The sequence below is a fragment of the Urocitellus parryii genome, chromosome 3, assembly GCF_045843805.1.
Source record: "Urocitellus parryii isolate mUroPar1 chromosome 3, mUroPar1.hap1, whole genome shotgun sequence".
Taxonomy (NCBI): Eukaryota; Metazoa; Chordata; class Mammalia; order Rodentia; family Sciuridae; genus Urocitellus; species Urocitellus parryii.
In genome coordinates this window covers 17,641,256-17,763,151 of record NC_135533.1, presented here as the reverse complement: position 1 = coordinate 17,763,151, position 121,896 = coordinate 17,641,256, and the positions used below count along the sequence as shown (strand labels likewise).

At 38.5% G+C, this 121,896-nt stretch overlaps 1 protein-coding gene across 1 annotated transcript; it reads right to left on the bottom strand.

The window, feature by feature from the left end:
* Positions 1–22,557: 22,557 nt before the first annotated feature.
* On the bottom strand, positions 22,558–57,543 carry Mtpn (myotrophin). The gene is made up of 4 exons (XM_026398567.2): positions 57,188–57,543; positions 43,023–43,136; positions 42,106–42,189; positions 22,558–25,727 (listed from the first exon to the last, which is right to left on the bottom strand). The coding sequence occupies exons 1-4, from the start codon at positions 57,257–57,259 to the stop codon at positions 25,641–25,643; spliced, it is 357 nt and encodes a 118-aa protein (XP_026254352.1). The 5' UTR covers positions 57,260–57,543; the 3' UTR covers positions 22,558–25,640.
* Between the last annotated feature and the right edge of the window lie 64,353 nt (positions 57,544–121,896).

Here is a 121,896-nt window from a genome sequence, read left to right as displayed (position 1 = left end):
GAATTGTTGCAAGTAGAGAGAGTCTTTTCCCATGTGCCAGATATAAGAAACTCTGGGAGTGGGAGGGTGCTTGACATTATGTTCCATGTAGTTTTGGGCTCGTTAACTGAAATCAACTTTTGATTCGGGGCTGGCATCTCTTTTCTACAGTTGTAAACTCATTGCTTGTTGGTATTTCCAGGAACTAGTACTCTCATTTTCTTGGCTTCATAAAAAAAAATTATTTAGTTCCCAGGATAGGTTCAGAGTGGGACTCACATTTCATTCTTATTTAGCCATAATTGAAAGCATAGTGGAAGGTCACAGGTTCAAATAACTCTGCAGCAGCAAGTAAGTTCTGCTGAGAACAAACTCATCTCCCAGCTGTGGGCTGTGGGCTGTGTGCTTGAAGTTGACTGTTGTTAAAACTTCAAGTAGAAAGTGTGTTGGGAACATATTCTGTCTCCTAAGGGGGACAGCAGTGTCAGCGGGACTTGGGTCTCAGTGAATCTGAACATCAGTAGTCTGGGAGCTTAGCAGATCTGTAATGTCAACATAGAGCTTGGTGTGCAGGTGCTGGCATGAACGTTTGGTGAAGAATGGGCAGGAAGTCTGGGGCCATGCATAGCCCTGCAGTTCCAGAACAACACGAATAAGCATTAAGTTTCATATCCAGGGCATACAGGAAACTAAGCAGGTGAATTTTGGGTCCATATCTAGGTTGAAAAGGAGGCAAGAGGCAGGGACCAAGAGAAGCTGAGGGAAAGCCTGAATAAAGCTTTAGCTTCACTTTGCTTTTAGTTACTTGCTTTTATCACCAATCCTGGAGTCACCCACTAAGCCAAGCACTTCCACAAGCTTTGCTATAGATGACACCTCTGACACATGGTCACGGTGCCAACAGTGCCCTGAGTTGTTTTTCAGTCATTCGGAAATTGTCTATCTCAAACCTGCTGAAACCACTGGCTCTTCACTTGGGTCTGCACAAATGTCCAATAGATGACCCTTTGTCACCAGAGGGCCCCAAACTCCCACCCTCAGATCACTTAATGCTGCCATTTTCTGAACACTCTTTATGTGCAGAATCGTGGAAGCTTGATGACACATGTTCAGACCATTGGTGACTCCACCTTCTCCTGCCTCCAATCACCTTTTCCTATGCCTCAGACCACCCTGCTGCTTTGTCCCATAAGTACTCCCTAAACTCTATTCTGGAGGAGGCAAATTTGAGACTTGGAGCTCCCATCTCCTCATGTTCGGCTGTCTTGTGAATAAATTCTTTCTTCATTGCAAAATTAATCACTTTAATGATTGGCATTGGGGAAAATGGGTCTTGTCCAGTAACACAAGGCCCAAAGGTAAGGAAAACGTCATCGTCCCAAGCATCCACCTTATACCTGAGTGTTGTTGGGCTCAAGACCCGGGGAGCTGGCTGAGTGTATTCCTCATCTTGGTGGATGGGCACACATGCTCCTCCCTTTGCCCTTTGTTTAATTCAAGCATGGATATAAGGACCCTCTAGTCACTTGGGCCCTTCTCTCTTGTGTGTGCCCAAGTGAAGGGTTAGTGGTTTCACCTGGTTTGAAGTAGGGAAAAAATCAACCTTCAAATGCCCCCAAAACAATTTAGGCAACTCTCTGTATTACTCAGCATTCTCCAGAGATAAAGCACCAGTATGATGTGTGTATCTATCCATCCATTCAAGTGTCTTTGCATGTACACAGACACACACACACACACACACACACACACACACACACAGAGAGAGAGAGAGAGAGAGAGAGAGAGAGAGAGAGAGATTTATTATGAAGAGGACGAGAAGTCCCAGCTCAAGTCGTGAGTCAGCGGGTGAGGAGGTGGTGGTGGTGAATTCCTCTTTCCTTTGCCGTGTTTTATTCACGGAATGGGCGGAATGAGGCCCACGCACCTTGGGGAGATCTATCTGCCTTATTTAGTCCATGGATTTAAGCTCATAAACATGCTCAGAAACAATGTTTAATTTAGGCACTGCAGGATCCAGTCTAGTTGACCCATGAACTCAACCATCACCCGCAACCCTAAACACCAGTACTCATGGTTTCTCCTCTGAAGCAAGGTGAGGACTCCAGGAATAATCTGCCCAGGAAAGAGAGCGTGTTAATGAGGATTAGCCTGAAAGATGGCAATGAAAATGAACTTGTGTGTGAAAATGAGAAGGGATACCATTAAATGGTGCCTCTGTTAGGATTATAACTATTGTAAATATGTATACACATGGTTAAAATTTGAAAGGGAAAGTGGGAAAATGCAAATTAAGGTCGGCTAATGGGATTATGAGTGACTCTTTCCTTTCTCAATTTTGTAGTGTGCTTTGAATTTTTTAAAATCCTTCTGTGAAAAGATCTTCTTGCAGAACAAAATGAGAAGGAATTTCCCTGGAGGAATTGAAATCAGATGTAAGGAAGGAAGAGTCTCTTGGTGTGATGATTAGATTCGTGAAAGCACTTATGGAAGAATGGAGAAACCACTTTCAAGAAGATCTTATGGAGCACTTATGGAGAGCGGTGGTGGCAGCCCTGGAGCAGGGGACAAGCCACATGGCTGCTGGAGGCTTCTTCCATCTGGGGATTGTATGCTATCCCCATTTCACAGATGGAGTCTTTGTTGATAGCATTAACAGAGAAGCAAATGTGACTCATGGATGGGTGGCAGAGGCGGAGCAGGCAGATCCACGTAGGGGGGAAGGTCCAGCCTTGGCGATGGCTTTAGATCTCAGCTCATGTTCCTCCATTCCTGAAGCTGATTTGTGTTTGGCCAGCAGCTACAGTTGTGAGGCACCAGATGCCTCAATCCCTGTTGGACAACGGGGTCAGTCCAACATGAGAATCTTGTAGAGACTTTCAGTCATCAAAATCTCACACATTCTCAAGAGCACCCCTGAGGTGCAGGGAAGACATGAGGAGCGTCTTTGGAGAGTGGGAAGGGGTTTTGCTGACACCACAGGGTGAGGGAACAACCTGTGCACATTCCACCTGGCCATTCTGCTCCAAGCGTGGTGCTCTCCACCATTCACTCCTCTTCTCCAGGTAGGAGAGTTGTTTTGGTATGTGGATCATACCATACTTTGAAATACTTGACTTCCCTGAGAAGAGAGTTTCTCCTAAAGCTAAAGGGGGTCTTCTCTCCCCATAAAGCTTATTTTTAGAGTGGGAAGTTCACGTCTGTGCTTAGGAAATAGACTCAGGTTGATCCGGGTCTCACCACTTGCCGGTTCTCTGAGCCTCGATTTTCTCATTTGCACAGTGAAACCATCAGTGGCTCCCTCCCTGGGTTAGGAAGATCCTGTGTGCTGGAAAGCTGCTGATGTATGTCAGCCCCATTGAACCTTAGTTACCAGCTAAGCTTTAAGAGACATCAGAGAAGAGACTCATTGGATGCTTTGGGTTGCTTCCTGCTCCCAGCCATGACTCATTCTCACTATTGACCCACACACAGAGGACTGTCGAACAACAGGCCTCACTAGCTCCCAAAAGCTGTCTGTGTTTTGGTAACTGTCACCTCTCACCATGACACTTTTGGGTTTAGCCAGATATTGCCAATGATCAGACTCTGGATATGTTTTGGAGGTAAAACTGATAGGATTTGTAGAACCAGATGAGGGTGAAGTGAAAACAAACAAACAAAAAAAACTCTCAGTGATGACTGTGAGGCTTTTGGTCTGAGCAAATGGAACTAAGGAATGAGCATTTATCGAGATGGGAAGACTGAAGGAGAAAGATTTATGGGGCATGATCAGGAGTTCAGTTTGGGGCATGTCAAGTTTTCGGTGCCGGTTAGAACTCCAGGTGTTGGGATTGAGTATGCAGGTGCGTATCGAAGTCTGGATTTTGAGTGGGAAGTTTAGGGGTGGAGATGGAAGTTTGGGAGCCATCAACATACTCAATGAGGTGGCAAAGGAGAGTGGGTAAATAGAACAGATGAGGGAGATTGTCCAAGGACAAGGTTCATAGTTCTCCAACATTTATAGAAAAAATCCAGGTTATGGAAGGCTCGAGAGGTCACCCTCCTTTGGGGTTTCAGTTTATAAGCACCAGCTGCTCATTGTCGGCCAGGCCAGGCGTGATTGGTGCCTCGTTGACTTAACCTAACCCTCTCTCCTAGCTCCTCTCTTTGGTCTCCTGGCCACCAGACCTTGCTCACACTGATCTTATGGCTTGAATGGGTCATGGAGGGTACAGAGGACAGGTGACATAGTCTTGGACTCTGTCAAGACTTGGCTTAGCCTCTCCAGAGACTATGCTGAGAGCAAAGTTAACAATTATGAAATTGTGTATCTCAGCCAGGGACCTGCAAAACTTTAGTCTGGATACCAGCTCCAGAGGCTGTGTTAACACAAAGGAAAACCACAAATGTTTCTAGAAGCCTAGAGAGTGTCGTGAAGCTGCCATTACCTGTTTCCCAACCCTGCCTGGAGAGGGCCTGCAGAGGCCACTCTCTGAGGTGTCATACTGAGATGACTTGAATAAACTCAGAGATGCAGGTGGAGGCTTGGATGAAGCAAGCCCTGGGTTTGATCCACAAGAGGAAACCCGCCCTTCTGCAGGAAAGTTCAGGGCTTTGAAAAGCAGAGAGAGGGGTTTTATAAACCAATACAGGGTTTAGTGTCCTCTCTGATGTTAGTTGTTGAGTCGGGTGAGGTCTACGGGCTTCAGTGCTTTTCTATACATAGACACGCGCCACCTTGTCATTCCTAAGACTTGCCAGCATGTGGGACATGGCCTCAGTGTGTCCTTTCAGTACAGCGCTGCCAAGACTAGGAGCTGGTGGAATGGTGGGGGCGTGGAGGTGGAGGTGGTGCGCCGAGGAGACATTACATAACGTTGAGTCACACAATTAGTCCTTTCAAATTTCTTCAATCTTCTTGATCACATCAAAAAGCATATCAGGCAGTGTTGGTCTTTAACACCTTTTTAAACCATGTTCATTTTCCTTTATTATACAGAGAAAGTGGGCTCTGGGCTCTGAGATTTTGGAAGTCAACAGGAGCCAACAAGAACTTGATGTCAGCTTGGCTTCATTTTTTATTTTACTTTCACAGTTACTTTCTAGTTATCACAAGTGATAGCTGATTTTTTCATACTGAATTGTATTGGTAATTTAAGTGAAAAAAAGGTGACATAGTTTTAGGAAAAAAAATTGTAAAAATTAGAACAAGTGTTCCATGCATTTGGCAAAATCCTTGTGGTAGTATGGAATACTGAAGTGTTAGACAAACTGTTCAGGTGAAGTATCACAGCCGGGTGTAGAGGTGACACAGGAGGTGCCTTTAATAACAGAGATTTCTAGGTTGGAGATATTGTTCCTAGGGATTTTGAAGACATTGCTCCATTGTTTTCCAGCTTCCAGAGTTGTGGGGAGAAGTCAGAAGTCACCTCACTCCTGACCCTTTACCTGCAATATTATTCTTTTTGGAAGCTTGTAGAACCTTCTGCTAATCCTCAGTGCTCTGAAGTTGCACAAGTGCCTTACGTGGGCCCATGTCCTTCAGTCGTGCTGGACAGTGTCTGGGCCTTTCTCATGAACTTCAGCTCTGCGAAATGTTCTTGAACATAGGAATGATTTATTTCCTGTTATTATTATGTATTCTGGCATTAGTTTTATTGGTATTATTTTCCATTTTCTCTGTTATCTAAAGAGCTTCATTCTGTTCAGATGCTAGTTATTCTCTTCAGCTTTTCTACTTTTCTTAGTTTTTTCCTTCCCATTTTTCTTCTCTTTGTCACACTTTCTCTTTTCTGGGTGATTTCCTCAACTTTAAGTTTTATCTGTTCAGTTTTCATTTTTGTTCTCCTACAGTTAAGAATTCACTTTTTCCCATTCTGTGAAAGTTCCTTTTTTTTTAGAGCATGCATTTCATAGATGCAATATTTTTTTAATCTTTCTTAGAATATATGTTTTTTTTCTTCTTTCAAGATGGTCTTTATTTCCTGAAAGTTGATTTCCTTTCTTTTCTTTTTCTTTTTTTGTTTGTGTTTTATCTTTCATTAAGATGCTTTTCTCAGGTGTCTGGTGATCTTTGTCTTTAATGTCATGATTGTGAGGAATTAAAAAAGTGATTTAGAATATTAAAAAAGATTGAAAAGGAGAACTCATACTTGCATGAAGGTGTTCCTTGTATTTATTATTCACAGTAGCCACAAGGTGGAAATCACTCAAGTGTCCATCAACTGATGAATAGATGAACAAAATGGAGTATCTACATAAAACTGGATATTATTCAGTCATAAAAGGGACAGAATTCCAATCCATGCTCTGAATGCACAAATCTGGAAATGTTAAACTAGACACTTCAGGACAAGTGTTATGTTCAGAACTTTCTTTTATATGAAGTATCCAGGATAGGAAGATTCAGGTAGGCAGGTGGGCCTGCAGGGAGGCAGAGGTGGGAGCTATTACTAATGGTTACAGAGTTTCTGTTTGGGGTGATGAAAAGTTGTGGAAATGGAGGTAAATGTACTTTATGCTGCTGAATTGCAGTAGGTGGCATATTTTGGATTATATATGTTTTATCACAATAGAACAAAGAAGTGACTGGAAGACCTAAGCCCTCGGGTAGGGCTTGTTGACTGAGAGTTCTGGCCAGGCCAGTTCCTCAGGGAACTCGGGTTTCAGAATCCTTACACTGAGATTCCCTGTGAAGCCTCCTTTAAGGTCTTGCCTGAAGCATAGGATCCTGGCAGCTAGTGTTTTGATAGTGAGCTGGGGGAAGGGCTGAGAGGAGAGGGGATTCAATATTCAGGTCAAATTTCTACTGAACCTAACACGTTCTACCATGCACGGTGTTACCTGGTCAAGAGACCTTCTGTCTTCTGTCCTCAGAAAGCACATCCAGGCCTGAGGGCCTTCTAAACTGATTTCCAACTCTTCCTCTTGTTTCCAGAACTTTCTGCATCCCCACTTCCTGGTTCCTCCAACTCTGGATCTTTGGGGAGACCCAACGTAAACAACATAGTGACTCTCAGCTGGCCTCACCTCATTGTTGTTAGCACAAAAGGTCTGGGCTGGACGCAAACTTCCTGCATCAGCCAAAAGTCTTTATTCAGGAACGGAGTCATGCCTCTGCAAAACATCGTGAATGTACTTCATGCCGCTGAATTGTAACATAAAAATGTTTACGTGGCCTATTTTGTATTATATACGTTTTACCACAATAGAACAAAGAAGTGACTGGAAGACCTTCCTGGTGGAATGGATCTACCTTCCTGGCGAAATATGAGCCACTGAGAAAAGGAGGGGACTGGGATTACATAGAGAGGTGGCTCAAGGAGCATATCAGCTTGGGCACTCAGGAATTTGGGGTCTATTTTACTGGGTGAAATGGGAGGGAGTCTGGGGTAAGCGGTCAGTATCTGGGATTTATCTTACTGGACTGGATGGAGGGCCTGGGGTCAGTGGTTAGCATCTGGGAAAGGATTTGTTTAGAGAGGAGGATCAATGTTTGGCTCTTCCCAGAGACTGCATTTCTAGGATTAATGGATACCTCCTCCCCAGGGTTTGTTTTAGCACTGGGAAAGGATCAATGCTCTCAATGTATGGCTTTCTTTCTCACTCCCTTTCCCCAGGCCTCACTATTTGGGGCTTTGTCATTTTCTATATCTAATAATTGTGGCTTAGCAATCAGATTTTGTGGGTTTATATCTTCAAAAAAATAGTTTTTGTTTCAATGAGACTTAATTTCTTTAGCTCATGACTTATTTATGAGCACATTAAGTTTAAAACAAATTTCAACTGTCTTTTAATGGCTGTTTTCTGTTGTCTTTGCATTATGGCCAAAGATGTGATCTTTCTAACATCTCTGAATTTTCAGGGGATTTCTTCTTTTGTGATCTATGGATATGTTCAACTTCTGCAAATGTTTTCTTGATAAATGAATGTTTGAAAAAAGGCAAGAGGAGATTATTATCTCCACAGAATAGGCAGGTAATGGGGTGTCAGAGAATTGTAAAAACTTGCCCCATGTCCCATGGTAAAGCCGGACCAGGAGTAAGGAATTTGGAAGGAAGTGGAGCGGGAGGTCAAGAGCAGGAACCCAGCCTGGGTACCTGGTTACGTCCAGGCTGGGCCACTTGCCTGCCATCTGCCATCAGGAGATCAGAATAGTTCCTACTTTGTATGTGGTTGTGGGTGTTAAATCTGTGGCTGAGAGCAAACACTTGGAATCTGTTATTATTATTTTTATTTATACTCTTCATCTAGGTTTCATGGTACATCTTGTATCGAGGACTCATTCCATTAATAAACTATGCCTTTAACAACTTTCATAGCTACTCTTCAGCTCCCATCATTTATATTTTATCTGGGTCACTGTGCTTATGAGAGATGGTGGCTGTAAATACCATAATCTAATATAATCTAAGTATAGAAAGGCTTCCTGTAAGTAGGAAGGGCACTCAAGTCCATTAGACTCTCAATAAACTCTTTATTGAGAGTCTAATATATATATATATATATATATATATATATATTTTTTTTTTTTTTTTTTTTTCACTAGGGATTGAGCCCAGGGCCTTGGGCTTGCTGAGTATGCGCACTGAGCTGTGCTCTTAGCTCCTAGTGCTTCATTGCTATCCAAGACTTATTTTCCGTCTTTTCGGGCTTGCTTATGCCTTAAACAATATGGATACTCAAAAACTCTTGTGTAATAACGAAACCAAACAACCAAAAAGCGCTTAGAGAAAAGATTAAAGGTGGCAGGGAGAGTGGGGTGGTTATGGAGGTGGGAGCCGTTCATTTTATGGTAGATCTTCCTAAATAAAAGGAGTTATCTGGGCTTCCCAGACTGTTGGGCGCTAATCCCTACCATAATTAGCCTCAAAGCTGCCAGAGCCACAGAATCAACCAGCTGGGAGGGACAGCAGCCAGGGCTAGATGTCCACTGAGCTATTTGTGTTGAAGCCGAGATCTCTCTCTTTTGTGGACACAAACAGCTGACAGTCTTAAAATAAAGGCGCTTTGCCTGCCTCTGAGCTGGATGGCTGGAAAGAGGCCAGCCTCTACCCCTCTGTGGCTCCACCTCTGTCTCCATGACACCAGCGTTGAACATCTGTCCTTCACTTGGAATATTCCCAATTTCTAAGACTCCCTCACCTTTTTTTTTCCTGGAGGGTAGAGAAACTGTGTAGCTATTCCCTTCTGTACCATCTCCCCAGCTCCACTTCTCCCCAACACCTCCCTCAAAGAAATTATGTTTCATGATTTTAAAAATCTTTTTATTTTGAAATAATTTTAGACTTAGAGAAAAGTTGCAGAAATAACACATTTTCCTGTACCCTTAAGCTAGCTGCCCTAATGTTGATCATCTTATTGAGCCATAGTGCAATGGTCAAAACCAAGAGATTGACATTGACACAGTCCTAATAACTATCAGTGGACTTTGAAAGTCACCAGTTTCCCTTCTCCCGTCACAGGATTCAATTCCAGTTCCCATGTTGTGTTGAGTCATCATGTCTTCTAGTCTTCAATCTGTGACCGTTCCTAAGTCTTCTCTTTCCTGACCTTGGCACTTTGGAAGAGTAATTAATGGTCAGTTGTTTTGTAGACTAGTCTTCAATTTGAGTTTGTCTAGCTTTTCTTCCCCCATGATTAGATTTGACTGTAGATCTTTGATGTGATATCTCAGAAGTGATGTGTCCTCAGTGCCTGGACCTGAGGTACATGATGTCCATGGGTCTCATTACTGGTCCCTTTTCCCTGATCACTGGGTTAAGGTATGTCTGATGCAAAATTATTATGTTTCCTTTTGTAATTAATAAGTGTCTTTGGAGACATGCTTTTGTATCATGCAGATATTGTTTTTCCTCACATTTTTTGCCCACTAATTTTAGCATCCATGGGTAGATAGATCTTGCCCACCAATGATTACAGTGGGGTTCTAATGATGAATTCATATTTCCTTTTTTCCTCCACATATTAATTTGGCTTCTTTGGTAAGGTCTTATTGGTAATTTATATATTTATCATATCAGAATAGACTATACTTTTTTTATTCTATGAATTACAATTCAATCTTATTTTTTGCTGAGTTGTTAAAATTGGCCGTTGTAAGCTCTTCCAGATGGTTTGCATACCCTTGCGAGGAAATTTTATACTTTTTCTTACTTTTCGACAGAAAATACCACAGGATCACGGTGTGGTTTTCTTGCTCAGACCTGCAGCCACCACTTCTTCAAAGAACCCTGGTTCTTGGTATTGGAGAATGGCAACTGGATCCAAGGTGTGCTTGTTGCTATAGGGTAGGCTGGGGTGGGAAGCACTGATAAAGGGATATTTTTCCTTAAAAAATATTTTTCTAGCAGCTGGGTGTGGTGGTGCACACCTGCAGTCCTAGCAGTTTGGGAGACGGAGGCAGGAGGACTGTGAGTTCAAAGCCAGCCTCAGCAAAAGCGAGGCACTAAGGAACTCAGTAAGACTCTGTCTCTAAACAAAATACCAAATAAGGCTGGGGATGTGGCTCAGTGGTCTAGTGCTCCTGAGTTCAATCCCTGGTACCAAAAAAAAAAAAAAAAAGAAAATTTTTTTCTAATTTGAAGGTTGTGGGTTAGAATACTTCTCTAGCATGTACAAAGCCCTGGGTTTGATCCCTAAAACCACCCCACCCTCCCCACCCCCCCACCCCACAAAAGTTTTTTCTTTGCTCCCACTTATCATAGTGGCTCGAATTCTGGGACTCCTAGAAACCTGTGTGATGAAAATCAAGTCACTGTGCTATAGTCCGGTAACCTCAGAGATGGACTCTTAGGTCCGGAAGGCTTTACAGTCACTCAGTCAATGCAGACTTCCCTGGGCGGAGGGGTGACGTGATGACGTGACACTACACGTCTGCAGGTTCTCTGTGTAGGAGGCCCAGAAGCAGCCATGGCCCTGTGAGCTACGGCCTCGGGGGCAGGAGAGGGACTCAGAAGGGGAAGCAAGTGGTCACTGGCAGCAGTTACGGCTTCCCCACACACTTTCGTGAGGCCAGATCTCCCCTTCATCCCACTTTTCACATTCTCAAGACACTTTCCTTCATTCCGTCTTCTAGGAATGTGCAAAGTGTCCCGAGGATTTTGGGTCAGGAGTTTGCTGAGGACAGAATATTGGCAAAAATGTCTAGGGAGTCCTTTGATGAGTTATTTTGAGCCAACATAGATCTAAACATTCACTTTCTAAAATGTGTTCCCATGGTAAGAGCAGTTGCATTCTGAAGGTAAAGGTCAAGGACAAGGTCAAGTTCAAGGTCAAGTTCAAGGTCAAGGAAATACCCATAAGTCTATGAGGGAAGCTCATTCCTAGCTTTGGATAGAGAAAAAGAGACATTGGCAAATAGAATTGGAACAATAATACCTAACTTCTGGGCTCCTTGCCTGACTCTGATGTTCCAGAGTCACTCGGTGGCCCCTGCAGGCTCTCTGGGTGCTGGTATCTTGCAGATCTTAATGACTTACCTGCTGTGCAAAGGTCCTCTGTCCAGTGAAGGCTTGGGCTATTTGAAAAGTGCACTGCACAGCTCTCTACCTGAGACCTGTGACAGCACATCAGTCTGTCTGACTCTGTTGGGAGGAGTTGGCACTTTGAATCATCAAGCATCTCTATGCACAGGAGAGGACAGGGGCTGCCCCACTTGGCATTTGTAGTGGCAAATTATGTCTTAGAGAGCTGTCAGGATGCTCAGCACTGACAAAGTCCTAGGGTAAGAGACCAGCCAGCTATCATTTATTTATGCTTTCAAAGGGCTCTGGAAGCACAGGTAACAATGGGGGTGGAAGAACAAGCCTGTCATGTATTAATAAACAGGAAGCCTGGGAGGAGGTTCTCCTCTAGGATGGGTCACCAGGGACTAATAGGCTCCCTGGGGCTCCTGGCCAGGGCCCTTCTAATGACCTATTAGCCAGGCTACTGGAGAAAGAAAATGGTCTCCCCCGCCTTCTGCCGCCTTTGTTTGAAGAACTCAAATGTGTTTCATTAGCAAGTTCTTTCAGAGAAGGCCGACAGTGGTTTGCCTGTGATGGACCCAGAGGATAGGTTTCATGCTGGATTGTTTAAATGAATTAAGTAAAATATTCATTGAAATCCTATGAAATGCCAGATACTGTGTTAGGCATCCACACAAAGATTAGAAAGAACAATGGTCCCTGGAGTGCAGTTCGTAGTCTTCTGGGGTGTTCTGGGTCCAGGGCGGTTAATGCAATGGCTGGTAAATCAATTCATCTCCAAGGACTTTTAGAGTCTCATGTTCAGGGGAGCTTAGGAAGAAAAGTTGGTCACATTCCATTCCTCAAGGGGCTTATGTCCTGAGAGAGCCGCAGAAATAAGCACAGTGGGTCTGATGAGAGGCGCTGGGGGGAGCCCAGCAGCAAGACGTTGAGAAGGGAGAGGGAAGCATGGGCTGGACTTTGGGGAAAGTCAGGAGGAAACAGCGGGAGGCTTAGATGGGGAAGTGCAGGGCCTCCAGAGATGGCCTCCAGAGCCGGCCAGAGGTGAACTTGAGGTGATGGGGAACCAGAAACCACTGAGAGTTTTAGAAAGGAAGGAGGTCTGGTTAGCTTCCTAGGGCTGTGGGAGCAGGAGTCACAACCTGGGTGGCCTAACACAGTGCAGTTTTGTTATCTCCCAGTGCTGGAGGCTACAGTCAGAGATCCAGGAGTCGCAGAGCCAGGCTCCTGCTGAGACTCTGGGTGGAACCCTCCCTGCTTCCTCCTGGGTTCTCTTGGCTGTCAATCCTTGATGTTCCCAGGCCAGCATCTGCATTGTTCCAGTCTGCCTGCAGGTGCACGTGGCATTCCGAAGGCCAGTGGTCAAGTCTGGCCAAGGGTCTGCCTGCTCCAGTGTGACCTCATTTTTGCTAATCACATCTTCAATGGCCCCATCTCCAAATCAGGGCACCTTCTGAGGTCTGTATCTTTCCTGGGGGTACAATTTAACCCACAAGGGATGAGCTGGTGAAGGTGAAATGTTGGTAGTGAGAGTCTAAATGATGTCTGCTAATGAAGTGAAATGGGAGGGACTTCCTGCTGGGGGTTGACAGCATGGTATCTTTGGGCAACAGGGTGAATGGAGCTTTGAGCCTGACCATGGGGAATTTTAATGGAAATTAAATGGAAATTAATGCAGAAGAGGAAACTAAGAGTAGTCATAGAGTCACAGGTGAAATAATAATAGTGTTTTTTATTTTTGTTTTTTTTGCACTGCTGGGCACTGAACCCAGAGGTGCTCTCTCACTAAACTGCATACCCAATCCTTTTTTTATTTTTTATTTTTAGACAGGGTCTCGCTAAGTTGCCCAGGCTGGCCTTGAATTTGCAGTCCTCCTGCTTCCACCTCCTGAGCTGCTGGAATTGTCAGTCTGTTTCACTGCACCCCACAACATAAGGGTTTTTAAATCTATGTGAATAAAAGAATATTGTGACATACACATCATTAATTCATTTTTAACCAGCACTCCATTTGGAAGGAAAGAAATGATTTCTTTGTGTGTGTGTGAATGGGGCATTGAAGATAGGATGTACAAGATTGTTGGAGGTGAGGGCCCAGAATTTGGGAGAGATTTCAAGAAAGATGTGAATTTGAGATGATGGTTCAGGTCAGTCAGGAACTGTTGAGTTCCTTCCTGTGCTCTGACCTGGCTCTGTTTCTGGCTTTGATGTCAATCTTTAGTGTTAGGAACTCAACTGGTTGTGCACAACTTTTCTCCAGTGGGGCGAGACTCCTACCCTAAGGAGCTGTACTTGGTGTTCACTGGTGGTGCCACAGGGCTTTTTCTGTGTGCATTATCCCCCTGAGGACAAGGTAGAAGTGTCCTAGGAGTTGGAACGCAGACAGACTCGTTGGGGCTGGCCTAACCTTGTTGATTCCAGGGCATTCTTGTTCATGTCTCCACTCTTTTGGAAGCCAGTCTTGGTCAGAAGGTGCTTTTACATCTCTTACCCTTGGACACAACTGTGTTCTCAAAACAGACTGTAAACATCTTGAGATCATTTCATATCCTCTCCGGTTCCCAGTTGGTGTGATACCAGATTCTCAGCACTTTCTTCTTGTTTGACTACCCTCATTTTTGACTCCCTTAGTAAATTTAGTTGAAATTGGGCTCATCAGTGCTTCTCATGGAGCTGTTGGATTATTCTGTGGATTATTCTGGATGGTTTTAACTGTACCTTGTTAGGCCTATGAAGCTTCATCAGCGGAGGGAGCAGGGCTGGGCGATGAGGTCCTTTCTGTTCAATTTGCAATGGATGGATATGCTTATGGGTACAAGGAGCTTGTCACTTGTCTCTGGGCTTCCTGGAAACTCTTTAGCCCCTTTAACTCAGCTCAGTGTAGGTACAGAAAAGCTAGACAAGTTCATCCAGCATGCAAGTTTGTCTGTGGGCCAAGGACTGTCTTAATGTCTGAGAGGGACAGTGTAGCACATCCTAACAAGGAGAAGCACCCCTGCACTGTGGTCCCCCAGAGCTCAGCCTCAGAAGCCCAGCATCCTGTATTTGAAATCTGCTTCCACACCCTACTCTGTGACATAATTAGCTTGAGGCTGATGAAAACATGTATTTCTTTCTCCTTCACAAGCAAGCAATTTCAAAGAGAAAGAGTGGGGGCCAACATACAAATGTGATTTTTGGCAAAAAGATTGTGAAGTTGATTCATGGCATGGCCAAACTTTAAATATAATCTGTCAGGAAGACAAGGCAATCTCTAACCCAAATAAACAACTGTGTCCAGAAAAAAATAATTATCAACAAAAACCACCTTCCTTTTGTTCAAAACTTTCTAACTCATGTCTTTGATTCCCATAGTAAAAATGGTGACCATCTCAGAAAAATAAAATTGTTCCAGGATAGAGATATCAGATTAAAAAAAATGAAAAAGAAAAAAAATAAATAAAAGCACCAAGCAAACTTCCCTAGTATTTAACCAGTTAGACCTTCTTTTGAAGTCAGACTCTCTGAGCAGCCTTTTGAAATGAAGAAGTTCAAACTTTTATTGAACTCAGGGACACTCAGCCACTGAGCCTCATCCCCAGCCTCGGCCTACTGAGCTGCTGGGATTATGGGCGTGCACTACCATGCCTGGCAAAAAAGAAGTTTAAACTCTTAAAAAGTAACCTAGTTGGGTCACACAGCCCAAACCTTGTGCATTGGGTTTGGTCATCCTCAGAGAGGGACTCCTCAGTGCCTCCAACCCAGCAGTAAGTTCTGCGGGAATGGTCCAGCGGCCTCAGGCAACAGGTGGCAGCTGTCTGGGTTTTAATGGTGTGTTTATTGATTATTATCCTTGTGGGAAGAATTACTAATAAATAATAAACTGAAGCAAGATGAACGACAGGATTTATGCAATGGTATATTAAAAAAGAAAAGGAAGGAATAAGAAAAAGATGAAAACCCAATCAATCTCCATGCCCTCTGTGCTTACTGGAGAACACAGCAGCCTCCTTGGTGCCATGAAGCTCGGGGACCACGGTCCCGTTCTGTGAGGCAAGCCAAAGCCTAGTCATCCTCTCTGCAGGCACCATTAGGTCCCCCAGAGAGAACTATGCTTCTGTCTCCTGTGGGCCCCCTTAGGGCGAGCTTGTTGGAGAGCTCTGGAGCAGAACCCATTGGGGTGGGGACTTGCTGCTGCCCCTTAATAGAGCCTCCTTTCCTTCCACGCAGCACTAGGGTCATTGGCTGGGGTGGGGTGTGGTAGGTGGTGGGCCATTCCCCTGCAGGGGCTGTTCACCTACTCTGGTCTTGGTGCTATTGCTCTTGGCCATCTTTCTTCTTGTGTGCTGGCCTGTGTCACCATTACAACCCTGTAAATTAGAACGTATAAACACAGGAACTTGGGCTCCTGACACTTTGAACTTTGCATTCATAAAACACACACCAGGAGCCCACACCGGAGTGAGGCATGAGCAAGTCGCTGCTGTGGGCCACCCCGGTGTGTCTTCTCCAGCCTGGATTCTCTCTTTCCCTCCAGCACACATCAGGACTTTTAGCTACTTTATTTATGAGTGGATTTCCCACTCTCCCACCAGGCAATACCCTTTGGTGAGGAGTCTGTGAGTAGTGTTTCTTGTTCTGTCTACAATGCCCACCATGTATTCAGAACCCCAAAGATATTTATTGTTAATTGAAGTTCACAAATTCTAGAACTCGCCTTTCCCCTCTGTTAAATCCATGAGAAGCTGAAATGGCCCAAGTTTGATCTAGTAGATATTTTGGCTCCCTGAACCTTAACTTTCTTCTCCCCTCTTTTCCCCGTACCTGGAGGCGTCTGGAGCTCCCGTGGGCTGGTGTGGGTCTCAAGGAGGCTGCTTTGAAATGTCTGCAATGAGGTGGTGCTGGGGTGAAGCGTGAAGGACCTTGTGCCGCAGCTGCCACTGTGCATGGCCCTCACGCCCACACCCTGCTGGGCCCAGACCAGGCCTGCAGGAAGGAAGGCCCACACTGGCTAGCCCCGCGGTGATGGAGGACTCCCAGGTGAGAATCTCAACCCGAGTCCTCCTTTCGTGGAATGGGGGGATATGCTATGTGAAGTCACAATTTTTCCTCTCATATTTTGAAGTCACCAGCAAATCCCTACTAGGCTGTGAATCCCTCTAGGAAAAAAAGAAGAAACCTATAAGATATGAGAGACTTTTCTTCTCTATCTCTTACAAAAGGCTTCTGTAGAAATGCAGGAGTTTATTATGTACAGTACCTAATCTTCCTAGATGGAAGGGAAAGGGTTTTTTTTTTTTTTTTTTTTTTTAAACTATTTTTCTTTCCTTTAAGAGTGTTTTTTTAAAAAATAAAATCCTGGGTCCTTAGTGCTATTTCCTTGGTTTCTTACAGTTTTTTTTCTTTTCCTTTTAATATTCAGATATTTTTTTTTATCTCTAAGGGATGCTCCTGATGTCTCATCAGGAACATGTATCTATTATTGTTGCAGCAAAAGACCATCCCAGAAAGGTGGGGTGCGCGCCTATAATCCCATGTCTTGGGGGGCCGAGGCAAGAGGATTGCAACAGCCTTAGCAACTAAGTGAGGCCCTAAGCAACTTAGCAAGACTGTCTCAAAATAAAAAACACAAAGGACTGGGGATGTGGCTCAGTGGTTAAGTGACCTGGTTAAGTGATTTTTTTTCTATCATTAATGGGCCACTTCAAAAGTAAACTATGCAGCCGTCTTCTGTGCTGACAAGTTTACAATAGAATCAAACTGAGTTCACATATAATCTTGCTCAGTTTTGTGATTCAAAGTGATCATTTTATCCTGAAAAGAACACCCTAAAAGAGCTGGTGGTCATGAATTTGGAAAATGTGTATCTCCAAGGGGCATATTGCCTGGTGGGAGAGTGGGGAATCCACTCATAAATAAAGTAGCTAAAAGTCCTGATGTGTGCTGGAGGGAAAGAGAGAATCCAGGCTGGAGAAGACACACTGGGGTGGCCCACAGCAGCGGCGTGCTCTGACTGGGTGAGTGCCCGTGCCTCACTCAGGCATGGGGCTCATGGTGTTGGTTTTATGAATGCAGAGTTCAAGTGTCAGGAGCCCAAGTTCCTGTGTTTAGACCTTTGCCACATTTTAGTTTACGGGGTTGTAATGGTGACACAGGCCAGCACACAAGAAGAAAGATGGCCAAGAGCAATAGCATCAAGACCAGAGTAGGTGAACAGCCCTTGCAGAGGAATGGCCCACCACCTACCACACCCCACCCCAGCCAATGACCGTGAGTGCCGAGTGGAAGGAATCCCCAGCACCCTCCCCCAAAACCAAACCAAAATACCCCCCCCCCCCCAAACCTGGTGGCTTAAAAACCAGCAGTTGTGTTTGTTCACCGACTTGGCAGTTTGGACAGAGCTCAGCTCCTGCTGCTCTCCCTGACGCACTCATGATGTTGTAGGGTCAGAGGAGGCAAGGCACCGAAGACAGCAGGAAAGTTTTATTTGGCTGCAGCCAGGTTCAGAGGGCACAGCCTTTGCTGTAATCAATTAATCCCCTGAACCCCAAGTTCAGGGAGTTTCAGAGTTTTATACCCAGCGTGGAAGGGGAGGGGCCCAGAAGTTCACACTCTGCAGAAGTTCACATAAAAGCAGCTTTTCCTTTCACTGTTTTGGGCAAGTTAACCCTTCAAGGACAACACCTGAGAACGGGAGAGCTTCTTCCCTCTCTTTCCTCCCCCTCCAGCTGTTACCATGGGAGCCCAACTGTTAAGGTCTCTTATCTTAGAAATAAATGTAAACATCTCTGTGAAGCCCAGCTCAAGGCCAGAGGCCTTGTTTACACATTTCTACAAACTACTATACAGGATACATGTTTGTGAAGAACTAGTAAGGGGCTGTCCAGCACCTGGAGTGCCAATTTCTTCCCAGCCAGTGGCCAAGTAAAACAAGGCAACACGAAAATAGGAAGTTTATCTACATTGAACTCTTTTGTGTAGACTCTTTTGCTGACAGTCCTAAAATCAGCCATGGTGAAGATTTCTGGAGAAGCCCAGGTAAGACTTTTCTGTGGAGAAAGGGGGCCCCACTCACATGGCAGTGACCTGGGGCTGTTGGCAGGGACACCTCCATTCTCCTGACTTATGACCCTAGATTTTTCATGCTGAGATCCAAGAGGCAAGCCCCAAGGAGGAAGCACTTGTCAAGCTTCTGCTTGTTTCACATTTGATGTCTCAGTTGTGGCCAAGCAAGCCCTGTGACTAAACTCAAGACTCAGTGTGGTGAAGGATTACACAAGGACGCGGGTGCTGGTGGGCAGGACTCACTGGGATCACTGTGTGGCATAAAGAGAGGCATATTATCTGGGCTTTTTATTTGCTTTCACTAAGCCATTACATTTGCTCATAACCTTGCTAATCACCCTATAAACAGGAGCAGGCCAGTTCTACAGAGGATTTCTCTACCCATGCCACCTAACGTCTTTATCTGGAGTTGGCAAACTTTTTCCTGTTAAGGGGCAGATAATAAAAATCTTGGGTTTCACAAACCACAGGCTCTACTCACTTGTTGTTCAAGTGCACTAGTAACCAGAGATAATATGTAAGTGAATGGGCAATGGCTGCATTCCAATAAAACTTTATTTATAAAACAGATTTGGCCTGTGGTCCTTAGCTTTCTTTTGGAGGTGGGTACTGGGTATTGAACTCAGGGGCACTTGACCACTGAGCCACATCTCCAGCTCTATTCTGTATTTTATTTAGAGATAAGGTCTCACTGAGTTGCTTAGCACCTCATTTTTGCTGAGGCTGGCTTTGAACTCACAATCCTCCTGCCTCAGCCTCCTGAGCCACTGATTACAGGTATATGCCACTGCACCTCGATATGTCAATTCTTGATTGTGATTTTCTAGATTGTCAAAAATATTGTGCATTGTACTCAAGTATTGCTACTTCTCAAACTTGAAATTTAAATGCCATGAAACTTAAATGTCATTTTTGTGGATCCTTGGAAGAAACTGATCAGTGTATATTCATGTTGCATAACATTTTAAAATCTAATTGTTTAAAACCATAAACAAATCCATATAATCTTTTCTAAATATCTTTTTAAGAGTTTCAACAAAAGTTGTGTTCATAGAATAAAATGTAATGAGCTGGTTCAGTGAGTCAGAGGGACAATATAATACAGATGTGGAGAGCACAGACTCTGCAGCCAAGACTCTTTGGCTCTGCCACTGACTGGTTGTGTGACCATAGACAAAGTTACCGAGGCTCTGAGTTTTTGTCTCCTCATTTGAAAATAGGATTGATGACAGCTCTACTTCATGAGGTATTTAGGAGACCGTGAGTTAGTCTACATAAAATACTTGAGAGTGTTGCCCAGATTATAGTAAATGTTATTAAAATGGTACAAGCATCAAAATGTCATAAAGCTAACTCTAAAAGAAAATCAATAGACATATGATTGTTTACAGGTTCATGTATCAAGAATTTTTCATTGAAAAATCAACAAATTAACTTAGATCTGAGTACTTTCAAGTCTACTGAAATGCAACAAGCAAGCCACAGGGAGCCGTGGCATAGATTTGCCGCAGGGGACACACATAAACATATGGAACATTATTAGATAGGAGGAGAATGTGCAGTGTCCAATACACTTTCAGATTTGTTAGAAAAGATAAATTCTTTAAAAAATTTTTATTTTACTATGTAGTAGTAGCCTTAGAACTGGCATCCAGAGACTAGGAATTGTCTATGTATTATTTTCCATTGTATGACAAGATGCTTCTGCTATGAGTTGCCAGACACGTGACCCATTGTTCTGCCCAACCACTTGTAAATAAGACCGTCCTTGCTGCTACAGTGGCTGAATGCATAGAAGCTGCTAGGGTGGCCAGACAATGCTTGGTTTTGCTCTGCCATTTACAGCTGTGCTTTAGTATATGCCGCAGTGGCTCAAAGTGACCTACATTTGACCCCATGGTCAGCATTTCCTTCATGAACCGCATTTGTCTTCACCTCATTCATCTGAGTTTGCACTACCAGTAGTACTTATGAAGCTCTCTGCCCAGTGGCTGGGGACACTGACTACTCAGGTAGCCTAGTTCTAATAGGTCATCTTGGGTGGGATTTACTGAACCCAGCTGCTCTGACATTTTACAGTGTAAGGGTTCAGTAGCAGTTCAGGACAACTACCGTGAATATCTACCATGTGTCAGGTGCTATTCAAGTTGCTCAAAAAACATCTTCTGTAGCTATTTAAGTAAAAGCCTTAAGAGAAAACCCCCTGTGGCTGATTTGTGACCATCTGCTTAGCATCTGGGGAAGGAACTGGCTGAGAGTGACACCCACAAGGACAACAAAAACAGGAGGAAGTGGCCAGCTCAGGAGGAAGTGGCCAGTGTGGAGAAAGGGAGACATTCTATTCCAGAGCACCCGGCACAAGGCTGCTGCTTCTGAGCCACAGGTGCAACCACTGCAGGGGTGTCCAGCCCCTCAGCAGACTCAGGGCAGCACTCAGTCCCCTGGGGGGGCCTTCCTGCTGCTGCAGGATTGTCAAACACACAACTTAGTGACTTCAAGAACCCACAATACTGTTAGGAGATGGGCTCATGACCTCTCCCAGGAATCTTCTGTTCCCCTTTTCTTTGGAAATTCAGAGAAAGGACTTAGGTAGGGCTCAAGACTGAGGAATTCAGCTATGGAAATACTGCTACAACAACTGATGCACATTAGAGGAGAAAAAGGTTAAGATTCAGCCACTTCTGCTGCCACATATTGACATCTTCCACTTTCTTTTTCTCTAGGAAGCCATGCCTGATGATGTCCTCTTTATAGGCTTTCAGCTTTTTCTCTCCTTTGTTCTTGTACAGTGGTTCTTCTTTAGTGTGCATCACAAGCACCTGGAGAGCTTGTTCCAAAGGACTGTTGGGCCTAGCTCCAGAGTTTGATTCAGTAGCGTTTGCTGGGTTAAAAAAATGTGCATTTCTAGCAAGTTTCCAGGTTATGGTGATGCTGCTGGTTCACGACCAGTTTTGGAATAACCAATCTTACAGAAAGGAAAAATCAAAATCAATATATATATATATATATATATATATATATATATGGCAGTCTGGTACACTGCTGTGTGAACATTCTGTGCTAGCTGTTCTCTAATCACAGAAGAATTCCACTCTAGCTTGCTCCTTCCTCCAGATGTGTGCTTTTCATTCTCTTCAGTCTATGCAGAAAGGGGTTCTGTTCCCTTTAAAACATAAGTGAAGCGGGCTGGGGTTTTAGCTCAGTGGTAGAGCACTCGCCAACATGTTCGAGATCCTGGATTTGATCCTCAGCACCACATGAAAATGAGTAAGTAAAATAAAGGTATTGTGTCCAACTATAACTAAAAAATATTTTAAAAAACATAGTTAAGCATATTTAAACACCTTCTTTCTAGAACCCAATTAAAATGGGAATTTTTGAAACATTTTCTGTGATCATATCCTCGTAAAGACACATAGGCACCCTGTTTGTATGCTGGCCAACAACATGGATGTTCTGAGACAGCTTTTGCTGTATCTTCAGACTGGCACAGATTTTTTTCTATCATTAATGGGCCACTTCAAAAATAAACTAAGCAGCAGTCTTCTGGTGCTGACAAGCTTACAATAGAATCAAACCGATTTCACATATAATCTTGCTCAGTTTGTGATGCAAAGTGATCATTTCATCCTAAAAAGAACACCCTAAAAGAGCTGGTGATCATGAATTTGGAAAATGTGTATCTCCAAAAAATGTGTAGGAACTTAAATGTGCAATTAATGCATGGACGAGGCAGACTGTGACTGTTTTCTTCAAGTCCAATGACAAGTTTGATGCTGTCAGCTGTATCTAGTTCCCAGTCGGCCAAGAGGGTTGTTAAACATTTACAAATTACTGCAATGAGTGACTGGTGCAAAAAAAAAAAAAAAAAAAGTGCAATGACTAGGAATATTTTCTCCCACTTATTATTTATTTTTTTTTTCTGGACGTGGAATAAAATAATTTAGGTTCATTAAGAGTGGGATTTACTGAACCCAAGTCAATCAACCAACCCAACCTTGAGTCAATCAAGGTTCTGGTATAGTTGTAGAGAAGACTTGAAAAGGAAGGCAATAGTAACTGAGGGAGAAAAACACTGCTGACATTAGCTGTAGCACAATTCAAGTTTATTCCATTTGTTCTTGCAACACAAAACTGAAACACAGTATTATTTAGCATTCGGATGTACATGAACTAGGATACTTATGAGAAACCCAATTGTGTCAAAAGTATGACATTGTGGAAAAATGAACTCAAATATATCAAAATGCACAAAGCACTAGTCTTCCTTCATTACTGCTTAGAAAGATATGATTGTTTCTCCATTTACAAAATAGAATCAGGACAATTTAAATTTTTAAAATTTTGCATGCAAACACTGCAATTGCTTATTTATGTAGGAGGGCACTCTTACCAGCTTCTTCTATACACAATTGAGTATACAATATTGCATGGAAGAAAACAGCAGCTCAGTTGAAGTTTCAGGGGAAAAAAAAACAAATAGGTACATGTAGATTTAAAATCCATTATTTGTGGAAAGAAATCAGTGAATAAAGGGCCTACTAGTTTGCAGCTTCCACACACTGCACCTACCTACTACATTGCTGTGCCCAGCTGGGTTTAGAATGGTGAGCTGTGCAAAAAAGAACTACGTGGAGACTCAGGTGCTGTGTATAAATTCTAAGTCTATAAACACCAGTCTGCAGCTGCAGGGGGAATTTGTTAGTATCCTACTGTAAACAGGCAAACAACCTGTTTTTACTTGTTATAGTGCATACGAAATGACTGATTTAATACAAAACTACTGAACATGCAAGATTTTTTCTGAGATGTTAAATAGTACTTCAGTGGAGAACAAAACTTACTTAACCTTTTGCTAATGCATGTAGTACCAAAAAAACAGACATGGTTTTAGCTTTATTTAAAATATGAACGTAAGTGTTGTGAATTTCTCTGCCAAGTGGTTCAGAAATACATTATAAATAACCTAGTTAAAAAAAAAAAAAGAAAGTGTAAACCATCTTGGTCAGTCTATTCTATTCTATGTTTATATGTTATTTTCTCAAGCAATTGCTTCATAATTATGGGGTTTACAAAATGGCTGAGAAAGAAGAGGGAAGGCGAGATAGCCTCTACTGCATTACAAGGAACATCAGGATAAACCGTACAAAGAAGCCCATAATGACTACAGAAAGCAGACCAAATTTAGGAATGATAGGATGGTGCACTCTCTGCAACAGCCAACAACAACACAACACTTGCAAAGTAAAGGTGAAAATTGTGTGAAGGGCAAAATTCAAGCCTTAAAAATAGCATTACGCCAAGAGGTGAAACCACCCTTTGTATTATACTGATAGTTATAGACTGACAGAGTGCCCTCCATTTCCAATCAGGATGTCCAACTCTAATAGGCTGCATTAAGACAGCAGAATTGCCAAATATAAAGTATTTTAAACCACCATTTTGTGATTGTTTTCTTGGACATAGGAAAATTACAGGGTTAAGCTAGTTGAAAGTGAAAAAGCCACAGGATAAAAAAAGGGTTCATGAACACACACACACACACACACACACACACACACACACACGCCAACCAACCAATCAGCAACTGATTAATAAAATTTATTATTAGCCAGGAGCTGACTGTTCTTGATAATAGTTTAACCCTGCTGTAGAATGCTACATTGCCTTAAAAAATCATTAGTTCTATATTATCCACAATCTGAATATAAGTCCCTAACCCACCCTCCCCCCTTTAAAAATTTGAGGTACATTCAATTATTGCATGACTCGGCTAAGGAAAGACCCTAATATTTTAGTAAGCCTATATGAATGGCAAGTCAAAGAAATCTCAATATTTTAAATGCAAGATATCAAATTTAAGGTTACATGTTTAATTTTACTGCTCATGAAATAAACATTTGGAGATGTGTCTTTAAATTTTCTGCAATTCATAAGAATGCCATTTCAGGGCACTGTATTCTAAGAACACAGAATAGATTATTAAGTTGTTACACTTTATGCAATACATGACTTATAAAAGAAAAGAAAGAAAAACACATTATGCAGGTGGGTTGGCATGTTCAGCAGAAGCCTGTCCACAACTCGGGGAACCTGGTAACAAGCATATCTCTGTAGGGATGGGGTTAAATTTGTCCAAATAGTAAATCTAACCCCAGTGATAGCTTTGGTGCACTAAGTAATCAGCATCCAAGATGGGTCTGAGAGAGGCATTCCAAAGAATGTTCCTTGATTCTCTAAACATAACTGAGGTCAATTAATTCAAACAGCAAATGAAGAAAATCCATAGGTACTAAGAAAACCTTTCTCTCTTTATGTGATACTAACACGCTTATGGCTATGATTCTATTTTTAAACCCCCTTTTACTACCAGCAGGAGTTTGAAAGTGTTTCAATGTTACATAAATGTCTGACTCTACAGGAGAAAAAAAATACGCATACTGGAATGGTTTCTCCTTTAGATTTCTAAAATTTAAGATTTTATAAATAAAACTAGTCAGTTTTATCTAAAGAGACATGAAATCCACATGAAAGGGGAGAGAAAATCCAAAGTTCAGTCATCCAGCAATTTAGGAGTGTGCCCCTCCTCACCTTAACTGAGCTTTCACATAAAGCTTAAAGTCACTGAGGGAAGATTTGGTCACCAACCACAGGCAGCGCTCTTAACTGTGCCAGGAAATCCCCAGGAGAGTGCATTCTTAAGGCAGAAGGCTGTAGCTAATTGCTTATCTCAGCACCCTAGGTTTACATCGCAGCAGCCACTACTGCTCGCAGGTAGGGCTGCCAAATAAGAGTTGGCCTTTGTATAATCAGATCTTCAACACAATCTAATTAATGAATTAGCTAGGAAGCTGGAAAGGTCAAATGTTCCTGGTACGTTGTGTCTTTGCCCTCCCTTGGGTATAAGCTGTGTATTTTATTAGAAATGGAAAAGAGGCTGGCTTGATCAGGAATCCTGGTAAAATCCTGATCCTGGCTTTTCCCCTCCTCCAAAACATTGTTTTTTTTTTTTTCTGGTAGTCTGATTTGTTATGAATTTCTCTCTCCCCTCACCCCTCTGAAAGTATTTAGCTGAAGAAGCTGGCAGATAGAGAGTGACAGACAGACAGGCAGCAGTGTGAGGCCACAGGAGAGTCATTCTTCCCAAGTTATCAGTCCGTCCATCCATCACTGGAGAAGAGCTCTGATTGCTTGGTTGTCAGTGGCTTCAAGGGCGGTCAGTCCATCTGGACCTTTCACAGTCTTATCAGCACCCTGGAAAAGAGAGGGAAGAGCCTTCAGCATTAAGTGAGCCCATAACAGGGTGAAGAAAACACAAGAGTAGATTATGTGGCATAGGCTAATGTTCACACTGAGAATTTAAAAAATTCCCCTGCTGGAATTCACTGGATTACAGAAAAAGAAACAACAAAGAATTTGGTGAGGTTATGGATTAAATTGTAAAAATGCTATATTACTTTTTAGGCACCAGAAATAATAAGCTACAAACACAACTTGGCATTAACACAAGCAATGACTGGCTTTTGTTCATACTATTATTGCATATTTACCCCATTAAGCTTAAAAAATAATATCCCTCTGTGTGGTAGGAAACAAAAGAAAGACATTTTTGCTAAAGAAAGTACTCCTGTGATAAAATTATTTTTTTCTTCTCTGCAACATTTTTCTCTACAGTGGCTAAATGTTATGTATGTTAAGAACATATGTGATACTGATCATTTTACTTAGGAACACTTAGCGGTAAATGATTGGGATGTGGGCTGTAAGGAGGCTGCTCTCTAAACTAGGGAAATCTTCAGTGCAGACTCCCGACTGCTCTGAGTGCTTCACCTGCAGGTGCTGTCCTGTAGTGGCTCTACGTTCTTAGTTCTTATCTGTCAGTCCTTTCTAGAATGAAAACTCCATGGGAACAGGAATCCTGTGTGACTCACCACTGCATCCCAGCAACTAGAAAAGTAAGTGCCTGGTCCATGGTAGGTAATGCACTTGCTCCCAAGCTAGGTTTGAACCTTCTAGCTCCCAGAGACAATATCCTACCATCTGAGGGTTCTCTTCAAGGACCCCTGCCACAACCAATAGTTATTCACCAGGCTCAGCTCCGCCCAGCTCCCCTCTCCAATCTCTTGTTCTTCTGTCAGTTCCAAACCCTAAAAATTTGTCTACATGTAATGTAAATGGTACCTTAGAGATCCACTCTAGTCAAACTTAACTGCCTCTTTTCCCATTAATTCATATGTGCTCCCATCCTACAGAATTTCTCACTAGTTCATGAACATTCCATGAGCCATGCCTTCATACACGTGGGGCTCCATATGGAATGTCTTATCCCATTTTCTCTGGCAAATCCATCCATCCAACCAAGAATCTGCTGAATGTTTGATATGTACTTACTAAGTAAGGATCTAGAGAACCAAAGAAAACCCAGACAGAGTCTGTCAATCTGGCTGATGTGGGAGACTGACAAGTCAACATGGCACAGTGGGGGTGAATACAGCAGCAGTACCATTCCCTGGGGGTGGTGGTGAAGTGGCTCATAAATCAGAAGAGGATGTTGTGGGAGGGCATGAGGGCTAAAGCCTTCCTGGATGAAGTAGTGCTTGGGCTGAGTCTTGGTGAGTAATAAGCTGATTAAGTATAACAGGGAGACGAGGTGACAGATATCTGGGAAGTCTTAAATTATCACAAGGTCTTCCTCAATATCACTAAGTCTATATTTTCATTTTCTAATTGAAATTAATTGCTTCATGGAAGACATGGAATTCAGTCAAGTGGGAGAGAAATCAGTGAGAATTTCAATTCAATGTGGTAAGCTCCTGCAACATTGGTTAAATGACAATAACTGGGACCACTGCATTAAAAAAAAATGATTTCTTACTCGTTTTGATGGCTGTTTTTTGGGACTAGCACTGGAAACTATAATTCTGCATTATTAAAGAGTTACATAACGTGGCAAGCCATCAGTTTATTTCCCTTCTTTTGATAATAGCACTCTGAGGATTCTTTTGTCCTCTGCATTGTGACTCCTAGGATATAAATCAAGGAGCCATGCATGTACTTTTCCCTTGTCCAGTGTTGAAGATTTGTATGGGTCAAACAGGATTCTCTCTTAATTTAGAATCTCAGGTGGAGAGACCAAAAGAAATTAGAGGTTATTTATCATTGTGGTGTCACCTGGATGACAAGCTGAGGAGTTCTACTATTCAGAGCCCTGGTGTCACCCAGCTGCATTCTCTCTCAACCTGATCCTCCAGCTTTCCCTGTGATTTCATGACTAGTCAAAAATTCCTCTCCTACTTGTTGCAGTCAATTTCTGCTATTTGCAGCCAAAATATTTAGCTGATAAAATATTTTAAAATTTAAAATCACCTTTCCTCCCAATTATAATATCCAATTATGAAATAAAACTCAGAATACACAGAAAAACAATATTCTTAATCCTGCAAGTCAGATGCAATTGATAATTCACATTTTAAATGAAATGAATAAAGTACTTAATATATTTAACAAAGTGGAATCAGTTCTAAAAAAAGACAATGAACTGGTTTTGTCAAATGGATAAGAATATTACAAGAAAGTTTTTTTTTTTGTACTTGATGCAGCTATATAGAACTTAAATATATTTGGTTATTTATCATTTCTCTGAAAAAACATTTTTAATTGTTTGCTTTTAGTTTCAGTGATTACTGCCATAGCTTTAGGTAATATATTCATGCTGAGTTATTAGCTTTAGATTTTTCTGACTTCCTGCTATGTAGAAGAGGCTTCAGTTCACCACCATCATTTTCCTGGGACTCTTTTTTATGTCTGAAATGCCATTTTCTTTCTTTGTATTATTCTATCAATTTTGATAGTATCTCATCTCTCACACACTAATTTCATAAGGCACTTTCTCTTAATTTCCTGTCATACTCTCCAACTTGCCAGCATTTCTATTTTTTAAGATTAACTATTCTGATTTGTAAAAACTGTTTTCTTATTGGTTTATTTTTATAGTTAAAAAAAAGAACAATGTTTAAGTTATTTCTAGGTAAACACCATCTGCTGTGGCACTTAGCAGAATACTATGATTAGTTTTCTCTCTGTTGCTTCAATACTGCAACCTTCTGCTGCCCTCACAAGTGACAGAACTGGGAGATGAATCCCAGAGTAGCAGCCTGAGTTTTTCATAGTACTGTTTATTTATTTACAAATAACAAATTTCTAAACATATATGTTAGTTCCAGGATAAACCATTATAATGTGTAGAACCTAGAACGCACTGGATTAAACTCAGTTTATTTCAATATCAGTAGAGTGGCTCTGTCATACAAGGTCATTTAAGGACTTGGGTTCCTTCTACCATTCCTTGAGTACCTCTGCATCCCTATGGCTGAAGCTGGCTTAACTCTATACCTGCTTCCAGCCCTCTATATCAGGAGTGGTGGGGTAAGTCCACAGCAACTGGCTTCACATTTTAGGTGATGATTTTCAAGTGGCACACATCATGAATGCACATCCCAGAGTAGCCCCAAAAGACACACTTATTGCAAGGGAAGGTGAGATAGAAGGACTAACCAGCTGCCATGTGTGCAACTAAGACCTGGGGTTCTCTTCCTAAATGAATGAGGAAGAAACAGATATGGCAGACAGCCTACAATCTGACTCTTACTGTTCTGAAAATAATTTGGAATAAGTCATCGATGTCCTCTTAATGCCAAGATCAATCACTGTTAGCAGTATTTGAACAGTGCAGCCCTCAGGCTCAAGACACTAGGTCCATATTCTGTCTACCCTGCCTTTTCTTCTCCCTGCACCAACTCTTTCAATTCACCCTCGCCCCCTCTTTCCTTGCTCTCTGGCTGTCCTATATATATTGCTATTCTTTATGGTTCTTCTATTTGGAACTCTTTGTGACTTGCTCAAGGTGCTTTTCATTAGTCTTCTCAGATATGTCAAACCTTTATCCTTATCCCTCAGATAGTTTAATTCCACTCTTAATGTGGAATTAGCTGCCTTGAAATTTAAGCTCATGTATACATACTGGCTTTGAGTTTTCATCTACTTTCAGTCCCATAAATACCTAAAATTCAACCTCTCCTAAAATGAATCTACAACTTTCCCCTAAAAACTCACTCCTTTTTCAGAAATCTCCATCATGGTGAAGAACACTACCACCTTCCAAGAACATGGAGACATTATGCTGTTCTTGTTGATCTCCCACAAGACACCAAGTCACTCTTCTTAACACTGCCAATCTGTCTATGCTTCTCCATAACTCTCTTAGTTTGGTCTTCATGTAAATATTCTGATGCAATAGCTTCCTTTCCCTTCTTTCTTTTCTTACATCATGCAATTCATACCCCACACATCTGTCTGGGTAATCTTTCTCAAACGAAGCCAACCACAATGCTCACCTTCCTAAGCCTGTGGGCACCCTTGCAAAATAGATCGAAGACAAATAACATGACACAAAAAGGCACATTTGCTCACTACCTACTTCTCTAATCATATTTAGTGCTAAATTCCTTCTATCCTACATTGAAGCTCCAGAAAATTCTACCATACCCTACTGCATTGTGATCTTTTTTGTCCTGTGACTTTTCTCATCGTGGCTTCTATCTGGCCTATATTTAGAGCTTGATTCAGGTGATAAAGTTTTCTTAAGTAGGAAAAGCTGCTATGGCCAAATTAAAGTGGCCATAGCAAACAGCCTGGTTATCGTTCCAGAGAGTAAAACTTTTAAGGCAATATGAGTAATTTATTGATTTTCAGATGTCCTACTTTTTGATATCAAGTATTATTTAATAGTATATGGTAGAATGTAGGAAATGTTAAAAAAATTTTAAGTCGTCTTATCTCTGCTCATGAATAGTTTACAACCTCGTTGGAAAGATAATCTGTACAAGCATGAACAAGAAGAATGTATCTCCTGCTTGTTACCTTTTTTTACTTTCCTCCTCAGATAGCCTAATTCCATTCTTAACAGGCACAACTAGGTCAAGAAAATTGAATTAGTAGCATTTTAGAATGAATTAGTAACATTTAAGAATAAAACTCTTAAAACTTATATTAATAATGTGATGTTATTTTTACAAAGGGCTTTTGTGGTAAAGATGCTGATTACAGTTATACTGATCAACTATTAGCATATGAACCAGTTTTGTTTCGATGCACATTAATATGGTAAAAATATACATGGACCTACCTATCTATACACCCACACGTGTGTGTGCGTGCATACACACAGAGTATTAGTGGACATTTCTCGTTAAGACTGTTTTACAACCTTAGAATATAACCCATTTCTTCAGAAAAAAATCTAGCAACCATAATTTAGAATAGTTAATTCATTTGTGGAGAGAAGGCAGTTTAAAATCAAACACAAACTGAATGCCTGAAAGGACTAAGACAGCAGCTGAGAATTAAAGCCAATTCAAGGGACATGTGAAAGGAAATGAATAGACTGTATTTATTTTGTTTGGTAGTAAATGTTTCATAAAGAGGTTGAAAAATGTAAATTTTTATTCTTCCCTTTATGACATACTTTTCCAGGCTAGTATTCCAGTGAATCTCATGTCATTTGAACTAGGTAAAATTTTATAAAACTGTTGAAACAGCTTTCCAGGGTTTAAGCTCTTTATTATATTCTGGAAGCATGCTAAGAGTCCTCAGTTAGAAATTCCTACTTCAAACATGTACTGTTCTCAGTCCAAATAAAATCAGAAACAAAACTGAAGAGCAGGGAAAGTCTCCTGAAGAGGGTGACGCTAACAGCAGAAACATCTGACAGAATTTTGACATGACTTGTGTAAACCAAAAAAACAAAACAAAAAAAAAAAACCCAAGCAAACAAACAAAACCCCCAAGACTGAATCACTGCTAAAGCTTAGCAGTGGACTAGAGTTATGAATAACCACACAGTAAAACAGGCCCAGAGTGTCTGATGTTGATAAGTCTTCAAGGAAAGGGTTAACCAAGTTTATTCTACGTAAGAGAACTGTACCTAATATCCTTAAGAAATTTTCTATCCAAAGTAGCTAAAATGTTTTTATTCTTATAAAGGCATCTTTCTCTTTTCCACTGTATTTGTTACTACCTGAAATTAAATTACATTCAATCGAAAGTACATTTTGTATACTTGTTTATTCCATCTTCTCCTTTAAGAAAATGAGGTCTCCAAGAGGAGCAGACTTGTTTATCTTCTTCATACATATATCCCCAGTATTTAAATGAATAGACTGTATTTATTTTTTTGGTAGTAAATGTTTCGTAAAGAGGCTGAAAAATGTAAATTTTTATTCTTCCCTTTAACCATCCAATTAACTCTTAATCAATTGTTACATTCTCTCTGAAGCCCTTCAGGAATTTCCCAGGCAGCTGCTCCTCCTTTAAGTCCACAGCCTGTTATTGATCATACCAATATGCCCACTTTGACTCCTCCCTCCTTGTTTTCCTCTACTACAAAAATGGAAAAGAAATGGAATTCCCACAAATGGGAATATACATGTGGCCATCTCACACAATTTTTGGCCTCTCTTATAGTGGGTTATTCCTTAACTCCTCCTTCTTTTCTGAAAAACAGACTCAAGGCATAGAGGTAAGGTAATCATCTCGTAACCTACGACCAGAGGGGATGGAAGGAGGCGTGAGGGTAGGATGATGATGCACACAGTGGAGCCAGTTGTACTACATATCTCAGACATCTTGATATGAGCCACTTTCTTGTTTAGATTGCTACAGTAGGGGCTTTTATTGTGGCTGAATTTCTCTTACAGCACTTAATAGAGTCTACAATTATCCGTAAATAAACTTCTCTTTCCCAAATTAGGCTGAACTCCATAAGGACAGGGTTTTTGTTATATTCATCTCTGTAACTTTAATAGCTGGATTAATGTCTGGTATTCAGCCAGGCTCAACAAGAATCTGTTTAAAAAAATTCATGTCTGGGTCACAGTGTAAATATACACTGTTACAAATATTACCCTTAGTGAATACACAACACACACACAAACACCACACAAATTAAAAGGAACAAGTATCTCTTCTACCATCCTGAATATGTACCACCATTTCTCACTATATTAAAAAGAATACTGCAAGATATTTTCAATCAATTTACTGCATATTAAAACAGTCCTGAGAAACTGTGTTATGTTCATAAAGAATCTGTTACTGGACTGGGAGTATGGATCAGTGGAAGAGTGCTTGCCTAGCATGCATGAACCCCTGTGTTTGATACCTAGCAGTGCAAAAAAACGAAAAACCAAAATAAACAAACAATAACAAACCACCAAAAAACTTCAATAAAATGAAGCCACAAAACAATAAACCACCACCCAACTCTATTATTTCATGATTGTGGGGTATCTGTTTGCAATTCCACAGTGCTATTGATAGAATATTGAGAATCTGAAAACTTTCAACTGTTTGAATTTATACTTCTATGTTACAATTGCCAAAGAACTTACACAGTTCAATTCTGGCGACCACTAAAAATGAATTTGGCATTTAGTGACATTAAAAAAAAAATCCAAATACCCACAATTGTACGTGTTGTATAACTGTATTTAGTGGTACAGGATCTCATAGCATATTTAATTTCATAATTAACTTACACAGTGATAGAGGAGACAAAATAGTGTTTCTGGATACCCCAGAGTATCTACTATAATACAAAATATGCAATGTGAACACCATGTTCCACACATTTCAAAACTGCCATGTAGCAGGTGACCTTAACTACACACACACACACACATACACACACACACACACACACACACACACACACATATATATATATATATATATATATATATTTTTTTTTTTTTCCCCACAGCAGTCTCATAAAATAGGCACTGTTAACTCTATTTTATAGACAGGTTCTTTAGTTCAGAGATAAGAAACTTGCTAAATGTCAGTCAGACCGACAATGGGTTGTTGAAGGGAAGAATAAACATTTACATTTTTCCAGCCTCTTTATGAGACATTTACTACCAAACAAAATTATAAGACTGACTCTAAATCCTGTGTTCTATGAAATCTTTAGTTGAAAATCATCTATAGCTTCTTGTTCAAAAATGTGAGGAAGAGTCCCAGACTTAAGAATTTATTACTTTTAGATATTTGTACCTTATTTGTCTCTCTTCAGGAAAATGAATACTTTTGTAAAATGGAATAAATACACGAGATACCATCTCATCTGTGGAACACTTTGAGGATAGAGAATATCTGCAGACATTCAGTTCACAAGTCAATTTAACAAGCATTTACTGAATTTCTATTAAGTACCAGATGTAGTCTTTTTAAATAAAATTTTATTGACTCACAGTCACACTCATTCATTTACGTGTAGTTTAGAGCTGCTTTTGTGCTATGTGGTCTGTCACAGTAGCTGTGACAGACCACATGGCACAAAAAGCTCAAAACATTTACTATCTGGCCCTTTACAGAAGAGGTTTGTTGACCACTGTTTTAGGGTATTAAGGAGAAGGAACAGACTACTCCTATTTTCACAATCTATCAAGGACAGAGGAAGGGCTCATTTATGCAAATGTATGGCAAGTACTGTACTAAAAATAGAGGGACAGACCACCAACTACCTTCTTTGATGAACACTATTAATTACACTGAGTTCGGATGTCAGTGACTTCCTGGTTATCAGGTTATAGGACTAGGCTTTAAATCCAGGCTTTATAACTTCATGGTCAAGATCCTCCATTGTAGGATTCTGCCTAATGACTTGCTCCCTACACAATGGGTTAGGGTTAACTACAGCACTGCATGAGAACTTACACTTGACAACAGCCAAGTGTTGCTATTGTCTTATCTCTTTCACTTAAACAAAACAACAAAACAATTCTTGCAGCCTCAATTAACTCTTAGAGGTAGGTACTTCAAAAGTTTTCCAACTAACCACTGCAACTTACTCACTTAAAGGAAACTAACAAATGAAACCCACACACACATATGAGCCATGAGACATATTTTACATTTCAACTTCTTATTTGGACACAGTGACCACAGTTCATTTTCAGTTGCAGATAAAATGGTTGTGGATTTGTTCTTATGTTACTCACTGTAAAAAAAATGATTTTAATATTTCTATTACAACCATATTTTAGCAAGAACAAAAAGATTATTTAGAGGTTTCAGAGAAAAACTCATCATAGAAATAGGAGGATGGAGTAAAGCATAAGTGAGTCTTCAAATGACTTCTAAGGACACTCAGTATTGACCTGTTGTAGTACCTCTGTTGTAGAACATCATAAATTTTAGATGGAAATTTGTCTATACTTGAAAAAAAATCTGTCTATACTTGAAATTTGTTTATACTTTATGAAAAGTTATTTTCATAAAGCTTATGTTTTTCAGGGAACCCCTGTTCCTGAAGAGGGTCTCCCCTTTTCTGAGAAGCACATCCATCCTGACTAGCTTTAGCATCTACTGAAAATTTATGATATACTGGGGGCTTTGCAACAAGTGGCTTATATCCACATTCTCTCAGTTATCTACTTTGCTTCAACGTAGTAGTTATAGGCAGGCTCTGAAGCCAAACTGACTGGATTTGAATTCTAACTCCCTTTCTGTTATGGTTTGATGAGATCCCCCAAAGTTAATGTGTGGAAAACTTAATCCCCAGTGCAACAGCTTGGGAGGGAGGGAGGACATATTAAGAGGTGATCAGGTCAGATGAGCTCTGCCCTCACGAATAGATCAATGTGGTTCCTGGGGAGTGAGTTAGTTATTGTTAAAGTGGATTTGTTATAAATATAAGTCCAACCCTGTCTCTTTTTTCCTTTTCCTCTTCTACTTTCTACCACAGGATGATGCTGCACAAAGGTCCTTGCCAGATACTGGCACCATGCCTTTGGACTCCCCAGTCTCCAGAGCCATGAGACAAATTTTTGTTCATTCTAAATTACCCAGTCTGAGTTATTCTGTTAAAACAGCAGAAAATAAACTAAGACACCTAGTCAAGCTGTGTGATCCTAACTGCTCTGTGCCTGTTTTCCCAATGATAAAATGGAGAATAAAAATCATGCCTAATATGATTATTGTGATGATAAGGTGAGTTTATTTGTATCAAGTACTTAAAGTAGACAACATTATGTTGGAAATATCATTTTATCGTGAGCTACCTTATACTTATCAACTCTATGTGGTAAGTACTGGTCCCCTGTTACAGAAAAAAAAAAAAAAAAAACTTGCCAAAGTCACAGAGCTATTAAGAAGCTGAACTGAGCACCGCACTAAGGATTGTTCGGTACCATGACACACAAATGTGTCACTAACTGAAACTATACAAAATAATGATGTACTCCAGTCTAAAAGAGCTACATGAGTAAAAACAATGAGCTTACAATGGACACACTTGTGTATGAGGTGTATAAAACCTATCAAAACAGTAATAATTGATTCTTCAGTTATTACAGAGTAAATTTTGTATTTAATCATTTGGGTAGGCCCTTTATGATGCAGTCTCATCTTACGGCAATTCAGAAAGATACTGCAAGGCTCAGTAGTCCAAACCTTAACCATATTCTACGGAACAGAACTTTGGTGGTTTTAAATAATAACAAATGTGTGCTTGAGAATACGTGAAGCTGCTTATATTTTATGGAAGCAGGGCAGTGAGTAAATTGAATAAAAATTGGCTCTACCAACAAGCACATCTATTTGCATATGTTCAAAAGGACTGATTTTCAACACTTATATCATATACATTTGATTCTTAAATACAGCAGCGAAATCTGTACTGTAACATACTTCATTGTGAATCAACAATACTGGTACTTGAGATATTCAAGTGGTTGCTTGATTTTAAAAAAATATATTTATTAAAAACATCAACAATAATAGATAAAATGGTTTTCTGTATTTCTAAGCAGACTGATTTTTTTTTTTTTTTAAATATCAGCAAATAAGAAATAGTTAACTTAAGAGTGGTCTAAAACAGGGCTAGCAACGTAGCTCTGTGGAAAGACATTTGCCTACTCTGTGCAAGGCCCTGGGTTTGATCCCCAGCACTGCAAAATAACCAAACCAAACCAAACCAAACCAAGTGGTATAAAAGAGCTGTGAGTTACCAAAATTAGTGTTGCACAATAATCAGGGGTTATACATAGATTTTTTTCTTGTAAAGTCAGAGTGGACTTCCTAAGGAGATAAATTCTTTGACAGTGTGAAGCAGAGAAAAATGAAAACAAGAAAGCAAAGTTTCTCTTGGACTTCTTCCTCTCAGATATCGCTTAGTACATCAAGTATCTCTAGTAACAGGATGATAATACGATGATATATAATAAAAAATTAAGTATGCTGTCTGTCAGTTTATTTTTGTAATCTAAGAATAAAACTAATTATAATGCTTAAAGTTCTCATTAAATTTTCAATTAATGGTATTTTGATTTTTGATGTTAAGATACAACATTCTCTGCCACTCTCCCTTCTTTATGTGGCACTGAGGATTGAACCTAGATGTTCTCTATCACTGAGCTACACCTCTAGCCCTTTTTATTTTTTGAGACAGGGTCTCACTAAGCTGCTCAGGCTGGCCTTGAATCTGCGATCCTCCTGCCTCTGTAATCTGTAATCCCGAGCTGCTGGGATTACAGGTATGAGCCACTGTGCAAATGTAGTATCTTTAAAGGATTGACAATAGAAACACTGCTCCACAATCCCCTAGAGAGGATTATTTAGAAATGGTTTTCCCTAGGATTAGGAAGCAAGAATACTGGACCCCTTAAAAATCCTTTATTATCAATTATGTGTTAAGAAGGAATTTTAGTAAGTGCTAATATTATATAAAGTTTAATATGCAATAAATATATTAATTCACATTAATATGTATATTATTAATATAAGAAATGTCCAACATGATAATGTACTGATGCTTTAGGCAAACAATTATTTCTTATAGAATTGTTTTGTAAGCACAAAAGTAGACTAAAATGTCACATGTAACTTGAAAATAAATTAATTTTTGAATTTATGAAAGTCTATCAGATAATTATAGTTCAAGAATACTACTTTTATAAATATCGTGCTCATTGCATCTTTCTATGAACCAGGTATTTGTGATTTTAATCAGTTTAGAAATGAACGAACGACAAAAGTCCTAGAGCACTGTCCTATAAGCTTGTGTGTGATTGTATAAACTAATAAAAACTATTTGAGAAATAAGTGCTTGCATAATAGAACTTGTATCACTTGGGAAGAACTGTTTTGTCATTGAGGGTTGAGGTTTTAAAATGATGCATAATATAAACTCTAAAACTATATATGAGCAACAGCAGTGGTTGGCTGGCAAACTATGGCTTGGATACTTGTTTTTATAAATGAAGTTTTACTGGAACAAAGCTGTGCCCATTTATTGATGTACTACCTATGGCAGCTCTGGAGCTGCTGTGGCAAAGTTATACCTGCCATACCAGGCATATGTGACTCTTCAAGAAAGTTTGGCCACCTCTGTACTAGAGGATATTTTTAAACTGTATTTTAAATATCACCCCCCCTCAAAAAAAACCCCCAACCCTTCCTGGTTAACATTTTTAAGGCAAAAAAGGAGTACTTTATTCAACTAAGATAATTACAATTCTAAATGACACATGATTACACAGTCTGTTCTTGTTTTGATAAAAACAGGCTGAAGTGTACTGGGCTTGGCCTTTATTCTGACTGCTGTGCTCCTAAGTTCCACTTCTCTACCAAGGATGTCTGTTTTACACACCCAGTACAGCTTCTTTCTTATGCTCTCATTCTTCTGCTGCTGTTACACTTCCGAGGGTGCTACTTGAGATTCAATTTTAGTCTGTTTCACCTGCTTCTCCTTTTCCTTGTCTTTTCTCATCAGTTTTGTTATATTTCTCATATGCTCTGGATACTCATACACCAGGAGCTTTTGAGTGTCTGTCTTCTATCTTATATGTTATTATTCACCAATTCTTCAGTGCTAGTTAATTTTCATTTCATATTTTAATATTTGTTTTGATTTATTCAGGCATTAATTTCTTTTTATTATTCCTTCTTGTATCTGCTTCTTCCTGAAGTGCATCCAACTTATCATTCCACTTGGTGCTCAGGAGTACTGAGCTCCTCTGGGCCTGGAGAAGCCCTAGAGAAGCCCTGGATCAGCTCCTACCTTTTTGCTTTCTTGTGCATATTTAGAAACGTTTCTTCTTTGCCCCTGTCTTTGCCTGCTTTCTATCTTTCAAGGATTTGCTGTTTCTTGTCTAATGAATCCCCTCTTATGGTCCAAAGCAGATACTGATTCATTCACTTTAAAAACACTTTTTCTGTCACTGGGGACAAAAAAGGGGATAGTAGAACATGAGCTCAGACATCAATCTGAATTCCTACATCTGTTAATCTCTACATTTTTCTAATTTCCCAACTCAACAATTAAACATCATGCTGCACGAAATTTTACCTGCAAATATGTACAGGCTCCATTTCTTATAACTGCCCTAATTTTGAAAGGCAATCTCAAGTAGTAGAAAGAATATAGGTTATTGAATCATACATCTTAGAACAAATCTTGAGTTCATTACATTGTTTGGCCTTCAGGCAGTCAAATTTTTCAAAGATATACAGTTTCCTTATCCATAAAGTGGAGATAATATACCTATGTACTTGAATTGACAGTAAATTATAAGTGGTATAGTATATCATTTACACTTTGATTTAAAATATTCTAGCATTTTTTGTGTTTTGTGATCCTCTTCCATTAGTTGTGATCCTACTGTTTCTAAATTGCTGTTTATTTTTTGTTTTCTTTTGTGGAAAAGTAAGCTTTATTTCAAAGTAATCCAAGAAGAGAAGAGCCCTCAAGGGGAACACATTTACAAACTGGATGGGAGCACACAGATACTGTATCCATTTGGCAAAGGCTCAGTCAGAAGTCTCAGCATAAATTGCTGTTTATTATTCTGTCTTTTTTCCTATGCTAATAATGATATATATCAGCTGGATAATATATTAGCAATGTCAATGATTCTGGAAGCCGTAAGAACTCAACTGTGACAAGAGGCAGAACTGGACTTAATACAAATATTAATTGTAACTTTTTTTAAAAAAAATATTTTTTAGTTGTAGCTGGACACAATACCTTTATTTTACTTATTTATATGTGGTGCTGAGGATCGAACCCAGGGTCTCACATGTGCTAGGTGAATACTCTACTGCTGAGCCACAACCCTAGCCCTGATTAACTTTTAAAAGATGGGGAATAGCCCTATTTTAGCAATAAGGATTTTTCAAAGAGGACAATTGGTTTTAAAAAAAATTGGCTAACAAAACCATAGCATGTCCATTAAAGAAGATCACACAATAAAATCAAAGTAATTAATTCTGAGAAAGCAGAACTAAAAATTTCTATGCTGCTTTCAAAAAGTTTAAAGAATTCATATAAAACAAATAATGGTTCTAAAGGGTTACAGTCAACCTTCCATCAATAGAGCCTTCTCTGAATGTCCTTTATTTGCCTACAAAAACAAGGCTCAAACTCAAACTTAAAGAACGATATAAACAAAAGAAAAAACAAACTGCTTAAAAGTTATAATGATTTAGCAACACAGTACATACGTGTGTGTGTGTGTGTGTGTGTATGAGAGAGACAGAGAGAGAGAGAGAGAGAGAGAGAGAGAGAGAGAGAGAGAGAGGGAGGGAGGGAGGAAGGGAGGGAGGGAGAGGGAGGAAGAGAGAACTTTTTAAAGATAACATATCAGGGCCTAATGTACATAAAATCAGCTGGACTTTCAGGAATTCTTTATTTTAGAAGATTCCATAACAATGAAAACTTACAACCACAAGGTTTCAATAAGCTAGAACACTGTGTTTGGAGACTAAGGTCTACAAAGCAATGATTTGGGCCCTCTCAAGCACAACAATAATTATGTTTACCTAGGAGGAAAAAGATGACTATCAGAAAAAGAGTATTTACTCTGATATAGATCCAGATACAGCTAAAAGGAAAGAGCATGCTTAGGGGTAATGCATGTAGTATAAAAGGACCCCACAGAAGTTTTTATTTTCAGAGAAAACCCTTGGGTGAGCAGAAAAGGTCAAAGGAAGAGGGGAAAGAGGAGCCATTCAGTTCTTTTAGTATATGCTCAGCTAGCAAACAGGCAGAGGCCATGAGAATTAAGTGACACTGAGGAGGAACAGAGAGACAGACATCCGATCTTGGTCATGTGGCTTAAACCCAGGGTCACATTGGGCCTCAGCTGTACAGTTATGAGTCAATAAGCTCCCTTTAATTTGTCTGTCTATGCTGGGTTTAGGTATCTGCAATACAGATAGTCCTTACTAATATACTATTGGAATTATATCAGCCTTTCATGAATTATCAATCTATATTTATAGCCTGATTGACTACTGGAAACATGTTTTTGATATAGTAAGCAAGAAATATTTCCCCAGGGTTGAAGCTGGAAAACATAATGACTGGAAATCTTTGTGAGCATACCCTATCACAGAAGCTGTTCCATCATAGTAGCAAAGAAAAACATTTCCATTTATTTTGTTTTTTGGGGGACCCATACCATTTGTAGCATGGTATGTAGTACCTAAAAACTGCTGTTAATATATACCCAGAAAACAAAACAATAAAAACCACATATTTAAAGAAATCTAATAATTGTGTTTAATAGGAAGCTAAGCATAGAAAAAATTTTCTAGTTTTAGAGGACCTGAATAAACTGACTTACAACCATATCTTTAAAAAGTTGTCAACACAATGTTAGAAATAAAAGTGCCACCTCTTTCCCAATTCTCTTCATACCTTATTGAAAGGAACACAAAATCCTCTTTCAGTCTTAGTTATAATAAAAGCTACTATTTATTGAGCACTTATTTGGTGTCAGGCACTCTGGAAAATGCTTTATATACATTTATTCATTTAATTTCTATTCTTCCTTACTTTTTTTTTTTTAAGCAGGTCTTATTCTAAGATCCCAAATGAGTATATTATGAATAGCATTTTTCAGAGAATGGTCATAGAATGGCAAGCTTGGAATTAATATTGGTGTCTTATTTTATAAATATTTCTTACCTTCCAACATCTAATATAGCTAGAATGTCTGCTACTAATTGGTTACTTCCTAAGGATGGATTCTGGAAGCCATTAATATTAATAGCAAACACAAAAAACAAAACAAAAAAAACCATTGGAAATCTCCAGATTTACCACTATCTCAATCATATCAAGCAACGAGATGACTTAGAGTGTCCTTACTTACAGCAAAATGCCTCTAATGATCTTGCTTAGTATGGACTATGGAAACTGAAACTTAATATCAAACCAGTGCTACTCAAAGTGTGGTCTGTGATCCAGTGCCAGGCCATAAACTGTTACTTATCCATGATATTTTCTACATCCCTAAGTATAATGTGCTTATTTCAGCTAACTTTTTTATAAGATTTTCTTGAGGAAGAGACTAGTCCAAGCTCCTTTCCCACATGCCCACCAGGAACTGAAAACAGTTTGTGGACCAATTATTTTGAGTAAAACCATTGTAGATCTCAATTTTGGATACTACCTCAAGTTTTCTATCCTGTAGGCATATGAAATTAAGAAATTAACAATTAAATACTTAGCTTAAATAGTTGCACAGTAATGGGGGAAAATTGAATAAAAATGAGCAAATAACCTCACCTTTGAGAGAAGCAATTTCACACAGGAAACATGACCCTCATAGACAGCAGACAGAAGAGGGGTGATATGATGTTTATCTGGAGCCTATGAAATGACAAATAAAGAAAGAACCTTATCCTCTTTTCATTTCTTCTTTCTACATCTGAGGCAGGGAATTCTTGAGAATATTCATGATTAATAAACAGTCATTTGCCTCCACAGAATAAGTTTTTAGTCTCTTAGAATGGTAACAAGTAGCTTTGGAAGTTTGCATAGTCAAAGGAGTGGGCTCTTACCTCAGCTCAAATCTTACATCTGCCACTTACTGTGTGTGATTAGTTACTTAGCCTCTGTGAGCCTAAGTTTCCTACTACTGTAGAAATGCCAATGTGGTCCAGGAAGGAAGAGATGAATAGACCATAGCACTTTCCCTGAAATGTGAAAATCTCATCTTACTTCCTATTATGGTTACTTAAACAACTTTCTTAAAGTCTGAAATGCAGAAGTTATAACAGGCTAGAGTCCAGAGATGACTGCTTCTGTCTGATTACTTGATTACTGACCTTTGCCCCACAATCCCGTTTAAATGTAGACTATGACTACAGAGTCCTATGTTCTACTACATGACAGCATTTGCTACGTATAGACAGTGCTAACTCCTCAAGATTTAGAACTTAAAAGCAACAGCCAAGGGGGAAACATGAATCCTTAGTTTATTAGCTTAAAAAAGTCAGTTTGTTTGGCTTACTTTTTAAAAATTCCAACTATATTTTGAAGTTACAGGAAATTTGGCATAAAAAATTCAGCAGTATTATTAGAAGAGGTTTCTGTGGGCAACTATTTTACAAATCTATAGAAAACCCAAATTATATGTAAAAATTTTTCCTAGAACAATATACGTTATATATGTTATGTATTAATGTATACTCTTTACATACATTAATATCTGCTCCTTTCAGCAGCAGAAATTCCAGGATTTCAAGCTGTCCACAATCTGCTGCATAATGAAGAGGCTTCCTTCCACCTTCTAGTGTCCGATTGACGTCTTCTCCCTTATAAGAAGCCAAATGAAAACGTTTATTCCGATAGAAGATCGAAGAAAGAAAATGAAGAACAATTTTACTTTCTTAAATTTAGGCTTAAGTTTCATGAAACAATTATCTTTATTACAAAGTGAAATAAAAACCTAAAATGAAATTTTGCATGTTAACATACAGAATTGTAGTAATTCAAATCATGATTAGTTAAACTGAAAACAATACACAATTAATAATACTAAATGTAATGAAATATATTACTGTGCCCCTTCATCTCTAAGGAATTAAAAAAATATAATGTGAATGTGACCACAAAAGAAGTTCAGGTACTGAGATTCTGTACATTTCATATAATATGCCCTTTAATTCTATAAAGAAAGCAATGCTATTTTTTGATGGAGGCAGCTATCATTATCACAAGTATTAGCTATTAGGAATTCAACAAAATAAAATTCATTTCATTCTTTCAACTTTTACTAAAGTCCCATTGGACAGCAGACACTGAACTTGGTGCTGGAAAGACAATGGTGAGCAAAATCAAACATGGCTTCCAACTGCATAGAGCTTACCTTAACATCAAGTGCATGTGTAGGAGATATTAATAAAATAACCATACAATGAAATATATAATTTCAAAATGTAAGTGCTATAAAAAAACCCCAGGACTATACAAATACTTATCAAAAGACCATGACTTAATCTTAGTAATGGATGAGATATAGGGTCAGAAAATGAACTTAAGCCCTCAAAACGTAGTTTCCATTCATTGAGGATTAAGAGATTTTTACAACAATAATTAATTTTTTCTACTGACCAGCTACTATGTATTTAGTACTGTGCTATATGCATTATTTCTAATCTTCAAACTAACCTAATAGGATAGAGAACTTCTAATACATGAAAAATCTAAAGCTGAAAAGAGGTGACTCCGTAACGGTAGAGTTCTACACTCTTTCTCTTTCTATACCACCATGCTGCTTCAAAACTCAGTATTTGTTCCTTCTCTTTTAAGAAGAGTTCAGATTTTATACAATAGGTGGCATAATCTTATGGAACACTATTGTATATACAGTCTGTCTTTGATAGGTCAGTTAAGTTTTACCTACCTGTCCCTGGAATGCAGAATTCCCTAATGGAGTGTTTAGTATTTTTTTAAATGACAGATCTTTTTAAAATGAATGCTATGGTCCCTCTTTTCCTATCTCTCTCTTTTTGTATGTTCCTTCTCCCTTTTCTCATCCTCAAAAGTCCTTACTCAGGATGTAACTCGGCAAAGAAGAATCATGTATTATTTATTGGTGATAACATTGTATAAAATAGTACTAAAATTATAAATTGCAGCATAGCAATGAATTCAAATGTAAAATCTACCAATTAGGGGCAAAGCAAACAAAAAAGGTGGTAATACTTATCTGGAATTTTACAAAGTACAGGAAAATAGATGACACAACAAAAAAGGAAGAAGGTCAAGACAAGTATGGTGGCACATGCCTATAATTTCAGAGACTCAGGAGGCTGAGTCACAGGATTCCAAGTTCGAGGTTAGCCTCAGCAACTTGTGAGGCCCTTCGCAACTTAGCAAGACCTGGTCTTAAAATTAAAAAAAAAAAAAAAAAAAATGCTGGGGATGTAGCTCAGTGGGGGCGGTTTGGAAAATATAAAGTCAACTTGCTTTCTTACTCTACATATTTTCTAAAAAGTTAATGGGTACACCAACCAAATACATCAAACTCTCCATGTTAAAAACTCATCTCAAAACAATAAATGATAACAAATCTCAAGATTAAATAAATACATAATGTATCCTCTTGAAATAATTTAAATGTTTTAAAGAATAGTTCTTTATTACTTGTTAAAATCCACAGTAGGGAGATCCTGACCAAAGTGAATGATTACCATTTGTAATCTAACACATCAGTTACCTCAGACATGTTCTGAGGGGGATATTTTCTCTGAGAAATTATTACAAAGTACAATTTAATGACAGAGAATGCAGAAAAGAAAATTTTCTTGCAGGAAAAGAAACTGTTTACAGAAATAAAACAGATGTAAATCTTGTTTAAGAATGGTAATTATAAAATAAAACTAAATCATAGATTTTATCTGTAAAAAATTGTTATCGTAAAGCTATTTAAGATTCTGGAAATATATATTCCAATTACAAGTTCATTTTAATTTTTAATACTTACCAGTATCACATAGAACTAATGGGATGAAAAAAAAAATGTGAACCAGAAAAAAATTTAAGTGCAAATGAAATACATAACTTGACAAATGTTTTTAACTAATAAAATATCTGAAGTATTTACCTTTCTGACCAACAACAAAAAAAAAATGTTTAATATGTAACTTGTGATAGTTAAGGCCTCAAACCTTACCTTGAAATAACTTAAAGGATTTTTTTCCCTCAAAATAACTGTTAAAATCATTTAAATTATGGAAAATTTGATTTTGTAGTTTTATAAAGCTGATTTACTAGGTAAATGCACACTTAATTTTTATGATATATTGTGACAATAAATGTGAATAGGTTAATTTCTTCTTTGGAAGAGAAATTTTCTCTATTTCTAATTGAAATCATGGTATTTAAGAAAAGTTTTTATTTGTGGTATAAAATAAAAATTTTAATAATTAAATGCATATATTTATATTAAGAAAGATTACCAAAATTAAGAAACTTCTTTCAAAACATTAAGGTGGTACTCAAGTTTGCAGAAAAAAACCTGATATGATCAGAAAGTAGCTTCGTTTATAAGACATGAATTCATGGCTCCATAGTTGGAATTTATTCTTAAAATCTTATGAAGCTGGGAAATATCAAGTATCTTGATTCAATGCTTATGTCCAAAAAGCTATATTTCTAAATAAACCTGTAATGTGAGAGGAAGGGATAAAAAGGGGGCAAGGTGGGGGGTAGACAACAGAGGAGAAAGAAGATAAAAATTCAGTCTCTTAAATTTCAAGGTATAATGTTACAAATCTATTGAGTGAGAAGAGTGTTAAGGTTTCTTAAGAATGTTTTTCTGTAACCATGATACAGAATGATAACCCGAATATATTTTTTTCATACCCTGTATTTCTGACATAATTGCTTCACTGTTTTTGGTACCCTGTATTTTTAGAAAACAAACTAAAGGCAAGTTCATTTACTGCCTTGAAACAAATATTATTCTACCAATAGGATGACACATTTTTTAAAAAAAGACTTCATAAAAATTTTAGCAAGATATGGCTTGCTCCTCACTGTGTTTACTAATTTTGCAAAGAAGTATAGACCTTCTATACTGAAAATATATATATATATACCCTCAAAACTGAAAAGAGTCATCTTTTCAGTTTTGAAAATTTCAATTTCTATCTATTAGTTCAAATGTATATGTTCTTCCCATTTTTTGCTGGTTCAATCACAATGTTCTACTATAGCACCTCATCTTCAAATTTTTTCCATCTATGAATTTTCTTTGTAGTTCTAAAATATTTCAATGCAAAAAGAGAACAGGAATACTCTTTTGGATCAGAGTTAAAATCTTGTCCTTCTACTACATTAGCTGTAGGACTTCAGGCAAATTACTTAGTTTCCATTTTCCTGACTACAAAATGGGAATAAAGCCTACCTGCTCAGTTGTCAAGAATTAAATTATAATTATGTACACTGTACCTGGAACAGAGTGTTCTCAAAGAGAAGGCATTCTGTTCCCATTATCTGTTTTTTCCTCTTTCCACATTCTCCCCCAACCCCCGCCCAGGGGGGAAAAATATTTACTGGGAGTAATCAGTTGTAAATAACAAAATCTTTAAAATAATGGTTAATAGGATAATAGTGTAATGTGCAGAAGTGAAAGCTATATTTATATATAAATTCAAGTCACCTAAAATGTCATTGTTAATATTTAGTGTAATTGAGTATTTCAGATGAGATGTAACATTTAAGATAAGACTATAAAGAATCAAAAAGACAAATAAAACAATGTTATGAATTGAAAAAACTGAAAATATTTAATCATTATTAGAATTTTCCTATAATATTAAATTGCATTATAAATGAAAAGCTGGAAGAGAGAGGAAAACATTTTTTACTCTTAATCCTACCACTCTAAAATAGACACTGGTATTATTTTGGTATGCATGCTTCCAAATTTTCCCCAAGCACATATATTCTTATTGAATTCCAAATTTGATGTTCTTTAGTGCTGATTCTCTTTTATACTGGAATCAAATATGAATTTATCTTGGCTCTTTCTGTTCTTTTTATATATTTGTAAGTTTTCAATAAAATGTATAGTTAGTTGCTTTCTAAGTTTTGTCCATAATTCATGTATTAAATAAGGAAAATAATTTATTCAGAATCCATAACGATCTTGCTGTTTTCCTGCATACTCTTTTTAAATTTTTTATTTTTTGGTGGACACAACATCTTTATTTTATTTTTATGTGGTGTTGAGGATTGAACCCAGCGCCTTGCACATGCCAGGCAAGCGCGCTACCACTTGAGCCACATCCCCAGCCCTTCCTGCATACTCTTAATGAACTTCCAAAGAAAACTCATCCTCAGAAGTACTGTTCCTAGTGTATTCCAGGCACTGTAGATGTTCAAATGATATCTGCTGAATGAATTATGCATAAAACAGTGAAAACTGTGCTAACTATCCTCCTCTTTCACTGTTGGGAGCTAGAAATCAAGTGAGTTCACAGAACTGGTACCAGGCTTGGGGAAAAGATTCTGGAATATTTTTGGTAAACATTTTGGCAGTTGAAAAGATTTTGCAGAATTTCCTTTCTATAATTTTTTTTTTTTTTGTGGCACTGGGGATTGATGGGACACCCTTAGAATTTCATTTTAGTTTATGAATCAATTAGTTCCTATTTGTATATTTACAAACAATGACCCCTAATTTTCAGAATAATTCTAGATCTCATTTACAATCTAGGTTCTGCACTTTCCTTTTAGAGCACTTCATTCAAGTTCTCTTTCTCTTCTACTGAATTTACACATGACTTTCCCTCACTTTTCTTTAAGATTCATCTTTCAACCTAAGGATTTCTGAGTTGGATTTTTTGAAATGCTCATCCCCAAAACACTTTTTACATTGTGTTATACATTTAAATTTTAGATCTCAAAAAGCTGAAGAAATAAAATTTAGTTTATTAGACAAATTAGTTTTTCTAATTTCAATATTTTGAAGGGGTGAACAATCTGACTAGTGGGCCACATTTAGACTACCGCCTGTTTTGTAAATAAAGTTTTATTGGAATACTAGCAACATGCTCATATTTATATTTACTAGCTTGTCCTTTACAAAACCATTTGCCAAACCCTGCCTTGGCAAATAAAGTTTTATTAGAATACTAGCAACATGCTCATGTTCATATTTACTAGCTTGTCCTTTACAAAACCATTTGCCAAATTCTGCCTTGGCTTCTCTTATGAACTTTTACTTAGGAAATGATCTACACAGACAACACCACAAACAGAAAATTTCTACTGCACAGTTGCAATGTGTAGGCATTACTTTGTGAATTTACATTTACTATCTCTTAAAACTACAAAATATATGAATTGGATATTATTATAATCCATTTATAGGTGAGAAAGCTGAGGCTTGATAAAATTAAATATCTTGGTCAAGATTAATAAGTGGGTAAGGTCAGGAATAAAACTCTTTTCCTCTGAAATGCAGGGCGAAAGAGTAAGCAATTTACAGAGAGCTTTAAAATAACAAATGATAAAGAGGGGCCACGTGCTTTTATTTGTTATAAGTAATGTGGCATTTAAGCATAGGTTTTAATATATTTTTCACTAATATCAAGAAAAAATGCACTAATGGTTCTTACTCTTCATAGACAATAGCACAAAATCTATCTTTACTTTTAGACTGTGTGGTTTTAAAATCTCTTAATTGAAATTCTAAAATGATGAAGCTGGCGTGTACAATAATGTAGAAACGCTGGACAGAGTTCACTAAGTTTAAAACAACAAAGAATTTGAAAACTATTTCTAAGAGAGGAAATGAAAGAACATCATTTATACTAAGAACATCTGTTACAAAGAGGTATATGGTAAAGCAACTTTGGAAACAACAAAGGACTAATTTCTGCAAATACCAACCCAACCCAGATTTAACTAAATTATAAGGCTGATAACAAGCAATGTGATAATTATTTGGAATATAAAAATAATTTTTATCTTCAAAAAAATCCATGGTATATCGGGAAGACTGGCAGGTAAAAATAAATAAGGGGTATTTAATTGCAAGCAACAGAAACCAATTCAGACTAATTAAAAGAAGTGTAATGCATTAAAACATACTAAAAGTAGCTCCCAGAATTGCTGGGAAAGCTGAAGAAATGAGCAAGAAATAAAGAGAATTAAAAGTAAGAAACAAAAACCTGTCATAGAAAGAACTACCTGGGCATAGAAGAGATTTCACAACTGGCATTCCACTACTGTTTTTGAATATCAGATGTTTTATTGCTACCATACATCTTTTACTGTGCCTGAGTCTTTGTACTTGGCTCCAGACATAAGCATTCAAATGGTCATATTTGGGTTATGAGCCCATTTCCTGTGTTGGCAGGAGAAAGCAATTTATTTGTTCTTCTTGGCTGTGTTGTGGTGGGAGCCAGGTCCTGCATCTCATCAAGATTCATAGTAGAGAACTCAAGGACAGGATGGGGCTTCAATTGTTGGGAAGCCATTTATCTTATCCCACAAGATAAATGCTCTCCTATGAACACTGAATCTTAAATCATGACTTGCAGATTATTTTTTAGGGGAGAGTCACTGAGTTGTCAAGAAGCAAAAAATGGTAATAATTGATCCTATACCTATAGTTCTTTAACCAATCATTAAGACAAAACTCTTTTGGAAAGCTCTAAACTTGAAGATACATTCCACAGAGCAAGTCACTGTTTTTCAGATTCAAGTCACTGACTTCTCAGATCAGGAGCTCATAAACTCTGAAGTTTATGTACCTCTACAATAAAGAATAAGCAGTTAAAAAGATCTGTATTATATACCACAATGGCGTAAATGAGGGATTAACTGCACGAGAGGTTATGAAATGGTATGCAAAACCAAATAGCCATGAACAAAACCTTTAAAAACAAGCAGTGCTATGGTTTGGATGTGGTTTGTTCCCCACAGGTACATGTGCTGAAAGCTTGGTTCTCAATGTGGAGTTGTGGGAGCTAACAGAACTTTTAAGAGGCAGGGCTTAGAGTGAGGGCCTTGGATCAACTGAGGGTGCTGCCCTTGGGAAGGCATTAAAGTGGTTCTCTGACAGGGTTATTAAAAAGGCTATAATAATATGCCATGATGTGACAGCCAAGAAGGCACTCACCAGAACTCAGTCAATGCCAGCTCCATGCCCTTGAACTTCCAGAACTGTGAACTAAATAAGCCTCTTTTCTTAATATTAAATGTGTTTCAGGTATTTCATTATAGCAATGAAAAAGTTGACTGATACAAGCAGATGGAGTGGAGCGAAAAATAATATTCCAAGAGAGAGTAAATAAAGCACTTCATTAGAAAACAATAGTGTGGTGGAAAGAAAATACCCATTTCAAGATCAGGAAAAGTGAAATAAAGTCCCAACCTCAATTAGCAGTATGACTCTGGTCAAGGTCTTTAACATCCAATTTTTCCCTATCTATAAGAGAGGTGGACTACATTTTAAGTAGTCTTGCTCCTAAACAAAACAAACTTACAGTTATTATCATTAATAGCTAACATACCTTGCCACTTACCATATTATAGACAGAATGGTATATAATTTCATAAACTATATTCCTATTTCATGCTTTACTTCAAAATAAGTAACATGGACACAATATCCATGTCACAAGACTGTCATAGAACAATGACAGATATATCCTCAAAAGTTGTCAAGATATGTGCATGTGCATACATATGCACGCGCGTGTGTATTTATACACACACACACACACACACACACACAAAGATGATCTACTATAAGGTTGTTCAGTTGCAAAAATAAACTGGAACCAAAATATTTATCATAAAGAATTAGTGAAATAAATTATGACATACCCATAAAATGGAATATTGTACCCCATTTCAAAAAAGGGTAATCAATAAATTTCAATATACTTCTTTAAGATAAATTAAGTAATTTAAATAAAACAAAGTGCAGGTATGGCTATAAAATCTAAATGGAGAAAATGGACGAGTAAGTAATTTTTAATGTTTTTCCAAAATTAATTACCTTGTTCACAGGGTCTCTTGATAGAAGGTCCTTTCTGTCCTAACTGTTGCATTTTCCAATTTGTACTGGAATTAATAGATTCTATGTCTTAAAGTTAATAGAAGTTATCTAGATGTAGAATTATGGGCTAATTTTTGTTTTCTGTACCCTTTTCTGTCTCTAAGACACTTAGTAAGTTTTCCATATTAAAGGAAGAAATCACAAGTAGGAGGAATATGCAATGAAACTTTTTTTATATTATTCAATAGTTTTTACTCAGTCACCAGCCCCGCTATAGGAAAAGCAGTACAAAGTGATAAATGTTAACAACTGAGTCAAAAAAACAAACAAAACACCAGGAAGCAACCTAAAGCCAATCAAAAGACAGATTGAATCAAGTTCTCTTCTAAATTGGCTATTATATTAGGAAAGCGAAAAATGACCCAAATAAGTCTAGAAATTTGTAGATTAGAGCTGATACCTTTCTCAGGTTCAAGAGATCCTATTCTCTCACATGGTGCACAATTGTTGCTTTTTAAACCTATCAGAGAGCCAAAGGCAGATGTAATTAGAATGGGGGATGGAGACGGAAAGGAAACCACAGAGAAAGGGAAGTTAGAGACCTGATGTATAGTATTTCACAGCAAGTGAAACAGAAGTACATGTAAACAAGAGAGTACATATATCAGACCTGCTAGAGATTTTAAGGCGCTACTCATCACCTGAAGCATTCACCTGAAAAAGTGTCGGATCTTCATATCAGAGAGCTTATCTTTAAGCAGTCTCAATGGATCATTATGATCCCCCCCAATTCTTTAATATTTAATATTTTTATATACAATATAGTGTGCCCCGAGAAGGTGAAGGGTCAAGTGGCTAATAACAAGGAGTTCTGAAGCTCCTTCAGCACCCATGGAACTGGGTTCAAGTCTCAGTTTCACCACCCAAAAACTTTAATGACTTTGGGCAAGTTATTAAATCTTTGCCTCAGTTCTTCATCTCTAAAATGGTGTTAACTTATTAATTACATTCATGGGTCTATGTGAAAAGTAAATGAAATAATACATAAAATACACCACAAATGCTCAAATTTAAACTGCTCTGAATAGAAATCTCAGTAGTTACTAGTTTTGTCCTAAGGCCAAGAGTCACAATTTTAACCTTTTCTGGACTGTATAAGATTACAATTAGGAACCTAAATTATAAAGTAAAATTATGACTGTAAGTACAGAAGAAGTTCCCACAACCTATCAATCATTCTATTTATAGACACACCTTGAGCAAAGACAACTTTTGGTGAAAATTTGAGTTTACAGAAAACGATTGTGTACTAATTATTTCCAAATTGTTACACTTAAAATTAAAAAAAAAAAGCTATTTTCTATGTCTTCATAGTCAGAACTAATTTGTCCTGCCTCTTGCAAGCCCCTCTCCTATTTTTCTTAAAGTGCTTATAAACTGTTTCAAGAAACTAGATAATTTATTTCAAAGCAGACCAGTGTGGTTAATTAAACAAGAGTGTGTGTGAGTGTGTGTGTGTGCGTATAGGTTTTCAACTCAGACATCCTTGAGTCTGAATCGCAGTTAGGCTACTTAGGGTGTGACCTTGTCAAATTACTTCTCTAAGCTTTGATTTCCTCATTCTTAAAATGCTAATATTGAAACCCTATGGTATAAGCAAATGAAAACAAGTAAAATATCTTTCAGAGTGCTTTTTACAACATAAATTAACCAGTCAATGGTAATTACTATTACATAGTTTATTGAAATCATTGTGAAGAATGAAAAGAATTCCCAGGAATATAAAATTTTATTGTGTGAAGTTTTATGACACTATATTGGAGATTCAAAGATGAAAAAAAGTACAGCATCTACCATCCAGAATCTCAGAGCTTAATGAAAGATTATATATATATATATATACACACACACACACACACACACACACACACACACACACATATATATATATAAGCAAAATCACAGCAAAATGTTAAGTGGAACAGTAAAAACAGCAAAGCTCCATTTGAAGTTGAAATGTTTTTCTGGAAGAGGTGATATGCTAAGAAGATAAATGAGTTCACTAGCTTCGGGGCTAGGGACTGAGGTGGAGCCAACTTGGTCAAGGAGAATGGAGAGTACATGGAAAGTAATCCTGCTTTCTGTAAGAAATACTATGGTAAGTTCTGGAGCACAGGGCAGGCCTGGGTCAGATCATACTGGCCTAATATGCCAAGCCAAGGAGGAGTTTGCCCTTTTTAAATTAGCAGTGGGAATCACGAGGATATCTTAAGAGAAGGAGATTGAATAAAAAAGATAACGTGCTTAGATTCACATTATAAAGAGATTCCTCCAGGTAAACTCTATAAGTTGACCAGGAAGGAGATGTGGGGAGGGGAGACCATAACCAAGGAAAATACTATTCAGGTTGGAAAGCAGCAAATGACCTAAAATAGCAGTGCTAAGAATGGAGAGTGAGATGCAGATGAGAGAGACGAAGAGGTAGTCTTGACAATCCTCAGAAATTGGAGAAATCTCCTAATTTCTAGTTTAGGTGAATGGTTGGTTTATGAGGTCACAAGTCAAAAGGGAGACAACAGCAATAGAAAGTTTTCGAGAGGAAAAAAAGCTCATTTGGAATATGAACAGAGGTATCCAATAGGCAACCTGGCATTCAGGTAGTGCCAAAATTAATTCCAGCGAGAGAAATTAACATTAAGACGGAAATAGAAGACAGAGGAGAAAATGCTGTCACCCAGATGCAGCATGTAGATCAAAAACTGGGCTGTGAGTATCCACTATAGCTGTTCAGGCTATTTTTACTTTCTGTCTTTCTCTTGTTTTCCAATTGGACTACCAAATTTTATGTGAGATGTTACTTGTAATTTGCATATTACTTTAAAAAGCCTGAGTGTGTTTTCACATAAGTCTACTAAATATAGATGTTTAACTTCCCTGAGCACTGAGCTCAACTTTTTTAGCTACTAGGCCCAGCCTAGGTCTAGTAGTGTTTGGTGTCCAATAAAAGTAGATAAATTAACTAAACATGGCCTTTAGGTCATCTGAGAAGGCAAAACATAGTGTTCAAAAACTTTAAATTGCTTCAGATGTCATTTTAATGTTATAGATAAACATTTAAGATAGCAAAATATACATTTTTCTCTACACTCTGCTTTTTTCATTTGGAAACATGCAATTTTCAGTGGTTTTGGAACTCTAAAGTCAAGAGTTCAAAAGCTCACTCAACATCAACAATTAAGACTATATTTCAAGGTTCTGTAGAAAAGTCAGAAGCAGATAGGGAAGTATAATTACTGAATTTTCAAAGTATTATATAAAAAAAAGGAAACATACTAAAATGCTACTTAGTTCGTTCTCATATGTTAACAGTGCAAAAGATCTTACAAGAGTATTTTAAAGTCACTACTCATAATGAAAACTAGCCCAGTCTGGGTGTTTCTTTAATACTTTATACACACTTAGATAAAGGTATATCCTATAAACCAAGAAAATAATGAATGTTCACAAATTGTTAGATGAAAAATGTGAGTTGATGACTAAATACAGAAGGTGGTTGCCGAGTAGAAGATGCCATGCAATAAGAACTTGAGTGTGAATTGACACTAAGGGAATTCAGTCAGTATAAAACCAGAATGTTACGTTTTTAAAATTAATTTTCCTTATTTACAAAGTAAAAGATATTAAGACCTACACTTCTCGATGAACAACACTAAGAAAGCAAACAGCTCAATGATCTGTTCATAGGATTAAATTAAAGTCAAACCTTTATGGATAAACCAGTTCTCAATGCTTTTTTACATTTATTTGAATGTCTATCCTCCCTCTCATGCACATCTCTTTTATTAAGATAGCAGGCAGTTTAAGTGGTAATGTGGGTGGGGGGAGGTCAAGCTGAACACAACAACCTAACTTTAAAAATGACCTGGAAATAAGTTAGATCCATTCACTTTTATTGTCACATATTTACATTAAAGTTTTTGTGTGATACCATTCTTAGTGCACAATTTATCTGCCTGAATATAGATCTTGGGGATGTCCTACTAGAAAGCTTGTATTATATGCTGTCACAATTATGTTTGGATCGTGACTGTATGAACCAGTTCTGGAGTCAGCAATTTAGTTCTGGTTTTATCATACATGATCTCTATAATTCGGGATTCCTTTCGTAAGTACCCTTTAACTCAGTAATTTTATCTGTAAAATGGGGCTAATAGACTTATTTCACAAGACTCACAAGGAAGATGTAAAGTGAATCAGGAAGACACTACATAAACTGAGTTATTTTCTGTAGCTGTAAATTCAGTTAGTACTTATCAACTTTCTGTATTTCAAATACCCTAGATTCCACCCTGACAGGAAACCAAAGTACTACAGTGTCCCACCACTGGTAAATTTTTCATAGACTGAAGTGCTCCAAGTAATTTCTCTTTTTTTAACCTTACTTTGAAACAGGCAATAATTCAGATTTCAGCCTGCCTCTAGGTATGAAAGCAGTAAATAGAAAGCAGCTTTGCAAATAACAATTAAGCAGATCAAATACATGCAAAAAGTCTAAACTGTAATGCAGTTAAACAGAGGAAAAACCATCAGCATTTGCCTTGCACAATCAGGCAAGTTTTATGAAACTCCGTTTTGCTTACTTCCTAACACAGACCACTAAAGTAGTATATCAGTGGTCATACTAATGAAACTTAGGCCTGGTTCTCACACTTTTAAAGTTGATCAGGTCCCAGTGATGCACCCCTGTAATCCAGCAGATGGAGAGATTGAGGTAGGAGGTTCTTGAGTTCAAAGCCAGCCTCAGCAACTTGGTGAGGCCTTAAGAAACAGCCAGACCCTGTTTCTGAATAAAATTTTAAGAAAGAAGAGGGTGGGGGACTGGGGGATGTGACTCAGAGGTTAAGCGCCCCTGGCTTCAATCCCCTGTACCCAAATAAAGTTGAACAAGATACTTTTTCTGTTTATATCATAAAATTACACTTTTGTTTTGGAAGACGGTTAACAAATTATCATCCACCAATCACATTAAGTTCTTTTATAATTACAAAATGCGCAGTTTCAGGATGCAAAGGCAGGTTAGCTTGGAACTTAAAAAAGTTCACCACTCCACCACAACGTGGATTCAGTTTGACATCTTGGGCTTCGCTTTGAGTTTGGCTTTCATAATCATGATCTTACCCCCCAAAATATACTGTGCACGACTATTACAAAAGTAAGCACTTCAGACGAATCAAGGAGGAAGATGGAGTAACCAAAGTTAACGTGCTTGTTGAAAAACTATTCAGATTTCCTCCACACTCCAGATGCCAACTGATGACCTTACCACCTGAGGCACGTGTGTGGGGCGGGGGGGGGGGGAGAAGAGGAAAAAGGCCACACCCAAAGTTAAGACTTCACAGTGAAGTGATACCAAGTTTCAGAATTTTAACTATTGCTATTTTCAGTACTCCTTTTCACGGTCAATGAGTTCTTTAAATTCCTATCAGGCCCAAAGTCAAAGAAAAGGTTCCTATGACCCCAATTACCTAGGTTACTAACAGTAATGGGCACGTCCAAGATGGAGAATTACTTCATTCAAAGAAAGATTTGAGTAACGCTGGTGTAGAAGAGGGCCCTTTTCAAATGATGAGTGCTCAGCGGAGGCTCAGAGCCAGTTGCCACCTCCCCTCCTCCAAGGCGTTATGAAGACAAGAGACTGACTGTACCAACGCAGCAGTCACCTGGCACAGGCCACCAAGTTACCCAGACCCTTGTCTCCGCCTGGACGCTCCTCGGCGACACTGCCGCCCCCGCCAGCGCAGCGCCCATCGGATTCCTCAACCTCATGTCCACCCCGCTTACCTTGGCCACATAGTCCTTCACCTCATCCAAGTCTCCGTTTTTCAGGGCCCACATGAACTCCTTGTCGCACATCACAGCAGCGGGGCGGGCCGCTTGGCCGGGCAGCAGAAGAGGGAGGCGGTGGCGGCAGCAAGCGGATACCGCCGCACGAGAAGGAGACGGGCCGCCCGAAGCCGGAGAGGAGGAGAAGAGAAGGCGAGTGAGGCTGCCAGGCGGGCGAGGCAGTTGGCCGCGGCCACCGTTGGGGCGGGAGAAAGTTCTTTTGCGGCCACCGGGCCCAGCAGAGGAGGTTCCGCCTCGCCGAGAAGAAACGGGAGCGTTTACACTTCCGGTTCACTCCCAGCTAGGACCCTCCCCGAACTTCCTCTTCCTCTTCCCCACGGCAGAACGCCCCGCTCCGGACCCCGCCCCTACAGGCGGTGGCGCGATTGCCCTTTGTGCGCAGGCGCAGTGGCCACGCGGGCCGAAGCCGGTGCCGAGGGAGGAGCGGGGGCGATTGGGCAGGGCCGAAGGCTGAGTGTAGCGGATCCTGCCCAAGTCAGGTCAGGCAGGGATGAGGCCTAGGAGTTAGAGGATTTTGGGTGGAATTAGGACGTTTCTGCACCACCATAATTAGGCAAAGTTTTATTATTATTATTATTATTATTTTGGCGGTGGGGGGGGGGCAAATACAAGATCTTGGAGGACATCTTGCTCACCTAAAAAATGTCCAGAAGTGTTTGATTTGGATTGCTTACCTTTTTTCTTGCCTTTCTTTTTGCTTCAAGCCAATTTTAAAACACACACACACACACACACACACACACACATACACTCACACAACTGTACCACGAGACAGGTTTACTCTGCCTTGTGGCATCAAATTGAATTCCCAGTCCTGTACGTCAGTTGCTGGTCAGGAGATTTGTTAGTTCGTTCATTCCTTCTTTCCCTCTTCTCTCTCCCAGTCATTCTTCCTTCCCTTCTTCCCCCTTCCATTCCTCCTTCTTTTCCTCCACTAGGTAATATTATTTGGGTGCCAGACTCTGGTAGGCACCAAGAAGATAGGATAGAATAAAGTATTCCAAAGTATTCCAAGCATTAATGCTTCTATTCTCATATATCTTGTCTTCTGTCAGTCTCAGGAAAAATCAGGCACATTTTACCTTAGGGTGTTTATGCCCATTGTTTCCTGTCTGAAATATTCATTTAATTCTCACTCCTTCAGGTCTCAGTGAAAATGCTGCCTCTTCAGAGAGGACTCCTGAGACCACCCACCTAAGATAGGTCCCTCCATTCCTTCTGTCATATAGCCAGTTTTCATCCCCCAACATGGTACTTATCACAAATGTTTTCATTATTTTTAATATCTGTTTTCATAGGTATTCATGGTATTCCACAAATATTTCCTTTTGCCTGCAATTCTGTATGCAAGAGAGAATTGCTCTTCCTGGCTTCTTTGTTGTTGAGTAACATCATGTAACTAATTTTGTCCTGTTATATGAGCAGAAGTAATATGAGTCACTTCCAGGCTTGCTAATGCAAGACCCTTCAGAGTATGTTTCTTCCTTCAGCTACAGCAACCAGCAATATTCAAGATAGTGGATACATAGTCAGTCTGGGTCCTAAGTGAGCTCTCTCAGGATGCCCCACCAGCCCATGATGGCTATGAAGTATCAACAAGAATAAAACTTTTACTGTTTTAAGAGATTTTGGCAATTATTTCCGGGTGAGCCAATCTTGATTCATACAGAAATTATTGCCCAGATGGGGATATTACTAGAATAAAAAATGTAAATAAACTGCCTTGGCTTAGGAACCAGGTAGCACAAAACAAAGAGAGTAATAGGAGGAGGCATAAAGATGGTGATTCATATTTCCAGGTGTTAAACATTTGGTGAAACTCCTGTTCTAGCATGGCGAAGCATGGGAGGCAAATAATGTGCTCCATAAACTTGAAGCTGTAGTGGAAGAGGCTAGAAATGGAAAGCTGGTGTCATGTGTTGGTAACTATTGATTACATAAAATAACACAGGAAGAGATCAGTCCGGGAAATAATTGTCCAGCTTGCAAGTAGAAATGAAAATGATTGTAAAGCCTCCAGAAATTTGGAGACTTGCCCAAGTGGAAGATGCAAGTGATTCTCATCCTCAATCATTAAAAAAATAAAACTGAGCAACAATTGGTGATTAGAACTCAGACTTGTGGCAAGAACCAAATCCTTGATTAAGGTGGTGTTCAGTGAAACTCTTCAGTTTGACAAAATGGTATAGTTTTTCCCATGTTAAAGCCTGATAGGCTGAAGGTACCTACAAGAAAAAAATAAATAAGAAAGTTGGATCTCAAAAATTATAGTGGCTGGGGTTATGAGTCCTGGAGCTGATTTGGATCAAATGTAGAAGAAACTGACTAAATTTTTGAGAGCAATGCCAAAATCAGTCATATTTATAAGAACTGTAAATAGTTTTGAAAAAACCCTGGACCTCCTTAGATAGGAAGCAACCCAAGAAAACTGCTCACACTCCCAGAAGAATATGTTCTCCAGTGTCTACTTGAGATAAAGACGAGTAGGATTGTGGAAAAGAAGTGCCCTTCTATAAAGTGTAGCTGAGGACCTCCAGAAGCGGTATGCGGTGGAGCACTGTACCATGGATCACAACTGGGGTTTAATCAAGGAACGTGTCCTGCCGTGGAGGAGCGGATCCTTCACTATCTGCCTGGGCAGGATTCCAGAATTTAGATAGACTAATGATTGCTGCCATTCTTCCTCTTTTTGAATGGGGGTGGTGATTATGGTTATCATGTTCCTGCTCTACTGTTATAGGGTAGGTAGAAGGGAGGGATATTTCATTTATTTAGTTTATGTGTTTTCAGATCAAGAAAAGACCAACTACTGTGAGGCCCTAACTTTGAGATTTATACTGTGATAGTAAAGAACTTTTCTGGTTATTTCCCTGGAAGATGGTATGTATATGTTGTACACATGGGAAGAAGGGTAAGCCCATTATATGAGGATCAGAGGGCAAAAGTCACCATTAGGGCACTTTCTGGCCCCTTAGTGTTTGAGTGGGGATATATGACTAGTTCTGACAAATGAGCTATGAACAAAACATTTAAACTTTGACTGCCATTATGAGTCTGCAGTACCTTCTTTTCTGGTAGAGTTGTAGCCCTCAGCCTGGGTTGTAGAGTAACTGGCAAGCAGATTCCCTTACCACCTGTGGTAGGCATGTAGCATCATTTAGAAATAAATGTTTTTTGTTTAACACCACTCAAATTTCAGGGTTTGTATTTTATGGTGAAATAACCTAGCCTATCTTGGATAATATAATTATTTATCATCTGCCTCTTGCATTAGGAAGAAGAAAGTTATAGTCCGCTTGGCTAACTACTTGGTACTTATACAAATATGTGGCATTTAGATGAAAATCACAGGCTGGGTGGCTAAAACAGCAAGCATTTGTTTTTTATAGTTTTGGAGGCCCGGAAGACCACAATCAAGGTGTCAGGGGGCTAGTATGGTTGGGTTTTGGTGAATGCCCATTGGTGGGGAGAGAGAGGAATAGAGAGGATGGGGAGAGAAATGGAGGGGTGAAGAGGGAGAGAGAATGAGAAAGGAGGGGAGACGGAGGATGGGAAGGAGAAAGCTCTTTTGTTTTTTATAAGGACACCAATGCTATCATGAGGATTCCATCCTCCTGACATAATTACCTCTCAGAGCCCTACCTCCACATACCATCATATTGGGGATTAGGATTTCAAAATGTGAATTTTGGGGAGATGCAATCATGCAGTTTATAACACAGTTTTAATGAGGATCAGAATTTTTTATCTTGCTATGAGTTATATTCAAGGTATTATCATTACACCTGGCTCACAGTAGGTGTTCAATAAATATTTCTTGAATTACTGAAAGGATGAGTTTTCTTAGCAGAATTAAGGGCTTTAATTAAATTCATGCCTGAGTGGACAATCACCTTATTTTGCATGGTGGGAGGGAAAGAGAACACTGAAAACAGGATCTAAAGATTCTTCCAAAAGAAAGAATTTTAAGCTTTACTTCAAAACATAAATAAGAAGAATGATCATAAAGATGATCATGAGAGTTTTAACTGGAGTTGTGTTATTTCCATATTACAAAATTAAAATATTAATGCATGCTTATTTAAAAAAATTTTTAAAAACTTCATTGTGTATAGAGTAAAAAGTGAAAACATACTTTACTGCAGTTCCTAATCTCCTCCATACAGGGTCGCATAGATAAACACCAACATTGTTCAGCAGAACTGGTAAACTGTGGTGCATACTTCTGATTTCAGATAGGAAAAGCATGGCAAGGGGTTTTATAGGTGTCTTATGTATACATATATACAGGCTGTATACATATATGTATAGATATATACAGGATATATATAGTAATGAATCAAGTATTGATCATGGTATTCTCTGAATTGTGGAATCATGGTGATTTCTTGCTTTCTTCTTTACACTTTTCTGAATTTCCTAGTTTTCTATAGACAAATTCTAATTTTCCAACTAGGTGGAGCAGAACTTGTGTCCAATGCAGTTGAGGGAGTTTCAAGCCATTACAATAAAAAAAGTTCTAAAGGTAGAGGAAAAGAAAGAGCATTGATGGCACAGGTCTACTAAATAGTCAATGTAGTAATATGCATTTACAACAAATAATCAATTCAATAAATTTTATTCAGTGCCCAACACTCTTTTGGGGGTCAAGAAGAAAGTGTTGACTAAGGATAAGATCTCTCTTATCATGGAGGTAAGTATTCTAGTTGGGAGCTACTTAGTAAACAAGTAAATTAATAAAGTAATTTAGATAGTATTAAGTGCTATGAAGAAACTAAAGAGAGTGTGGTCAGAACAAATGTTGGTGGGGGCAATGTTAGCAAGAGGGACGGTCAAAGGCAGCCTGTCAGAGATGGGAACTGTTGAGACTTGAATGAGGAGGAGCAAGTCACTCAGCCTTCTGCTGGCAGCACTCTCCAGGTAGAAGGAACAGCAATGACAAAGGCCCCGGCAGGCATGGGCCTGGGAGAACCGCGGGTTGGGTGGACTTGGCTGGTAGAAACATGTAAGCAAAGAGTCCAGGCAAGTTCTGACTATGGTGTGGGCCTGCTGAATGTGTTGTAGGGATTTTCACAGGAAGAAAAGGGTATGACTGTTATGGTTTAGATGTGGTGTTCCCCAAAAGCTCAGGTGTAAGACAATGCAAGAAGGTTTGGAGGTAAATTCATTGGGTTATAGCCTTAACTTAATCAGCAGATTAATCCCTGATGGGATGAACTGAGAGGTAACTAGAGGGTGGTGGGGTGTGGCTGGAGGAAGTGGTTCTTTGGGGGCATGGCTATGGGGTATATATAGCCATGAGTTGGTCTCTCTATGTTCTGATCACCATGTGAGCTGCTTCCCTGTGCCACACTCTTCCACCATGATGTCCTGCCTTACCTTGAGCCTCAAGGAATGAAGCAGGCCTTCTATGGACTAAGACCTCTGAAACTGTGAGCCCTCAAATAAACTTTTCCTCCTTTAAAATTATTCTGGTTAGATCTTTTAGTCACAGCAGCAAAAAAGCTGACTTAAATAATGACCTATAAAAAACTACTGACGAACTTTTCAAATGTGGTAAGGATAGCTGCAGTGCTCAAATGGCATTGAAACCACACAGAAAGACTACAGGAGTCCAAAATTCAGTTTCCCATTTCTCTTTCAATTACGTAGATTATTATGTAGATACAGTGTCATGAGTGGCTCAAACCCTGATAGTTAAACAATTTCAAGATGAGGAAACAAGTGAACTGTTAAAGACAAAACATTATCCACTGGAAAACAAGCAGTTTTTCTTTTTGTTAATCCACACCTCTGTGAAATCTGGTACCAGGTATCGCTATTCACCTTTGCCAGTTTCTGAATTTGAAGGCACATTCCTAGACTTCGATGAATTATTTCTGAAATGTTGATTTTGCCCTTCTAATCTATAACTGAAAAGGCAAATGTTGGGCTGCCACAGGTAACATTTAGGGATTTCTAAAATGGACCCTTAGGAACTATGTCAGAGTGGATAAAACAAGAGACAAAGATTTAGCTGGCAAAGTCTGCCACATTTAGTTCAATTTGTGGTACAAACTCTTAAAAAGAAGAACTAAAATCTCATCAGACTATTATTGAACAACAATCTGCTTTCCTGAGCATGTGTCAGTAAATTGCCTGTGTTGATTATGGTGTCAGTGTAAAGTCTGATCAGAAGCATCAGGGATAACTTCCAAAAACGTGCTTATAGCTGGAGGGAAATGGATTTTTTATTCAAGTTACACACATCAAAATGTCTGCATCTGTAACATTTTTGCCATAATAATCCTGAAATGTTGATTTTTATTTACTTACTAAAGAATACAAATGGGGTGAGGGAATCATATTCTATATAATCTATAGACAGGTTACTAGGAAACAGAGGCAAATAAACATTAATGTGTGTAATGGGTTAATTAACACTGTAATCCACTTGTTCCAAATAGACTAATTCATTGCACAGTCTCTGAAGCAGTGTTTCATGCTGCTGACTCTGGAAAGTAACCCAGGGAACAAAACAAGGTGATGAGAAGAGGGGGTCTCCACAGCTCTGTGCTTCACCAACAGTCAATACATTAATGCCTTCCAATACTCAAAGCTGAAGAATTGTAATTGTACTTAATGCTACTCATTTCTGCCTAGCTTTCCATCTGTGGTTTATTTTCCCATCTGATGCTGAAAGATAAAGGTAATTGTAGTAATAAGCCTTTTCTCAAGAAAGCTTCAAATGTTTAGATCCTGCAATAAACTCCTATGAATAAGACTTTGAGTTTCACTAGATAGTGAAAAAGTTTGAATATTTCTGCAAGCTTTAGAGAAATTTATTCAGGGAAAAACCAGGCAACAATTCCATGGGTCGTGTTTTTATAAAACAGACTATCCAGTCATCAATAAAAATGTCTTCTAAATGTTGAGACTAACAAAAATATGTATCAATGTGTACAACACATTAATGTTCATTGTATATGGTTTGGAGCATACTGTTTCTGTTTTAAAGATTTCACAAGTTTCTTCTTTTTTGTTTGTTCTTATTTGATTTATTTGGTGTAAAATTTTGTTCAACCACACACCATAAGATTGTTCTTTTGAGAAAATATAATATTTAATGATGATTAATTTTATATTTCATTTCTAGGCACTGTATAGAAAATATTCTGAAACACCTATATTTTTTTTCTGATAAATTTAGGAATAGGTCACCTGCAGTATAAGCCCTTCTCCACCATTCTAGATATGACTGTGCAGACATACTGTCTATGGGTAGGTCAAGTAAATACACTTGTCACAATATGCTGATTTTGAAGTTAAAAGCATATGCTTAAACATGTGACATCCTTGTTATGGAGGCCTTGGTAGATGAACCATAGAGGAATAGGGTGTTGAAAGGAGCTGGGGAGGAAAAGAATAATGATAAAAACAAACATTCTCTTGTTTTATCGATGACAGATGCTTTTTCCCATTATTTCATCTGTACAACAAGCCTACTCTGTGAAGTTGCTTTTGCTAGTATGTCCATTTTGCAGATGTGGAAAGAAGCAGGGAGAGGTTCTATACTTCCGAATCCACTTGGATTTAGGTGAAGAAGTTGAAGGTCCATCCTGGCTTTAAGACTATATACTGTACAGAAGAAAAAGGCGCAGACTGAGTTGTTGCAGTCCCAGGTTCCAATGCACATGAAAGAGTAAAAGTGTTCTGAGTTTTCAGAATAAGAGATCAATGGTGCCCTCATCTGCACAGTTTAGGATTGAGGATGGGAGGTCTTGGGTGACCACTCAGAATCTTGCTTCTTTAAAGACTCAGGAGCCAGAAGAGACCTCTTTAGATCAAGAAGGAGAGGAGCCCTGGAGTAAAGAAGGAAAACTAGAAGGGTTTCTCAACCACAGCATTATTGACATTGGGGCAGGATAACTTCTTGTGGTGAGGAGCTGTCCTTTGTCTTGTAGGATATGTAGCAATAGCAATATCCTCAATCTTTGCTCCAGGGATGCTGTGGCATTGCCTCTTCTCAATGTGTCAACCCAAAATGTCTTCAGATATTGTCAGATGTCCCCACAGGGGCCAAATCACCCCTTGTTAAGTACCATCGTTTAAAGTGAATCAAACTGAATTAAGTAATGAAGAGTGTATGCTTCAGCTTTACTTAGCTGCACATAGATAGTAGTTGTTTCAGCATCTGTGGGAGATTGGTTTTAGGACCCCCTGCAGATGCCAAAATGTGTACATACTCAAGTCTGTATGCAAAATGTCATAGAATTTACATATGCCATAGGCACATCTTCTGCATCTCTGGATAACTACTTGTAAGATCTAATGCAATGTAAATGCTATGTAAATAGTTGTTAAATGGTGTTGTTTAGGGACTAATGACAAGAAAAAAGTCTGTAATGTTCAGTACAGACAAAAATTCTCTCTAAATATTTTAAGGCAGGAGTTGCTTGGATTTGTGGACGTGAAAACTGCAGATATGGAGGGAAGACTGTATTTTTTTAAAGCAATATGATCAATTGGTTAAATACATACATACTGGGCAATCTGTAGATGCATAGGGTCAAGAAGGAGTATGAGGGGAAATTTATGGTCTCCAGGAAAAAAGACTTTGGAGAAAAATTTCAGAGTCTTGAATACTGGCAATAGAATATTACAATAGAATAAAACAAATTTCTTGAATCCAGTTTTACAACAAATGTAGTTGTTACTAGGCATGTAAAATGGTACCGGCCTTTTGGAGAATCATTTGGTCTTGAACTTGGTGTCAGGGGTTCCCTCTATAGTGTTTGGAGGAGCTGCTATTTCATATGAATGCAGCAAAAGCAATCAGCGATCAGATTCATTTGCATGAGTAGTTTATAGAAGATTGTAATTTTTTTTTCCACACCAGGGATCAAACTCAAGGGTGCTTAACCACTGAATCATGCCCCCAGCCCTTTTTATTTTTTATTTTGAGATACTTTTTCACTAAGTTGGTTAGGGCCTCGCTAAATTGCTGAGGCTGGCTTTGAACTTATGATCCTCCTGCCTCAGCCTCCTAAGTCACTAGGGTGACAGGTGTGTGCCACCGTGCCAGGCAAGACTGTAACTTCTGTCCTGCTAACAAATTATTTCCTTCTTGGCTTGCACATTTAGATAAAGCAAGCTGCCATGAGATGAGCTGCTATGTTGGAGTCGCAAGGAACTGAAGGCAGCTTCCAGCCAACAGCCAGCTAGGAATGGAGGACTTCATTCCTATCAACAACCACATAAGCTTGTAAGTGGATCCTTCCCCAGACAAGCTTACAGGTGGGACCCTCAGTCCTGGCGGAAACATTGGTCCTAGAACTGTGAGACCCAGTGAAGCTGGGCATCCAGCTAAGCCTTGCCCAGGACTCCTGACGCACAGAAACTGAGAGGTAAGAAATGAGTGGTGTTTATAGCTGCTAAATGTATAGCAATTTGTTATGCAGAAATACATAATCTACATAATAACTTGTCTCACTCTTTTTCTAGGTAGACCAGGTTCTTGCCCTAATGGGACTTACACAAGGCATGATCACAATAACTTTAGGCAGTTATTAGTGTTCTGAGGGGAATCAAATATGGTGATCTATAAGTATCCAATCTGCAACTCCCATCAATACAGGGGAATTTAAAATTTAATTTAAAAATTAAATAAGATTAAAAATTCAGTTCCCCAGCCAAAGAAGGCACATTTTGAGAGTTCAATAGCCGCATGTGTCTTGGCTTGTGGTTCTTGTGTGAACAGCACTGATTATAGGACATTTCTGTCATCACAAGAAGTTCTGTTGGACAGTGCCACTGCACAGGGTGATGGGAGTTGAGGGGATTTTGTGTAATGAGCAGTTCAGGAAACTTCTCTGAGGGAGAAGTATTTCAAAGCAAAAGCTGAAGGAGAAACAAAGCCCTCCCTGCCATGATCTAGGAATGTGGAAACTCTTGGCATGTTTGAAGACCTGTGTGATCCAAGTTGAGGTTGGAGGGTATCAGCAAGGGGGCTGGCAGTGTCTGGGCCAAGGGTTTGGACTGTATTCTATGTGCAGCGGGAAAGCCCCCGGAGGTTTTAAGCAGGGGAGTAATATGATGTGACCTACATTTATGTGCTCAACAGATCACTTTGGCTGATGTGTGATGCATTGATTGTTGGGGCTAACCATCACCAACAATTGCTTTTTGAGGAAATCTATGATTTAGTAGTTGAACCAGTAGGTGATGTAGCCAAATGGTAAAGCATGCTCTCTAGTCGTGGTTGTGGGCAGGGGCTGTTGAGATAGAGAGGTAGGTGGATAAAGGATCTATTTTAGATGTATTATTAATGATACTTGATAAATTGGGTAAAGAAAGGGAGGGATCAAGGCATGTATGTACAATTTTGAATTAAACGAAATGTTGGATGGTGGTAGGGATAGGGAAGAAGTTTTCAGGGAACAAGTGAAGGGTTTTCTTCCAGTCATATCAAATTGGAGGTGCCCAGTGAGATAGGAACTGGGAGTCATTGTAGTGTAAATGCTACTGAAAGCCCTGGGACTAAGAAATGTCGCCAGGATTCAGTCCCCAGGGTTACCAACAATGGAAGAGTTAGAAGAAAATAAAATAATATTTCTCCCTTGCCCCTCTTCTTATAAAAAGAAGTTAGGTTCACAGTAACAGGATAAATTTCTAAACTGGAGATTTATCAGACTCTTGTACAGCAGCAATTTCTGGTATTCAAACCTAAAACCAGGGTCTGGAGATAGTGGTAGGAGGGAGAGGACTCAGACTATAAGCAAGCTCCAAATTGTTTACAATGGAGGCCTAGAAAGTTCACCTCTCCAAATTCACCATGTGTCTTGTCATGCATGGCTCACCAGGCTCTAACCATGGTGGTCTTTCAGATTCCTAAACTTGCTAATCTTTCCTACTGCAGGACCTTTGCCCATCCTCTTTCCTCTGGATGCTTCTTTTTATTTCTCTTTTGTGAGCATTTTACCTATAGTAAGTCTTTAATTTTTTTTATTTTGTGATTTTTATTGTTTCTTTTATAGTTATCATAACAATTTATATTATTTTATATTCTAGATGCCTTTCCCAACAGAACATAATCCTTATAAATGAAGAAATTAAATTATGTGATTTTTGCCCTATGTTAAAGGGTACTTGTTGGCTAAATATCTTCAGTGTTCAGGGACCAATATTCTTATGTGAATGACATATGAGTGTGAAGGCATTTTAAGTAGTTTAAGAGATTTTAACCTTGTTTAAACCACTCATTTCTATGGTGTGTATATTTTACTTTCCATTTGACAGATCAGAGGACAAAGTCTGAGAGAGGCTGAGTCACTTGGTAAAGCTCACACAGCTATGAGAAGTAGAGGCTGCATTTGAATCACTTGAAGTCAGAGACATTTATTCTAAGTTGTATGTCCCAGAAGGGAACAGGACTGTGGGGGCCACAGGGGAAGAGGAAGCTGGAGTAATATGCCAGAGAGAACCCTACTGCCACCCACATATCAGGAGTCCACGAGGCCGGACAGTGCTGCAATGCTGACGCCTGAGATGTGGGTTGTGTTATTTAACAGAGCTGTTCAGAAAGAAGATGGGAAAGAGTGGGAAGTAGGCCTTTTCTTGGAGACGAGGCCTAGTGGCATCTGTCTAGTGAGTCAGGACTAATTCATTGACTGAACTGAACTGACTCTTTTCTGTCCACCTGGGAAAAACAGAGGCACTGCAGAAATCTAGTAGATAGGCCTGAGATTTTTAGGGGGAGTAGTTGTCTCTTATGCATTTATCTTACGTTGATAATTACACATTTGTGAGCTTTTTTGATGAATGCTTTTCTCTTTGTAGCTTCCACGAAGGCTGTTTCTTCATTGCTTTCTCTGCTCAGTGCTGTTTTATAATGCCTAGCATAACACCCCTAGCAGAGGTCAGTCAATATTTAATGAATGAATAATAAGCAAATGATAGTAATAGTGATAGAAAGCACATGGGGCATATGCTATGTGCCAGTCACTCCAAATACTTGACACCTGCTAACTTAATTGCTACTCATAATAACTCCATGAGATGGGCACCATGATTTTCCATATTTTATAGATGTGGAAATAGGCACAGAGGGGCTAAATAAATCAACCAAGATCATACAGCTCTAGTGAGTGAGTGGCAATGTAGAGAGTGGAGTGTTGTTCTAGAGAACAGGCTTTCACCACTTGGCTACTCCACCTCTGAATGAATTAATGCATACACAGACGATTGCTCTAAGACCACCCGGCATCCCTGCTTTTAGATAAAGAACATTCTGAGCCTATTTTTAAAGCCATAGTTTTCTTTCGAGGATAAAGATTGCTGATATCCTGTCTGCTAAGCCTTTCCAAAGCTCAGTGAAGGGAGATGTTTGGTTTGCAGGGAGATGGACATACATGGTGAACAGCTGGGGTACAACTAGAATAGTATAAGGACTGGCAGGAGAGGGCAAAGCAATAATAGCAGACTTTGGAGTAAGGAAATTCCAAAATTATAGTTTAGTATTAGTATAAAGGAAGAGGAGATGAGGTGGGATCTCACACATGGTGTCAGACTTGTAGGGCAGGAAAGGGTTTTGAAGGTATAAACTAACCAGTATTTCTTAAACATAAACTTTTTTTTTTCAGATATAAAGAAAAAAAGATACAGGATGACAGAAATTCAATTTTAAGTTGGCATGGATTTGAATACATCTGCATTTTTTGATTATAAAAAAGAAAACGTTGAATTAAAACACATTTAAAATATAATAATAGAGTACATCTAGTAGTATACAAAATAATGCAAAATGTGATTGATAATCTTATTTCAATAATAGACTGTTGTCTTCACTGTGGTTTATGGAGCAATGATAGAGTTTAAGGTCCAATGGTTCTAAAAATTAATTTTCTTTTTTCTATGCCTATGCTTCCATTTCCCAATATATTACTGATATTGAGAGATTTACCTAAGCCCATATAAAATAATATAATTTAGTCCTCCGAATTGCTCTGAAACTTAAACTAAAAACAAATATTTCTTAGAAAGCAATTACATACTTTGTGCTTATTACCCGCTCTGCATACATTATAAAAATCAACTGTTGTGTGTTAGAGAGGTTAATCTGAAATCAGTCTGAGCTAAATGTATTGTTCTCTGTACTTGTTAGAACAGGTGAAGTGGTATAGCAATATGGTTTAAGCAGTTTTATTGTCTGTTTGGCAAACCATGAGAATTAACTTTTAAAAATTCTTTCGCTGTTGAGTTATGGTTGTTACTTAGCCATAAAATGATGGAAATATGAAAATATTCTAGAAGTCTGCATCTTATCACAAAATCATATAAATAAATAGAAAGCATGACAATAAGAAGAACTTTGCCCAACATTTTTTCACATGTATTATTCTTTTTTTAAAAAAATATTTTATTTTAGTTGTAAACACAATACCTTTATTTTATTTTTATGTGGTGCTGAGGATGGAACCCAGAGCCTTGCCCACGGTAGACAAGCACTCTACCGATGAGCCACAACCCCAGCCCCACATGTATTATTCTTATTTAATACTTAGAACAACTTTAGGAAGCTGATGACATCATTATTTTCACTCTAGAACTGAGGGAATAGAGTTTTTTTGGGGAAATACCCACAAAAGTAGCTGGTGAATCTGAATTAGAACCCAATTTTCTGATTTTTAACTCTGTACATGAAGCTGCTTATGTGCAGGAAGCAGATGAATTTGGATTTCAACATAGAATTTAAGGAGATTTTTAGGATTTTTGCAAACACGTGTTTACAAGGTGACTGAAGATATTTGGTTTGGTGTTCAGAACCATGTTGAAAGTGGAAGAGTCCCTCTCAGCCCAGGAACCCTCCAGGTGTAGTAATAATCAGGACCCTCTCTTCCTAATGATTAGCACACTCTGTGAAGTACAGTGCTCTGTATAAACTCTGGAGGAAGACCTGGGGGCAAATCCCAGTTTTGTCGTCTCGTATCTAAGAGAATTGGACAAGTGAAATCACTTCTCTTAAAACTCTGTTTCCTCACCAGCAGGATGTGTTTGAAAAAGAACCTATGTGAAAGGATTTGTTCTGAAGGCCAAAGGGAGGAGTATATGGAAAGTACCCAACAGATTGCATTAGCATAGCATTAGCTATTGCCTTAATGCTCTGTGCCTACAGAGAAAGTAAATATGTGCAGTATTTTAAAGGCTTATCATTAAGATAGGATCTCAGTACATGGAACATGACTAAATTCAAGTTGGCACAAGTGTTAATAATAAATTTTATTTATTTATTTTTAATTTTATTTAAATTTTCACTTATAAATTTTCTGTAAATACTAAGTCAAACATATTGTCCTGTTGTTCCCAGAAGTCAATTTATTTTTGACCTGGTGAATATAGTCACTATGTCTCTGAAACAATCCCTTGATACTCTCACAACAGATGACCCTGTGACTCATTTCTGGGTGGAAAGATGCAGAAGATCATCAAGGGAGGTTGTTAGGAGCTGGAGTTTAACTCTGAGCATCTGCCAATCTTGACTTTCTGGTTTCCAATCTAGGGCTATTTTGAGTGACTTAGCTGAGCTGCTTAAAGTGTCATCAAGAGTTTCAGCTGGATTGAGGGCAATGGATTAGTTTTTACCATAGTTAATTAGTTAAAACTAATCTTAGGAACTGGATATTATGTGGAAATTGTTACAATGGGTACTTTTAAAAATCATGCATTTGCATAAACACATCCACATATTATGTATTAATTGAGGTAATTGGCATTGTTGACTCTTTGGTAGGTTTCTTTTTTTTTAAAAGAGAGAGAGAGAGAGGGAGAATTTTTTTTAATATTTATTTTTCAGTTCTTGGCAGACACAACATCTTTGTTTGTATGTGGTGCTGAGGATCGAACCCGGGCCGCACGCATGCCAGGCGATCGCGCTACCGCTTGAGCCACATCCCCAGCCCTGGTAGGTTTCTAGATATGCTTTTTATTTGTACTCAAAGGGGCACTTGTGCTTCGTGGCAATGGTGAATCTCCAAGAAAGCACTGAATCTCATAAGTATTTGATCCATTTGGATCCGGTTAACCTGAGCCCAGTACATGGAACTTTGTGAGGGGGAGGGTTATTTGGAACTTCTGAGTTGGTTTGTATTGCTGCTATATGTACGAAATGTTTAGATTTTCTTAGATTTGTGTTTTTTAAATACACTCATTCTTTAAATTAGTGAACTGGCTAAGTTGAAAAATCCTTCCTCAGACTGAAATGGCTTTGAGAAGCAGTTTTTCTTTTTGTTGCTCAGGGGTAAAATGCTCCTTATTTTCTCATTCATAGATAAAGTTTGTTTTCAGAGAAATGGACACATTTTCCTTTGTGTCTTTGTACATGTTGCTGTACCCATGCTTGCCAGATTCATCTGTAATAACTCTGTATTTGAGTTATGGCATTTCATTGAGGATATGAAGAGAAATCGTGGATAGCATTTGTCAAATGGGTGGAAAAATTAAGAATGTTTAGTTTAGCATAGAGAACTGCGGTTGCTCTTCAATAATTACAACATAGCTAACTGTATAGATCCATACAACAAATTAGAAATAATGAGAAAGTTATCTCTGGACCTGATGTAAGACTTTTATAATGGCAAGAACTTCTGGAGGGAGTGGGTTCCTCTGAGGGTGCGAGGCAATCAGCTCTGCCGCTCCTTAGAGGATGTCCTCTTAGGGATGCTGCTGAAGTAGCTTTCACTATGGGGAGAAGTTGAATTGATTGACTTCACAAGATTCATCTTAACTCCAAGATGCTTATGATTTCATAATCTTTAAGAACTGAGGTTGGCCAAAAAAAAAAAAAAGTGCCCTGAGAACTCACCTGGACAAGCCCTGTATCCTCTCTGAGTTCTAGGCATCTAATCTGCAAAATGAGAAGGGATGGGCACTAGACCAATAAGTACACTCGGGACTGAAAGATCGGAAGTGGCCACCATGTTTTACTTCCTGACTATGTACAGACATTAATGTTTTAATGACTCATAAAATAGTACTAATATTTTCATTCATTCACACTTAAAATTTTACATAAGTGGATAATCCAAGTTTCAAGAATAGTATTGCCCCATAAGCCACAATGACATAGTTTTCATTTGAAAGAAACACAAAAATGTGATCTGAAAAGTTCTGATGTTTCTGGAATTTCCTCTTATACTGCCATTGCCCGAGATATTTTTAGTCTCTGCATTTTGAATATTGGTACTAATTCCCTCACTGCTATTAGAATAATAGGTTCTAAGCCTACAAATTTGAGACTGTTGTCACAGGAAAGTTCTACCTCTAGATTAGTCATTTCTTCTCAGAATCCAGCATGGACTAGATCTCAGGACAGACTATTGAAGACTCTTCTAGTTGAAGGAACAAATACATTTTTTTTTTTGAGCACAGAGATCAGAGCCAAATGTAATGTGTACTCAAAGCCTTTTTCAAAGTTCTTGCTTTCCCACAACCAAAATCACCCGGCCCCCAAATGAATGCTCTAGTAATAACAGTTTTTACTTAGAAAACAATGATTATTTCTAGTGGAAGGATACTACATTCTAAGTTCCATGAGAACAAAGGATTCCTTATTGTATCCCCAGAAAAATAACATAGAGTTTGGCAGCTAGGAGGAACTTAATGACATTTTAGTGAATGAATAAATGAATGAACAACCCAGGGAATAATGTGTTGAAACTTTTCCCATCTATACTTCTAATGATGAGAGAGCCCCCTGGTGGAAGAATGGATATTATGTACATTGTATATAGTAGCTACTTGCTGTAGGCGGTGACAAAATTTCAATTAATCTCTTATTTAGACAGATCACATCTTAACACACAGGGTATTGTAAACACTCTGTGAAGAATAACTGGATATAACAGAGCTATTTGGATGTGTGTGTTGTAGATTAAACAGTGGTATAGATCAAAACTGAACCTCATATATAAAAAATTCTGAATGATATTACAAGCCTATAACTTGTAATAATATTATACAGGTATATATATTATAAATTATTATGGATATATTTTATTAAAATTCCCTATTAGTTCTTTAAGTTGTTAGTAGATGACCCATCTTGAACACCAAACTATGAATATGTAATATGACTAATCCAAGCAGCACTAAGAATAGCCACCAAATAAAATTTATGAGTTAATCTGATATATTCATTGATATGTACACATATGTATTCATACAGCAGAAAAATAATCTTTTTATGCAAATGAAAAATGATTTGAGTGTTACTTGGTACTACTTTTTACAGAGTCAGGACAAAATGTTAGTTTTTCTTCCCATTAGTTTTTCAATAACACACTTTTCACCAGTGCCCATTAGTACATACGCACAAACACACATTCTCAGCCTGGAACTAACTCCTTCATTCTTATAATTTCTTGTGCACCTGTTTTCTATGTTTCTCTCTAGGTCCTCACTTCCACTTAGGGGTCTGTAATCAACATCCGTGTTTCTTGATGCTACCCTGCTCTGGGGATGCTTGAGGGCTGATTAAAAGGATCCTGGGCTAAGGGCGTGGGGATGACCACGATTTGGGGGCAGGTTAGGGATGATAGTGGAAGTGTGCCAGGCAGGAGCTTGTATCATGAGGTAAGGGGGAGAGCTCTGCAAGATGATGCACTGGATCCTGATAACTTGGACACTTGGGTCTTACTGAGGATACAGAAGCACTTAGGGTGAATGGAGAGGGTAATATTCCCCAGGAAATGAAGGAAATAGTACAGAGTTGGAAGGTATCTGGAAGTAGGAGTCAGCCAACCAGGAGAGCTTCAGGTCCCTGAAGCTCATTTGGGAACACCTCCTCTGTAATAAATAACCCACAGTAAGAGGTCTTCAACAATCCCACGTGGCGACTCCAGGGGTTTTCAAACCTGACTGTATATTGGAATTCCTTGGGTCTGGGCTGTAGCTCAGTGGTAGAGTGCTTGTCCAGCATGGGGGCGGGGTGTGGGTTCCATCCCTAGCACACACACGCCTTTCTCTTCTTAACTCTTATATAAAAGTTTAAAATACGAATGAGATGAGTTCTGGATCATTTTTACTATGTAAACCCAACCAGAGAAAATGGGCAAGGCCAAGTGTCTCCTCATCACGTATTGGGAGTGTGAAGGAGGACTGCAAACATGTAGGGCAGGAAAGGTGAAGGTCTGCAAGACAGGGACCAAGGAAAGAAAGACGAAGGGGAGGTGGGGGTCCCCAAAGCAAACCTCCACTGCTCCATAGCTCAATGTCACCAGTAGTCCGCGAAGAGCGCCTGCACAAGCCCAGGAGGCAGCAGGCTGTTGGTCTGCACAGCATCCTCAACATCTGGTTTTCCTTTGCTCATTTCAAGAAAACTGTGTGTGCCTTTGGTGGAGGACAGGAAGGGTTGAATAGAGGCACAGGGAGAGAGTTTAGCTTTAGTGCAGAGGACAAGTATTGTTTCACTACAATACTGGGTAGAATTTAGAGGACAAATGAGACAATATTACTTGGAATTTGAAAGACAAATTAGAAGGAACTTATTTATATTTCAACAGTGTTGTCTTCCTACCAAAAATCTAAGAATGTCTGGGTTGTTGTTTTTTTTTTTGATGTTATGTCACTACATATGTTGCATATGGAACTCTTATGTTTTAAGTTACACATAGGATCTATTAATTTTTTAAAATAAAGGTTTATTTGTTTCAGTATTTTTCTGTATTTTTTTGATATCTTTAGTAATTCTCACTTTTAATTAGCTTTTAAGTTCATTCTTTGGGGCTCTCTGTATACAGTCATATCATTTGCAAATATGTATTCCCTTCTTTTCTAAATTTATACTTTTTGTTTAGTTGTTTTATCTTTGTAATACATTTAACATCTGCTAAAACTGTTCTTTTTCAATTACTCTGTTTTTTTTTTAAAGAGAGAGTGAGAGAGAGGAGAGAGAGAGAGAAAGAGAGAGAATTTTTTTTTTAATATTTATTTTTTAGTTCTCGGCGGACACAACATCTTTGTTGGTATGTGGTGCTGAGGATTGAACCCGGGCCGCACGCATGCCAGGCGAGCGCGCTACCGCTTGAGCCACATCCCCAGCCCCTCTATTTTCAAAACCATCTTAGCTATTTTAACTAATTATACTCTCCTCCCCGATCCCGTTGGGATTTCTATAGAAACTAGAGGTGAGTAATAATAATGATTTTGTATGATTTTAAATTTTCCATAGCAAGAGAATTGTCTTGCATTAAAAACATCTTCTTTTTTTTTCTGCATAAAAATGCATTTAAAAGGCTGGAGTTGTGGCTCATTGGTAGAGTGTACGCCTAGCACATGTGAGGCCCTGGGTTCAAGATCCTCGGCACCACATAAAAATAAATAGATATATGGGGCTGGGGATGTGGCTCAAGAGGTAGCGCGCTCACCTGGCATGCTTGGGGCACTGGGTTTGATCCTCAGCACATAAAAATAAAATAAAGATGTTGTATCCACCGAAAACTAAAAAATAAATATTAAAAAAATAAATAGATATAATGGAGGTATTGTGTCCAACTACAACGAAAAAATAAATATTGAAAAAATGCATCTAAAGACCTCTTTATGTTCTAAGATACCAAGACCTCTGGATGTTGCAAATGGTCTTTCCCACTTTGGTTTTTGACTTCTTGTGATGTGTTTTTCCACGTGACAATGAGGAGTGGGGTGGAGTGTTCTAGTCAAAAGCAGCAGCAAGTACAAAGGCTGCAGAGGGGAAGTAGGAGTCGTACCAGTGACGAATTTGTGGGCTGCTGCGAAGGGTTTCGATTTTATTACACTTTCAAAGGAAAGCCACTGGAAGACTGTAAGCAGAGGAGTGAAAAGAAGAGATTTGTGCTTTAAGATGATCTCTCTGGCTGTTGTAGAGAAAATGGAATGTGTGGTGGGAATACAACCAAAGTGGGAGCAGGGAGACCTGTCACAAGGCAGCTCCAGTGATCCAGCTGAGAACTGATGAAGGCTCACAGTGGCCAGGAATAGAGGGAAGAGAAGAACAAGAAGAACTCAGCTGTGACTTAATCAAACTGGGTGTTTGGCGGTGCCATTTTCTGAGTTGAAGAGCGATAGGTTATGGGGCAGGGATACTACAGAGTTCTATTTTGGACGCGTTAGTTTGAGATGTCTACTGGACATAGAGATGGAGATATCAGTAAGGCAATTGGATGTAAGAAAGGATCCTGGGAGGACTATCAGGGCAGGCTGTTTTAATTAAAGTTTATCTAAATGGACCACATAGATCAAGAGTTTAGAAGAAGAGAAATTCTCTAACTTTCAAATATCAGGTTTAAGGGAAATAGATGGCAAAGGTTGAGAGTGAAGGAGAGACAGGGCATTAGAAGTTATAAGGAAAAAGTGGGAAGAGAGAGTATTGAGTTGGCTGCTTTTAAGAAGTTTGGTAATATAAGAACAAGAAAGTTTTATTTATATAATTAAAAATTTTCAGTATGTGTGTAGATGTTACCCAGTGCCAGAATAATAGTAATGGTTAAAGTATTTCAATTAAATCCAGAAGTGAGGCAATGATGACCCCTCCCATCATTGCTACTAAATTTTGTTCTGAAAGGATTAGCCAATGAAATTATGCAAAGGAAAAAATTGCAGTTTCAAAAGATTAAAAATCCTTTCCAGTTATTTTTATTTTACTCATTAAATTTATATATTAATCTAAATGGAATTGACATCTTTAAACTTGCCCAAGAATAGAATGTATTTCTTTATTTTCTGAAGTCATCTTATATGGCCCTCAAAAGATGTGACATTTTTTTCCAGGAAGGGTCTGCTGAGTTTTAGTTAAATTTATTCCTAGATATTAAAACAAACATTTTTTTGTTACTATAACCATCTAACATGTATATGTTTATTTAGAATATTGTCTTTAGGATATATAACATATGTATTTATTTAAATGAGTATGAACAGAAAGATTAAACTGGAAATTTAATCCATTAATGTAGTCAGTCCACCATACTGAATACTCTAACAGTTTAGAATAGATTTTGGTGGATTTACTGATGCTTTTCAAACATGAGATCTTATATAATTTGTTTCTGCATTTCCAGTTTTTACTATTTTTTTTTTTTCATTTTGTAAGCGTAGCAGGAAGGTGAGACTGGGTTCAAATCAAGATTTTTGCACTTTTTACCTCTATGACCTCAGGCATGTTACTTAACTACTCTGTGTTTTACTTTTCTATATCTGTAATATGGGGGTAAGAGCCGTGTGTGGTGGTGCATGCCTGTGATCCTAGTGACTTGGGAGGCTGAGGCAGGAGGATCATAAGTTTGAGGCTAGCCTCAGTAATTTAGCAAAACTGTAAGCAAGATTAACCTGTCTCAAAATAAAAAATAAAAAAGGCCTGGGGGTATAGCTCAGTGGTAAAATGCCCAGTACTCTCCCTACCCAGAACAGGGTTGTAATGTACTTATTTCATAGGGCTGTTGGGGGCATAAAATGAGACAATGTGTATAACACATTTGTAATAGTGCCTTGAAAAAGGATTCAGTAAATTTGAACTATTGTTATGATTATTAATGGTATTGCCTGAAATTTATGTAAAATTCTTGCTAGTTAATCTAGTGGACATCATGGACTTGTTCCTTTCTGAATTTAGTGAATGTACCAACACTTTACCTTTTAATATCATTAGCTTTTGGAGATACATATAGGTTAATTTTAATTTATATTTTGTCATACTCTTGGATGTCATCCATTTAAGTTTCTAAAGATAGGCTAAACCAGACAAAATTGCAAATATTTAACTATATTTGACCTATAAAAATGATGGCATATATTGAAATCTAATATCTTCATGAAGGTGAATGAAGTATTCTCCTATAATTCTTTTAATTTACTCTGTATTTATGATGTCCTGTGGCCCTTTTCCCAATATCCAATTTTATTTATTTGTGCTTTCTTTTCTCCCTTTTTTAAATTATCTATTTTAATGGTTTGTTTTGTTCTAAAATAGTTCTTCAATATATTTTAGCTTCTATCATTCTTTTCTAATTAATTTTGCTATTATCTTTATTAATTTCTTCTCTAATTTCTTGGTTTCAGTGTATAGTGCTTTCTCAGTTTCCCAAATTAGAAGATTCAATTAATACATTTTGCTCTTCTTTTGGTTTAGCAATTAGCTTTGATTTTTCCTCTGAATCTTGATTTAATCATTTAATATTTTCCTTACAACTATTTTCTACTGGTCTAGTTGAAATGTTTGCTTTCACTTCTTGTTTACCCAAGAGTTGTTTGAGAGTTTAAATATCTCTACATGATATTTTAAAAATCTTTTTTATTGTTGCCATTTATTTCTAGTTTTCATTTCACTACGATTAGAAAATATTAAAAGAAAGTGTCTACGTTTTAGAATTGAGGTTTTCTTTGTGACCTAATATGTGATATATTTTTATATAAATCCATGGGCACTTAAATAAGAGGAGTCAGAGGCTTTGGATTTAGCATGTAGAATCCCTGCATATATCAGTTAGATCTGCCTGATTGTTTATGCCAGTCATTCACATATGGAGTAGAGATACTGTGTGGGCGATGTTTAAATCTGTCTCTGGTCCTGCTCACCATGCCCGAGCTCTTTGGGTGAATTTGCTCTGCTTTTTTTCTTTGTGTCTATTAGTGGAGTCTTTGTTTTTACCTCTTCTATAGTCATGCAATGTTGACCTTAATTCTTTGTTTATGAAGCTCATTGGGCACAAAGAAGGAAAATACTTGGAAATACTGGGCATGTCCTGATATCCTGCCCTCTGTAAGGAGAGAATGAAGATGGTTTTGCTCCATGAACCTCTGGAAAGAGAGTCTGAACAGCAAGGGAAGCCAGTCTCAAAATAAAAAATAAAAACCTGTCTCAAAATAAAAAATAATAAAAGGCCTGGGGATGTAGCTCAGTGGTAAAATGCCCATTACTCTCCCCACCCAGAAGGGGGGTTGTAATGTAGTTATTTCATAGAGCTGTTGGGGCATAAAATGAGACAATGTGTATAACACATTTGTTATAGTGCCTGGTGAGGACAAGTACCGTCATCAGAAGGCTCTGATCATATGGTCAATCCTGAGTAAAACTTGAATAGGGGTTTTAATTTCATGAACTGTGACATTAAATTGCATTTTAATTTAAAGTTCCCTTTAGATTCAATTTCTTCAATAACATCTTGTTCTCTCTCCTTTTAATAAATCCTTAATTCCAGAACAACTGAGTTGCTGCAGCTCTTCAAATAATTCCCTCCAAAATCCTATGGGAAATGTTTTTAATAAACATCAAAAAGCATACTTCTGTGTTTTGTTTTTTTTTTTAACCTCAGGTGTCTGAACAGTTCCTATGAGCTTTCTGCTGGTCTGTTTAGTCTAATTCAATACAAAAAAGGAAATCAATTATATAAACCCTTTCCTAAAAGAGTGCAAAACAGATGTTTGATTTAAAATACATGCAAACATTAAAACATTTGATGAATGTTTTGATATTTTAATACAACAATAATAAGCACATTAAAACAGGATTTGACGTAGTATGTATTTTGACAGTGTTAAATATTAATATTACAGTTGGCTGCTTTTCTCCATACCCAAACCAATTACTGTATGTGTTTCAAGTTTGTAAACAATGGTGGGATTAAATATTGTCCTCTCCTGGATCTTTGGAAGAATGCATACATAGTAGGAGACGGTGAACACAGCATGCCAAGAGACGATCAATAGTGAGATTTTATATCTTCAGAATATTGTTATAAACCAGTTCATTAAACCACAGAATTAATATTATATTGAGAACCTCAATAACAAATGCATTTATGTTATGCTTGTTGGAAAACTTAACAGCTTCTCTCATGGAAAAAACAAATGAGGGGAGAGGCCAATTTAACTAGAGATGCAGTCATGATAGCTTCATTTCTAGGTGAGCACATGTGTGTCAAAATCTCCCTGAAGGCCAAGGGGTACGGGAAGTAGAAATGGGACCAAGGATTGAAGTTTTAATAAACAAACTCAAGTGAAGGAAAGAGAACTGAAGGTGTCCAGAAACTCTGTCCTTTTTACTTTTTGGTTTGTTCCAGTGTGTGATATAACTCACTGTTCTAAGTATCTTAGGTCTACTCAGAGTTGATGTCATGGAATGGACCTGCTTGATTTCATAAGAAAACTCAGGAATATTTCCAGTCCTCCAGAAAGAATGTAGGATTGTAGTCTCTCTTCCTTTCCCACATCCAGGTGAACCTGTGATGCTGATAAGGTTGGAATTTTCCCAAGTTGTTTGGATTTAAGAGAAGGTTTATCTCAGGGGAATCCCCCATCAATCTGTAGAAGCACCAAGTGCTATTGCTATTGACTCAGTGCAACTCCTGATTACAGAAAGTCCAAAGTATAATTTCTAATATTGGGGGTTGGGGTTATGTATCATCCTTCCCATACAGGGAATATTTCCTCATACCTAAATGTTCAGAATACTTCTTAGAAAATAGTCATGAAAGTACAATAGAAACTTTCTTTTACCCAGATGCAACATCTTTGTAGTTCTTACCAGGGATAAACAAAAAGTGCTTGTTGAAATCTTAGAGTTACTTACCTGGGCTTGAGCAGAGCCTAAAAATCACATCAATACCCCTGATATTGATTTATATTATCTTGTTAAAATATTTATTAAATAGGATAAATATAGAACTGGATATGAAGATTTTGTACCTGTGGCTCTTATATAACTACAATCCAAATCAAATTTATAAACTAAATATCTAGAGCCTACAAAACAGATAAAATCCATATCTACAACACTTACCTAATATTGGCATATCAAAAACTATATCAGCTTTCCTTGTGTGAGTATGGTAGCTCTTTGTGGTTATTACCATTCAGGATGGGTCCCATCATGATCATTGTCTATCCTGCAACAGGGCTCAGAAATAATTCCATGTTGCCCGCCAGAAAGAATAGAGAATAGGCTTTATTGGGGAAACTTAAAAAGGAAGAATTTGCAAGAAGAAAAGCAGATGGTAGTCCTTGGAGGGAGGTGTGTTGGGGCTAGCAAACTTGGCTGGCCATGTTGTGCATGTCTATTTTAATGAAGGTTCTTTGCCCTTAATCATTTATCTTTTCAGAGTCTATATACAAGAAGGTGGCCACAGCAGAAATAAGACACAGTAATAAAATCTTAGAATATCTGGATTTGGATCTAGTATTAAAAGAGTTATCGAAAATCAGCTACCTAAGGATGCTGGGGACCTGTTGGGGCCTGGGGTGGCACAGGCCTTCCTGCTAGGAGAAACTGGTCACCAAACTGGGTTTGGTTCAGTTGGAGCTGGCTGGTAACTTGTAACCCAGGTAACCTCTAGTGAACTTCTAGGACCATTTTTAGACTATGTTACTTGCCACATCCAAAGTACAGATTCATGGAGTTTGATATGCTTAAGTCATGACAAATCATGTGATGATTCGATTCTTTCATTATTTTTCTCCATTTGAACTGTTGTAAAACTTCTGTTTCTATAGCATGGGGAATAGCCTTGATGTCTTTGCCTAGACATTATAACTTATTCGAGAACCAAACGCAGATGTAGGCCCTAAAGTTGTGAAGCGGTATTCATTTATAAGGTGAAAACATGGTCTTCCATATTGTTCTGAGCATGCTCATTTTTCTATTTTCTGTTATCATAAAAACAAAAATGTAACAATGTTTGAGATTAGTATTCAGTCCCCTCTGGCTTGAGAAATAATGGGGAAAAACAATTGAGGAAACAATGAATAGAACAACAATCTTGTACTTTTATCTTTGATCTACCGATTTAGTATATGGCCTTGGGAAAGTCATTGAGTTTCTCAAGTCATTGGGCCTCAGATTCTGTATCTGTAAAGTAGGAATGACATTCATTTATTTGACAGATATTAACCATATAGGTATGGTTCTAAGTGCTAGGGAAATTCCTGTCACCTGCCTTCATGACACATTGTAGAGAAGGTGGGGAATGGAGAGAGAAAATGTGTGTGTGAACAAAGTAATTTCACATAGTGATAAGTGGTATGAAGGATAAAGGGGCAATCAAGTAGGAAGTGACTGAGGGTAAAGGCACAGTTGGTTCTTTAGCCAGGGCAGTCAGGAAAAAGGCTCTCAGGGGATATATGACACTGGAGTGGAGACCCAACAATGAGAAAAAGTCAGACATGAGGGGTCTATGGACTAAGATCTCTGAAACCATAAACTTCAAATAATTTTTCTCCCCTAAAATTGTTCTGGTCACATCTTTTAGTCAAAGTAGCAAAAAAGCTAATTAAAACACTGCTCAAGGAAATGATACAGATTAAGGTCACAGAATTTGTGACAGAGTTTGTACAAGTTCCCAGGTTCTTAGATTCATACTCAATCTATTCTTTTTATTATCCTAGTATATTTGCTTCTTCTATTCTCCCTCTCTAATTTTACCCTGGGTGGTTGTGGTTGTTATTGTTGTTGTTGTGTGTGTTTGCATTTTGATTAGCAAAGCAAATGCTCAGGTATGTTTAGGACTGTATATAAGCCAATAATATTGCCAGCAGTTTTAAAGCCTTTTGAACAGATTTTCGCATCCATAATGAGGACATTCTTATAGATGGAATGTTTGTGACCCACAATTCTTATGTGAAAGCCCTAACCTTGAAGTGATTTTTGAAATGTCACTTTGGAAGGTAAATGGATTTCCATGAAGTCATGGGTCCTTACAATGGAACTAGTGTCCTAATAAAATCTTGCTCATGTGCTCTCTCTGCCACGTGAGTGCATAGCAAGTGGGTCATCTGTAACAGGAAGAGAGCCCTTACTGAATTTAGACCTCACTGACATCCTGATCTCTGAATGCCAGCCTCTAGAACTGTGAGAAATAAAACCCTGTTGTTTAGGCCAAGTCTACAGCATTCTGTCACAGCAGACTTAGCTGTTGACATAGGCATTTATACTGTGGTTTTTAGGATATCCTACTTTATTAGATATTTTCTAGGGTGAGAGAGTGTACACTGATGTGTTGTTACCCCAGGAAAACTGATTGATGAAATTATGGAATTTTTTTGGCTAGGTTTTCTTTGGTCTCCCTACCTTGACCGTGAGGTGCCAATTCTAAAGTTATACATCCTTTAAAAAAAAATCTGATTTACAATGTGTGCCATTCTGGGATTCCAATGGTGAAGTTGGTAAGTGTGCCTAGGCCAAACAGTGGGGCTAAGCACAGGACTGGTAGCCTCAAAAGAGTGCTGAGTTTTTGTGGCATTGCTTAAAAATTCAGAGAGTGGTGCTAAACTGAAGGGTTTAGATGTAGCTTCTCTGGTTATCAAACATATCGAGGTCAATGGTGCACCTAAAATGTACAGTTATCCTTCCAGAGCTCATGGTTGAATTAACTCATGCATGAATTCCTCTGTCACATTGAGATGATCCTTACTGAAAAGGAACAAATTACTCCTGAATCACAAGAGAGGCTTGCATAGAAGAAAAAGATATCTGAAGAAACAAAAAGTTAAGGTGTGGAAATAAATTTAGCCTAAAATAAGTGCAAATAAAAGTAAAAAACAACCTGTTCTAAGAGCAGTCCTTATTGATTTTATGATGAAAGGCACAGATTGGAGAGTTAAAATGAAAATACCAAGTAATGATGTTGGAGGAGCTTTCAAGGTCTTCTGATGACTTGTTAGTACTGATGAAATACTTCAGTGAAGGAGAACAGTTGTTGAAATGGATGGGCTTTCTATATGCTAAAATGTAGGACTGTTTTGTGCTTATAATTGAGAATTGGATCTGTGCTAGTGATTTCATTAGTGATGTATGAGTCAGAAGCAAATACAATTCTTTTCTAAAGCTATATTAAATACACAGTGCTGACACTAGGGGAAAAGGCTTTGTCAGTACATAAATAAGATGCAGACACAAAGAATTGGTGCACATAGTAATAATTGAACTCTATTACTTTTGAAAAGTCCTCTGGCCTACCCATGTTCAAGCAAATATACAACTAAATAGTCCCTCAAAAAGCACAAATTAGTTGAGATGTTGCTTTGCAAATTTACACTCAGCTGCTTCCTGTAGATTAGATAATGTCCAAAGTACTTAAGATCAAAAGAAAGGAAATCCCAGTACATGTATCAGTCAGGTAATTGCTTGAATTGTTTTTATATCCTATTAAATTTGTAAATTTATTTGCAGAGTATTTGTGATAATTCTTCAATTTTATGGTGATGGGAAGAGCATTTTGAGTTGAAGATCCTTTTTACATATTAATCTAAGATTTATTTATTTTTAACTTTCATCACAGGAGGAGTAATACTATATCTTCCTATTTAATGAGATAATGCATGTAAAATGTATTTGGTTACCTAAAAACACACTAAATAGATATTATGTACCCATAATGTTAATTCACTTCTAAACTGGATTATTTAGTCCAGAGGAAATAACAAAGAAAAAAGGGTTGTCACCAATCCTAAATGAAGAAATGGGCAGCTAAACAAGCAATGGAAATCTGAGTAGAAGGAAAAGAATTAGTAAAAAAGAATTAAGTAATTAGTAGAAAAAGAATTAAGCTAGTTGAAAGACGCTGGTGTAGGCAGCTTGTCATTTGGAGCCAAAAAAGCTTTATCAGCAGGAATCTGTTACCTCCCAGGGAAGCCAGTTTGGAAAGGCATCTGGGAACAGTGCCCAGGGAAGCCTGCAGTGGTCTATGCTATGCAGGTGGGCAGAAGCAGCTATTCTCTGCAGAAAATTTGGTTGGTGTGGGAAACTGTTTCCCATCAGCATCCCCTTACTCCCACCCTCCATGTACATTGATACTTTGTAAAAAGCTAGCATCCTTTGCAGATATAGATGGCATTAGTACAAGTCTCCCTTCTATTCAGGTTGCCTCTAAACCCTTCTAGTGTAGAAAAGTTGGAGCTGCCATTTTCTGCTCTGTTTAAAAAAATAGAAAAATATCTCTCTTTATATTTGGTTGTTTAGTGTTTATCTGTTTCATCAGAAAATAAGTTCCTGCAAATATGTTCCCTGTGATTTTTGCTTCCTAGTTGGGCACAGTGGTGCATACCTATAATCCCAGCCATGTGGGGGGCTGAGGCAGGAGGATCACAAGTTGAAGGAGTAAATAGTGAGAACCTTAGCAACCTAGTGAGACCCTGTTTCAAAATAAATGAATAAATAAAACGGCTGGGTATGTAGTTCAGCAGTAAAGCTCCCCTGGGTTTAATACCCAGTACCCACCCCTCTCCCAAAAAGTTTTGCTTTCTACTATGTCCTCAGGGCTTATGCAATGATATATTTGCAACAGGACATAGTTAAGAGAAATATATAAATAAGAAAGGAATATTCACCGGAGAAATAGCATTTATGACTGCCTCTTTGTATGACTTTATTTAGGATAACTCATTTGATCCTTCCAACAACCCTGAGATAGATGCAGTTGTCCCATTTAGTCAATAAGCAAATGGAGAACTTAAAACACTTGTTACAATTTCATACCTGCTATGTAGTAGAGAATTTGGACAATTTGGACCAGATTTGACCTTTGCCAAAATCTACGGTCCTCCAGCTTCTGAAATTCCCTTGGAATAGCAGGGATGGTGATATAAAGAGGGGAGGATCTAGACTTCATTCTCAAGATGCTGCAAAGGGGAATCCAGAAGCCAAGTGGGATTCTGGGAAACCACAGAACTGAATTTTCTGTTTGTTCAACAAGTATATGTTTAAGGTGACTTCAGTGTTCCCAGATAGTAACACAGACAAACATACTTAACAGGGCCTGGGATATGGTAGCAACTCAATACATGTTTGTAGCAAACATGAACAAAAACCATAAATGAGATAAAAAAAGGTAAACCAACTAGAGGGTGACTGATGAGCATGGTTAATACTAGGGGAATGGAAATTAAGTCACCATGCAGGAAACTATAAAGATGGTGAAATTAGAAATAAGAGCAATCTTGGGTCTGAAAGGAACAGGAGGAAATGAGAAACAAGGCAAACATCTAAAACTCACACATAAAGGTCTTCATGTCTTCTCTTTAGTTCTCTAAACAGCAATGGGTTTTTTAGTTCATTAGATAATCTAGCAAAGAAAGACAACCACAGCCTTTGGAAAGTCAATGAGGCTTTTCAGGGTGGGTTCCCAGCATCAGGGAACTGAATGCTATGAGCCTCCCAGGACCCAGATGAGTTGCCATACTTGGATTCCAAGTGGTCCTGTTGCTATGATTAGAGGATTAGTCCTGAGCCTTATTTGTATATTGTTACTCAGTAGGCAAGAAGTTTGTTCTTCTGTAAGGGAAGGGACAACTTCGAGCCATGGTGGGGAGTGGTTGGTGGTGTCTGGGTCTAGAATGTCATCTTCTTTCTGCTCCTGGTTGTGCCTAATGTAGGGGTGGAAAAATTCGGCCTCTGTCCTTTTAGGTTCCCTCCTCGCCTGAGAATTAAATTAGATTAGCATGAGAAAAGCATACAGATTTGTTTAATACAAGTTTTGTGTGACACAGGGACCCTCATAAGGAAACACAGACCCCAAGAAGTAGTCAATTCTGTATATGCTGAATTGGACAAAGAACAGGAAATGTGAAAATGTGACAAAGCCAGGGGATGCGTTATTTGAGTAGATAAGTGACTAGGAAGATAAAGTCTAGTTTAACAAAGTTTGTTTGTACAGACTTCCCTCGGCCTCCACGTCCTGTTCTTGATGATAAAAACTTGACTCTCTTCTGGTGGAGGGAGGGCATCTTTCATACGAAATTTCATCTTGTGCTCTTAAGAAACAGAAGGGCGGTCAGAGTGACTGTCTTGTGTATTGCCCCCACCCCTCCTCCTCCTCCTCCTCTTTGTTCTTCTTTTCCTTTAAATAAAAATAGTTATCATGCTAGGGGCTGGGGATATAGCTCAGTTAGTAGAGTGCTTGCCTCACATGCACAAGGCCCTGGATTTGATCCCCAGCACCACACATATATACAAAATCACCTTGCTAAGGCAGCATATTTTGGGGTGGTATAGTGTTATCTCCATCATTACAATAAGGCTTTGCTCACTGAATCCTGGCTGGTTAGCCTAAGGAAGTATCAATATCTCCCAACACAGGGAAATAAGTCTGTGAGTCCTTGCTGGCCCAAACACAGCTGCTTGGTACCATTCCTGGAGGCAGAATCCTAACTGAAGGGCTCCTGGGCCTGACACCATGTACATGTCATCTTGCTCTTTTTCCCTGTGAAAGTGAGCATGAGGCCAGGGCATCCTCTCTCTTCTAGGCAGCTGCTCGCCGGTTCCTTGCTTTGCTGCTCATCTGGATTAGGTGAGGCTGGTGTCGTTTTAACTTTTTGTCATTTTAACTTATGGGAATGAACTGAAGTTGTTTTTGTCTCATTGTTATTATAATAATTTGAAATGGTTCCATAAATTTGAAGATGAGAAAACCAAGTACATGTAACTCATGACCCACCCAAGTTGCCCTAGAAATGACACTGATACACAATAGTTGTATTGGTAGTCTTGTCCCCAGTTCTTGGAAAAAGAGCAAGAACTAGCTCAGTTAATTGAATAATGGCAAAAAGATAAATTATGATAATATTAATAAAAAATTAATCTTATTAATTAATCTTATCTTAATGGCCTTCTGACTATTGCACAATTAATGAAGAAGCATTTGAATTTACTGATTAAACACATGTGACTTGTCATCAGATAGTCTGAACTCAAATCCTGGCTCTGTATTTATAGCTGGAAGGTCTTAGGAAAAATACTTAATCTTACAACTTGAGCTTCCTTATTTATAAAATGGAAACAAGAGCCATAACTTGTTAGATTATTATGAGGATTAAATGAATTAAACCACAGGAAGTTAGTTTTTTAAAAAGTCTATCATATATTACATCTCATTAAAGAACACTACATATTTGCTTGATTGCAAGATGCACATTTTGGACATATTGACATTTCTGAAGTTAGGAAACTCATGATCCACCCAATGTACTAGAAATGACACTGATACACAATAGCTTTATTGGTAGCCTTGTCCTCTTTTCTTGGAAAAACAGCAAATCTTAAAATATTTTGAAAGAGACTCTCCAGTTGCCAGCCAGCTACCCTGATAAGCTGTTATTACTTATCCACGTGCTTGAGTCAACTTTGCCAGGCACAGATAGCAGGAGTTCACCTCAGGTGAATTGGTATCATTGGTAGTACCAAAATGCATATGGTTTTTATTTAATTTAGTATAATTGTAAGACATCAGCAAAAATATTTTAAAACACATTTATACCACAATGTAGCACTTTTACATAGAGTTTGGATATAAAAGACTGCCTATCACCCACCAAGCATTGCAATAAAAGATATCAGAGAATGCCAAAATTTTCAGACTACATCACAGGACTTTCAAAAAAGGGGAGAAAGTGGTGAACATAACCAATTTTGGGAAGGTCTATCAGTAAAGTTCAGAGCATCAGATAAAAGTTCCTAGTTGACTTTCAAGAAAAGGTATAAATTTCAATGATATATAATTAACTTAAAAAAATCCTATATGTACAAAGAAATGTAAAAAATTCCAGATTCTTCAAGGTACTTTAAAATTATATTATCCATCCAAAAATTGATACATCTGTCAAGACAATAGGTATGAATAATGAAAATCAAAATATCATAGTGATCAAAATGTGATTCAGAATTACTTTTATTCTTTGTGAAAGAAGCTTATGTTCAAAATTTAATAGTTATATTGGAGAAGAGAGAGGCATGTAATGGGTATGAACAAATACAAATTTATAGGTTATTAAAATCTACAGTTAGTCCTTGAATAACACAGGAGTTAGAGGAGCTGGCCCCCCATATAGTGAAAAATCTGTGTATAACTTTTTACTCCCTCATACTTAACTATTAATTAGCCTTTATTGAGGTGTCAACAGTTGATTAACTCACATTTCAGCTTCTTCATTTCGCATCTCCTTCCTAAGCTATTGTTGTCTGAGTTCTACCATGATTCCTAGTTCTCTGAAATTACTTTTGTCAAAGTCAAGATAAAAATGATTTTCATTACTGGGCATGGTGGTGCATACCTGTGATCCCAGCATTTCGGGAGGCTGAGGCAGGAGGATAACAAGTTCAAAGCCAGCCTTAGAAGAAGTGAGATGCTAGGCAACCCAGTGAGACCCTATCTTTTTAAATTTTTTTTTAACATTTATTTTTTAGGTGTAGATGGACACAACACAATGCTTTTATTTTTATGTGGTGCTGAGGATCGAACCCAGGTCCCGCCCATGCTAGGTGAGCGCTATTAAAGAGACTCTCCAGTTGCCAGCCCGAGACCCTGTCTTAAATAAAATACAAAATAGGGCTGGGGATGTGACTCAGTGGTTGAGTGCCCCTGAGTTCAATCCCTGGTACCCCTCCTCCCCACCAAAAAGATTTTCATGTTGCTAATTGTAATGAATGTTTCTCTGTTCTTACTCAATTTGATGATTTGCAGTAGCATCTGATATACTCAGCCATTCCTTCTTAAGGAATTCTCCTCTTCCAAGGCTCCTTACTTTTCTGGCTTTTATCCTGCTTCCCAAGCCTCCTCTTCCTAACCTCCCTTGCTCATTTCCCTCCTTAGCTAATCCTTTAAATGATTATTTTATGGGTGCTCTTATGGACCCCTTTCTCTTTCCAAATGCTATCCCTAGACAGATTTCTTCCATTCCTGTGAAGTCTAATACCAGTATAATGTTAAAGACCACAAAATCTATGCTTCCAGAATCAATCTAGCTGCCTAATTGACATTTCTGTCTGAATGTCCCACATGTAGAACAAAAATTTCAAGTTCAAAATAAATTGTTGACATCTCCTGCCCATAGATCTTAACCTCAGTACCTGGCCCTGCTAGCCTCTTGGTTAGTTCAAGTAATACTTGATTCCTTTCTTTCTCTGCTTCCCCCTTTGTAGTCTATCAGAAAATTCTTCTTATACTATTTTTCAAATATGCCTTAACCATTCTTCTTCTCTCCAACTTTATTGCTACCACTTATTCCAAGTCAACTTCTTTCTTCCCACACCAATTCACAGATCATATATAGTATTATTAAAGGTGGAAGTCTTGGAGCAGAAATTGTTAAAACCCTTCAGTGGCTTACCACTGCATCTAGCACAAAGTCTGAGCTCCTTAATCATGGCTGCAGAACTTTCATAATCTTATTCCTGTCTCCAACCATATACCTAGCCTTCCCCTGCCCTCACCTTTTTTGGCAGTACTGGGGATTAAACCCAGAGCCTCACTCATGTTAGGCAAGTGCTCTACCTTTGAGCTACATCCACAACCTTTTTCTGTTTTTAATTTTTGAATCCGAGTCTGACTAAGTTGCCCAGGCTGGCCTTGAACTTTTGATTATTGTGCCTCAGCTTCCCCCATCTCCAGGATTGCAAGTGTGTACCACCATGCCCGGCCTTTCCCCCTTTTGATGAATGGAGTTCACCTGCTCTTCCTTTTCCTTTCTCAAAAATGCCATGCTCTTTTCAGACTCATAGTCTTTGAACATGCTGTTTTCGCAACCATTGAATTTCCTTTTCTCTTTCTATGTTTGACATTGCTGGTTTTATTTTATTTTATGTTTTAAAAATTTTTTAGCCTCAGATTAAGTGATCTTTCTTTAGAAAGATTTTCCTTTTGTCACAAGTGTCCCTTTCATGTAACAAGGGTCCGGACACTTGATGCTTTGACTATAAACCTTAGGGCTCCACCACTGGAAGCTTATTTTAAGACTGACATTTCCCCCTCTCCCTCTTCTTATGTCCCCTTTCCCACCATGGGGAAGCAAGACTAACATGCTTCCTATCCTAAGCTGAGTTGTCTCCCTTTCCACTCACTCACTGTCCACGAGAACAAAGAAACTCTGGACCTGGAAACTGGAACAACAGCTCTTTCAAGGATATGAGTTAAAAATTAATTAGATCTATTGAGAATGATACTTGGAAAACAGTCCTCACAGCCCCCACTTTTTAAGCCCTCTTTTCTCCCCGTTTGTTAGAATGGCAGCCTCTGTGACATTGAATCCATTTCCTTTCTCCTTTGCTAGCAAAGCAATAAAACTTTGTCCTTTTTCTCAAAACTTTGTCCTAGTTTTTGGATTGACATCAGGGACAAGGACCAAGCTTTTGGTATTATTTTGGCTATCTAAGTTCCTCTTTATCATTCTGAACTGAAACCTCTTGTTTGTTTTTTGTAACAATATTAAACACAATGAGCAACTATTTAAACTCTTATTTATTTAACTTTTTCCTCCTTTTTTTTTCTTTTAGATTGTAAATATTATCAGGGACAACATCTGTCTTAGTGCTTTCCTACCTCTAGCCTCTGTTGTATAGTACCAAAGTACCTCGCACAATTTGCCTTAGGAATGAATAAGACATTTGAAGATATCTGTTTATATAAAACAGTAGGTCAGTAGTCTTTTCAGTAATAGGATGTTCTTTGTTTGAATAGCGTGGAAAGTAGTGATGAAATTTTAGTGAAGGACATAGTTGGTATGTCTGTAAATGGTTTCTTAAGAATTTCTGAAACCTGAGATGGTTGGAATCAGACTTGGGGAGTTGTCCTTATGAAACAATATTCTGAAATTGCCACAAAATTTCCCTTATATTATCTTTTGGCTGGTAGCATGTTTCATTAAAAGAGAAATATATTTCCCTTGGAATTTATTACAGAACTAACAAAACTCTGCTTCCTGATTTTTGCAATTATTAAACTTCTATTTATTTTTCTCCCAATGAATATGGACAGGAAGGAGAATGTTATTAATTGCTGTGACATTTATTTCTAATATATTTCAAGCCCAGGTGTTGAAGCAAGCATGTGTTGAGTTTTAATCATTGGAACTTGTTTGTTTCATAGGGCACATTGGCTTTTGGGCCTCTGGGTATAAGTATTCCTCTTCTTTCTTGATACTTCATTTTTCATTTTTATCATTAATTCTTAGATTTTATGAAATATACTATTCACCCTAGGTGCAGAGCTTTTCTGGATACTTTAATTCATGCAAGAAAATTCTTTAAGGAAGAGCAGTACTTATGCTAAGATTATGCAATAGCAGGAGTTCCTAAATTCATTTTGAGCCACAGATCCCTTTGACTATGTAATGCAGTTCCTTTGAGTATGCAATAATTTTATTGAAAAATGCATCTACATGTGCACAAACACATATTTTGAGTGCATGTCTATGGATTAATGGCTGGCTAAAGCCCATTCATGAACCCCAAACTGAAAACCACTTCTCTGCAATGCTTTCATAAAGATCCTGGGAATTCCTGTATTTCCCACACATAAATTTTATGAGTGAAGAATTTTTAATGGTGAGAACATATTTAAGACTAGGGCACAAAGTTTCAATTCCTAAAATAAGAATTTGGGGTCTTTCTCCATCTCAAGATTAATCCTCTAATGTTAACAATTATGTTACATAAAATCTGTCATCATTGAAGTGTTCTCTGAATGCCAGAAACTGTACAGAGCCTTCCAAAGAATTTCAACAACCAAGAATGGAACATAAAAGCCTATTTACATGCACCGTAGTCCTAAATGCTTAACAAAGAATTACTTATGTCTTGACCACTAGGATTTGACTGTCTGATATGGACACTGTGGTAGAGAGAGGAAATGCTTTGAATGTATCACAGGCCTCTATATGCTGGGTAGTCTTTGAAGAAATAATCCAACTCTTTGGGAGGACACAGTGGTAAGAGGAGAATCTCTAATTAGTTATTTCTATTTATATGACTATGTTTTGTTTTATTTTTTTCCTATTTGGTACATGATGATTAGAGAGATGATCATCTGAAAAATGTTATAAATTCTTTCTCTATCCCCAACTCATCTTTAATTATAATATCTAGAGATAACACTTTTATAGATATTTCTGCTTTTATTTGCTCTTTGCCATATTTCTAGTAATCTTTTTTCATTATCGGCAATGCTTACATAATCACATACTAACACCTACAGGAATGAATCACAGTTCATCTTGCAGATTTATGACTTGCCTACAGAAAAAGTGCCTTATGATGCATACGTTAAGGTTTAAATTATCTCCTAAAGCCCACAACCAGGCAAGCAAACAATGTGGTTTGGAGGTCAAAATTAAAAATGAATCCATTTAAACTCTTTTCTTCTTTATTTAAATATGAGACAAAGTTAAAAAGGATTGGGGAATGCTATTAGTAAGTAGATAAGACATTTCTTCTAACACAGTTGAAATAGCCATGCGTGGGAGGGTTCATGAACACTTGCACATGTAAACTCTCTCTTCCCCTACACTTTGACTAGCAGTAAGGAGGCAATTCTGTAGGTCTGCTTGGAGTCTAAATGGCATTTACCAGAGCAAGCACTTTGATTCATGGTCACTTACATTTGTCATTGTTCTCAGTTGTCTCACAGACAACTGTCTTTAGTATCGGTAAGACCTTAGCAAGTATGCGACTTTATCTTTCTTTTCTTCCTTTTGAATTCCATTTAGGCCTTCTTTTCCTTTTTATGGTCTCTCTTTGTTGGAATCTCTCTCTTTTTCTCTTCTATCTGCTGTCTGTGTCTTTCTATAACTATCTTTTCTTCTTCCATTTGCCTCTCTCTCTCTCTTCACTTATTTATTATGCATTGCCATATGCCAAGCACTGAATCAGGATTTGGAGATGAAAAAGATTATAAACAAGGAAATTATGCTTTCCAGAGTCCTCAGGGTAATGGGGCAGGGGTTGAGAGGAAGGAAAAGACTTGGAAAAAGTAGGTTGAGAAGCTATTTTCCCCCTTACTCTCAATCAATTGGGGCTGAGGAGCCCTCTATTTTTCTGATTAGAAGAGTTGAAGCAATCTTTCCTAAACTGAAAATAGAAGCCAAATGTTGGGGGTTTGAACGTAGCCAATGCACTATTCAATTTTCCTTCCTGTAGAGTTCTGAACCAATTAAGAGAGAGCTAAAGAGGCAGGTGGAAATCCAAATGTCTTTATATTAGTAATAAAGCCTAGTTTTGAAAATGTGGCTTGGGTATATGGTAATACTGAACTTCTTGACTCCTTATCCCAGAATTAGGAGACTTGGGTACATTCAGGGATAGAAAGTCATGGGCCTCCCTGCAACCCTGAAGAAATGGAGGATGTGAGGCAAAATGGGTGAAGAATACATGCTGAATTTCTTTTTCAAACTCATTAGTCATAGAGACCATTCTACCGACCATGGGATTGAATATGTGTTGGGGGACAGGTCATGAGTGTTACATTAATGATTTCCCATGGAAACTTGAAGGGAGGTAAAAGAAATTTCCCCTCACCAACTCTAACATTTGACTGATATCTCTTACCAAAACTAATACTTGTCCTCCCCTTTCCTCACTATAGGAGATTCATATTTGTGGGAGAGTGTACAAGAAAGTTAGTCTTATGACCATTTTTATTTGAATCCCTGGCATGAACTGGCATGCCAGGCAGAGAGGTATTTTGTAAACAGTGTTTGGAGCTGTGCTTTTTCTTAAAGTAGAGGTGTAACAAGAACCTCCTAGATCTAGGACTTCAGACTCTTTTGCTCTGTTGAAACTAGTGGATTGAAAAACATGGGTGCTATCGTTCAAAATTGTGAGAGACTCGGGTCTTTAGAAGAAATCTAGAATTGAGCACAAGATGGAAGATAAATGGCATTGTAACTTTTTGAGTAGGCTTTAAATTTTGAAAAGAAGATTCAGATAGTAGCTGAAATTTTAAGGATGTGTTAGGTACACACTGTCCCGGTAACATGTAACTGCATTCCATCAAGCTAACGACTCCCATCCCTACCTCCCAAAGACTCTTTGCTTTCCCTCTGATGTAGATTCTTTGGGGGGTGCTGCGTTCTTTCAAGATTAAGACAGCTTCTCTACTCTTGGAGATGCCTGGATTTTAGTGTCCTTGATTTTCTTAAACATTTGAAACATGATTTACAATTTAACCAGTAAGGAACTGTAATCTGTCAGAGTACCAGGCCTTTAAAAGATACAGAGGCATGCTTATAGGAGAAAGGGGACTGTAGCTCTTCCAAGAAAGTTCATCCTGAGTCCAGAAAATATATTGAGACTCACAGCATTACTTTTCTAGTTCTGTGGACTAGTCTCCTTCTTCCCTGGTATTGCTGCTAGATTTTCCCTTTGTCTTTTTATCTTGGCTCTTGCTTAGATAGGTGTTGTTGCTTGATTGATTCCAATTTTCCCTCATTCTACTTTCCCCTTTAAGTTAGAAAACCTGTGTGGAGAGCATATAGATTACCCGGGGTTCAAAATGGAGTTTCCTGGGCTCTGCCTCCAAGATTGGGATGGGGTCCAGGAGTCCCAATGTGACCTGGCCCTCCCAGAGGGTCTGAGGAAGGCCACCCACAGACCTTATTTTGAAAACACTAGGTGTAAAACCCAGTGTCCTGCTTAAGCTCACTGTAGTGTGTGACCTTGGTCCACCTCCAGCTCTGTCCTCATCATTCTCATGTAGGTGCTGAAAGCCTGAAGATACTTGGATTCTATAGCTTAAGATGAGAGATACCCTGGAATGCATGTTGAGAAAGAGAATCAAGTCAGTAGGTATTTTGAGATGAAAGGGACAGCCTAATGACATTGCTATCATGTACTTTCCAAGGATGGAGATTTAGCTCTGTTCAGGTTAATAGCCAGTTCTCAGCCTGTGTTTCATGCTGGGCAACCAGCCCCCAAGGAACTTAAAGTTTCAGGCAGGTCACTGTTAGAGTCTTGTTTTTCTTCCTCAAGCAGCCAATTGGGAATGTGGTCTACAGTCCTTATTTTGAGACATTCTATTCAGCTATACTAGTACCCTCTTATGTATGGAGGATATATTCCAAGATGTTCAGTGGATGCCTAAAACTGTGGATAGTACTGAATGCCATCTATACTGTTATTTTGTTAATTTATTCTTTGTATAGATTCTAGCAACCTTAGCATATATTTTTTTCTTTCATTATTAAAATTTTTTTAGATGTTAATGGGCTTTTATTTTATTCATTTATTTATATGCAGTGCTGAGAATCAAACCAAGTGCCTCACACATGCCAGGCAAGCACTCTACCACTGAGCCACAACCCCAGCCCCTTCTTTCATTATTGAGTAGAAAATTTTCACCTTTTCACCTAAAATAAGCACTTTATGGCTTCTATTTGGCACATCTTCAGCTTTGGGGCCTTTACTAAGTAAAATTGGATTACTTGAACACAGCTTCGTGATACTCAGTTATCAATTGGATCGCCAAGCCAGCTACTAGGTGGCTGACGGACAGGTATAAAGCATGGGTACACTGGACAATGTATCTAATGTATGATTCACATCCGGAGGGGTGGAACTGGGCAGCCCATGATTTCCTCATGCTACTTGGAATAACGTGCAATTTAAAACTCATGTATTGTTTCCAGCATTTTCCATTTAGTATTTTCAGTTATGGTTGACTGCAGGTAACTGAAACCACAGAAAGCAAAACTTCCACAAAGAGGGACTGCTGTATTTGTTCAGGAATAACAAGCCTTGTGAAACTGCAGCAGTGGTCTCCAGCTTGGGAAGATCAATCATCTGTCATCTTATTACAAAGTGATCCTGTTTACATGGCAATGCAGTATTAGTCATGGGACTTCTGAATTTCTAAAACCATTTGTAATTTTATTTTCTTTCATTCTGGTAGTCTTTGAATTGATTTTTATTTTTAGCTACAGTCATACCTCATTTTATTATGCTTCATTTTGTGGTACTTCACAAATACATATTCCCATACTATTTAATTCTTAAAGAAGATTCTTTTATCTAATATTGTTTTATTCATTTTCATTACTTTCAGTATTCTTATATTACCATTTTATTATTATCTTTTGTTTAGATTCATTCTATTTAATCATACTTTATTTCAAAACTCCCTTTCTTGTTCTCTTTTTAATTTATAATTTTATCTATTTATTTTGATCATTTGATAGCTATGACTTCTTGTAAAGGTTGAATTTTGGGTGACTATTTTGCAGTTTTGTTTAGTATGAAAAAATCACTTTCAAGTTTGACAGTTTTGTTGTGCTAGTTTTTATGACTTGCTTTGTCATTGTTTTCAGCTCCTTATTTATACTAAGGAGGATGTTTCATTCAGGAGCTGTTTAAAATCCATGCTGTTCATCGCCTGCTTCCCTTGGGGCACTTTTACAAGAAGCCTAGCTCTGTTGAGATGGTGTTGGCAAGCCACCTCCCTGTCAACTCCTTTCAGTATGGGCTGGACTACAAGGTGATGTGACCAGAAGACCAGTAACTTAAATTTTCTGAAATTGTCACTTTCATTTAAAATAAAATTTGTGCCTTGGTAAATGGAAGCCCATATATAGTATGAAAATTTTTTATCATTGTTATTTATGGTGGGTGAGGAATGTTGGTTATATTTTTATTTTTATTTTTCCTGCTCCTAGGTCATTATGTTCTTTGTTCAAATAGCATGTCTTCATGTTGGTTATCCTTCTAGCTGCCCAAGCTTCATCGTACAACCCTAGCATCAGATTGAAATTACCTGAATTAAATCTTAAGATTGGTTTACTTGGGCCCTGTTCAAGGACTTGGGAAAAGCCTGCCCCCATGCTACCAAAATGTTGATACCTGTTCTCTCACTTGCAAGAATGCTCACCTTGGGTCTGGGTCTGTAGCTCAGTTGGTAGAGTTCTTGTCTACCAGTTGTGGGGCACTGGGTTAGATCCTCAGCATCAAATAAAAATAAAATAAAGATATAGTGTCCATATACTATAAAAAATATTTTTTAAAAAAGAATGATGACCCTGGTTTAATAAAAGGATCCTGTTTTCAAGCAAAAGGAACCCAGATAATAACTAGATTTTTAGGTAGCAGGAAAAATCAGAAGAGCCAGCAGTTCCTAGAGTCTCTGTATAGCCTTGCTCACTGACTCCGAGGGTCCCGAGGGGAAGTTGGGTATATCAAGAAGTTGCTACTTAGCCCTCAGCTGTGGTTGGAAATCTCATCAGTGATATCAGATTTGTGGCCCCATCTGCTATTACTTGCTATTTATGGGTCTTTGGTCATCCATGAGTCACTTAGTTCATTCTGTCCAATTTCCTGGTCTGGTGAATTCTCTAAACTGACTTTATCTTCCATGTTTGAAATAAAAGAGACAACTGCATTTCAAAGATAAAACTTATTTAATCACTTTTATATGAATCATGCCTTTATCTTTTCACCCGCATTTGTTACTAAGAATTTATGAGCATGTGTTCACCTAAGGTAGTGTTGATCACGTATTTTAAATATCTACCTACTACAACAGTGGGCCTACCAAAGAGTATAGCAACTGGCCTTTCTTCCTTTCTTCCTTCTTCCTTCCTTCCTACCCACCCTTCTGGAGACAGAGAAAAAGAATTGCCTCATAATTGTGGAGGGCTGTCAAATCAAAATCTGCAGAGTAGATTGGCAAGCTGGAGACGTAAGTAAGAGTTGATATTACAGCTAAAGTCTGATGTCCAAAGGCAGTCTCCAATAAAAAGTCACTCTTTCTTGGAGACATCCATGTTTTCTCTTTAGGCCTTCAGCTAATTTGATAAAGCTCAGCCTCATTATGGAGAGTAATCTGCTTTATTCATAGTCTACTGGCTTACATATTAATCTTATCTAAAAATACATGTATAGAAACATTTAGAAGTGTATCTGATCAAATATCTGGGTATCATGGCTATCTGATTTGACACATAAAGCTAACTTTCATGTACCCCAACTTTCTTTTGGAGAACTACTCTCCCCAGTGTTCTTCAGGTGGAGCTGACCTCACTTCCTGGCCCCAAGGGCAAGATGGTGATCCAGGTCTGATCAGTCATAACATCAAACTCTCCTGGCCTAAGAGACTACTTCCAGGGTAGAAATATGAAAAAACCCAGATCAATGACAGTTTGTCCTGGGATTTTTGGTACAATTCTCAAGCCTGGGGCTTTGTCTCATTTTTAGAGTGTACGGAGCTGGGGGACCATCTTTGTCCCTGTGTTGAGGAAGCTTGCTTGAAAATACAGCCAGCCTGAAGAGAGGACAACAGGACTGAGAGATAGAGAACAAGTGATGGTTTCTTACAGACTTTGTATGAGTGTTGTTAGAATATCTGGATCTATCTATCTGGACCCATGTTTTTCTAAGCTGTATAGCTAATACAGTCCTCTTTCTGCTTGAACTAGTTTGAGTTCTTGTCACTTGCAACTGATATAATCCTGATTAATACACAATATGTTGGGCACTGTCGTGGGTGGTTCCCAGAGGAAGCCACTTTTAATAATTTTAGCTGATTCTTTTGATATTTTTCTCCTCTGATCTAAACAATATGCTTTTATTGCTGTTTTATGATTGATTTTAGTCGTTACTGATTTCCTGTTACTATGATTGAGAATCCCCTTCTCCCACTCCATTTCACATTCCCCACTCCTACTCTTTATATTACAATGTTTAGTTGAATCAGAATTTACATTTTGATGAGTTTGTTTATAGTTGAACCAAGTGATGTTATAGGATTATACTTTTTCTCTGGACACTTTATTTTATAATTAATAATTGTGCTGCTTTTGCATTTTTTAGTTTTCTATATATTAATTGCTAAGAAATTTTTCTAAATACTTCAGCATATCTGTCAACCATGCAGAAAAGAAATACTGCAAACATTTGAAATCCTGTTTTACTCTTTGTTGTCCCTAATCCTGCTTCTCACACCCACCATGTAGCTGCTCTGAGCTAGACCAGCTGATGTCCAGAAACAGGGCAGAGCTGTTGTCCAGAGACTTCCTTTTTGACTAATGACTCTTGTGGGAAAACAGCTTGTTTTCTTACATGGATGCTATAGGAATGGTGACTTGTGTTTTTGGATTCCAAGCCTTCCTGTCTTGATTTTTTTCCCCTTGATTAATTAAAGCATATACTCCAGAATCTTGCTTAGAAAAGATTCACAGGAAGTGACATATTTTAGTGCTTCCATGGTCATACATGTTATTATTTATCCTTTTATACATATATATCAAATTTGTTTGGTAGAATTATAGGCTTGAATTGGAAGAACAGACGAACTCTAGATAGGGCAGAGGGATTGGAGGGGAAGGGAGGGGACATGGGGTTATTAATGATGGTGGAATGTGATGATCATTATTATCCAAAGTACAGGTAGGAAGACACGAATTGGTGTGAATATACTGTGTATACAACCAGAGATATGAAAAAATTGTTCTCTATGTGTGTAATAAGAATTGTAATGTATTCCACTGTCATATATAAATAAATAAAGAATTATAGGCTGAAAATAATTTCCTGGAAGAATTTTATAAGCCTTGTTCCTCTTCCTCCTGCATCCAGTGTTGCTTTGGGGAAAAATCAGATGCTGTTGTGATTAAAGCAGTTCTGACCTTCTCTTTTTTTTATTCTAATTTGTTGCATATGACAGCAGAATACATTATAATTCATATTATACATATAGAGCACAGTTTTTCATATCTCTGGTTGTACACAAATTAGAGTCACACCATTCATGTCTTCATACATGCACTTAGGGTAATAATGTCCATCTCCTTCCACTGTCTTTCCTACCCCCATGCCCTCTCTCTTCCCCTCCCTCTCCTTTGCTCTATCTAGAATTTGTCTAATCTTCTCATGCTCCCTCCCCCCAATTCTTTATGAATCAGCATCATTATATCAGAGGAAAACATTCATCCTTTAGTTTTTTGGGATTGGCTAACGTCACTTAGCATTATGTTCTCCAACTCCATCCATTTACCTGCAAATGCCATGATTTTATTCTCTTTTAATGCTGAATAGTATTCCATTGTGTATACACCACATTTTCTTTATCCATTTATCTACTGAAGGGCATCTAGGTTGGTTCCACAGTTTAGCCATTGTGAATTGTGCTGCTATAAACATTGATGTGGCTTCGTTACCATAGTATGCTGTTTTTAAGTCCTTTGGGTGTAGACCGAGGAGTGGGTTAGTTGGGTCAAATGGTGGTTCCATTCCAAGTTTTCCAAAAAATCTCCGTACTGCTTTCCATATTGGCTGCACCAATTTGCAGTCCCATCAGCAATGTATGAGTGTGCCTTTTCCCCCACATCCTCGCCAACACTCATTGTTGTTTGTATTCTTTTTTTTTAATATATTTATCTTTTAGGTGTAGTTGGACACAACACCTTTATTTTTATGTGGTGCTGAGGATCGAACCCGGTTCCTGCCCTTGCTAGGGGAGCACTCTACGGCTGAGCCACAATCCCAGCCCCTGTTTGTATTCTTAATAGCTGTCATCCTGACTGGAGTGAGATGAAATCTTAAAGTAGTTTTGATTTGCATTTCTCTAATTGCTAGCAATGTTGAACATTTTTTCATATATTTGTTGATTGATTGTATATCCTCTTCTGAGAAGTGTCTATTCAGGTCCTTGGCCCATTTATTGATTGGATTATTTGTTTTTTTTTTTTTTTTTTGGTGTTAAAGTTTTAGAGTTCTTTATGTATCCTAGAGATTAGTGCTCTATCTGATGTGCATGTGGTAAAAATTTGCTCCCCAAATGTAGGCTCTCTATTTACCTCATTGATTGTTTCTTTTGCTGAGGAGAAGCTTTTTAGATGAATCTATCCCATTTATTGATTCTTGATTTTAATTCTTGTACTACAGGAGTCTTATTAAGGAAGTTGGGGCCTAATCGGACGTGATGGAGATTTGGGCCTACTTTTTCTTTTAATAGGTGCAGTGTCTCTGGTTTAATTCCCAGGTCCTTGATCAACTTTGAGTTTTGTACATGGTGGGAGATAGGGATTTAATTTCATTTTGTAACATGGATTTCCAGTCTTCCCAGCACCATTTGTTGAAGAGGCTATCTTTTCTCCAATGTGTGTTTTTGGCACCTTTGTATGACCTTCTCTTTATACATGTAGTTTTCTAATTCCATGATTTTGTGATTTGGAGCTTTTAAAAAATTTATGGTGATGGGTGTTTGATGGCCCTTTTGAATCTTCAGACTTGTGCCCTTACTTTTGCAAATCTTTTAACATCATTTCTATTATAATGTCTTCCCATCTAGTTCTCTGTTCAGTTTTAGAACTTCAGTAGTCAGATACTGGTCCTTTTATTTTTTAATTGGTACTTTGATTTTCTTTTATTTTATCTCCAGTTTCCTAACCCTTTATTTTCTGGTTCTACTTTTTGGGGATTTCTTTGACCTTATTTTATATTTCTTTATTAAGTAGTTTATCTCAATTATCATATTTGGAATTTCTAAGAGCTCCTTCTTATTGTTTGATTAAAAAATACCATTCTATTCTTCCTTCTTTAATTTTTTTTGTATTGCCTAATTGTCTATATTTCTTGAAAGTTTTTTTTTCTTTTTTCTTTCTTTTTTGTTTTTGGCTATTGGCTTTGAACTTGAACTTAACTTTTAGCACTGAAGTCTTTCTTTCCATGCACTTATGATCCTGAGTTGGTCTGTTCATATATACAAATGAGGCTGTGATTTGAAAGCTGATTAGAATGTGTGTGTGTGTGTGTGTGTGTGTGTGTGTGTTGGGGCTGGGGTTATGGCTTAGGTAGAGTGCTCACCTAGCACGCATGAGGCACTGGGTTCAATCCTTAGCACCACATAAATGTAAAATAAAGATATTATGTCCACTTAAAGCTAAAATATGAATATTTAAAAAGAAAAAGTGTGTGTGTGTGTGTGTGTGTGTGTGCATGCACATGTGCATTGGGAGGTGAGGCTGTTGATAGTGGGTTTTACTACCAAGTCAATCACCTGACCTCTTCATCATCAACAGACCTCCAAATGTAAATATGCCAGTTTCTTCTCTGGATGATTTAGTTTATCAAGGGAAGACCCCTCTAGTCTTCTGTCTCATGAAGGATGAAGGTGATGAGGAGACAGTATCTCCTATCTGCCATATTCTAGGGGTGGGAAGGAAGACTCCTATTTTCATTTTTTGAATGTATTCTTTGCTTTATTCCCTGTGTTCAGTCTTATTTTTCATCCTGGACTGTTCTATGCCTGGACTCATCCTTTGGGCTACCCAATACCATGATATTTGGAGTCCCTGAGTTGCTGGGGAGGAGTCTCACTTCTGTCAGCCTCTCCTCTCTGTTGGCACTTGACTTGTAACTTCTTAGCTATTAGGTCAGTTGCCACTTCTTTGACCACTTTTTGTCTTCAACATACCTGTTGAAATCTTCATCAGCTATTATTTTTTCTCTGTCCTCTTTATCTTTGAATAATAATAATATTGAATAAATTCTTTCACTTGCATTTTAGTTGTTCAGGGATATAGAAAAGAAATAACAATAAAATTGACATTTGGTGTTATTTGTGTAATTCATCTGCCACTTTAAATCAGAATGACCTGTCAGAATCTTTACATTATCACTGTATTATAAAGAAATGGACACTAGAAATCCAAGATTGTGCATCTTTTGAGTGTTTTATGCAAGAAAGTTGGTGTTGATATCAAAGAGAGGTTCTGACCTCACATCAAAAGATTACTAATAAATAGGACCATAGGGGCTGGGGATGTGGCTCAAGCGGTACCTCGCCCGTCTGGCATGCGCACGGCCCGGGTTCGATCCTCAGAAACAAGTAAGAAAGGAAAGTGTTCTATAGGAGGACGTTCCAGGTAGAAAATTTATGAGTAAAGCATGTTGGGACTGACTAGGGGGATGCTTGAGACCCGGGGAACAGGGGAGGTGACTGCTGGTGTTTGAACTATGTGAAGGAAAGTCTAGGGCAGGGCGTTGGGGAGGCCCTCAGGTGAGGATGAACTTGACATGTTATATGTGCAAAAATATAAAGGCCTCAAGATGAGGTTGGAATGGTGTGAGGTTAGAGATAAAGGTAGGAGTCAGATCTGCAGAACTTGGAAACTGGCTTTGAAGATGAAATGGACCCACTAGCCAAAACATGCAGATGGTCTCTAGAGGCTGGAAAGGGAAAGGCAATGAAATCTCCCTTAGAACTTCCAGAAAGAACATGGCCCTGCTGACAGCTTGACTTTTTAGACCATTTTCAGATCTCCAGAACTAGAAGATAATAACCCAGTATTGTTTCAAGCTGCTCGGTTTGCAAAATTTTGCTACAACAGTACAACCTGATCATTTGTGCTGAGGCAGACACCAGCTCACTTAACTCAGGTCATAGGGTTCATATTTTATTGTAAATGTGATCTGGGGAAGGTTTGTAGAGAAGCCTTGTAGGTGGTAGAATGTTAGGGCAGAAACCTCAGTGGGGGCTGGACATTGATGGCTGCAAGAGTGATGGAATGGAGGACTCAGGAATGTAACTATGAAAATGGGATTGGCTGGATTTTCTGATCCTAGGGGAATCGGTTAGGACAGATGGGAATCCAGGGTGACTCCTTGAGGACTGAGTGTGAACCAACATAGACTTAATCCCTAACTTCATGGAGACCAGGGAAAGAGTTTTTAATTAAATAACTCCATAAGTAAAATGGGAAAGTGTAACAGTAGCAATATTTCAAGGTGGAGATTTCCAGTGCTGAGGGAGGCAGTGCAAGATTGGGGGAAGGACATCAAGAAAGGCTTGTGGTTTTTTTTTTTTGCTAAAATTTACATTGTAAGTGATAGGCAGAGGGAACAGTCTCTTGCTACAATACTGGGATCTGTTGTCTTATCTGGGGGATGTTTAGCAAAGGAAAGAGTCAGCTTGTGCCCAAGGAACCTCTTCTATACTCCCTTTCCCTCTTTCCTGTGGCCTACAAAGAGAGAAAAAAGATTTCTTTATCATGTGCAAGTCTGCGGCAGTGCTCCTGGAGCTGCCTGATGGCCTCTGTGCCTGTGGGGGAGGTTGGGTGCAGCCTGTTCTTTTTATACTTTGTAGGTTCTGTTCAAAAAGGAAACAACTTCTTTCTTTCTCATGAGTTGGCCCACCAAGAGATAACAATGCTGTTTATTTCTCTCTGTGCCTGGAACCTCTTGTTCGCTGCATTTGCTCCACCTGAAGGGGAGCCACATGAGTGGATCCCACATTCAGTGAGGATGTCTAAAAGTTCAGCTCTGCCTGTGAGGGAGGGGTGTCCATCCAAAGGGGCTCAGGAAGAGCTGCTCTCTTGTGAGCCATTTTTTCCCCTCTCATACTTGAGACAGGTTTGAAATGGTTTTTTGCTCAGAATTTGACATCAGAGAGTCATGAGTTTGGTATCTGGCTCCACCATTACCAACTGTATGCGTGTGTGACCTTGAGTCACTTTCCTAGGGCTCACTTTCCTCACTCATGAAATAGAGGTAAGAGTAATAACTGCTCTACAAAGTTGTGGGTGGCCAAGTGAGCTGAGTAAGTGAGCTAGTGTCTACCTCAGCACAAGTGATCAGGTTGTACTATTGTAGCAAATTACTGCAAACCGAGCAGCTTGAAACAATACTGGGTTATTATCTTCTAGTTCTGGAGATCTGAAAATGGTCTAAAGTCTAAAGTGAAACCATCAGCAGGGCTGTGTTTCTTCTGGAAGTTCTAAGGAAGATTTCATTGCCTTTCCTTTCAAAGGTCTCTATAGACCATCTGCACGTTTTGGGTAGTGGGTCATTCATCTTCAAAGCCAGCAATCTCATCAGTAACTACTTACTACTTCTGATCTAGACAGCAGGAGAAACACTAGGGAATTTGGGGTCCCTCCCTGGTGGGAAGAAAGTCTAAACCCATCATGGTGTGAGTGTAGGAATCTCCATCTCCTGACTGGAGGTTGCCAGCCTGTGAACTGTGAGAGATTACAATGGTGAACTGGACTGATGTCAGACTTTGGCAGTTATGAAGCACTTGGAATTCTCTCAAAGGCAAGAGCAATCCTCTAATGATTTAGCACAGGGTGATGGCATGTCCCGGGAGGCATGATTTAAGAGAGTAATCTGGTGAATGGCTGGGACTAATTGGAGGTGTATGAGCCTGAAGACCAGGAATCCTGGTAGAAGGTCATTGCTGTAGCTCTGGTGCAAGGTCAAGAGGAATGGTAGAGAACATTTAGCCTAGTTCATGGAATGCAGTGTTGCTGATTCTAGAATCGAAAATAAAGCCAATTATGATTGTTAAGTTAAAAAAGAGGTTAGTAGTAACTGGGGTGAGGGAAATAGGCTGAGTATTAAGAATTTAAGATGACTGGATGGATGTAGGAGAGAAAGAAGGAAAAAGGTTAAGAAGAGCTTCATCTCCAGTGACAGATGTTAATATGACTAGCAGGACCAGAATACTCGGTGGGTGGCAGGGATGAAGCGAGTGTTAGCCATAAAGATTTTAAAATAATTTGCATCATGTCAGCAAACCTGTTTTCATACAGTAATATCTGGCAACTTTACAATAGAAAAGAAACTCGGCAGGCAGACGGCATGAGTCAGTCCTCTTTCAAATAAGATAAAACTCTAATACTTTAATACTGACTGAGCTTCTGTAAGATCTTCCAACTGTCATCTGCAGCGTATGCATTCACTGAGGATGGGAGAGTGTGGTTTTTTCCCTGCCATGAAGTGTCTAGATGAAAAGAAATTCTACAATAATCAAAGGAAGACTAAAATTCTAATCCTTCTCTTGTCTGGAAAGTGAGAGAGGTGTAAAACCACAGCGCAACCTTCTCTGTTGACTGGACCCCCTGAGGGTCAAGCTCAAGGGCTGAGCTTAGGCTGTGGGGATGATTAATGGAGTATGCATGTGCCTGTGATGTTCCGAGGGGAGCCCTGGAAGACGCAGATGAACACTGGCAGGTCATTGCAAAGCAGATGGAGGAGCCACAGCATGGACAGGCAGGTAAACACACAGTGGTCTTCACCTCATGGCATTTTGGTCAATGGCGGTTCACACATGGAAGGCCCCACACTTCTCAGAATGTATTTCTGTCTTTAAGTGGTGCATGACTGTACTGGAAAGACCCCACAGGTCTGTAAGGGGGTCAAGGTTCTTGATAAGTCTCAGAGGACATATCAGTACTTGAGTCCTTCTGCTGAGTCCTTCTGCTAAGTCCTTCTGCCTGGCTTCACCAAGTGCTTGCATCAGATGTGAATACAAATCCTTCTTTCTCCCAACAGTGGCTCTCCTGAGAGTAGAACAATGGAAGGAAGTGAAGAAGCTTCCAAGTGTTTTCCCCATCCTCTCCAGAGTCACAGGGACAGCCCCTGTGTGGCACTGTGAGCTACGCTGGCTTACTCAGAATGGAGGGTTAGCATTGTTGGGTGTAGCTTGTTATAGCCCTTCTGGGTACTGAAGAGGACCTGGAATCTGCTTGCACTGACTTCTGCTCTATCCTTGCTTGGTCTGTTCAACATTGTGGATTGTCCTGTCTCACTGGGCAGTCAATCTGTCTCTGATATGGGTTAGCTGAATCCAGAATTCCCTTAAGCTTGAAACCTCCTGTTTACTCCACCTGCAGAGGAGTCAGATGGGTGGATTCCATATTCAGAAATGGGTGACCAAAACTTCAGCCCTGGCTTAGCGAGGAGTCCCTCCAAAGGGGCACAGAAAGAGCTGCAGTGTGGCTGGCAGGGAGCTGAGTTGTTCTGTTGTCTGTGAGCACTGGAAAGTTACACTCAGAATCCTTTGCCTTGGTCATGGCCCTGAATCCAGACGGCCTGGTTGCATCTCTTAGAAAACATTTCCTGGTCTTGCTCAAGCTGATCATGGGTACTGCTATGTGTGGGCTGCGGAGGAGAGAGGGTTGTCACTGCCATGCCAGGCCCTCTCTGGATAGTGACTTGCTGGAAGGCGGATCTCAAGCCTTAATTCTTTTATCCTAATTATACACAGAGTCTAACACAATATCGGATGTATATAGAAGTTTAATAGGAAATAAATGCAATTACAACAGCTTCAGAATTATTCCAATCTCATGGCTATGCCCCAGTCCTCTCTGGGCTTTATTGAGCAGAACAAATTTTTTTCAGCAGCCAGAAATGCCGCTTGCAATTTACTAGATCCATGGTACTGTTTTCCCCCTGAGGTTATTTATAATATTTTCTTTCTTTATTTGAAAAGTTTTATAAAGCAGAATTTTATGAAGGGTTTTTTATATAAAAAATTGTATGAAGGTAACTATTATAGAAATTAAGATGAATAATTTTTATGACTCATAATTGACTTAGAAAAATGATTGGCTTTCATGAGCAGGCAGCAATCATTGCTGGCTTCCTTGTAAGGTCTTTGGGCTTTCAATTAATTGGTCTTTGGTGAAAGGAAGCACTGCTCAGTTTAAAATGGTTCCCTGGATTGATTATAGTTCCATCTTGAGACAGATTTGTTTGTGTGAATACCTGCATTCGAAAGTATAGACATTCATTTCAGAGTTTATTACGACAATACATCACGATGATGGTTGAAAAAATGATAACACACTGAACAATTTACTATAACAAATACACTTTTTGATTTTTAAAAACTTTGAATATTTACTGCCTGCCAACAAAAATTTCTAACTTTGATCAAAGACAAAAACTATACTTGCATTTTGCTTCTTAATATTAAGTGAAATTTAGAGATTACTTGGGATCTGTGTGAACCAACCTGTTCTTCAATTATCTAGCAAGTTACTAAGCACTGGAAAATCCTACCACCAATTTTCAGTGGGTTCCTAGACACCATAAGGAAGGCCATCAGATGTGCATATGACATTCTTGTGGTAGATAACAAATATGGCTACAAATTCCTGTATTTCCTGTCTATACTCCCTTGTTGTTTTAGTCAGCTTTTTTGCTGCTATAATTAAAAGACACAACCAGAAGAATTTTAGGGGAGGAAGGGTTCAAGATTTCAGGGGTCTCAATCCATGGACATCTGGCTCTATTCCTCAGGGCTGGAGGTGAGGCAGAACATCATGGTGGAAGAGTGTGGCGAGGGAAGCAGCTCATATGATGATCAGAAGGAGAGGGAGGGGGATTAATTCTCTGATTGGGTTAAGGTTCTCATAATCCAATCATTTCTCCTCTTAACCTTCTTGCATTGTCTCACACATGAGATTTTGGAGGACACTTCACATCCAAACCATAACACTTGTAATGCCTTGGCAGCTCCTCCCATTAAAAACTAGTCTTTCTTTCGTCCTCGGATCTGAGCTGGGCTATTTGATTTACTTCGGCCACAGGGACAGTAACAGAAATGGCACAAGCAGAATTGCAAAATACCTGTGCCCTCCTCTTGCTGCTCTTGAGAATTTGAGCTGCCATGTGAAACCCACACTAGCCTTTTAGCTGATGGGAGACATGCGGTGCAGCCATTCTGGTCACCCTAGCAAACATTTAGTTAACCTCTCAGGTGTATAACCATCCAGCTGTCTGCTTTGGCCTACATTTGCATGAGTGAGCCCAGCTCAGGACAGCGGAAAAACCATCTGACTAACCCCAGATCAAACTGCTGACTCTCTGAATTGTGAACTAAATAAAATTGCTGTCTTAGGATACTAGATTGGGATGCCACATAGCAAATGTAAATGTTACACCTATTTGAAGAAGAAAACTCTAAAACTGTTATATGCTACGTGCCAGGCACAATACTCAGTGTTTCATATGTATTATTTTATTTAAATCCACAATGTAAGTATTAATCCTTTCCATTTAGAAATAGAGCAATGGTGACTGACACAAATTATTAAGTTGCCTAAGCTTGTAAGAAGTGGTAGAGTCAGAATTCTAAACCAGATATGTTTTCATCCAGTTGAATTTAGCTTTGCCCAGAATCAGATTTTGAATTAAGGATTTGAGTACAAGTAGTTTGGAATGTGAAGAGGGGAGGAGGAAAATAAGACACTATGACAGACAGACAGACAGGAGAACTTATCTAGCAAGTTACTAATATGGGAAACTGGTCCTTAATCTGCTATGTAGAACTGTCCCACCTGAGGGTGACAAGGCTGGGGTGTATACATGTCAACTCCTTGATATGAGTCCTTGGTTGAAGGTAGCCAGAGGGTGGTGGTAGTGTGTATATGCAGAGGTGTTGATTTTTCAGCTCTGCATGGAGATAGGGCTCTAAGTCTGGAAGTCATAAAATACCACCCAAGCAATACATACAGATGCTGACAGCTGGAATTCTTGATGTGTGCTGAAGTGGTTGACCCAAAGGGATATGGACTGGTCACTGAAGGGGGAGGCTCCAGCCTCCCCTGATCATGTCACTTTCATTTTGGTTGTTTCTTGCCATGTAATTATTCTGCTACAAGTGTGGGGAGACAGAGAGAAAAGGGGCACATAGGAGGAGGAACATGGAGAGGGAAGATGGGGGGGCACTCATGGAGAGAGGGAGGAGGATGTACATACAGACACAGACACATACACAGACACACAGAGGCAGAGAAAGTTAAGATAAATTGCCACCTAAAATATTTGGAGATTTAAGTCAAGCAAATTGTTTTGTGGCAGAAATCTCAATCTTCTCTCTCGGGGAAGCTGGCTGAGGACTAGTCAACCGTGTAACATTAATAACAAGATGAAAAACAACCAGCAAAAGAGGGACACACACTTTCTGGTCTCCTCCACATTTACCTTCCAGTCAGGCAATGGGTAAAAAGACTTGCTACAGTCAGCTTGTTTACTTATTCTCTGCCCCATCATTTCATTCAGGCAACAAGTATGTAAGCAGAGGGTTTACTGTGAGCCAGTACTACTGGGAACTGAATAGGTTCCTGAACCTCACCTATCTGGTATCTGTACTTAGGAGTAAACCAAATGCAATACAATTTCTGTTTATAATTGAGGTTCTGTTGTATTAGTACGCTAGGGCTGCTGTAACAACATACCATAGACTGGGTGGCTAAAACAACTGAAATGTATTTTCTCATTGTTCTTGAGGCTGGAAGTCCAAGATCGAGGTGTGGGCAGGTTGGTTTCTCCAGAGCCTCTCTCCTTGGCTTGAAAACAGATGGCATCTTGCTTTGCCTCAGGTGGCCCCTCTGTGCATGTGCATCTCTGGTGGCTCTCTTCCCACAAGGTCACCTGGCATATCATACCTTATCAGATTCAGTTAAATTTAATCACAGTTTGAAGGGCCTATCTGCAAATATAGTTTCAATCTGAGTTATTGGGGATTGAAACTTCAATGCATGGATTTTTTTTGGGGGGGGGCAGTGCACAATTTAGCCATAGCACTTGTATATAATTCCACATTTATTGGGAAAGCTCTGTACATCAGTGTAACTACTTACTGCTTCATTTACTCACTTATGCCATAGATCCTCCACATCTGAATAGTATGCTTTTCCTTTCATTCATCCTTCATAGCTAAAACAAAAACAAAAACAAAACTCAAAAACAATAAATAAATGGTGCCAACAGTAGGCATTGGGTTAATGTGTTGCTACTTCTTGGATGCTTTCAGGGAATTTTGGAGATATTCAGCTTTAGCTAAAAGAATGAATAAAAATTTCAGCTTGTGCAATAGTAGGGAAAAATATTTTTCTGTAGGAATAATTCAAAGCTCCCAGATGACATCTACAAAGAATCACTGCACTGGTCCACACTGGACAACATACCTTGGTTCTCTTTACCTCTGAAAAACTGAGTGGAAGGGAGAGGGGCTTACCTTACAACCCACATAATTTTTTCTGAGCAATATTTGTTGGTTACTGGTTGGTATATGTTAACCAATGATATTACTGAGGTTCTTGTTAGCCTTGAACTTCAGAGCTTCTATACCATCCTTATTCATTAAGTTTTGTTTTCAGTAGTCTATGCTCTTGTCCACATTTATTAAGAAAGGTCATGGGAGCTTTGTCCCTGGGGTTTCTAGAGCAATTATTTTTTCATAATAATTTTTAAACAAGGACTATTGGAAAGGAAGGGTGGTCACTAAGCGTCACCTTGAGCTTTTAAACATATTTCTTCTTCTTTTTTTCATAATAAAACTAACATCCCAAATTAAAGATGGCTTATTTTAAAATAATGATCAAATGCAAAATAAGAGTATTTTGTAAAAATCTTGCCATGGAATGCTGGGTATTGACATTAAATTCTACCCAATCTGATTACCAGTGGAAAATTGTAGGGCATGTTTTTAAGGAATGGCATGTATACTTATCAATAAATATTTCCTCTCTATGCTTGCTATTATACTTGAAATTTGCCTTCAGGTTAAGGCACTGAAGAACAAATAAGAGGGGTCACATGTTACCTGGTATTTGTCATCTCTTGGCACAACTAATTTCACTAGATTTGCTTTAGAAAATGGTTCTGAAGGAATGCCGAAGTGAAAGCGTGGGATATCATGCAGAAAACGAACTTAAGGAGAAGGACATCAGAATGAGCTTAGCTGGCTTTGAGCGCCTGAATCTAGGCTATTCAGACAGAGGGTATTAGCAATGAAGGAGAAATCATAAATTAATCTTGAGGCACTTCACAATTTGTCTAACTAGGCATTTCTTAGGCTCTTTCCCAGATAAAGGCAAAGGTCAAGTGGAAGTCTTCATTCCTCCTGAGCTTCACCTTCAACCTCTTCTCCTGAGACCTTGTCCTTCTTCAGAAATTCACCCGAATGAATAGTGGTGGGGCGATAACTTCTGTTCTCTCCAAACTGTCTCTTCAGACTTGTTTTCCTTGCATCTCCACTCAAGGGTAAGAGATAAGTCTTCATCTGTTAACAGCTTTCCGATATAATCAGCATCGGGACATAGTAGACAATCAGTGATGACTATGTGTTTCAAAGCGAGAATTCATGGACAGGGCATCCAGCAAAACGAATTTTCCATACAGCAGGCAGTTGTCTTCCTGGCGAATTGTGAGATGTCATTGAAACGACCCTACTCCCAGATTCTCTCCTCCCTCCCGCATAGCCTCAAATCCCAATCATTAGAGATTAGTTCTCCTAGATTAAAAGACACAGTTTCTGGGAGTTCCCTTTGAAAATTAAATCCCTGGGTGTGGGAGGCGAACAAGGGTGGGCAGGAGGCATTTCAGCACAAATGAATTCATCAGCAACCAGCGACTTAGTTCTGTAATAGGGCAAAGGCAGCTGTGGATGCAAAACGCATGTTAATGAGCTGAGGAGGGACGAGTCTGGAGAACATGGGGCCCTGACAAGGACAGAAAACAAGGCTCTTCCATTGGGGCCAAGTTTGTTGGGGCCTACCCAGGAGTGGGGTGCCTGATCTGGTTTTTGACAACCCTCGAAAAAAGAAGTAGGACAAATGAAACACTTACTCTTAGTTCACATTTTAGTATACAGTAATCCCTGTTCATAACAATTTAAGTAAAATAAAATTTGATCTCTAGTATGGGCCAAGTAGTACATAAGATGTTTTATAGCTTTTAATAACATGTGTTGGGCTCAGTTTTCAGTGCTTTTCATGTATCATTGGACTTGATTTTTCCAATAGCCCTTTGTGGTTGGTATGGTTAACATTCATTTTATAGATGAGTAGAAGGAGATACAGAGAGGTTAATAGGTCACAGAGTTGGTAAGTGACAGAGCTTGGATTTGAACCTGGGATATCCAGTTCTGCACTCATGTTTCTGTGCTTTATATTTGCAACTACTTTGAGGAATGCTGTGTGCTTCACCTCATGGCTGTTCCTTCATTCAAAACTGCATGAAACCAGGTGCTGGTAACCCTAGCAATACTGGGACCAGTAGTCCCAGTCTTTCTCTAACTGAGGAGCTTCTCTGGATGAAGGACTTTTAGTGTCAAAACTGGAACAGTCCGAAGCAAATTAGGATCTTTGGTCCAATGCTAGGAGTATGCTTGTTATAAAAATAAGCACAGACCTGCCCTCATAGAAGTTAACAGTCTAGTGGTAAATAATTGCATGAGTTATAACAGATTTAAATAAGGATCTAAAAGAAAAGACAAGATTCTATGAGACCAAGTAGCAGAGGAGCCATAGGAATAGTGAGGAAGAATTCATCATGCTTATTATCTACATTAATGTCCAGATTGTAGAAAAGACAGGCAGGGGTTAATTTTTCCCCTTTGCATTGTTACTATATGATAAAATCCAAGAAGAGTAATCAATAATCAAGACTTATGCCACTAATGCTTCATTTATCCCAGAGATGTATTCACATTACTCTTTAAACCTGCTATGTTGCCCTTTTAAATACTTATGCATGGCACATGTGTATTTTTTAATCCTGCTTTAGTTTTTATAATTTACAGCTGCAGAGAGCCCTATGAGCTGTTTTTAAAGAGGATTAAGGTACGGCATCAAGAAGCCTCCGTTTCTAATCAGCAAAATCCATTGTAGCCATAGAATTAAAATTAAATATCATTACATGCCTCCCAAGAAGTTTAGGAGAATCTGCAGGTTAAAAACTAGAAAGATTAAAAGCAGCAGGAACGGGGTAGGTGGGTGAGAATTCCAAGGGAGGATCTCCTTTGGGTTTTTATGATTACAAACAGTGCTGTCTCCTGCAGGGAGACCTCCCCTCCTGCAGAAGGGTGGCGGTGCTATCAAAACACAGCCTTCTCTCAGCTCTTATTCATTTCCAGGACAGCGTCGGTTAGTCATGTGTTACTGAGAAAAATGGAACCGGGAGACACCTTAACTGCAGGCCAAATGAGGTGAAGAATGAATAAAAAATCGAGTTGTATTCATATATTAGTTCAGTGGTGAAACTAGAAGGGGAAAAAAAATCTTAGTTTCAAGCAATTAACAGAGATGCCAGAGGTCTTTGCAGCTGTTTTGAAGAAGATGGTTTAAACCCAAAACTAAAGAATCATCTGGATTGAAGATACAGCCCATCCCTCAGCAGGAGAGGGCTCCCGGGTGAAAGCAGTGAAGCGGAGCTGGCAGCAGGCTGGATCCTGGAACTGTCCTATCTTGGTTTGAGCCTCTGTAAACCTACCATTTATCAGCAAGGTCAAGGGAAATAACAGTAGTGCTTAGTGCTCAGTGTTGTGGATGATTAATTGGGAGATGGAAAGTGCTGAGTAAGGGATACAGAGGGCCTTACCACAAGCATGAACCAGGGAGTCCCTAGGCAGAGACTGGCTGAGATAGGAGCAGGGGAGGCTCAGAAGCTATTTTTTTTTTTTTTTTTTTGTGTGTGTGTGTGTGTGTGTGTGTGTGTGTGTGTGTATGTGTGTGGGTCCTAAATTGTTTATTAGGTGTGAACTTTACAAACTTATTGGTGTTAACTGAAACTGAAGAGTATGTGCCATCTCCAAGCTGCATGGTGAGAACCATTAACACAGTGGTGAAACCGACAAGCCTTCCCAAGGCAGTGACTCTTGTGGCCTGCAAATGTCAGCCCATGCATTTCTCTGTGCTTGTGAATTGGTTTGGTGATCCACTGGGTGCCAGGATATCTTCTGATACCTCTATGGAGTGGATTTCTTCACCCTCAAAGAACTTGTTCTGTGGAATTTTCACCAACCCAGTAATTCAGGACTACTGGTGTCTCACATTGGTGACCAGATTGTTCTTTGGCTATAGGGAAAAAAAAAAAAGGTTTGACTTCCAGCAAACTTCAGCTGGTTAACACTATGATAGACAGGCTTGCCATAGGTAGTATGCTTTGGCATTGCATGTTTGTAGCCACCACAGTACTCATGAAACCTATGTATGACACACCTTGCTTGGTCTTATATCCTGGTCTGGGCACTTTATCCCATCAGGTGGGGGTAGGGAGCCCTGTGGTGGTGTAGCCAGTAGCAAACCCTAAAAAGAAAGAATATTCCACAGTCCTGATTCTTCCTCCACAGATCCTGGATCACCTGCATGCACCCATCTTGGCTTATCTGATGGCTGCTGCCGGACAGAAAGGAGGGAGTTTTCTCCTACAATTTTTTTGAGCCCTATTGAGATTGAATTCTGAACACACACGTGCATGTTAAGGTAGGTGCGTAGGTGGCCCTGATGAAGGGCAGGGTGGGACATGAAGTGACAAGAGTGGTAACTTGTGATATCTGTACTTTCTTTTGATCCATATCCCTAGTGATTGCTTTGGGAGGTTTAAACTACTTGTCAAAAGTAGCCTGGTTGAAAGTGGTTTAGATAGCCCAACTAATTTTCCGTAAGATGATTTGAAGAATCCTAGTGAATGTGGCAACTTCTTCTGCATGTTTGTGCATTTTCTAGTGTTCTACGTTTTACAGGTTTATTTCTCATTCAGTTTCTTTCTTTCTTGCCTGACTTGTTATAATGAAATATTTTAAACAGTTTGTTACACCTATATGATGGAATATATGGGTTATTAAAATAATAAGGGTCATTAAAAATAATGTTTTGCAGGAAAATATTGACATGAAATGATAAATCCATCCATCCACACATGCATGCACCCAGAAACTCTTGTTAGGGCCTACTATGTGCAAGGCATGATAGGGGTCCTGAAGACACAGCTGCAAACAAGACTCTTTCTATGGAGTCTATGTGATTGGTGGTATTGATGTCATGCAGATGTGATCAAATAAAAAAATAAACATGAAAGAGAGAAATAGGTGATATGATTTTTAAAAAATATTTATTTTTAGTCGTAGTTGGGCACAATACCTTTATTTATTTATTTATTTATTTATTTATTTATTTATTTATTTTTATGTGGTGCTAAGGATTGAACCTAGGGCCTTGCATGTGCTAGTCCAGCACTCTACCACTGAGCCCCAGCCCCAGCCCTGATAGTGTTTTAAGTGTGGCTGGGGGAAGCATTATTTCAGATTGGGTGTCCAGGAAAGGCATCTCTGAGAAAATTCTATTTGAGCCAGGAACTGTAGGATGAGAAAGATCTAGTCCTTTAAAGGCTGGGGCAAGTTTATCCTGGCAGAAGTAACAAACACGTGCAAGGATCCTGAGGCAGGAAAACGGGAAGGTTAGACAAACAGAAAGCAGGCACTGTGGCTGGAGTCTAATGATCAAAAGGCAGAGTGACATGAGATTACATAAGAGAGGTAGGCAGATCACGTGGAGTTTGATATCTGTGCTTTCCTGTTAGGTGGAAAAAATAATAGGCATGAAGTGAACCTGCATAAAAATGATATATATTTGTGCATTTAGGATCTATCAAAGAGAGCTACTACCAAAAGAATTAAAATAAGATTACTCTGGAATAATTTTATGATTTTTTTCTTATTTTTAAATTGTTTTTATTTGGTCATTTGCTTTTCTTATAATAAGGGAAAAATCAATTTCAATTATTAAAACAAAAAATATAATTTTTTTTGGTACCAGGGATTGAACCCAGGGGCACTTAACCACTAAGCCATATCCCCAGCCCTTTTTGTATTTTATTTAGAGACAGGGTCTTGCTAAGTTGTTTAGAGCCTCATTAAATTGCTAATGTCGGCTTTGAACTTGCAATCCTCCTGCCTCAGCCTCCCGAGCCTTGTGATTATAGGCGTGTGCCACCGTGCCCAGTTTTTAAATGGTTTTTTTAAAACGTTTTTCCTTTCAAAGTTTCTTATTAATTTCTTGGCAATTATGCCTGTTCCAACAGTTTAACAAAACTTAATGGCATCTAAAATTTTAAAACTTCACAAGTCAAAATTATCTCTGCAAAGTTTAATAACTTAAACTGAGCAAAGGCATGAAATATTAGATATTTAATTTTTTTCCAACTTTAATTTTGTTCTCACAAACAGGGCAGGAAGGCCAACTCTCAACAGTCAATTAAAATAGAAATGCATAAGTCAGAAAAATATTCATCTTGGATAATTGTGCCTTTCTGATGAAGTTACTTCATCAGATCATCTATTATTAGGGAAAATTGAACTGAGCCCATCAGAAGAGAGATTAGGAGAGCTGAGAAAGAGTTCTGAGGACTCAGCCAAGTGGTCTTGGGTATTGGCTAGGCTCCCAATCTAGCCGAGAATTGATATGCTTGAAAGGAAAACTTGTGGGAAGAATTCTTTGAGGATACATGACCCTTGGGATTCCTGACTTCTTAACACAATGGTTTCAGTATCCTTTACACTTAAAGATTATTGGGGGCCCCAAGATATTTTATGTGGATTATGTCTATTGATACTTATTGAATCAGAAATTAGAATTGATAAGTTTAAAAATTCACTTAAAACAATAATTTCATTATGTTAAAATAAGTAACATTTTAGTGAATCATATTTTCCAAAAGAGTGTGAGAAGAATGGCATTGTTTTTGCAAAATTCCTGAATGTCTGGTTTAACAGAAGCCACCTAGATTCTTATATCAGCTGCATTCAATCAATCTATTGAGATACGCTGTTTTGGTTAATATATGTGAAGAAAATCTGGCCTTAGATTTAATATTTAATAATAAATGGAAAAGAGAAGAGTATATAAAGAGCTTTTCCTATATGGTTGTGGATATTTTTCTTTGATACTACATCAAAACTTCACAAGTTGTAGACTCTTAAAAGGTATTTGCAATGTGGAATCTGAAATTATATGAATAATCTTTTTCTACTCTACTATATTAAAATAGTCAGTCTTGCACTTTGAATGGCTCTTATACACATGCAACTGTAAATGCGTAGTTTGGAACATATTGTTTCAGCAAATTATGTGGAACTTCCAAATATGATGGAAGATTAAACATATTTATCAAACTCATCTTTCATTAGAAATGTCTTTAAGATGGGAAATATTGCTGGGTGTGGTGGCACACACCTATAATCCCAGTGGCTCAGGAGGCTGAGGCAGAAGGATTGCAAATTCAAAGCTAGCCTCAGAAACTTAGTGAGACTCTAAGCAACTTAGAAAGACCCTGTCTCAAAAATAAAAGAGATCTGGGGATGTGGCTCAGTGGTTAATTCAATTGCGTACCAAAAAAAAAAAAAAAAAGAAGTATTGGAAAGTATCACAAGTTCAGGTAGTGAATATAGATGTTCCAAAGTTCTGATTTTTTGCCTGAAAAATCAAATATTATTACCTTCAACCAACATCATCAATTATATTCCTTGATGTGATACTATCCCTTTATTTTTGAGACATTGTCTGCTGAGTCTGGATAACTGTAGTTCATTGCTCAGTAGTTAAGCCAAAATGGTGTTCTGTGGAAAGAGTGGCTAGTTTAGCTGCCAACTCATTCACATAAGTGCTTTCCCTTGGGACCATGGAACTCTTGTATGAAGCCCAAGTGTTTATGTGTATTCTCATTTGTCATGTAGAATATTAAAAAAAATGTATATTGAGGGTTGAGATTTGATAAATAATTTGTGCTCATTTATCAAGGACATTTAGAAATGAAATTGGTATTAAAACAACAAAACAAAACATTGGGAGTACACGTCTGTATCATTGCTTTGCATCATTAGTGCACATTTCAGGGAAAATATCATTAGGAATGTAATAATTCTAGTATGAACTTTGAAGACTCTGAAAGAACGATTGCCCTCCTGTATTGATTCCAAGTCTCTGTGCAAGAACATGGGGGAGGAGCCTGTGTCTGCAGAAAGAGGCCAGTAGAGAATCAGCTCCAGGTTAGAGGCAGGACTTTAGACTTAGGTTTCATCACCAAGAGTTCAAACTCATGAATAGCAGAAGATAAAAACAGAAGTGATAGACTATATGCAAGCCATAGATAAAATTTTTAAAAATGCACAACTATTGATAACACTATTTAGTAAAGTGTAGTATGAAAATATTGGCAAGAGGCAGAGAGAGATTATTAAGTACTTCTACAATAGTGCTGGAAATAGAATTTTTAGGAATATTTTTAGAAATCAAATTTTAATTTTTTGGTTTAATATTATTTTTTAAAGCTATTTCTAGTTGTCAATGGATCTTTATTTTATTTATTTATATGCAGGGCTGAGAATCAAACCCAGTGCCTCACATATGCTAAGCAAGCCCTCAGCATTGAGCTACAACCCCAGCCCTGGTTTAAGATCTTAAAGCACCTAATCAACGTGCTTTTAACTTTTTCTTATTTGGGCTGGAAGTGAGAGTACCTTTTGGATACTTGTCATTGGTATGACAGTTCTACTTGAATTCCGTATAACTCACATGTCCTTTTAAAATAATCTGTATCAGTCATAAATGCCAAGGATGTCTTTTCTTCCCCCACAAAATATAGTTTTTGTTGAAAATTTGTCACTGTACCAAAAGCAAATGCAGAATGCACATAAATAACATATACAAGAAATTTAGTTGGAGAAGTCAAGAATTTTGGGAATCTATTACTGCCATTTTAAATCTTGAACTCTATTGCAAAGTAGAATTCCCAAGGTCTTTAGTGACTTTCTTGGAGAATGCTGTGTGTCTTACTTGAGCGCGCTGTCTCTGGTTGAGGTTTGCCTCTTGCTGAACTCCTAAGAACAATCTGGGAGCTTCCATAGGAGTGGGGTGGGTGGACCTTGTGATGTTTTAAATCTTTCATCAGCAGTCTTCTCCTGGCAGCTAGGGGACACCAATGACATTCCATCTCTTTGTCTCTTAGATTGCCTAGTCATGAAAAAATAAATAAAATTCAAACTGCATCTGTTAGAAAGTTCTTTATTCTCAGATTCCAAGGTTGCATTCATGTCCTTAAGTGAGAAAGAAAAGATGTTGGTCTTTTGGGATTGCTACAAAGAGGATCTATGCTTCCAATATAGTATTTTTGTACATCTTCTCTTTATATAGTGCATCTTCTGTCGTATTCAAGTTATATATAGTATATCTCCTATTAAAATTTCCTTCTTGACTTTTTCTACTTATTATTGTCCCCCACTCCAATTTCCCCCTTTCATCTTATTCTTTTTTTACTTTTTTCCCCTAAAGTGAGGTCTATGTGTAGCAGGAGATGGGGGGAAAAAGAATATCTCAATTCTGCT

What these genes read in the sequence shown, in the direction of transcription:
- Mtpn (XM_026398567.2), bottom strand. Translation starts at nt 57,259, where the DNA reads ATGTGCGACAAGGAGTTCATGTGGGCCCTGAAAAACGGAGACTTGGAT. An exon ending in TGAAAGGAGCAGATATTAAT is followed by an intron (nt 42,190 to 43,022) that starts GTATGTAAAGAG and finishes GTCATTTCATAG; the next exon opens with GCTCCAGATAAACATCATAT. An exon ending in TGAAATTGCTTCTCTCAAAG is followed by an intron (nt 25,728 to 42,105) that starts GTGAGGTTATTT and finishes TCTCTTTTCCAG; the next exon opens with GGTGCTGATAAGACTGTGAA.